The sequence below is a fragment of the Oncorhynchus tshawytscha genome, linkage group LG09 (assembly GCF_018296145.1).
Source record: "Oncorhynchus tshawytscha isolate Ot180627B linkage group LG09, Otsh_v2.0, whole genome shotgun sequence".
Classification (NCBI taxonomy): domain Eukaryota; kingdom Metazoa; phylum Chordata; class Actinopteri; order Salmoniformes; family Salmonidae; genus Oncorhynchus; species Oncorhynchus tshawytscha.
The window spans coordinates 28717046-28861224 of NC_056437.1; the positions used below are offsets into that span (position 1 = coordinate 28717046).

General features: G+C 42.2%; 5 protein-coding genes, 1 long non-coding RNA gene and 1 pseudogene across 16 annotated transcripts in view; 4 read left to right on the forward strand and 3 right to left on the reverse strand.

The window, feature by feature from the left end:
- Nucleotides 1-1335: 1335 nt before the first annotated feature.
- Nucleotides 1336-3957, reverse strand: LOC112257722 (annotated as a pseudogene).
- A 3776-nt stretch (nt 3958-7733) lies between these two features.
- Nucleotides 7734-41842, reverse strand: LOC112257723 (platelet-activating factor acetylhydrolase IB subunit alpha2). Of its 2 annotated transcripts, XM_024431508.2 has the most exons (6): nt 41318-41838; nt 40770-40851; nt 29625-29714; nt 27880-27996; nt 27614-27736; nt 7734-10057 (listed from the first exon to the last, which is right to left on the reverse strand). In XM_024431508.2, the coding sequence occupies exons 2-6, from the start codon at nt 40848-40850 to the stop codon at nt 9779-9781; spliced, it is 690 nt and encodes a 229-aa protein (XP_024287276.1). In that variant the 5' UTR covers nt 40851; nt 41318-41838; the 3' UTR covers nt 7734-9778. The 2 variants fall into 2 exon arrangements, with proteins under 2 accessions (XP_024287276.1, XP_042182669.1); XM_042326735.1 differs by lacking the exon at nt 29625-29714 and having other exon boundaries at nt 41318-41842.
- A 4421-nt stretch (nt 41843-46263) lies between these two features.
- Nucleotides 46264-64237, forward strand: LOC112257724 (myelin protein zero-like protein 2). The gene is made up of 4 exons (XM_024431510.2): nt 46264-46511; nt 61590-61759; nt 61952-62162; nt 62282-64237. Exons 1-4 carry the CDS (start codon nt 46457-46459, stop codon nt 62557-62559), a joined length of 714 nt encoding a protein of 237 aa, XP_024287278.1. The 5' UTR covers nt 46264-46456; the 3' UTR covers nt 62560-64237.
- A 9414-nt stretch (nt 64238-73651) lies between these two features.
- Nucleotides 73652-93569, forward strand: LOC112257725 (sodium channel subunit beta-4). Of its 2 annotated transcripts, none has more exons than XM_024431513.2 (6): nt 73652-74217; nt 74493-74836; nt 88441-88604; nt 88870-89092; nt 89293-89422; nt 89611-93569. In XM_024431513.2, exons 2-6 carry the CDS (start codon nt 74734-74736, stop codon nt 89705-89707), a joined length of 717 nt encoding a protein of 238 aa, XP_024287281.1. In that variant the 5' UTR covers nt 73652-74217; nt 74493-74733; the 3' UTR covers nt 89708-93569. The 2 variants fall into 2 exon arrangements, with proteins under 2 accessions (XP_024287281.1, XP_024287280.1); XM_024431512.2 differs by having other exon boundaries at nt 74505-74836.
- Nucleotides 93510-97287, reverse strand: LOC112257726. Of its 3 annotated transcripts, none has more exons than XR_006084075.1 (6): nt 96603-97287; nt 94943-95033; nt 94752-94807; nt 94487-94555; nt 93959-94068; nt 93510-93854 (listed from the first exon to the last, which is right to left on the reverse strand). It is a non-coding gene; the product is annotated as an uncharacterized LOC112257726 (long non-coding RNA). The 3 variants fall into 3 exon arrangements; XR_006084074.1 differs by having other exon boundaries at nt 96474-97287; XR_002954631.2 differs by having other exon boundaries at nt 94943-97284.
- A 3070-nt stretch (nt 97288-100357) lies between these two features.
- LOC112259097 (transmembrane protease serine 13) lies at nt 100358-111466 on the forward strand. 4 transcript variants are annotated; one of them, XM_042326738.1, is made up of 14 exons: nt 100360-100733; nt 100987-101252; nt 103586-103754; nt 103899-104009; nt 104289-104438; nt 108002-108128; nt 108399-108494; nt 108899-108942; nt 109115-109274; nt 109561-109739; nt 109860-109955; nt 110134-110276; nt 110466-110621; nt 110893-111466. In XM_042326738.1, the coding sequence occupies exons 2-14, from the start codon at nt 101238-101240 to the stop codon at nt 110905-110907; spliced, it is 1461 nt and encodes a 486-aa protein (XP_042182672.1). In that variant the 5' UTR covers nt 100360-100733; nt 100987-101237; the 3' UTR covers nt 110908-111466. The 4 variants fall into 4 exon arrangements, with proteins under 4 accessions (XP_042182673.1, XP_042182672.1, XP_042182670.1 ...); XM_042326736.1 differs by having other exon boundaries at nt 100363-100733; nt 108896-108942; XM_042326739.1 differs by lacking the exon at nt 104289-104438 and having other exon boundaries at nt 100358-100733; nt 108896-108942.
- A 14579-nt stretch (nt 111467-126045) lies between these two features.
- LOC112259099 (Down syndrome cell adhesion molecule-like protein 1 homolog) overlaps nt 126046-144179 on the forward strand; it is a 97607-nt gene continuing 79473 nt past the window's right edge. For all 4 annotated transcript variants that reach the window (XM_042326740.1, XM_042326741.1, XM_042326742.1 and 1 more), the window contains exons 1-2: nt 126046-126227; nt 143266-143586. In XM_042326740.1, the coding sequence (XP_042182674.1) occupies nt 126185-126227; nt 143266-143586 (364 nt within the window). In that variant the 5' untranslated portion in view covers nt 126046-126184. The remainder of the gene's footprint in view (nt 126228-143265; nt 143587-144179) is intronic.

The following is a 144179-nucleotide window of genomic DNA, read 5'->3' on the forward strand; positions in this document are numbered from 1 at the left end:
CCATCTGTGATAAACGATCAAAGAAAACCATCACCGCAGTATTTTGGAGACCTTATGCATTTTACTGACAGGATGTCATCTCTGGAGTAGAGAGCAAGATGTTAGGAACTCAGCAAAAAAAGAAACATCCTCTCACTGTGAACTGCGTTTATTGTGAGCAAACTTAACATGTAAATATTTGTATGAACATAAGATTCAACAACTGAGACATAAACTGAACAAGTTCCACAGACGTGACGAACAGAAATGGAATAATGTGTCCTTCCACCAAGGCACCTGCAAGTTCCCGGACATTTCTGGGGGGAATGGCCCTAGCACTCACCCTCCGATCCAACAGGTCCCAGACGTGCTCAATGGGATTGAGATCCGGGCTCTTCGCTGGCCATGGCTGAACACTGACATACATGTCTTGCAGGAAATCACGCACAGAACGAGCAGTATGGCTGGTGGCATTGTCATGCTGGAGGGTCATGTCAGGATGAGCCTGCAGGAAGAGTACCACATGAGGGAGGAGGATGTCTTCCCTGTAACGCACAGCGTTGAGATTGCCTGCAATGACAACAAGCTGAGTCCGATGATGCTGTGACACACCGCCCCAGACCATGACGGACCCCCCACCTCCAAATCGATCTCACTCCAGAGTGCAGGCCTCAGTGTAACGCTCATTCCTTCTACGATAAACACGAATCAGACCATAACCCCCGGTGAGACAAAACCGTGACTCGTCAGTGAAGAGCACTTTTTGCCAGTCCTGTCTGATCCAGAGATGGTGGGTTTGTGCCCATAGGCAATGTTGTTGCCAGTGATGTCTGGTAAGGACCTGCCTTACAACAGACCTACAAGCCCTCATTTCAGCCTATCTCAGCCTATTGTGGACAGTCTGAGCACTGATGGAGGAATTGTGCGTTCCTGATGTAACTCGGGCAGTTGTTGTTGCCATCCTGTACCTGTCCCGCAGGTGTGATGTTCAGATGTATCGATCCTGTGCAGGTGTTGTTACACGTGGTCTGCCACTGCGAGGACGATCAACTGTCCATCCTGTCTCCCTGTAGCGCTGTCTTAGGCGTCTCACAGTACGGACATTGCAATTTATTGCCCTGGCCACATCTGCAGTCCTCATGCCTCCTTGCAGCATGTCTAAGCCACATTCACGCAGATGAGCAAGCACCCTGGGCATCTTTCTTTTGGTGTTTTTCAGAGTCAGTAGAAAGGCCTCTTTAGTGTCCTAAGTTTTCATAACTGACCTTAATTGCCTACCGTCTGTAAGCTGTTAGTGTCTTAACGACCGTTCTACAGGTGCATGTTCATTGTTTATGGTTCATTGAACAAGCATGGGAAACACTGTTTAAACCCTTTACATTGGAGATCTGTGAAGTTATTTGGATTTTTTACGAATTATCTTTGAAAGACAGGGTCCTATGAGGTGTAATCATTACTCCAAACATTTGCAAAGCTAGCATTTCTATTGGACAGGTTCAGCAAACAGGGAAGGACCAACCTGAATCTGTCCAATAGAAATGCTAGTTTTCATTTGGAGTAATGATTACACCCCAGGTACACCAAGTTTCTTTCACCAAGCAATAGCAAGCAATAGCAAGCATGAAACTGAGACAGGCCATGTTCATGTGGATGGAATCACACAGTGAAGGTGGCCACTACGTGGAGACATTCACCAGTTAGTGTATCTGTGCAAGTCTCAGCTGTTCTTGTTGTAATGTGCTGTTGCGAGGAGGCTGCCAGTTAGTGTGTTACATAGTTGAGGGGAGGCGGAGTCCTAACTGACCAGGGTCACAGGTCCTTATGCCTTTATGGCCGTGAAGACTGTATCTTAGAAGTCCATGACCCTGCTCTTTAGGACCTCTACGTAGGGCTCCACCTTGCTTTGGAGGTCAGGAGGTCAGGGGTGTATGTGGACACCTCGTTCACTTCACCGATTGACTTCACAAGCTGCTCCTTGTACTCATCAGCGTAGGGGCGTCAGCTCCTCCAGTCACTCGGTCAGCTTGGTGCGGACAACCTCAACTATAGGGATCAGCTTGGACTTGGTCTCCTCAACCTTGGCGCGCATCTCATCAACCAGGGTCTGCAGCTTGGCCCTCAAGGTGTCCATATCCTCGTGGCGCTTGGAGACGTACTCCTGGAGGACCTGCTGCAGCTTCTTACGCTTGGGCTCTAGCTGGGTGTGAAGGTCCTCGACATCAGCCATCACCATCTGATACACCTGCTTGGAGGTATCAAGGAACTGGGTGCTGAAGGCATCGCCGTAGGGGGCCAGGGTCTGGGAAGCAGTCTGGGCATACTCATGCAGCTTGTCGAAGCTCTTGGACAGCTTCATCCTGGGGGTACAGAGAAGTGGAGGGTAAAATGAGGGAGAGACCAGAGCAATCCATTGCTATTATGGAAAGAAGGATGAGGGTTTGTAGGGAAGAGGACATGAAGACAGAATAATCTGATAGAAGTTAACTATGAGTGGAGATATTTTTGTCTCTTACTTGTACTCAGCTAGCTATAGAGTTCAGGCCTCTACACAAAACAATGTACTGTGTCATATAACATTAGAGCTAATACTGACCTACTGCCAACAAGAGAGTCAGTGCAAGAGCGGCAAACTTTATGGTGAGGGACTGAGAGAGGAGATGAGATAAAAAGGGAGAGGGGGATGGGTCATATAAAAATATTGAGAAGCAAGCAACTTAATATTCAATGTTTCACACAACCAAAAACATTTGAATCTAACACCAAACATTCATCCTCAAACTTTAGAGTACAAAATGCCACTGTTAGACACATTAATAACCTTTCAATGACTTTTGATGAATATGATCCATATTTCAAATGGCAAACATTTAATTCTTACATTTCTTTCCAATAAATAATATCTGCTGTCTTTCAGCAACTTTACGCCTGGTCATTCAATTCCTCCATTTTCCAATGTTGGCTATATCCTATGCTTTCTTTATAAGCCCCATACCTCCCTTCGAGATTTTCAGTGAGGCTGGATGTCTGTTACCTGGGGTGGTGCTGCTCTTTAAGTGAGGCCGATGCACAGCACCAGGAAGCTTTTATAGGTCTCTGAGCAGGTGTGTGCGTGCTGTCTCAGACATGGACCTCCACCCCTTACAACTCAACTGGAGGAGCAAGTTAACGAAGTACAGTTAGATGAGCAAACAGACAAATATACCTACATGTACAGTACCAGTCAAAAGTTTGGACACCTACACACCTACTTAAAAATATATAAATTTGCAAACATTTCTAAAAAGCGGTATTCACTTTGTCATTATGAGATATTGTGTGTAGTAGACTGATGAGGTAAAAAACATTGAATCAATTTTAGAATAAGGCTGTAATGTAACAAAATGTGGAACAAATCAAGGGGTCTGACTACTTTCTGAATGCGCTGTATATGCCATTGTAGACTGCCATTTAATACAATAAAGATGTTGAAATGACGATATCACTGGAGTTATTGTAAATCAATTTGTGCCACTTGTGTAGCTTACCTGGAGCTGGCAAACCAATTTAATAAATAGCCTATAAGTTTATTGTTGTAGTAGCCTTGTGTTATTATGCAATTATTAACGGCCATGTTTAGTAAATTCAATTGGAAATTCTCAAAGCTCTATTGCAATTGCCGATCAGTTGTTAGAATGCATTTGATTGATGATAACAGTAGTCAGATTAGGCTACAGGTAAAACAAATTCAAAAAATCAACAATGGTTGTTGTTGACTAGCATATTCAGTTAATATACAGTACCAGTCAAAAGTTTAGAAACACCTATTCATTCAAGGGTTTTTCTTTATTTTTACTATTTTCTACATTGTAGAATAATAGTGAAGACATAAACTATGAAATAACACATGGAATCATGTAGTAACCAAAAAATATATATTTTCGATTCTTTAAAGTAGTCACCCTTTGCCTTGATGACAGCTTTGCACACTCTCCTTTTTGGTCAGCCTGGAGGTGTGTTGGATCATTGTCCTGTTGAAAAAAAATGATAGTCCCACTAAGCGCAAACCAGATGGGATGGTGTATAGTCGTGGCCAAACGTTTTGAGAATGACACAAATATGAGTTTTCACAAAGTCTGCTGCCTCAGTTTGAATGATGGCAATTTGAATATACTCCAGAATGTTATGAAGAGTGATCCGATGAATTGCAATTAATTGCAAAGTCCCATTTTGCCATGCAAATGAACTGAATCCCCAAAAAACATTTACACTGCATTTCAGACATGCCACAAAAGGACCAGCTGACATCATGTCAGTGATTCTCTCGTCAATACAGGTATGAGTGTTGACGAGGACAAGGCTGGAGATCACTCTGTCATGGTGATTGAGTTCGAATAACAGACTGGAAGCTTCAAAAGGAGGGTGGTGCTTGGAATAATTGTTCTTCCTCTGTCAGCCATGGTTACCTGCAAGGAAACACGTGCCATCATCATTGCTTTGCACAAAAAGGGCTTCACATGCAAGGATATTGCTGCCAATAAGATTGCACCTAAATCAACCCTTTGGATCATCAAGAACTTCAAGGAGAGCGGTTCAATTGTTGTGAAGAAGGCTTCAGGGCGCCCAAGAAAGTCCAGCAAGCGCCAGGACCGTCTCCTAAAGTTGATTCAGCTGCGGGATCTGGGCACCACCAGTACAGAACTTGCTCAAGAATGGCAGCAGGCAGTTGTGAGTGCATCTGCACGCACGGTGAGGTGAATACTTTTGGAGGATGGCCTGGTGTCAAGAAGGGCAGCAAAGAAGCCACTTCTCTCCAGGAAAAACATCAGGGACAGACTGATATTCTGCAAAAGAAAGGTACAGGGATTGGACTGCTGAGGACTGGGGTAAAGTCATTTTCTCTGATGAATCCCCTTTCCGATTTTTTGGGGCATCCGGAAAAAAGCTTGTCCAGAAAAGACAAGGTGAGCGCTACCATCAGTCCTCTGTCATGCCAACAGTAAAGTATCCTGAGACCATTCATGTCTGGGGTTGCTTCTCAGCCAAGGGAGTGGGCTCACTCACAATTTTGCCCAAGAACACAGCCATGAATAAAGAATGGTACCAACACATCCTCCGAGAGCAACTTCTCCCAACCATCCAGGAACAGTTTGGTGATGAACAATGCCTTTTCCAGCATGATGGAGCACCTTGCCATAAGGCAAAAGTGATAACTAAATGGCTCGGGGAACAAAACATCAATATTTTGGGTCCATGGCCAGGAAACTCCCCAGACCTTAATCCCATTGAGAACTTGTGGTCAATCCTCAAGAGGCGGGTGGGCAAACAAAACCCCACAAATTCAGACAAACTCCAAGCATTGATTATGCAAGAATGGGCTGCCATCAGTCAGGATGTGGCCCAGAAGTGAATTAACAGCATGCCAAGGCGGATTGCCGAGGTCTTGAAAAAGAAGGGTCAACACTGCAAATATTGACTCTGCATCAACTTCATGTAATTGCCAATAAAAGCATTTGACACTTATGAAATGCATTCGAAAAGTATTCAGGCCCCTTGACATTTCCCACATTTTCTTACGTTACAGCCTTATTCTTAAACATTTTTTCAAAATTCCCTCATCAATCTTCACATAATATCCCATAATGACAAAGCTAAAACAGGTTTAGACATTTGTACTTATTCATAAAAAATAAAAAACATACCTTATTTACATAAGTATTCAGACCCTTTGCTTGGAGACTCGAAATTGAGCTCAGGTGCATCCTGTTTCCATTGATTATCCTTGAAATGTTTCTGCAACTTGATTGGAGTCCACCTGTGGTATATTCAATCGATAGGTGTGTGCCTTTCCAATTCATGTCCTGTCTATATAAGCTCCCACAGTTGACAGTGCATGTCAGAGCAAAAACCAAGCCATGAGGTCAGAGGAATTGTCCGTAGAGCTCCCAGACAGGATTGTGTCAAGGCACAGTGCTGGGGAAGGGTACCAAAACATTTCTGCAGCATTGAAGGTCCTTAAGAACACAGTGGCCTCCATCATTCTTAAATGGAAGAAGTTTGGAACCACCAAGACTCTTCCAAGAACTGTCCATCCGGCCAAACTGACCAATCGGAGGAGAAGGGCGTGTTTGTGTTTGAAAAAAGGACACCTAAAGGACTCTCAGACCATGAGAAACAAGATTCTGTGGACTGATGAAACCAAGATTGAACTCTTTGGCCTGAATGCCAAGCGTCACATCTGGAGGAAACCTGGCACCATCCCTACGGTGAAGCATGGTGGTGGCAGCATCATGCTGTGGGGAAGTTTTTCAGCGGCAGGGACTGGGAGACTAGTCAGGATCAAGGGAAAGATGAATGGAGCAAGTGCGCTCAGGCCCTCAAACTGGGGCGAAGGTTAATGAGAAGGGTGTGCTTGAAAGGATGCACATAACTCTGCAATATTGGGTTATATTGGGGAGAGTATTGGGGAGAATTCATTTTCCACAGTCGGTGCCTGTATTTAGTTTTCATGCTTAGGGAGGGCCGAGAATCCATTCTCACATAGGTACATGGTTGCAAAGGGCATCAGTGTCTTAACAGCGCAATTTGCTAAGGCAGGATACTCTGAGCGCAGCCCTATCCAGAAATCTGGCAGTTGCTTCTGATTAAATGACATTTTCATACAACCGCTTGTTACAATTTCAATGAGGCTTTCTTGTTCAGATATCGGTAAGTGGACTGGAGGCAGGGCATGAAAGGGATAACGAATCCAGTTGTTAGTGTCGTCCGTTTCGGGAAAGTACATGCGTAATTGCAAACACAGCTCACGCAGGTGCTTTGCTATATCACATTTGACATTCTCTGTAAGTTTGAGTTCAATGATGGAAAGACTTGTGTGTTGTCTCGTTATTGCAGACAGTGTCCCGCAAATTGAATATAGTTGCAGAGAGTCCCTGTAATCCTAGATTCAGATCATTCAGGCAGTCACCCAGATAGGCCAGTCGTGTGAGAAACTCGTCATCATGCAAGCAGTCAGACAAGTGATAATTAAATGTAACCTTTATTTAACTAGCAAGTTAACTTTAAGCCTGTCTCTCAATTTAAAAAATGTGTCAATACTTTGCCTCTTGATTACCAGCACACATCAGCTCTACTGGTAGTACTGCTACGACCAGCAGTACTACACCTGCACCTGTCGAAGACACAAGTTGTTCTGCTTCCACGAGCACATCCAATGCTAGCATCAGTAATTCTACATTTGTTGCTAGCCCAGCTAGCATGGACATTGACAGTTGTGAATCTAATGCAGCCGAAGAGCTACTGCCCCCTTACCAGGGAAAGCCCCGAACAACAGACAGGGACGTTTGACCATCAGAAATGCGCAAATATGATGAGAACTACATTAATTTGGGGTTCACTTATATCGGGAGTAATGCCATTCCTCAGCCACAGTGTGTTATATGTGCAAAAGTACTATCTCACAACGCTATGAAACCTTCACTCTTGCGCAGACATTTAGAAACGAAACATGCCAATTTGAAAAATAAGCCACTGGAGTTTTTTGAGTGAGAATTAAGACGACTTTCGAGTTAATCACATTTTAATTTGGCATACCCCTGACGGCATTGCGTACCCCAGTTTGGGAATAGCCGCTCTAGAGGTTAAATGGGAATCCCGCAAGTTAGTAATGCAGTGACTGAATCGCAGATAGGCTAGCTAATCACAAACCTTGATGATAAAATAACTTTTCACACTTACACCTTAAAATCAAGTGAAATGAAGCAACACCACAAATTATGTACATTCATGTCCCTTTATTGGAACACTTAAGCTTGTGAGAATATAGCGTAGTTTGCACCAAATACAGATACTCGCTATCGTTAATTATCTTACAAACACTACCACATCCGCAATACAAGGCCATCTATCCAAGCTTCACATATATGTATTATATACAAATGGGTCACTTCTAAACAGTCATACAACCAACCATAAGTGACACATACTGTACACACTTCTCACCCAAGCCAGTGTTGAAGGTTCACACACACACACACACACACACACACACACGAAGAATATGTGTAGAGCTTAAAGGACAATTTAGCTTTTTACAACCAAATCATTTTTTTATTTTTTATGTATATGGCATTTCCAGACACTTTGAGATTTCACTTGTTTTTGAGAAACTTACCCCAACCAGCGATTCATTTTCGTTATCCTCGATGTGCAGTACGTTGGCTCCGAAACACCCAAATACATCCTTTAAAAACAGAAAAGCTCTCAGTATAGTGATGCAGGTCTTTAGATGTTGTACACATGAAACAGACAACTCGAGTGATATCTCTCCGCCCATTCTAGCAGCAGGCTACATAGAAAATGGAACAGCTGGATAGGGGCTTGACGGCTTGAGTCAAATTAAAGTTGCGCATAAAGTTAATTTGTTCAGAGCCCCAGTACTGCACAACGAGGACGAGGAAATGATGGCTGGGGTAAGTTTCTCAAAAACAAGTGAAATCACACAAAACAAAAACAAAAAGTGTTTGAACCCTTCTATAAATTTGCCATTGACATCAAAACAGAGATTTGGTTGTAAAAACAAAAAGCTACGTTTCCTTAAAGACAGTAGCTAGTAACATGAGAGCAAGAGGACCTCAGAAACCACTTCAGTTCAACTGCACCAGGAAGAGACAAAACAGGATTGTGACCTGTGGTTGGGTTTTAGTGTGGTAGTAGACTATTAAATCTATGTAATTCCATGTCAGTAGCTTTATCATGATGCAACTGTTAAAGACGTCCTGCGACAATGTCATATGTTAGGAGGCAGGTGGTAGTGTGGACTGGGATGGATCGGAGTTCTGTATACTACACACAACGAGACAAAATAGGGACAGAATGAAGAGTAGGCGAGAGACAGAGTAAGCAGGTATTGGAGTCTGTAGGAGAGTAGTTTCCTATGTGTAAGAAAGGGAGAGAAAGCCAATGTGTGTGTGTGTGTGTGGCAGAAGGCAGGTATGGGAGGATAGCTGGACTTCACCGTTTTGTGTGTCAAGGCACAGAGTGAGGGAGGGAGGAGAGAAGATTACAGTTGGTACTCATATGGCGGTTTAGAGCTTTTAAAGGGCTGTTGGTTTAGACTGGGGCATATGGAGCCAACTCAAACAGATTTCTGAGAGGGAATATATAGGAGTGTTTATTACTGTGCTGTTAAGCTGTGCCCAAGTAGGAAGCTAATTTACATAACAATTGGCAAAGCTGACATCTTAAAGTCTAATACAGTGTCTGTGTGTGTGTGTCTCTCTTCTCTCAGAGTCCATGCATGTTTGCCATTAGCCTCTCTATACAGCTTGTGCAGGTGTCGGATCTCTCTCTATCCTCTGTTGCTGCTACAGCGTGTACGATGTCTCTGGAAGTATTGTTGTCGCTCTCTCTTTCACTTCTCCACACTGTCAACTATGTCTCCCTGCACACATGCACATGAACCCATGCACTCTCCTTCCTCTCCTGCAGTTCCAGTTCCACTCAAATGAGTGCCCAAGCTCTCTGCTTGGCCCAGCAAGTGACATCTTGATCTGACCCCATCTCAATAGACAGGAGCATGCCTCACCCCTGACTACTCCCCCCCCATTCCCTGTAGAGGTAGAAGCCACAGATCTTGCCCCTAACAACAGACCTAGGACCAAATCAGATCTAAGATATATCTAGCAACAGATCAGATCTAGAACAGATCTAGGACCAGATCCTGGATTAGTGGTTTTAGGCAAATTCCAGCTACTCCCCAGCAGAGTGAATGAGTGAGGCATGCCCCTGGCTGTGTGGGTGTGTGGCCCCTGGGCCGTGGCTCTCAGACCAGCGAGGCCCTCTTCTCCTCAGGCGTCCCCTCCAGTATCTGCAGCAGCAGGTCAATGAGGGGCTTGGCGATGGCCCGGTAGCCCGCCGCTGTCAGGTGCAGGAAGTCAAACATGTCCCTGGTGGAGATGGTCTCGTCAGAGTGCACGAAGCCTGCCCCCACATCCAGGAACTGGGTATGGCCCAGCCGTGGCAGCCAGGAACGCAGGAAGCTGTTCACCGCCACGTTCTTCTCCCGCAGCGGGTTGGGCCACTCGCCCCGTGCCAACAGACCCTGAAACGGACAGACAGCAGAGGTTGGTTACTACTGGGAGCTAAGGACACATCTGTAAATGCATGCATCCTCATATACATATCAGACCTGGGTTCAAATACATGTGTATTTGAGTAACTGGTATTTTTTTTATAACAACAAAAAAAAGTACTTTTACTTGAGAAAATGTATTTGAATTCCATCATTCTGAAGTTGTATTAGGATATTGCATTTAAAAATATATATATTTGAAATCATTGAATTAATAAATTGAACCTTTTCATTATTTGAAACTGAATTGAATAAATATTGCATTCAATTTTAAAATTCAAAATAAATATAATTCAATATTTAAATATTCTGTTTCAATATGATATATATGGCGTTCATTGTCCATGTATCAAGTTAACAAACTATCATTTCAAGTTGATCAAAGTTTAATATATTCAACTTCTCAGATGCATTCAGATCAGTGTTAATTTTGGCACTTTTTTAAAATTTAGATTTAGTCTAGGCATAGTCATTTTGACTAAAATATCATTAAGTCTTAGTCACATTTATACCATTTGAATAAGGATTTAGTCTAGTTATTGTCAAAATTAGGAAAACTGTGGGCCATTTTGTCAACTAAATATCCTTTCATTTTAGTCACATTATGTTTGTATTGCCTCTATAACCTATAGCAAACATTCATATTTTTATTTAACCTATATTTAACTAGACAAGTCAGTTAAAAAAACGTAAGGATCGGCGTTCCGTCAACGGAACAGTTGTAAATCGTTCAGCGCGTTATGTCAAGATCGCAGATTTTAGAGTAACAACAAATGTCGGTAAATATAAGGTTCTTATATCGGCTGAAAGCTTAAATTCTTGTTAATATAACTACACTGTCCAATTTACAGTAGCTATTACTGCGAAAAAATGCCATGCTATTGCTCCTAACAACAAAATAGTTTTTTCACCGCAATAGGTTTGATTATTTCACCTCTGAAGGTGAAATGTGTACTTTCATTCTGAAAATCTTGCTCTGATTTCTCGTCCAAAGGGTCCCAGATATAACATGAAGTGTCATTTTGTTAGATAAAATCCTTTTTCATATTCTAAAAAGGTCCATATATCATGCACAATCGATTTTGTATTTCCACTCGTTCAATTTGCAAAGAAAGGAATCTGTGAAAATCTCACCCTAAACGTTGTTTCAACGAGTCAAATCACGTTCGTATCTATTCCTCAGAGATCCTAGAAGGTAACGAGACTTCACTATTTCATTAGGGTGTAGTATATCCTACAGAACACCATATTTGGTCAGAGAGCGACGCCTTCATGGCACACCGATGACACGGGCGGCCATCACTTGAACGACTGTATCTTTTTCAAATAAGCAACAATCGGGGTCAAACAAAGCTAGCTAGATAGCCAATGAGCTGGGCTTTACGGGAGTATCCGGAAACCATGTCAAATGTGGAATGTAGCTTCTAATGTAGCTTTTTGTACGACAGCATGCCTTTTCATTTTGGACAAAAATTATAAGGATATTCAGAGAGTTATGAAGTTATGAAAACTGGATGTTTTGAAAATGTTGAACTTATAATATGGCTACTAATACTTGGAACGCTAAATCAAAGTCCAAGTATACAGATTTGAAGATATTCTTGCAGAAAAATGGAATATGAATGCAAATGTCTCCTTCACGATTTGCCCAAATGTACCTGGGGACTTCACACTAAAAGGCTTGAGGATCAGTCAATACTCCCAAGTTATCCATCTGAATCTTTGCACATACACTGCTGCCATCTTGTGGACACTATCGGAATTACAACCAGAGTGATGGCTATAACTATGACCTTTTGCTTGCCTTTCAAAGATGGTCCATAGCATCAATGCCTTCCTCTTGCAGGAACTGCTGACACACTCCAGCCACATGAGGTCTAGCATTGTCATGCATTAGGAGGAACCCAGGGCCAACCGCACCAGCATATGGTCTCACAAGTGGTCTGAGGATCTCATCTCGGTACCTAATGGCAGTCAGGCTACCTCTGGCGAGCACATGGAGGGCTGTGTGGCCCCCCAAAGAAATGCCACCCCACACCATGACTGACCCACCGCCAAACCGGTCATGCTGGAGGATGTTGCAGGCAGCAGAACGTTCTCCACGGCGTTCCCAGACTCACGTCTGTCAGATGTGCTCAGTGTGAACCTGCTTTCATCTGTGAAGAGCACAGGGCGCCAGTGGCGAATTTGCCAATCTTGGTGTTCTCTTGCAAATGCCAAACGTCCTGCACGGTGTTGGGCTGTAAGCACAACCCCCACCTGTGGACGTCAGGCCCTCATACCACCCTCATGGAGTCTGTTTCTGACCTTTTGAGCAGACACATGCACATTTGTGGCCTGCTGGAGGTCATTTTGCAGGGCTCTGGCAGTGCTCCTCCTGCTCCTCCTTGCACAAAGGCGGAGGTAGCGGTCCTGCTGCTGGGTTGTTGCCCTCCTACGGCCTCCTCCACGTCTCCTGATGCACTGGCCTGTCTCCTGGTAGCGCCTCCATGCTCTGGACACTACGCTGACAGACACAGCAAACCTTCTTGCCACAGCTCGCATTGATGTGCCATCCTGGATGAGCTGCACTACCTGAGCCACTTGTGTGGGTTGTAGACTCCGTCTCATGCTACCACTAGAGTGAAAGCACAGCCAGCATTCAAAAGTGACCAAAACATCATCCAGGAAGCATAGGAACTGAGAAGTGGTCTGTGGTCACCACCTGCAGAACCACTCCTTTATTGGGGGTGTCTTGCTAATTGCCTATAATTTCCACCTGTTGTCTATTCAATTTGCACAACAGCATGTGAAATTTATTGTCAATCAGTGTTGCTTCCTCAGTGGACAGTTTGATTTCACAGAAGTGTGATTGACTTGGAGTTACATTGTGTTGTTTAAGTGTTCCCTTTATTTTTTTGAGCAGTGTATTTAGTCCATTGACATGACTGTCAGGCAAGTCCTAAAGTGAGTGACTCATCAGTAGCCTACTGAGCTATACTCACAAAACCATCATGGGACTCGCATCTGAAGTCTGTAACGCTGATGTGCCAACATCTCTCTGTAGCGTCCAAATGGTTTGGGCTACACACTAATATGACTCTCACGGACACGATTGTATTCTTTGTTTTACTCTACGACACCCACAAGTGTCACAGGACTCGTCTGAAGGTAACCCGGTACCTGGACGAAAAATGTATGTAAGTGAATCGAGCATTTCCACGTCAAGGTAGATGCATAATTCCACTATAAAATAAATCTCATATCTCTCAGATATAAACTCAGCAAAAAAAGGAAATGTCCCTTTTTCAGGACCCTGTCTTTCAAAGATAATTCGTAAAAATCCAAATAACTTCACAGATCTTCATTGTAAAGGACTTGTTAAAAACCTCTTAAAGATCGGGTCTTTTTTTTCAACGTTTTGTTAAAAATCGCGCAAAATTTCAACGTCCTGCTACTCATGCCAGGAATATAGTACATGCATATGATTAGTATGTGTGGATAGAAAACACTCTGAAGTTTTTAAAACTAGTTAAATGATGTCTGTGACTACAACAGAACGTGTGGAGCAGGCAAAAGCCCAAGGAAAACTGTTCACCAAAAAAAAGATATATATCCTTCCGCCAGTTGCCTGTATTGTCTATGGCAAGGGAAAATAGATAGCGACCAGTTTACAATGCCTACAGCTTCCACACGATGTCGCCAGTACTGTCAATTGGTTTGAAGTTAATCCTTGGTGAGATGAGAAATAGGCACTTCCTGTTATCGAGTACACAGCAGGAAGTTTTGATAGAGAGAAAATGGACCATCATTTCAAGACTTGCTGCTATTGAATACAGATCGCCCCGTGATCAATTTGATCGATTATTAACGTTTACTAATACCTAAAGTTGGTTTACAAAAGTAGTTTGAAGTGTTTTGTCAAAGTTTATCGGCAACATTTTTTTAATTTTCGAAAAAAAAATGACGTTTATGGGCGTTTTGTAAAAGCTGCGTTTTTTCCTGGATCAGACGTTCCCTACAGGCTTCTATAAATGGACATTTTGGGTATACATGGACGGTTTTTAAGCTGCTTTTTTGATCAGACGGGCTTCAAAAAAGACATGGACGGATTTAATTGTGATGTTTATGGGACATATAGGAGTGCCAACAAAGAAGCTCGTCAAAGGTAATGAATGTTTTATATTTTATTTCTGCGTTTTGTGTAGCGCCGGCTACGCTAATTCTTTTGTTTACGTTCCCTACAGGTGTTTCGGGGGTTGCATGCTATCAGATAATAGCTTCTCATGCTTTCGCCGAAAAGCATTTTAAAAATCTGACATGTTGGCTAGATTCACAACGAGTGTAGCTTTAATTGAGTACCCTGCATGTGTGTTTTAATGAAAGTTTGAGTTTTAGCGAGTACTATTAGCATTTGGCGTTGCGCATTTGCATTTCCTGTTGGCTAAGTGAGACGCCTGCGTCTCACTTAGCCTTAAGAGGTTTTAAGACACTAACAGCTTGCAGACGTTAGGCAATTAAGGTTAGTTATGAAAACTTAGGACACTAAAAGAAGCCTTTATACTGACTCTGAAAAATACCAAAAGAAAGATGCACAGGGTCCCTTGCTCATCTGCGTGAACATGGCTTAGGCATGCTGCAAAGAGGCATGAGGATTGCAGATGTGGCCAGGGCAATAAATTGCAATGTCCGTACTGTGAGACGCCTAAGACAGCGCTACAGGGAGACAAGACGGACAGCTGATCGTCCTCGCAGTGGCAGACCATGTGTAACAACACCTGCACAGGATCAGTACATCCGAACATCACACCTGCGGGACAGGTACAGGATGGCAACAAAAACTGCCCGAGTTACACCAGGAACGTACAATTCCTCCATCAGTGCTCAGACTGTCCACAATAGGCTGAGAGAGGACTGAGGGCTTGTAGGCCTGTTGTAAGGCAGGTCCTCACCAGATATCACGGTGGGCACAAACCCACCGTCGCTGGACCAGACAGGACTGGCAAAAATTGTTCTCCACTGACGAGTCGCGGTTTTGTCTCACCAGGGGTGATGGTCAGATTTGCGTTCATCGTCGAAGGAATGAGCGTTACACCGAGGCCAGTAGTCTGGAGCGGGATCGATTTGGAGGTGGAGGGTCCATCATGGTCTGGGGCGGTGTGTCACAGCATCATCGGATTGAGCTTGTTGTCATTGCAGGCAATCTCAATGCTATGCTTTACAGGGAAGAAATCCTCCTCCCTCATGTGGGGAAGACATGACCCTCCAGCATGACAATGCCACCAGCCATACTGCTCGTTCTGTGCGTGATTTCCTGCAAGACAGGAATGTCAGTGTTCTGCCATGGCCAGGTAAGAGCCCGCATCTCAATTGATCCCATTGAGCACCGTCTGGGACCTGTTGGATCGGAGGGTGAGGGCTAAGGCCATTCCCCCCAGAAATATCCGGGAACTTGCAGGTGCCTTGGTGGAAGAGTGGGGTAACATCTCACACCAAGAACGGGCAAATCTGGTGCAGTCCATGAGGAGATGAACTGCAGTACTTAATGCAGCTGGTGGCCAAACCAGATACTACTGTTACTTTTGATTTTGACCCCCCCATTGTTCAGGGACACATTATTCAATTTCTGTTAGTCACATGTCTGTGGAACTTGTTCAGTTTATGTCTCAGTTGATGAATCGTGTTATGTTCATGCAAATATTTACACATGTTAAGTTTGCTGAAAATAGACGCAGTTGACAGTGAGGAGACACTTCAAAACATACTTCCTTATGATTTATTTTTAAACTCTTTTTCCCATGTACACTACCGTTCAAAAGTTTGGAGTCACTTAGAAATGTCCTTGTTTTTGAAATAGTTTTTTGTCCATTAAAATAACATCAAATTGATCAAAAATACAGTGTAGACATTTTTAATGTTGTAAATGACTATTGTAGCTGGAAACAACTGATTTTTTAAATGGAATATCTACATAGGTGTACAGATGCCCATTATCTTCAACCATCACTCCCGTGTTCCAATGGCACGTTGTGTTAGCTAATCCAAGTTTATCATTTTAAAATGCTAATTGATCATTAGAAAACCCTTTTGCAATTATGTTAACACAGCTGAAAACTGTTGTGCTTCTTTGGACTAGTTGAGTATCTGGAGCATCAGCATTTGTGGGTTCGTTTACAGGCTCAAAATGGCCAGAAACAAAGGACTTTCTTCTGAAACTCGTCGATCTATTCTTGTTCTGAGATATTAAGGCTATTCCATGCGAGAAATTGCCATGAAACTGAAGATCTCGTACAACGCTGTGTACTACTCCCTTCATAGAACAGCGCAAACTGGCTCTAACCAGAATAGAAAGAGGAGTGTCTACAGCAGTTTGAGAAACAGCTTCATTAAATAGTACCCGCAACACACTAGTCTCAACGTCAACAGTAAAGAGGCAACTCCGGGATGCTGGCTTCTGATGAGTGTGTTATAAATAGTTATCCTGTGCCTGTTAATTTACCTCCCTGCAATGGCTGTTAGTTCCAATGTTGAAACTACTGGTTTTTGTCAATAGTTTTGATGACAGTTATCTTTTGATTGCTGACCTAAATTTCACAAATAGTTATGTTAGCTACAATAGGGAGACCACTATTAGCCCCTCCGATACTATCAACAGGCTTGTATCTAGCTATCATACTGCATGTGCTCACAAGCATAGAGGTGTTGTATATGGCAATATTGTGCCCATTTCCTTGAAATCTTCTGTTAGGTCTGAAACAACAAATCCAATATGTAATGATCTTGCTTGTATTGATAAACCACTGGAATACAAAGACAGTAAGAGTTAGAAAATATGCACTTAAACATACGTAGCCTATTGTCTAAAATAAAAGATATTAAGATCAGGGCCTTTCACAAAAATCCAGAAAAAATAGAAAGAAATGGATTCTGAGATTGCTATTGATGGTTACAGAGTATTTATGGCAGATAGGAAGGGTACAGGGGGCAGTGTAGACATGTAAAATATCACCTTTCTCTTCAATGTTAAAATCTGTCAACATCCCAAAGCAATTAGAATTTTTGGCCTTAAGTCTCCAATTAGGAAGTAACTCTACAATAACAATCATGGGAGTTTACCGTCCACCCTCTGCTAAGAAATGTGTGCTAATAGAACTCACTGACTTAATAGCCTCCTTTTCAGCCTCTGAAGTGTTAATCGTTGGGACTTTGCCTGTGGAAACCTTTACTCTGATTGTTTAAAGGATTTTTGTGTTAAATTAAATCTGACCCAGTTAATTAATAAGCCCATGCGTCCAAATCTGATGGACCCTACAAAATCAACCTTGATCCACCACATATTTACAAATACCCCATGAAAAATATGTTGTAAGTGGGGTGTTTTCCTTGGATATAAGTGACCATTGTCCTAGTGTATGTATCAGGGATGTGCGAATACCTAGATCCAAACCATGTTTTATCAGAAAGAGGAATTTTAAACATTTCAATGAACAGGCCTTTTTACATGATCTTCAATGTAGTGACTGACATTGACTGTATCTCATCTATTCATGATCCAGAGCTGGCTCTAAAAAACTTCTCAAATGTCTTCAATATTTGGGTTGGCAGGTAGCCTAGTGGTTAGAGTCCTGGGCGTGTAACTGAAAGGTTGCTGGATTGAATCCCCGAGCTGACAAGGTAAAAATCTGTTGTGCTGCCCCTGAACAAGGCAGTTAGCCCACTGTTCCCCGTTAGGCCGTCATTGTAAATAAGAATTTGTTCTTAACTGACTTGCCTAATTACATAAAGGTTCAATAAAAATGTTGTCGATGAGCATATTCCCTTAAACACTGGAGCTAGACAAAGTTATACATTCATAATAGAGATGCTGTCTGGGCCAAAACTAGCTTTACGGACTCAAACCCAGTTTGGCAATCATTTAGGAGATTGAGAAATCTGTGTAAAACTAGTTAGAAAAGCTAAATCTGATTATTTTGTTAACGCACTGATTTTGCAGGGAATCTGGTCCTGGAAAAGCATTCATCTCTGAAGGGTTGTAGCTCTTCTTCTCTTCCCCATCAAATTAATCTCTCAAATCAAATCAAATGTTATGTCACATGCGCCAAATACAACAGGTAGACCTTAAATGTTATATGCTTACTAACAAACCCATAACCAACAATGCAGTTAAGAAGAATAAGAGTTAAGAAAATATTTACGAAATAAACTAAAAGTTTAAAAAAAGTTACACAATAAAATAACGAGGCTATATATACAGGGGGTACCGGTACTGCGTCAATGTGCAGGGGTACAGGTTAGTCGAGGTAATTGAGGTAATATGTACATGTACAGTACCAGTCAAAAGTTTGGACACCTACTCATTCAAGGGTTTTTCTTTATTTTGACTGTTTTCTACATTGTAGAATAATAGTGAAGACATCAAAACTATGAAATAACACATATGGAATCATGTAGTAACCAAAAAATTGTTAAATCAAAATACATTTTATATTTTTGATGACAGCTTTGCACACTCTTGGCATTCTCTCAACCAACTTCACCTGGAATGCTTTTCCAACAGTCTTGAAGGAGTCCCCACATATGCTGACGACTTGTTGGCTGCTTTTCCTTCACTCTGCGGTCCAACTTATCCCAAACCATCTCAATTGGGTTGAGATCGGGTGACTGTGGAGGCCAGGTCATCTGATGCAGAACTCCATCACTTCCTTCTTGGTCAAATATCCCTTACACAGCCTGGAGGTGTGTTGAAAAACAAATGATAGTGGGACTAAGCATAAACCAGATGGGATAGCTTATTGCTGCAGAATGCTGTGGTAGCCTTGAATACTAAATAAATCACTGACTTCCGGCGCCGACAGAGATGGCCGCCTCGCTTCGCGTTCCTAGGAAACTACGCAGTATTTTGTTTTTTTTACGTGTTATTTCTTACATTGGTACCCCAGGTAATCTTAGGTTTTATTACATACAGTCGGGAGGAACTACTGGATATAAGAGCAAAGTCAACTCACCATCATTACGACCAGGAATACGGCTTTCCGAAGCGGATCCTCTGTTTTGCCCACCACCCAGGACAATGGATCGGATCCCAGCTGGCGAACCAAAACAATGACGCCGTAAAAGGGGCAGACGAAGCGATCTTCTGGTCAGGCTCCGGATACGGGCACATCGCGCACCGCTCCCGAGCATACTACTTACTCGCCAATGTCTAGTCTCTTGACAAAGAGATTGATGAAATCTGAGCATGGGTAGCAATTCCAGAGAGACATAAGAGACTGTAACGTTCTTTGCTTCACGGAAACATGGCTCACTCGAGACACGCTATCGGAGTTGGTACAGCCACCTGGTTTCTTCACGAATCACGCCGACAGAAACAAGCATCTTTCTGGTAAAAAGAGGGGGGGGGGTATGCCTTATGATTAACGATACGTGGTGTGATCATAACAGCATACAGGAACTCAAGTCCTTCTGTTCACCTGACTTAGAATTCCTCACAATCAAATGTTGACCGCATTATCTACCAAGAGAATTCTCTTCGATTATAATCACAGCCGCATATATTCCCCCCACAAGCAGACACATCGATGGCCCTGAACAAACTTTATTTGACTCTATGTAAACTGGAATCACATATCCTGAGGTTGCATTCATTGTAGCTGGGGATTTTAACAAGGCTAATCTGAAAACAAGACTCCCTAAATTCTATCAGCATATCGATTGTGCTAGCAAGGCTGGTAAAACCCTGGATCATTGTTATTCTAACTTCCGCAACGCATACAGTGGTGAGAACAAGTATTTGATACACTGCTGATTTTGCAGGTTTTCCTACTTACAAAGCATGTAAACTCAGTCATCAAGTTTGCGGACGACACTACAGTGATAGGCTTGATTACCAACAACGACGAGGAGTGAGGAGGTGAGGGCCCTCGGAGTGTGATGTCAGGAAAACAACCTCACACTCAACAAAACAAAGGAGATGATCGTGGACTTCAGGAAACAGCAGAGAGAGCACCCCGCCCTATCCACATCGACGGGACAGTAGTGTAGAGGGTAGTAAGTTTTAAGTTCCTCGGGGTACACATCACAGACAAACTGAATTGGTTCACCCACACAGAAAGCGTGGTGAAGAAGGCGCAGCAGCGCCTCTTCAACCTCAGGAGGCTGAAGAAATTTGGCTTGTTACCAAAAGCACTCACAAACTTTTACAGATGCACAATCGAGAGCATCCTGTCGGGCTGGATCACCGCCTGGTACGGCAACTGCTCCGCCCACCGTAAGGCTTTCCAAAGGGTAGTGAGGTCTGCACAACGCAACACCGGGGGCAAACTACCTGCCCTCCAGGACACCTAAACCACCCGATGTCACAGGAAGGCCATAAAGATCATCAAGGACAACAACCACCCGAGCCACTGCCTGTTCACCCCGCTATCATCCAGAAGGCGAGGTCAGTACAGGTGCATCAAAGCAGGGACAGAGAGACTGAAAAACAGCTTCTATCTCAAGGCATCAGACTGTTAAACAGCCACCACTAACATTGACTGGCTGCTGCCAACATACTGACTCAACTCCAGACACTTTAATAATGGAAACATGTATGTAAAAATGTATCACTAGCCACTTTAAACAATGCCACTTAATATAATATTTACATACCCTACATTACTCATCTCGTATGTATATACAATCTACTGCATCTTGCCTATGCCGTTCTGTACCATCACTCATTCATATACAGTGGGGAGAACAAGTATTTGATAACCTGCAAAATCGTCAGTGTTTCCTACTTACAAAGCATGTAGAGGTCTGTAATTTTTATCATAGGTACACTTCAACTGTGAGAGACGGAATCTAAAACAAAAATCCAGAAAATCACATTGTATGACTTTTAAGTAATTAATTAGCATTTTATTGCATGACATAAGTATTTGATCACCTACCAGCCAGTACGAATTCCGGCTCTCACAGACCTGTTAGTTTTTCTTTAAGAAGCCCTCCTGTTCTCCACTCATTACCTGTATTAACTGCACCTGTTTGTACTCGTTACCTGTATAAAAGACACCTGTCCACACACTCAATCAAACAGACTCCAACCTCTCCACAATGGCCAAGAACAGAGAGCTGTGTAAAAAGACATACAATTGTAGACCTGCACAAGGCTGGGATGGGCTACAGGACAATAGTCAAGCAGCTTGGTGAAAAGGCAACAAATGTTGGCGCAATTATTAGAAAATGGAAGAAGTTCAAGATTGACGGTCAATCACCCTCGGTCTGGGGCTCCAGGCAAGTTCTCACCTCGTGGGGCATCAATGATCATGAGGAAGGTGAGGGATCAGCCCAGAACTACACGGCAGGACCTGGTCAATGACCTGAAGAGAGCTAGGACCACAGTCTCAAAGAAAACCATTAGTAACACACTACACCATCATGTATAAAAATCCTGCAGCGCACCCAAGGTCCCCCTGCTCAAGCCAGCGCATGTCCAGGCCTGTCTGAAGTTTGCCAATGACCATCTGGATGATCCAGAGGAGGAATGGGAGAAGGTCATGTGGTCTGATGAGACAAAAATAGAGCTTTTTGGTCTAAACTCCACTCGCCGTGTTTGGAGGAAGAAGAAGAATGAGTACAACCCCAAGAATACCATCCCAACTGTGAAGCATGGAGGTGGAAACATCATTCTTTGGGGATGCTTTTTTGCAAAGGGGACAGGACGACTGCACCGTATTGAGGGGAGGATGGATGGGGACATGTATCACGAGATCTTGGCCAACAATCTCCTTCCCTCAGTAAGAGCATTGAAGATGGGTCATGGCTGGGTCTTCCAGCATGACAACGACCCAAAACACACAGCCAGGGCAACTAAGGAGTGGCTCCGTAAGAAGCATCTCAAGGTCCTGGAGTGGACTAGCCAGTCTCCAGACCTGAACCCAATAGAAAATCTTTGGAGGGAGCTGAAAGTCCGTATTGCCCAGCGACAGCCCCGAAACCTGAAGGATCTGGAGATGGTCAGGTATGGAGGAGTGGGCCAAAATCCCTGCTGCAGTGTGTGGAAACCTGGTCAAGAACTACAGGAAACGTATGATCTCTGTAATTGCAAACAAAGGTTTCTGTACCAAATATTATTTTCTGCTTTTCTGATGTATCAAATACTTATGTCATGCAATGAAATGCAAATTAATTACTTAAAAATCATACAATGTGATTTTCTGGAGTTTTGTTTTAGATTCCGTCTCTCACAGTTGAAGTGTACCTATGATAAAAATTACAGACCTCAACATGCTTTGTAAGTAGGAAAACCTGCAAAATCAGCAGTGTATCCAATACTTGTTCTCCTCACTGTATCTTTATGTACATATTCTTCATACCTTTACACTTGTGTGTATAAGGTAGTTGTTGTGAAATTGTTAGGTTAGATTACTCGTTGGTTATTACTGCATTGTCGGAACTAGAGGCACAAGCATTTCGCTACACTCACATTAACATCTGCTAACCATGTGTGTGACAAATAAAATTTGATTTGATTAGCAAAGCACCCCCACACCATCACTCCTCCTCCTCCATGCTTCATGGTGGGAACCACAGATGCAGAGATCATCCGTTCAACTACACAAAGCAACGGTTGGAACCAAAAATCTCAAATTTGGATTCCGGTCTAATGTCCATTGCACGTGTTTCTTGGCCCAAGCAAGTCTCTTCTTATTATTGGTGTCCTTTAGCGGTGGTTTCTTTGCAGCAATTCGACCATGAAGGCCTGATTCACACAGTCTCCTCTGAACAGTTGACGTTGAGTTGTGTCTGTTACTTGAACTCTGTGAAGCATTTATTTGGCCTGCAATTTTTGAGGCTGGTAACTCTAATGAACTTATCCTCTGCAGCAGGGTCTTCCTTTCCTGTAGCAGTCCTCATGAGAGCCATTGACTGACCTTAATTTCTTAAAAAGTAATGATGGACTGTAATTTCTCTGTACTTAGTTGAGCTGTTCTTGCCATTATATGGACATGGTCTTTTACCCAACTGGGCTATCTTCTGTATACCACAGCTACCTTGTCACAACACAACTGATTGGCTCAAACGCATTAAGAAGGAAAGAAATTCCACAAATGAACTTTTAACAAGGCACACCTGTTAATTGAAATGCATTCCAGGTGACTACCTCATGAAGCTTGTTGAGAGAATTCCATGAGTGTGCAAAGCTGTCATCAAAGCAAATGGTGGCTACTTGAAGAATCCCAAATATAAAATATATGTTAAATTGTTTAACACTGTTGTCGTTACTACATGATTCCATGTGTTCCATTTTTTAGTTTTGATGTCTTCACTATTATTCGACAATGTACAAAACAGTAAAACTAATAAAAACCCTGGAATGAGTTGGTGTGTTGAAACTTTTCATTGATACTGAAAGTTGGGGTAAAGTGACTATGCATAGATAATAAACAGTGAATAGCAGCAGCGTAAAAAAAAAGTGGGCGGGGGCAGGTCAATGCAAATAGTCCGGGTAGCCATTTGATTAGCTATTCAGCAGTCTTATGGCTTGGGGGTAGAATCTGTTAAGGAGCCTTTTGGACCTAGACTTGGCGCTCCGGTACTGCTTGCCGTGCGGTAGCAGAGAGAACAGTCTATAATTAGGATGGCTTTCCTCTGACACCACCAGGTGTTTAGACCATGGCATAGCACTATTACAGCCACCACATTAGTTGTGAATGACCTTGTCAATGCATTGAATGCTAAAATGAGTTGTGCTGCTTTGTTTATAGATCTGTCTAAGGCCTATCATACATATTGATCATGGTATTGTATTGAAGAAACTGTCAAAGTCTCATAAAAGTATCTCAGTTGGGTTACATCTTCACTCCTTGAATGGTTCTGTAATATACAATGTCCCTGCATACAAATACCTTGGTATTTGGATGGACAATGATCTATAATTTAAGAAGCATACAAATGAGCTTGTTATGAAGTGCAACTGACTACTCTAAAATCCCTTGATTCTGTTAATCATAGCACACTTTGTTTTATTACATCTGACAGTTTTAATACTCATCACTGCATCCTTTAACAAAAATTTGTCTGGACCTCTTTAAAGACACTTCATTACTCTCTTTTTGTTTATAAAGCCCTACTCCACAAGCTTCCAACATTCTTAACATCTTGGTTGAAATTTAGAGTTTCAGGTTATAATACAAGGTTACAGGGTTGGTTAACGATGATGACTCCCTTTGTAACCACAGAGTTTGGAAGATCTACTTTTTCATATCAGGCACCTCGTGTGGAATAGTCATTTCCTTTGAACGATTTGGTGTCCCTGGATAAATTTAGGAAACTGGTTAAGGATTTTTTTTAAATAAAATGTATTTGATTATAATGGCTAATGTGTATATTGTATGTAATTGTGTGTGTGCTGATGTGACTATTGTTCCCAGGGCATATTTGTGAATGAGACCTAAGTCTCAATGTGTCTCCCTGGTTAAATGAATACAGGGGTCAAAATCAAATAGCTAAATGATCCTTGGTATGACCATCTTAAAAGAACTCCATATCTTAGCTTAGTAGAAACCCAGCCCCGGCCCTTAGACTCTAGGGCAGGGATGGGCAACTGGCAGCCCACACCCCTTTGAAGGACCACGGATCAATTCCCCTCCATTTTTTAGATTGCTAAATTAGTTTACAATTACCAGCAGTGGGGCCCCCATTGATTTTGTTTGTTAGTCTCAGTCATATATCATATTAAAAACTGCAAATATCTCTCCACCCTATGGCAAAATGTGTAGAATTGAAAGAAAATAACTGTAAAACATCAAATTTTCCTTTGCGCTCCATAGCAAAACAAGTAGAATGGTTTTACATTAGTTATACAATTGCTAAATCTTCTCTCTGCTCCATGGCAAAATGTATAGAATTGCAAAAAATTTACTCTAAAACATAAAAATGTTCTCTTCCCTGTCAAAGACTGTGTCGGGTATGGATGTGGGTAAGCAGACCAGCGAGCAACTGCGGACCCTCGAGTTCAGAATTTTTGGTGGCCCCCATCCCCATCAAACTTGCCCATCCATGCTCTAGGAGGTAACACGTATGGACCCAGAACTTAATTGAACGTCTGTTCTGTTTAGAGATCCATTTCATAATATGAAAGCGTCCATCATACAACTAGTTTGATTTAAAATTGTATCTTTAATTTATATATCAAGATCATTTGGGCTATTAACTTCACTTTTTCTATTTTAATCAAATATATAATTTAAAAAACAAACATAGTGGTGCCAATTCATATCTTGCAGGAAAATACTTTAATCTCAAGAGAAGACAGGTTAAATGTTAAAAAAGATTTAATGTTCTCGTGATCATATAGATCTTTGCCTAGACAATATCCAAAACAACTAACAATACACTGAATTCATACATTTTCAGTAACTGTAAACACAATAATACATTTGCTGTTTTTCAAACGGAATCAAGGCATTAAAATGTACCAGAGGCCAACAAAACAGCTTGTTTGGCAAAAATATCTTAACCCACTATTTTTTCTACGGTGCATCCAGAAAGTATTCAGACCCCTTGACTTTTTCCACATTTTGTTAGGTTACAGTCTTATTCTAAAATGTATTATATAAATGTTTTTCCTCATCAATCTACACACAATACCAAATAATGACAAAGTGAAAACAGGTTTCTAGAAGCTTTTGAAAATGTATACAAAATGAAAAACAGAAATACCTTATTTACATAAGTATTCAGACCCTTTGCTATGAGACTCAAAATTGAGCTCAGGTGCATCCAGTTTCCATTGATCATCATTAAGATGTTGCTACAACTTGATTGGAGTCCACCTGTGGTAAATTCAATTGATTGGACATGATTTTCAAAGGCACACACCTGTCTATATAAGGACCCACACTTGACAGTGCATATCAGAGCAAAAGCCAAGCCATGACATTGAAGGAAGTGTCCGTAGAGCTCAGAGAAAGGACTGCGTCGAGGCAAATATCTGGGGAAAGGTACCAATCTCTGCAGCATTGAAGGTCCCCAAGAACACAGTAGCCTCCATCATTTTTAAATGGAAGAAGTTTGGAACCACCAAGACTCTTCCTAGAGCTGGTCGCCCGGCCAAACTGAACAATCGGGGAAGAAGGACATTGGTCAGGAAGGTGTCCAAAACCTGATGGTCACTCTGACAGAGCTCCTGAGTTCCTCAGTGGAGATGAGAGAACCTTCCAGAAAGACAACCATCTCTGCAGCACTCCACCAATCAGGGTTCTATGGTAGAGTGGCCAGACTGAAGCCTCTCCTCAGTAAAAGGCATACGACAGCCTACTTGGAGTTTGCCAAACGGAACCTAAAGGACTGTCAGACCATGAGAAACAAGATTACCTGGTCTGATGAAATCAAGATTGAACTCTTTGGCCTGAATGCCAAGCATCATGTATGGAGGAAACCTGGCACCATCCCTAAGGTGAAGCATGGTGGTGGCAGCAACATGCTGTGGGGATGTTTTTCAGTGGCAGGGACTGGGAGACCAGTCAGGATCGAGGGAAAGATGAACGGAGCGAAGTACAGAGAGATCCTTGATGAAAACCTGCTCCTGAGCGCTCAGGACCTCAGACTGAGGTGAAGGAACACCTTCCAACAGGACAACGATCCTAAGCACACAGCCAAGACAACGCTGGAGTGACTTCGATACAAGTTTCTGAATGTTCTAGAGAGGCCCAGCCACTTGAACCCGATCGAACATCTCTGGAGAGACCTGAAAATAGCTGTGCAGCGATGCTCCCCGACCAACCTGACAGAGCTTGAAAGGATCTGCAGAGAATGAGAGAAACTCCCCAAAAACAGGTGTGCCAAGCATGTAGCGTCATACTCACGGCTGTAATCGCTGACAAAGGTACTTCAACAAAGTACTGAATTAAAGGGTCTGGATACTTATATAAATGTACTATTTCAGTTTTTTATTTATTTATACATTTGTATCGGGTATTGTGTGTAGATTGATGAGGGAAAAAATACATTAATACATTTTAGAATAAGGCTGTAAAGTAACAAAATGTGGAAAAAGCCAAGGGGTCTGAATACTTTCTGAATGCACAGTATTTGGCTGGCTACTCCATGTGCATGTGTAAAACACTGTATTCACTCAATTCAGTTTCAAATCATGAAATCAACAATTCAATAAAAAAATATTACATTCCAATTCAATATCCTAACACAAATTCAAAATTATGGAATTCAAATGCAATCTCTGTTGGCAATGAAATCACTCCATATTTTCAAATACTTTCAAAGTGTTTTTCCAAATACATTAAAATATTCAACTACTCGTCTTTTAAATAAAATATATCTGAATACTTACTTTGTATGTACAGTATGTGAAAGTAATTGAGATATTTGAAATAGTATCAGAGCCCAGGTCTGGCTCATATAGTACAGTATTGACACTGAGGTGATAAAGCAAACCAAATTACCAAAGGGACAATTACACTTTCTGAATCTGAATGCAAATCCTGCATGAGATTGCATAATGGTACACTCCACTGTACACAAATAACAAAAACTTTCACTTACCAGAACAACAACCTTAGTCTTAGGAAGACGGGAGGTGAGCAGTTGTGCAATGGCAAGGATTCCCCCTGCAACTTGCTCTGCCGAATGCTCATGATTGTTGGTTCCTACCCACACCACCGTCACCTGGAGGGGACCAACGAGGTATTGATTAGTTCAATCATATGTTATAGTTCTGATCTGGATGAAAAGCACTCAGGACCACAACTGTCCACCTGTGCGGTGCCCTTTCCTCTCTCAGAGCCTGTGCTGGCCCGATTGAGTCTCACCTTAGGCCCAATGTTGTCCAGTTCTCCATTCTGCAGCCTCCACAGCACATTACAGGTGGTGTCTCCCCCGATGCCAAAGTTGAGCGCATGCAGAGGAGAGAAGAGCTCCCGCCAGATCTGTGGAGTGAGTGATGTAGCAGGTTGAGATCCAGGACAAGGATTAGTGTAAAATACCAGTGTCATAGCAAAAGGTAAACAACTAACACATGCACAGAGGTCCACACACACACAGTGTTATAACTGATATAATGCACAGCAACATGTATCACACACACACACACACACACACACACACACACACACACACACACACACACACACACACACACACACACACACACACACACACACACACACACACACACACACACACACACACACCAGGGTTTCCGTTGTGGTGCCGGACAGTTGACCTGCAGCATTCTAATTTAACAGACCTTTAAGAAATTTACAGGACCCATATACATTGGGTGCATAACCGGATTAGGGCATCCACCTACAGTGCTCAGAATGACAGCAATCACATATAGTTCATGGTAAATAATCTTAACAGAACATAAAACTCAAGGATGCAATGGCGTCTGTCCTTCTTACCGAATGCACAATTTGAAGTTGTCCATATTTACTTTTCCGAACAGCAAAATCACTAGCCGATGCCAATCTACTATGCCCCATAGTAGAACAGTTAACCTATTCTATTGGTCAGCTTGTCGTGCAAGAAAGAAATAGCCTATTCCAAACACACACTGGGACAGTTGTGGGACAATAGATCCCAAATTCATACAACCTGTAGGCCTAGGCAACAGTCAAAAAAATGTAAACGCAATGAGGCTAATGCAACAGATCAGAATGTTTAGCTTAAAATGTTGGTAAACTATTATTTAGGCACATTATAAGTGCAAAAATGTGCACATGGCAGTAGGCTACACACGACTGTTCCTTCCCTAGTGCAATCCCCTGAAAAACATTGTCAAAAGCACATCGCACATTTGAGTGGTTTCAAGAGACAGAGTAAAATATCCATTACAAATTTTGAAAGAGGGGAGATCTAAAGATGCAAAAACTAGCATGAGTTGCTAATATGACTAGGATTGTGCATTTGGCTACTGGACAATGAAAGAAAGTTGATTTGAAAACCAATAGAACATGAGAGAAATAGGCTACTGTTTTCAATGGCATATGGAAGTCTATAAAATAACTGCCTGCACGTTTGGTTGGATTTTGGCTAAGCTACTTTGAAGCAAGGTAAAACATGCCTGATTATATGCAGTAAAACATTCAGGTTTCAAACAATTAGGTATACATTTTCAAAATGGATAAGCCTACTGACTCCAGCTCATTGCAAAGTGGTGTGTGACCTGCTGAGGCTTGCCTAGTTGCCTATGTACTTGATTGGCAAATGGTAAACTCGCTTTAATTACCAGTTGAGAAATAAAAATAGTAGCTCTTTTTAATCTTGGCCATCGTTTTTTAACATGCGATTGCATTAAGAATTGTAGTGGGCAGGTTTCACTCCAGTACCAACCAACAGCTAGCTGTTTGATGAGCTGTAGCAGCAGCTCTCATGCTACATTGACTGGGATCAATCAAAAATGTGTTATTTTGCCGGAGCCAAATTGTATTTATCGCCTTTTCATTGATATTTTTGGGGGGCCAAAAGCCAGCTGTTACTGGCTAACGGAAACCCTGACACACACACACACACAAACACAATGTTGTATACACAGGCATCTGTCCTCTCTCACCTCGTACTGCTGCATTAGCTGCACCATGGAGTCTCCAATAAACAGCACCTCTGGCTCTGCATCCTTACACTCCTGAACAAACCGCGTGTGCTGCAGAAACACAACACGTCATCCCCAGGCAGACACTCTACAGCCAAAAAGTTCTACAGCTGCCCCATCGAGAGCATCTTGACTGGCTGCATCACCGCTTGGTAAACTCCAGCCACCAAAGACATAAGATTGTTCACTCTGCTACCCTCTGGCAATTGGAGACAGCTTCTACCCCCAAGTCATAAGACTGGGCGGTATACCTCATATACACTGTATTCGGGGGTATTTGGAAAAAGCCACGGGATGGTTTTTCAATACCATTGAAACTATTTATTTTAATACATTTGAATATTTGTAACTACTTAAGTAAATCCCTGCAGTCAACTTGTGCAATTCGTTTGGAGATAAAGACTGCGTTCTTTAATTTCATATCATTTTCATTATGAAGCTAGCTGGTATTTATTATTACTTATTATGGATCCCCATTACCTCTTGCCAAAGCAGCACCTAATCTTCCTGGAGTCCAGCAAAATTACGGCAGTTTATACAATTTTAAAAACATTACATTCACAGATTTCACAACACACTGTGTGCCCTCAGGCCCATACTCTCCCCCTACCACATATCTACAGTAGTAAATCAATGTGAATGTATAGTGCGTATGTTATCATGTGTCTGTGTGTGTATGCATGTGTCTGTGCCAATGCTTGTGTTGCTTCACAGTCCCCGCTGTTCCATAAGGTGTTTATCTGTTTTTTAAATCTAATTTTACTGCTGGCACGAGTTACTTGATGTGGAATAGAGTTCCGTGTAGTCATGACTCTATGTAGTACTGTGTGCCTCCCATAGTCTGTTCTGGACTTGGGGACTGTGAAGAGACCTCTTGTGGCATGACTTGTGGGGTATGCATATGGGTGTCCGAGCTGTGTGCCAGTAGTTTAGACAGACAGCTCGGTGCGTTCAACATGTCAATACCTCTGGTAGTCCCCAGTCACGTCACCTGGTGCTTGTTTACAAGCACACAACAACGAGAGACCAACTGTTGTGCAGCATGCTCCATGTGATGTTTATCAGCTAGATATCTTATAACTTTTATATTAACTGTCTAAAATGTGCTAAATGCTCTGCAGTTTAGATTTAGTTTTCTAATTTACTGTCTTCTGAAATCAAGCGTTCCCTTGGTAACCGCAGAGAATCTCCTCCAGGATCAAGAGCCTTGCTGCCTAATATTTGTTTTGTGCGTGCAACAAACTCTGAGAAGCACTTGAGTTACTTGTATAGTTTAGGTCAGACACTGTATGAAATGTTTGCAATGCGCTCGTTAGCATTCTCTATGGGATTTGACATGCACTTGATAGCATTGCTAACCTTAGGATTACAGAGTATGAGTGGGCTTTGAAAACAGCAGCCCTTGTGTTCAGTGCAAGTATTACCAAATATTCCGGTATGGCACAAAGTCGGTATGAAGGTATGACAATCTGGATATCTCCCAAGCCTAAAAGGCGCTGCATGTGATACGGCCTCAGCAGAAGTCAGAGCATTCATACATCTTGTGCTTTGTTGAGGAGCACAGAGCTGTTTTCAAGGAAGTGAGTGTGTTTATACAGGACCTCCCGCCCCTACCTACCATCAAACAATCATGTCAATGTGGAGCCCTCCGCATTGTTACAAAATTTGGGAGGCTCACAACGATGCGTTACGGAGCTCAATTTGGCCTCTGCATGCCTCCGGAGGCTCCGCAATTGCATCACAGCCTCAATATGGAGCCTCAGACCACATTTTGGAATGAGCATGAATTGGCTTTTACACACAAACAACTAGAGGTCTTCACGGTTTCAAAAAGTTTAACCCCTTCTGAAATGGACCTGGGGCTGCCCCACCCAGACCGATATGCATAAATAATTGTTTCATATATAGATACCTGCTCCGAACGGACCAGAGAAAAACTAGACCTATTTCGTATAGACCTGGTCGGATCCAGATCCGATGTGAGTGAGGGAAGCTCATTTTTTAAGCTACTTTATTAACCGGAGCTGATAAAGCGCAAGGAGGAGAGAGGTGCCACTAGCAGGCAGGGGAGGGGCCGTACTGTGAACAAGTGACAGGGAGCAGGGAGGGAGAGACAGGAACCAAGTAGACTCGTTCTATAGTAGACTAATAGCTGCCATAGCTAAGTTATTTATCATCAAATATGTTAACGTAGTACCCGTCTTGACTGAGTCAACCTGAGAGAAGCTAGTTACGCTAGCTAATGTTAGCTAGCTAGGCTAATTGATGCTGCAGTGCATGCACTTTCCCGTCTTACAGTTACAAATAACTCCATTCAGAATATTAAGTAGGAGCCTGCCAGTTCGATCTTGATCGTTGTACCAGATCCTTCTCCTTTAACTTTTAATTCCATTGTTTAGATATCTCCTAACTTTTGCCAAACAGAAGCTCTATGACTGTAACCTATTGCCGCTTTGATGACTTATGATTGGCCGCACAACAAGAACAATTTACACACGCCACCCTCCACTATTGTGAAAAGCAAGAGCAGCAACATAAACGTCTCTCGCTCTCAAAATCACACATATCCGAGACCCATGACAATCATATCAGAACCGACCGAGGCCCGCAACATTATTTAGAATTCGGGTACAGGATCGGGTATTCGCGTACAGGTGGATCCGTGAAGATCTCTACCGACAACTCGTGGGTGATTCTCATGAACTTGGTACATTTTGAAAATTCAAAGGCAAAACACTTTTTATTTTGTAACACCTAATTGCCTAAGATTTAAAAAAGGCCATTTTGATTAAAAAAAATATATATATATTTTTTTTTAAAGAATATTTTCATTTTAATCAGTTCTCATTACCGTAACATGTGACATGTTCATAACCTGGATTTTTAGACATTATTTCTGTTTTAAACTATTATTAATGTTTCAAAAGTAAATACATATAAAGAGCTAAATGTAATTTTAATTTTATGGACAGCTCAATTATTTTGAATTCTGTAATATTATTCTAGGAATATTTTATCATTGATGATGCAATTCGGTAATGAGATCCATGTTACGGTAGATGAGACCGAATTACGGTAATGAACAAACAGTACTTCATCATGAGCAAAAAATATATAATTTTGAACCATATTAACCATCTGAAGCATTAAGAACAACAAATAATTAACTACACACCACTGCCCAGCTCTACCCCCCAGTACCCCTCTCAGTACTTCACATTTTTTCTGTGTTCTTTAGGAGTTAAGTCTGCCACAGACTTAAGTCCATTTCTCTTTTGTTTTTGGTACCTGTGAAATATAGAATGATAGCCACTCTCTTTATGAACAGTCCCTTCCTATTCCTTGGGTAATAACAAACAGCTAAACTCCATTAGTATGCAATTACAACGCAAAAACATGATTAAAGTGTTACTAGTGTAAGCTAACTACAGTGTTATAACTAGTGCCTAAAATATTGCTAATCACTATCTAAAAAAAAAAAGTCCTCTCACTGGCAACTGCATCTATTTTCATCAAACTTAACATGTGTAAATATTTGTATGAACATAAGATTCAACAACTGAGACGTAAACTGAACAAGTTCCACAGACATGTGACTAACAGAAATTGAATAATGTGTCCCTGAACAAAGGGGGGTCAAAATCAAAAGTAACAGTCAGTATCTGGTGTGGCCACCAGCTGCAGTAAGTACGGTAGTGCATCTCCTCCTCGTGGACTGCACCAGATTTGCCAGTACTTGCCGTGAAATGTTACCCCACTCTTCCACCAAGGCACCTGCAAGTTCCCGGACATTTCTGGGGGGAATGGCTCTAGCCCTCACCCTCCGATCCAACAGGTCCCAGACATGCTCAATGGGATTGAGATCCGGGCTCTTCGCTGGCCATGGCAGAACATTAACATTCCTGTCTTGCAGGAAATCACGCACAGAACGAGCAGTATGGCTGGTGGCATTGTCATGCTGGAGGGTCATGTCAGGATGACATTTTGTACAGTTTACTCACTGTTAGTCAGCACCTCTAATTTTTGGGGGATGTGTGCCAGTTCATGCTTTTCACAAGATAAATACACATCCCAAAAAAGTTAGAGGTGCTGACTAACAGTGAGTAAACTGTAGGCTATAAAAATGGTCGCACACTCTATATACAGTGCATTCGAAAAATAATTCAGACCCCATGATTTTCCCCCCATATTGTTACATTACAGCCTTATTCTAAAACTGATTAAATATTTTTCCACCCCCTCAATCTACACACAATACCCCATAATGAGCAAATACAGGTTTAGACATTTTTGCAAATGTATTACTAATAAAAAAAAAGAAATGTCACATTTACATAAGTATTCAGACCCTTTACTCAGTACTTTGTTTAAGCACCTTTGGCAGTGATTACAGCCTCGAGTCTTCTTGGGTATGACACTACAAGCTTGGCACACCAGTATTTGGGAGTTCTCCCAGTCTTCTCTGCAGATCCTCTCAAGCTCTGTGTCAGGTTGGATGGAGTGTGTCGTTGCACAGCTATTTTCAGGTCTCTCCAGAGATGTTCAATTGTGTTCCAAGTCCAGTCTCTGGCTGGGCCACTCAAGGAGATTGGGACTTGTTTTGAAGCCACTCCTGCATTGTCTTGGCTGTGTGCTTAGGGTCATTGTCCATGTCCTGAGCACTCTGGAGCAGGTTTTCGTCAAGGATATTTCTGTACTTTGCTCCGTTCATCTTTCCCTCGATCCTGACTAGTCTCCCAGTCCCTGCCGCTGAAAAACATCCAAACATCATGATGCTGTCACTAAGCTTCATCATAGGGATGGTGCCAGGTTTCCTCCAGACGTTTGGCATTCAGGCCAAAGAGTTCAATCTTGGTTTCATCAGATCAGAGAATCTAGTTTCTCATGGTCTAAGAGTCCAGCTCTAGGAAGAGTCTTGGTCGTTTCAAACTTCCATTATAGAATGATGGAGGCCACTGTGTTCTTGGGGACCTTCAATGCAGCAGATATTTGATGGTACCCTTCCCCAGATCTGTGCCTCGAAACAATCCTGTCTCTGAGCTCTACAGACAATTCCTTTGACCACATACGCAAGAAGACTAAAGGCGTTTTGCTCTGACATGTGGGACCTTATATAGACAGGTGTGTGCATTTCCAAATCATGTCCAATTAATTGAATTTACCACAGGTGGACTTCAATCAAGTTGTAGAAACATCTCAAGGATGATTAATGGAAATAGGGCGTACCTGAGCTCAATTTCGAGTCTCATAGCAAAGGGTTTGAATACTTACGCAAGTAAGGTATTTCTGTTTATTATTTTTAAGACATTTGCAAACATTTCTAAAAACCTGTTTTTGCTTTGTCATTATGGGGCTTTGTGTGTAGATGGATGGGGAAAAAAATATTCCATCCATTTTAGAATAAGGCTGTAACATAACAAAATGTGGAAAAGGGAAGGGTCTGCACTGTAAGCTCCCAGTAATGTAATGTATTGGGTAAACCACCAGTTTTGGCATCATCTTCTATACATAATGAAAATGAATGTTGGAATTTGAGTGTAATGTCCCCTTAACACAATTCATATCAAAGTTTGTCAGTTGCTTTCAGATCTCAAAAGTAGTGTAATCTCAAGAAGTCTAAATCGCATGCCAACAATTAGAACATCATACTATATGTCTCCACCCAAATGGTTTGTATTGCTTTTATTCAGAACCCCATTAGCTGTTGAAGACGCAGCAGCTATTCTTCCTGGGGTCCACACAAAACATGAAAAATACAGAACACTAATGGACAGGAAGACAAATATTAACTAACACTAGGACTAAAGAACAATATGACTATTTTAAAAAGTAATAGGAAGAACTCGAAAATAAAGAAAAAAATAATAATAATACTACAAATAATTTGTGGGTGTCTCCTCATTGTTCCTTGAGGTGTTATCTTCTTTTTTTTTATTTTAAAGAGATTGTATTGTTTGCCTGAGTCAAGAGAAGTCCATGTAGTCATTGCTCTATACAGTACTGTGCATCTCCCAACCTCTGTTCCGGACTGAGAAGAGACACTGATTGCGTGTCTTGTGGGATATGTATAGGTTTTGAGCTGTGTGTTAACTGGCCGAAAATACAATTCTGTACTTTCAGCATGTCAATACTTCTTACAAAGAACAGCAGTGATGCAGTCAATCTCTCATCCACTCTGAACCAGGAGAGTCTGACCTGCATGTTATTGACATTGGCCCGCCGTGTACATTTGAGGGCCAGACGTGCTGCTCTGTTCTGGGTCAGCTGCAGCATTCTCTGTCCTTTTCCCCCCACACATGACCATACAACTGGGCAATAGTCAAGATGCAACAAAACCAGAGCTTGCAGGACTTTTTGGTTGCATGTGATGTTAAAAAAAGCAGATCATCTCGTTATCACAGACAAACCTCTCCACATCTTTACAACAATATAATAAATATGCTTTGACCATGAAAGTTTACAATCTAATATAACACGAAGAAGTTTAGTCTTCAGTGGAAAAGATAACCACCACAAATCGGGAAAAATTTTGGTGCTCAACTTTTCCATTCATTTTGGATTGTTTGCATACAGCTGAGCTGAATCTACAAAACAGATGGTCTAGGATGGCCGAAGACCACTTTTGAGTTCTGAAAACAGACAAAATGTAGATTTTTAACTGTAATGTGTCAAAGTGTTTCCCCTATATTTTATTTTTGCAGTGGTGGGAAACGAAATAGGCCTGGAAGGGGCGGGCGGTGGTTGGTCAGAATATTTTCCTCCAGGTTTCCCCTCTTAAAAATCACTTTTCTAAAAGAAAAACAACAAAATTGAATGTGCTAACAATGCTTAAACCACACCAGGAGACCAATCTGCACTCCAAAAAAATCTATTCATGCACTTTCTAATCTATTATACTGTAAATAGTTTAATCAATAATATTGCTCAAAGTATTACACAGTTATGGTAATGGTCATGTAAAATGGCTAAATTGTGTTAAGAGGACAATTATCAATTTAAACATAATATAAGAGACCAGCTTACCTTGTAGCCATCTTTGATCTTCTCTTCTTAGTAATGCATTATGGGTCAAAATAAATAAACAAAAACACTGTACTTTGTACAGGAACATCAATAAATAATATGGTAATGTGAAACACGTGCTCAGACATGTTTGGTCTAAAATATGACTAGTTTGTAATTGGAATACCTAGAAATGATAACTGTCTTTGAATATGTAGCACTTTAAACAATATTTCATAGGTTTTAATTAAATATGTTAGTTATTTTGGTAACACTTTACTTGACACCCAGCGTAAAAACACATTATGACATGGACATAACCATGTCATAATATGTCATAACAGCTGACATAGGTTATAATCTGTCATAATGTGGTCAAAACACTGTCATGACCCATATATACACCTGTTGTGACATATATTGCGTTATTTTATGGCTGGTTATGACATAAGCATGTCAAAACCCACGTTTATTCAAAGATTTTTTCCCTGCCAAAAACTTTCCTTTCATCATATTTTAAATAACTTGTAGAAAATACACTTTATGACGAATATCATAAGGCATTATGACCATCCTGTGTCACTTACAACTAAGAAAATACACTTTATGACATAGTCAAGAAGCATTACGACCATCATAATCTTATAAACTAGATAGGCCTATCAGGTACACGCCCTTATGTCAGTCATCAGTCCTGCCACTGAAATCTGTTCCTACATTCTCATCAGAAACAGAGCACTGGGGTAGGTGCATGTCTGACATCAATGTGTGCACAATTACCATGATCATTTAATATGGTCAATTTCTGAAAATGTAATATAACATAGCCTACTTGTCAACAGTATGTTTATGGTGTAATGGAATGTTTTGCCTTGTGTAGGTTAACATTTATGTAGGTGTCATAGTCAGCCACAAAATAATGCAACATATCACAACAGGTGTAAATATATGTGTAATGACAGTGTTATGTCAGCTGTTATGACATATGCCATGGATATGACCGTGTCATAACGTGTTATGATGCTGTGTGTCAAATAAAGCGTTACTGTTATTTTTAGCAATTAAATGCATGTAAAGTCCTTGGACCTGAAAGTATTACAGAAATGAGACTATTATTAAAATTACACTTAAGATTTAAGCCCAAAACAGATTAAAGAGCCAGAAACCAAGCATAGTGAGCCTTAATATGAAAGTAAATGATTTACGAGTCCCTTTAGAAAGTATTCACACCCCCAGCCTGAATTGAAAATGGATTAAATTGAGATTTGTCATCACTGGCCTACACACAATACCCCATAACGTCAAAGTTTAACTGTTTTTTGTGTGTTTTTTTTACAAATTAATACAATTTGAAAAGCTTAAATGTCTTGAGTCAATAATTATTCAGCCCCGTTGTAATGGCAAGCCTAAATAAGAGTAAAAATGTGCTTAACAAGTAACATAATAAATTGCATGGACTGTTGAACATGATTTTTGAAGGACTGGCTCATCTCTGTACCCCACACATACAATTATCTGTAAGGTCCCTCAGTCGAGCAGTGAATTTCAAACACAGATCGAACCACAAAGACCAGGGAGGTTTTCCAATGCCTCGCAAAGAAGGTAACCTATTGGTAGATGGGTAAAAAATAAAACAAGGCACTAAAGTAAACCTGCAAAAAATGTGGTAAAGCAAGTAACTTTTTGTCCCGAACACAAAGTGTTATATTTGGGGAAAATCCAATACAACACCCTACTGATTACCACTCTCCAAATGTTCAAGCAGAGTGGTGGCTGGATCATGTTATGGGTATGCTTGTAATCATTAAATTAAGGACTCGGTCGTTTTTCAGTATAAAAAAAAATGGAATGGAGTTAAGCACAGGCAAACTCCTAGAGGAAAACTTGGTTCAGTCTGCTTTCCACTAGACACTGGGAGATGAATTCACCTTTCAGGAGGACAATAACCTAAAACGCAAGGCCAAATTTACACTGGAGCTGCTTACCAAGAAGACAGTGAATGTTCCTGAGTGGCCGAGTTACAATTTTGACTTAAATCTGCTTGAAAATCTATGGCAAGACTTGTAAATGGTTGTTTAGCAATGATCAACAACCAATTTGACAGAGCATGTAACATTTTGAAAAGAATAATGGGCAAATGTTGTACAATCCAGGAGTGCAAAGTTCTTAGCTCTTATATCGACTCAGGTGAATACTTATGTAAATGAGATACTGTATTTTGGCATTTAATTGTCAATAAATTTGCTAGCATTTCTAAAAACTGGTTTTCACTTCGTCATTATGGGGAATTGTGTGTAGATGAATGAGAACAAAAATGTATTTACAAAAATGTATTTAAGAAAATGTTGAATTTAGGCCTTTCTGAAGGCACTGTATCTGAATTCATCACAGACATGGTTTAATGAGAATCACCCACACACACTTTTACACACATCATATGCTGCTGCTACTCAGTTCTTTATTTTAATCGTATTATTATCTATCCTGATGCCTAGTCACTTTACCCTGCCTTGATGAACATACTGTATCTAGCTCAAATACTTCATTACCCCTGCAAATTGATCTACTCCCTGTATATAGCTCCATTCTTGTGCATTTTATTTCTCGTGTTACTAGTACTCCCTGTATATACACACACTACATGACCAAAAGTATACGGATACCTGCTCGTCCAACATCTCATTCCAAAATCATGGGCATTAATGGTGTTGGTCCACTCTTCTAGGAAGGCTTTCCACGAGATGTTGGAACATTGCTGTGGGGACTTGATTCCATTCAGCCACAAGAGCATTAGTGAGGTCAGGCACTGATGTTGGGCGATTAGGCCTAGCTCGCAGTCTGCCTTCCAATTCATCCCAAAGGTGTTTGATAGGGTTGAGGTCAGGGTTCTGTGCAGGCCAGTCAAGTTCTTCCACACCAATCTCGACAAACCATTTCTGTATGGACCTCACTTTGTAAGCACAGAAACATCTAGAATGTCATTGTATGCTTTAGCGGTAAGATTTCCCTTCACTGGAACTAAGAGGCCTTGACCAAACAATGAAGAAACAGCCTCAAACCATTATTCCTCTTCCACTAAACTTTACAGCTGGCATTATGCATTGGGGCAGGTAGCATTCTCCTGGCATCCACCAAACCCAGATCCGTCAGTCGGACTGCCAGATGGAGAAGTGTGGTTCATCAATGGCGGCGAGATTTACATCCCTCCAGCCGGTGCTTGGCATTGCACATGGTTATCTTAGGCTTGTGTGCGGCAGCTCAGCCATGGAAACCCCTTTTCATGAAGCTCCAGACGAACAGTTCTTGTGCTGACGTTGCTTCCAGAGGAAGTTGGGATCTCAGTAGTGAGTGTGGCAACCGAGGACAGACAATTTTCTACGCACTACGCACTTCAGCACTTGGCGGTCCCGTTCTGTGAGCTTGTGTGGCCTACCACTTCACAGCTGAGCCATTGTTTCTCCTATACGTTTTCATTTCACAATAACAGCGCATACAGTTGACCGGGGAAGCTCTAGTTTAGCAGAAATTTGACAACTGACTTGTTGGAAAGGTGGCATCCTATGACGGTGCCACATTCAGTTACTGAGTTCTTCAGTAAGGACATTATACTGCCAATGTTTGTCTATGGAGGTTGTGTGCTAGATTTTATACACCTGTCTGCAACGTGTGTGGCTAAAATAGCCAAATCCACTAATTTGAAGGGGTGTCCACATACTTTTGTATATATAGTGTAGCTCCATTCTTGTGTATTTTATTCCTTGTGTTACTATTTTTCTTTTCATTATTTGTTTTAAACTCTGCATCGTTGGGAAGGGCAAGTAAGCAAGCATTTCACCGTTAAGTCTACACCTGTTGTATTTGGTGCATGTAACAACTAGAATTTGATTTTTTACATATTGGTGGAGATGGAGATTGAATTTAAGATGGACATGATTCTCTGTTCCATCCATGTTAGGTTCTCTCTATGTGTTCTACACACACACACACACACACACACACGTATTACCATGAATCAGTGACCTTAGGTTTTGCAGAGTCCGAGTCCGTCAGGTCAGTTACTAACAGGACAGTATGGTGTAGTTAGAGGCAGTAGGGTCGACTAACCTGGGACATCCAGCGGTCGTCTCCCTGTATATCCTCCACTGCCTGGGCCACTGCTGCTGGGTTCATCTCATCGCCACTCATCCTATCAGACACACATCACAGAGGAATTAACGTTACAACACACACACAATAAAAAATAATATGTCCATAAATATGCCCTGAAGAATAACACCTGGTAGGTTTTTATTGACAAAGTTGTTGAGGCTAGCTTCTAGCTTTCGGTTTGTGCACAGAGTGGGTGGTGAGACAACATTGCCTGCTGGGAGGCCTCACAGACAGCCAGGGGTGGGATGGTAGGGAGAATCTAATGACAACACCGATGCGAGGGCAATAAAGGCAAAGGGCTGGAATTTCGCACACATCGTATATACTGATAACAACAACCCACTGTCCTTAGCGCTAGCAGTTCAGCAAGTTTAATTTGAATTATGAAAGGACAATGCTAGACGACCCAAGAAGCAGCGTTAATAAATGCGGACTGTCGTTGTTGTCTCTCCCGACAAACACACACGGAAAGCCCGCGAGTCAGTCAGCCCTATCCCTTGTACCTGAAAGCTTCTGATGATGGTTAGTTCTTGTCAATATAACCAGAATATTTCCTCGCGCACGGATGCTGCACGGCTCCGATGTTTTGCATCCAATGATGATAGTGCGTCGGTGCAGATTCTGCTCTCGCGCTTGGATGCTAGCAAGCTAACGTTAGCTGGCTAGCAACTAACCCTGATAAAGTAGCTCCTCGTTTCCTGTCAATAAAGAACTACGATATAGCTTCTCTATTACTCTAACAATTAACTATCTGCAAAATAAATGTCTAAGAGATTGTTCTAAATGTGAAACTTATCGGTCGAGTCGAGTCGACCCAACCTCCCGCTCTTCAGCATCCGACGTTTCCTTTTTTGCTCCCTCCCTTTCGCTCTCCAGCAGGGTTGCCAGGTCAAGTTAAAATTTCTAGCCAAATTACGCCCGAAAATGTTCACAAAAGACCTGAACTAGCCACATCATTTTTACAGCAAGAGATGAGTTTCCATATTAATACAATACAACTTTTTCCCATAACGTTATCGAGCCAATAAAGAAGGAATATCAGAGTAACTTCAAACGACTTCTAACGACGAAAATTCGTGTTTCCTCAAAATAATAATTATTGCAAGCTATAACATGACGTAATAAAGGAAGTTGAATATGTGGCAAGATAAAAGATAATTCACCATTATTAAACTCGTTAGATCATTTGCACAAGGGGGTATGGTATATGGCCAACATACCAGCTAATGGCTATTCTTAAGCATGAGGCAACGGCAGACGTTAGCCGTGGGATATTGGTCATATACCGCAAACACCGGGATTCCTTATTGCTATAATAAACTGGTTACCAAAGTAATTCCAACAGTAAAAAGTAATGTTTTGTCATACCCGTGCTATATGGTCTGATATACTACGGCTTTCAGCCAATCACCATTCAGGGCTCAAACCAGGTATATAATTAATCAATAAGGCCTGAGGAGGGTGTGGTGTATGGCAAATGCTAAGAGGAGGGGCTCCAACCACCCGGTTTATAATTGTACATTAATCCCCTTTGCACATGTATTTGTATTTATTATGGATCCCAATTAACTTGTGCCAAGGCAGCAGTTACTCTTCCTGGGGTCTGACAAAATTAAGGCAGTTATACAATTTTAAAAACATTACAATACATTCATAACAGATTTTACAACACACAAAATGTGTGGCCTTAGGCCCCTACTCCACTACCGCATTATCTACAACACAAAATTGACTCATCATTTCAATAGGCTTTGGCTACAGACTAAAATTTGGGTTTATGATTGTAATTCAATTTTGCCATGGTTTGCTTAAAAGCAGGTAGCCTATAGCCCCTAATAGGCCTACATTTCATTTCAGTAGCCGAGAGAAGATGTAGACTGAACGACTTAGCAGCTTGCTTAGTTCAAATTGACAGACTAATTTATACAATATGAATAGCGATGCGATTAAGAGGTAGGAAGTGGTTGTGTTTCCCAATAGCCTGCTAGAATAGGCTACTGAGGATGGGGTCATCATTTCAATCACTGAATTAAATACGAATACTATGTACAGTACCAGTCAAAAGTTTGGACACACGTACTCATTCAAGGGTTTTTCTTAATTTTTTACTATTTTCTACATTGTAGATTTACAATGAATACATCAAAACTATGAAATATCACATATGGAATCATGTAATAACCAAAAAAGTGTTCAATAAATCAAAATATATTTTAGATTTGAGATTCTTCAAAGTAGCCACCCTTTGCCTTGATGACAGCTTTGCACACTTTCATCCAGCTTCATGAGGAATGCTTTTCCAACAGGAGTTGGAACAGAAGGACAGAAGGAGTTCCCACATATGCTGACCACTTGTTGGCTGCTTTTCATTCACTCTGCTGTCAAACTCATCCCAAACCATCTCAATTGGGTTGAGGTCAGGTGATTGTGGAGGTCAGGTCATCTGATGCAGCACTCCATCCCTCTCCTTCCTGGTCAAATAGCCCTTACACAGCCTGGAGGTGTGTTTTGGGTCATTGTCCTGTTGAAAAACAAATGATAGTCCCACTAAGCGCAAACCAGATGGGATGACGTATCGCTGCAAGGTTCTGTGGTAGCCATGCTGGTTAAATGTGCCTTGAATTCTAAAAAAATCACTGACAGTGTCACCAGCAAAGCATCCCCACACCATCACAACTCCTCCATGCTTCACGATGGGAACCACACATGCGGAGATAATCCGTTCACCTACTCTGCGTCTCACAAAGACATGGCGGTTGGAACCAAAAATCTCAATTTGGACTCGTCACACCAATGGACAGATTTCCACTGGTCTAATGTCCATTGCGCGTGTTTCTTAGCCCAAGCAAGTCCCTTCTTCTTATTGGTGTCCTTTAGTAGTGGTTTCTTTGCAGCAATTCGACCACAAAGGCCTAATTCACACAGTCTCCTCTGAACAGTTGATGTTGAGATGTGTCTGCTACTTGAACTCTGTGAAACATTTATTTGGGCTGCAATTTCTGAGGCTGGTAACTCTAATGAACTTATCCTCTGCAGCAGAGGTAACTCTGGGTCTTCCTTTCCTGTCGTGGTCCTCATGAGAGACAGTTTCGTCATAGCGCTTCATGTTTTTTATGACTGCACTTGAGAAACTTTTCCGGATTGACTGACCTTCATGTCTTAATGTACCTTGTCACAACACAACTGACTGGCTCAAACGCATTAAGAAGGAAAGAAATTCCACAAATTCATTTTTTACAAGGCACACTTGTTACTTGAAATGCATTCCAGGTGACTAACTCATAAAGTTGTCTGAGAGAATACCAAGAGTGTGCAAAGCTGTCATCAAGGCAAAGGGTGGCTACTTTGAAGAATCTGAAATATAAAATATATATTTTGATTTGTTGAACACTTATTTTCCTACTACATGATTCCATACGTGTTATTTCATAGTTTTGATGTCTTCACTATTGTTCTACAATGTAGAAAATAGTACACTTAGGTGAAGGTTCACCTTCCAACAGGACAACGACCCTAAGCACACAGCCAAGACAACACAGGAGTTGCATCGGGACAAGTCTCTGAATGTCCTTGAGTGCCCCAGCCAGAGCCCAGACTTGAACCAAATCGAACATCTCTGGAGAGAACTGAAAATAGCTGTGCAGCAACGCTACCCATCCAACCTGACAGAGCTTGAGGGGATCTGCAGAGAAGAATGGGAGAAACTCCCCAAATACAGGTGTGTCAAGCTTGCAGCATCATAACCAAGAAGACTCAAGGCTGTAATCGCTGCCAAAGGTGCTTCAACAAAGTACTGAGTAAAGGGTCTGAATACTTATGTAAATGTGACATTCCTTTTTTTTTCTTTTTTCCCCACAAAAAAACAACAACCGTTTTTACTTTGTCATCATGGAATATTGTGTGTCGATTGATGAGGGAAAAAAACTATTCCATCCATTTTAGAACAAGCCTGTAACGTAACAAAATGTGGAAAAAGTGAAGGGGTCTGAAAACTTTCCAAATACACTTTAGGTCTAACTACAGTATACATGTTTGAGGGTTACTACTACAATACATAATTCAAAACATGAAAACATTACTACATGAAACCATTACATTTTCCATCAAACAGAAAAACAACAACATGGATAAATACATTTAGATTGTAAATACTGCACTTTACTTTTGCATTACCCATATATACTGAACAAAAATATAAGCGCAACATGCAACAATTTCAAAGACTTTACTGATATACAGTTCATATGAGGAAATCAGTCAATTGAAATAAATTTTAAGCCCTCATCTATGGATTTCACATGACTGTGAATACAGATATGCATCTGCTGGTCACAGATACAGTACCTTAAAAAAATGGGCCTCACAATGGGCCTCAGGATCTTGTCACAGTATTTCTATGTATTCAAATTGCCATCGATAAAATGTTAATTGTCCGTAGCTTATACCTGCCCATACCATAACCTCCACCATAATGTCAACATTGTTCACATCAGCAAACCACTCACCCACACGACGCCATATAGTCTGTGGTTGTGAGGCTGGTTTGACGTACTGCCATATTATCTAAAACGACGTTGGAGGCGGCCTATGGTAGAGAAATTAACATTCAATCTCTGGCAACAGCTCTGGTGGACATTCCTGCAGTCAGCATGCCAATTGCATGCTCCCTCAAAACTTGAGACATCCGTGGCATTGTGTTGTGTGACAAAACTGTACATTTTAGAGTGGCTTTTTATTGTCCCCAGAACAAGGTGCACCTGTGTAATGGTCATCGGTTTCTTGATATGCCACACTTGTCAGGTGGATAGAATATCTTGGCAATGGAGAAATACTTACTAACAGGGAGGTAAACACATTTGTTCACAACAATTTTAAGAAATAAGCATTTTGTGCTTTTTTTCAACCAACACTTTACATGTTGAGTTTATATTTTTGTTCAGTGCAGTTGTTTAAGGTCATTCAAAGGCAGATTGCAGTATCTGCATTTTATGGGTCATAGGTGAAATCAGTGGTTATGATTGATATGAATACAATTGACTACATAATAAGATGATACATCAGTGCATTATCAATGATCTACCTACAATATATTTGTCTGGCTAGCAAAACAACTTTGAAGCTATTTTTCTGTTTCACTTTGAAGGGCAGCATAGGTACGCTATGCTTAATGCGTTGCCTCTGCGCAAATGACGGGGGTAGAAAACGGAAAATGTTCTAGATGATTTTGCCTCAGTAGCCTATTTTTTAAAGAAAAAAAAGACGTTTGAGCAGCAGTGGACAGTTTGGACATATCCTAATTGCATCAAGTCTAGGATACAAGTAAAGGTAGGCTAGCAGTATTAATACTTTGCACAGTTTTGGGGGGATAAAAACAGGTTTTACTCAAACATGTTTTACAACAGCGTTCGCCTCCCACCAGTCCGCCAAAGGCAAAAGGTGTAATGCTGACTCCGCCTACAGCCGGAGTGCACGCACACACAGCCTTTGAGTTTCAAACTTCCGAGTCCTAGAGCTAGGATTCTTTATCAAAAACCTGTCGAGGTATTCGCCTGAATTATCCTTAAAACGTTCACTTTTGGAGGTTTCTAGTAACTCTTTGAAAGTTTGTCGGTGTATTTGAGGCCTGGACAAACTGACACCCAATGTATCGGACATGGCAACAGTTCCTCGCGCTTATGGGTTTATTCGCAGTGCCAGGTGAGTTCGAAGTTACTTCATTAATTTCTGTGTTCAGTCCTATGGCAATTAGTCGCTATTCTGTATGATCAAGTAAATCAAACGAATATTGTTGATAATTTATTGCTTTACATGAACACTTAGACCTATTATTATTCAGTCTAAACATTGATCAGAGGTTCCAGCAGTCATCTTGCTCACGAATCACATTGACACCACTGTCCAGTTGTGGACTCGAGTCACACATTTGATGACTTGAGACTCCACTTAATAGAAAATAAAATTACTTGAGACTTGAAATGATCTTGCCAGGTTTTGTAATGTTTTGTCACTCATTTTGTGGCACAGAGTCTTGTGGATTAAAGCCAATTCAGGGTACTAGGAAGTAACTACCTCCCCTAAGAACAATGTCTAATTTCTGACACAAAGCAACGTTTAGAAAAAGTATATATAGGACGAAGGTCATGTTAAGGCGAATAAACTATAAAGGGAAACAAATGGCTACAGTTTACACTTTTTTTGCCATTTCATAAAATATTGCTTTTAGAAAAGGGGTGTTTTCTTTTTACGTACCAGGGTAACTGGCCCTCCTCCCATGGGGTGCCTGGTAGAAGATTAAGGCATAGGGTTTCACGCAAATGTGTTAAAATACATTTAATCCGTTTTATTTAGAAATTCTTTAGTAAGTAATATTTAAAAGCTAAGTCTAGTGGTCTTATTTTAATTATTTAAATAAAATATTGGGGGAAATGGTGTTGCACATGTCGCTATTAATATCCAAACTCTGAGGAGATTTGATGTAAAGTCCTTCTTTAAGTCACCTGTACATACATTTTCTTTGATCTTTTCGTTGTTCCTTTTCCATAATATCCATTGTGTATAATTGCACTAAATATTATTTGAATAATACAAGATTTTATATCACAGTAGTCTTTAAAATGACATGCAGGAGCAAAAGGTTTTCAATAGTTGTTTATAATTCATTTTTAAAAAGATGAATTGGAATATAATATTGGAATGGAATATAACATTTTAATAACTTAACTCATTAATTCTGTGTAACATTGATGTGGCAACTGTCTAATGCTTTGCTGAGGGTGTGCCCAACATGCCCCCATTCACATCGACGGGGCTGTAGTGGAGCGGGTCGAGGGTTTCAGGTTCCTTGGTATCCACATCCCCAACAAACTATCATGGTCCAAACACACCAACAAAGTTGTGAAGAGGGCACAACAATGCCTTTTCCACCTCAGGAGACTTGAAAAGATTTGGCATGGGTCCGCAGATACTCAACAAGTTCTACAGCTGCACCATCGAGATCATCCTAACCGGTTGCATCACCGCATGGTATGGCAACTGCTCGGCACCCTACTGTGAGGTGCTACAGAGGGTAGTGCGTAGTACATCACTGGTCCAAGCTTCCTGCAATCCAGGACCTATATACTAACTAGGTGGTGTCGGAGGAAGGCCCAAAAAATTGTCAAAGACTCCAGTCACTGAAGTTATTAACTGTTCTCTCTGCTACCGCACGGTAAGCGGTATCGGAGTGCCAAGTCTAGGTCCAAATAGCTTCTACCCCCAAGCCATAAGACTGCTGAACAATTAATAAAATGGCCACTGGGACTATTACACTGCTGCAACCCACTGATTATTATCTATGCACAGTCACTTTACCCATACCTACGTACCTTGACTAATCTGTACACCCTTATAGTGATTCAGTACCGGTACCCCCTGTATATAGCCTCGCAATTGTTCTTTTTTTGTTGCTTTTAATTTTTTTAAACTTTAGTTTATTTAGTAAATATTTTCTTAACTGCGTTGTTGGTTAATGGCTTGTAAGTAAGAATTTCACAGTAAGGTCTACTACACCTGTTGTATTTGGCACGAGACAAATAAAATGTTGATTTATTGCACGATTCTAATTTGTACATAGGTCACAAATATAGCTCCCAGTAAAATTGGAGCACAACTCATTAGCCTACCTCCTGCACTGCTCACACCTAATCCAGTGACTGAAAACAGGGGAGAGATGCCAATTGAAAAGCTCTCTCTTAAAAACATAGTTGGCTATATGACATAAAATGCTGTGTAAAATAAATCACAGAAACAATGAGAAAATATGGAAAAATAAATGAATAATGAAATGTTATAAAGCAGTCCGTGTAATCATCTGCCAGAGAGTAGCCCCAATCAGCCCGAGACCCAAGTAATACATTTGGGTCAGATAACACACATCGGAATCGGCCTGAGCTCAATCCCCGCATCCTAGCTACAAGTAATACTGCTTAAGGCGGCCCAGACTCGGGCCACATGACGTCGGCCGAGTCTGACTCTCAGCCGGAATCGGCCCAGATCCACTGTGCTAGCTGGGGTGGCAGCCAGGGAAAGTGTTGGGAAAATAATTTGGGGACATCTTGTGGTCTTAATCTGAATTACAGGGGGATAGTTACCTAGTACCTTATACTTGATCCGAAAATGTGGTTGGAGGCTCCATATGTGACACAATTGTGAAGCCTTCGGAGGCATGCAGAGTCCAAATCAAGGTCCTTACCGCATTGCCCGTCTCTCAAAATGTATAACACCGTATAGCTCTGCATTGACGATAGGTGGGGGCGGTAGGTCCTGTATAAACACAAACTCACTTCGTTGACAACTTCCTTCACAACAGCTCTACTCCGTGAAGAGCAAGATGTATGAATGCCCTGACTTCTGCATAGGCTCTATCACAGTAAATTCTGTAAGGCCACTGCAAATGTCGGATTGACCATGCAGCACCTTTCACTCTACACGCAGCCAGAGACAGTAGCCTCAGCATCGCACTTGGAGAAAAAAAACCTGCAACAGATTGGCTAGTGAAACGCACACTCCGCACTCTGATTTGACCAGCAAACTGTCAATCAACAAAGGTCGGGTGGTGAGCGAACGGATTGCTGATTTGCTGTACAGCTATAGGATTGGGTGCAGTTCGAACGTCAAATTATGAGGGATGTTGGAGATTCCGGTTGAAATTTGGAAAAGATGGCGGAAGTGGATGCTGAGTTTGAATCAAGCAGCGTGTTGAGCACAGTTGGTGAAGTCGAGTGTTCTGACAGGACAATAGTAGTAGCGAAAGCTGGAACAAAAAGGAAATGGTCTAAAATTGGAGTGGAGGATACATGTATGAATGAATAAATCGCTTCTTGTCGGGATGCGTTTGAGTAAGGATTAGAGGTCGACCGATTAATCGGAATGGCTGATTAATCGGCCGATTTCAAGTTTTCATAACAATCGGAAATTGGTATTTTGGGGCGCCGATTTCCGATTTATTTTTAAAAAATTACAAAAAATGTTTTTATTTTTATACCTTTTATTTAACTAGGCAAGTCAGTTAAGAACACATTCTTATTTTCAATGACTACCTAGGAACTGTGGGTTAACTGCCTTGTTCAGGGGCAGAACGACAGATTTTCACCTTGTCAGCTCAGGGGTTACAATCTTGCAACCGCACAGTTAACTAGTCCAACGCTCTAACCATTGCACTCCACGAGTAGCCTGCCTGTTACGCAAATGCAGTAGAAGCCAAGTTAAATTGCTAGCTAGCATTAAACTTATCTTATAAAAAACAATCAATCATAATCACTAGTTATAACTACTAATCCAGTTTAGCAGACAATATTAACCAGGTGAAATTGTCATTTCTCTTGCGTTCATTGCACGCAGAGGCATGGTATATGCGACAGTTTGGGCTGCCTGGCTCATTGCAAACTAATTTGCCAGAATTTTACTTCATTATGACATACATTGAAGGTTGTGCAATGTAACAAGAATATTTAGACTTAGGGATGCCACCCGTTAGATAAAATACCGAACGGTTCCGTATTTCACTGAAATAATAAACGTTTTGTTTTCGAAATTATAGTTTCCGGATTCGATCCTATTAATGACTAAAGGCTCGTATTTCTGTGTGTTATTATGTTATAATTAAGTCTGATTTGATAGAGCAGTCTGACTGTGCAACAGCAGGCCCGTAATCATTCATTCAAACAGCACTTTCGTGCGTTTTGCCAGCAGTTCTTTGCAAGCACAGCGCTGTTTATGACTTCAAGCCTATCAGCCTAATGGCTGGTGTAACCAATGTGAAATGGCTAGCTAGTTAGCTGGGTGTGTGCTAATACTGTTTCAAACGTCACTCGCTTTTAGATTTGGAGTAGTTATTCCCCTTGCGTTGCAAGGGCTGCGGCTTTTGTGGAGCGATGGGTAACGATGCTTCGAGTGTGGCTGTTGTCGATGTGTTCCTGGTTCGAGCCCAGGTAGGGGCGAGGAGGGGAACGGAAGCTATACTGTTACACTGGCAATACTATAGTGCCTATAAGAACATCCAATAGTCAAAGGTATATGAAATACAAATGGTATAGAGAGAAATAGTCCTATAAATACTATATTAACTACAACCTAAAACCTCTTACCTTGGAATATTGAAGTCTCATGATAAAAGGAACCACCGACTTTCATATGTTCTCATGTTCTGAGCAAGGAACTTAAACGTTAGCTTTTGTACATGGCACATATTTTACATGGCGCATATTTTTACATGGCACATATTACTTTCTTCTCCAACACTTTGTTTTTGCATTATTTAAACCAAATTGAACATGTTTCATTATTTATTTGAGGCTAAATTGATTTTATTGATGTTTTATATTAAGTTAAAATAAGTGTTAATTCAGTATTGTTGTAATTGACATTATTACAAATATATCGGCTATCGGCTTTTTTGGTCCTCCAATAATCGGTATCGGCGCTGAAAAATCCTAGTCGGTCGACATCTAGTAAGGATGCATGTGAAACCCGTTTGGGGTAACAAATGGTGACGTATGCGCTGGAAAAAGTGGAGTCTGTCAGTGGCCAGGAGTGGGCTTATTTTGATTAATTGTATTTCTGAAGAACAGAGGAAGATTGCAGTGGGCCTCAAAAGAATCCGAACAAAAGTTTTGTGTTTTGAACTTCGGAGGAGAGCACCCGTTTAAAGGAGTCTTCACAGGGGTAACGACGGATATTCAGGTTGAATACCTGAAGAGAATTCGTGGTGTGATTGGTGCCCATCGTCTGACCCACTGGGTGAATGGAGAAAAATAAGAAAGTAATTTGGTCCTGTTGTTTTTTAATAAAGAGCAAATACCTGTGTGATTGCCAATAATCCATAGAGGAAGAATGTCAAATTATAGGTAGAGAGTATTGCCATAATAAATAAATATGCAGCTCAAAACAATGTTGGTGATCAAGAATATTAACTGTTTACTTTGCAAGCTCATCAGCAGTGGGGCAACAAATACTAGCATAGGCCTACTGGTATTTTGGTATGTAACAATTGCTTGAAATTGATGATTTACTTATGAAGCTTTCATTTGGAATTTGTTTAAAATGAGTTATTACTGTGGAAAAGACTCAGCATAGGCGCCGCTCTCCACACACCAGCCAATGGAGTTTTTTTTTCTCTTGTTGAAATGTTTGCTCTTGCTTTCACATGTTTAAATTCATTGGCCCTGTGTGGTAAATCTATATCTAATACTAAAATAATTGCTAACGTTTCATTCCATCCTGGTACCGTTTATTACAACATGTAGACATTTCATGTTTGATAGGCCTACAATACAGGTTCATTTAGCCAACCATTTCGTTCCCTCTGAGTGGACGCAATGTTTATTGTGCACATGACCGTTCACAAGATTCATGGGGTAGAAGTTCTGTTTATTTCATTCAATATATGGTTTCCTTTTGTTCATATTCCCTGGGTTTTGTCGGAGTTCCGTGCCTCTGTTATCCTCGTTGTGCGTAATAGGAGCACGCACGCCTATGTGCGCATAGAAATAGGCTACATGGCCTGCACCCTTCGCTTTGGAGTCAGAACATGGAATAGGAGAATGTATTGTTCCATGTATGCATTGTGTTGAAACATCATTAATAATCATTACGTTTGATTAAGATTAATGTACCAATGTAACAATGGATGTGGAAATTGCCTTTTTGTATGAAATGGCGCTTTCACCATTGGATCACCAAGACCTAAAAATAAATCTACTCTCTGAGCACGTCAACCTGCCTTGCCTTCTGCTGATTTTATGCCCCTACGACTGCTACAAGTTTTACAATTATTTATGCTAATCGAAATATGTGGTGTAGACAAAATGAGGAGAAGTGCTGTCTTAATACATAAAGATTTGTAGTTGAACAAGTCGTTGCATGTATCGATTTTATTTTTACTTGACTTGAGTCTCGATTTGACTTGCTCATAGAATGCACGACTTGGACTTGACTCAAGTCTTGACCCGTTCTACTTGGGACTCAACTTGAGAACTCTGACCTTGTGACTTGAGACTTGCTTGTGACTCGAATAATAGTGACTTGGTCCCGCCACTGTCAGGCTCAGATGGCTACCGGTCAGGTGACCAGAACCCCAATCTAATTTCCACAATCTTGATAATAAGTAGTCTACTCTTGATTTATACTTTATCATTATAGAATAGCTTGGACATGCAGTATATGTTGACATTTCTGACATGTTTCTCAGATTGATCAGGCCAAAGCTCATAGTGATCATAAGTTATTGTCCTCCTGGATAATTGTTAGATGGATATGGAAGGCCAGGTATTGATGTATGAATATGAAAGTCTATACTGTGTACCTATCCGATGTGTATAATACGCCCTATAGCTCTATCCGATATCAGGAAGCAGGGGAGTGTCTTTAGTGCTGTAGATTGTATTTATTCTTTGGATCTGACTCTGACTAGCTCTGCCTTGAGGCAACTCAGCCAAGAGTTAGTGGATCACACCCAGTGTTTTATATGAAAGCATCCGGTCTGTAAATGTCTCTGTTTTGTTTGTGTGGGTTATACTTTCAAGGACATGGGAGGACTATCTCTCCTCCCTGTACTCAAAGTACTAATGTGTTGCTGCTCTAGTTTGAATAATACAACACATCTGTCATCACATGAATTCCATCCAATCAGGGAGCGCAGAGAGGGGCCTTTCTGAAGTCTGTCTGGGAAGTGAAGCTCAGCCATCGGGTTGATTGATTTTAGTGCTGTCATGTCTACTCTAGGGTAGTGAATGTAGTTTGTTACAATACAGCGATTTGCCAGGATGGTTCCCTCAGCTCAGATACTTTCTACAGTGTTTTTTACTGATCTTTTGCTTGTCTGCCCATGGACATGACAGGGTGGATAGGATTTAGAGTGACTGACTGTTTTAATCCATAACACAGGGCTACCAGGGCAATGAGGCAGAGCATGAAAGAAAAAGGAATGCACATGGCTGGTATTAATCCCTGTTTGTCTCGAGCCCCTATCCTGCCGAACTCCTGAAGGAGTTAAATCTAATCGACACTTCAGAGTGGTGCCAATGGGTACAGATGGAAGATTTCATGTTTGCCAGAACACTTGATGTTTTTTTTTATTTATTTTTTTATCTTTATCAGAATCCTTTTATACTTCCTGGCTGGTTCAGGCTCTCATACGTGGACCTCTGGACTGAAGACCTACAATCATTAACCAGCCACCTGCCGGTATCATTAACCAGACAGTGACACACACACACACAGACTGCCAAATATAAACACAATGGAATGCTGAGTAGAGGTCTTCAAGGGTCCAAAAGTTGGACCTGTCCGTGGGTTTCCCACCTGACCCTATTTCTATAAAAAACAAATTAAACGGAGGTCTGTTGCAAGTGGACCCGAGGATAGTCAGACCCGTTCCGAAAAGGCACGTGGGGAAAAAAAGACCCAAACAGACCAGTGCTGGTTTGGGACTGAGTGAGTAGAGAGAGAGAAAGACACCTCTGACTGGGCGCTGTCAGTGCCATAAATAAACGAGCGATAGGCCTATTGGCCAAATGATCCACAGTTACGTGCCCTTAAAATCTGCCTGAAACCAATTACAAAAATAATATTGGTTGTGTTTTGATGTGTAGCATGTTAAAAACTTCACCGTTCAGCTGTCGGCGATCAGGCCTTTATGGTAGAGTGGCCAGATGGAATCCACTCCTCAGTAAAAGCCACATGACAGCCCGTTTTGGAGTTTTCAAAAAGGCACCTTAAGACTCTCGGCCCATGAGAAACAAGATTCTCTGGTCTGATGAAACCAAGATTGAACTCTTTGACCTGAATGCCAAGCGTCACATCTGGAGGAAACCTGGCACCATCCCTACGGTGAAGCATGGGGTGGCAGCATCGTGCTGTAGGGAGGTTTTTAAGTGGCAGGGACTGGGAGAATCTAGCAAAGTACAGTGAGATCCTTGATGAAAACCTGCTCCAGAGCGCTTAGGACCTTAGACTGGAGTGAAGGTTCACCTTTCAATAGGACAATGACCCAAAGCACACAGCCAAGACAACGCAGGAGTGGCTTCGGGACAAGTCTCTGAATGTCCTTGAGAGACCTGAGAATAGTTGTGCATCGACGCTCTCCATCCAACCTGACAGAGCTTGAGAGGATCTGGAGAGAAGAATGGGAGAAACTCCCCAAATACAGGTGTGCCAAGCTTGTAGTGTCATACCCAAGAAGACTGTTTTAATTAGTTCTCCGCGTCCAGTGCAGGCGGGAGAAATTGTTAATTGCGCTACCGAACTGCCCCTAATCAAAACGGCCTAAACCCAGCCGTCAGAAAACCACGAGCTAAGCCCAAGGGACTACTACGGGGGCACTTGTACATTCGTAGTGTCATTCCAGAAAGTGATCAAATTCAACATCTACTCACAGACTCCAACCTTGACTTCCTCTGCCTCTCAGAGACATGGCTCCATAAAAACTCTCCATATGCTGCTGTGATTGTGCCTGGCTACAATGTTTTCAGGAGAGACAGGATTGAAGGAAGAGGAGGGGGTGTGATGATTTACATTAAAGAACATATCCGATGTAAACAAATTGAGTGGTCATGTGATAATGAACAAGAATGTATTGGCCTGAACGTTACACTGTCTCCCCAAATTTATTTTACCCTTATTGAAATGTATATGCCTTCCACCAAAAGTGTGTTTTTTGATCAGTTTAATAACATGCTTAGGGAATGTGACTTTGTGAAAGAGGTAATCTTAATGGGAGATTTTAACATTAATTATGAAGACAAGTTTTGTAGGAAAACCCTCAAACGGATCACTAATACCTTTGGCCTTACACAGCTGGTTAATGGACCAACCAGGGTGACTTGTTGCTCTAAAACACAGATTGATTTGGTGTTCAGTAATAAACCAGAGAGAGTGACTAAATCATTCAATATGGTTACTGGGCTATCTGATCATAATCTGATACTTATAGCCAGAAAGCTGTCTAAGAGCAGGTTTAACCTCTCTACTGTTAGAAAGCCGGATCAACTAAGAATACCTAAGAGTGAATAAAGCTATTTTGAAAACGCAATTAAGGGAATTAACTGGAATGATCTCTTGTCCTATACAGACATGGAAGCTGATAGTCAGGTTTTTCTATCCACAATCCAGACTACAATAAATGGTTTCCTAAAGAAAATCAAATCCAAACCTGGCTGAAAGAGCACTCTTCCTTGGCTAAATGGAGAAATCTGGAAACTGATGAAAGAATGAGATTATGCTCTAAAAATAGCCCTAAGATCCAAATTAGAGCACGACAGACATAGGTTTACCATGTTGAGAAATAAGGTGATGAAAGAAATCAGACAGGCCAAGGCAAACGTTTTTTATTAACATACTTGGTGAAGCAAAGGGAAATTCTAAACTGATCTGGGAGAATCTAAAAATGTTAACAGGGAAAGACCATAGTAACACTGCAAAAAGACTAGCAATCATGGTGAATAACAATCTAACACAGGATGCAGTCGAAATATCAATAGCCTTCAATTCCTACTTAATTGACTCTGTCAGGGTACTGACACAGAACCCCTCCACTGGTTTCTTGGGCTCGGTGCTCGTAAATGATGCTCAAGCTGCGCAACCTGTCTTCATCAAAGGTGAACAAGGTACTTAGCTCACTAAAGAACTCTAAAGCCAAAGATGTGTTTGGGCTGGACTCTACCTTTTCTTAAAAACTACAAAGAGTCACTCATTGGCCCCATTACTAAGGTCACCAACACATCTATTGGTCTCGGGGTGTTTCCAAGTGTATGGAAGTCGGCCATAATAACGACCGTCTTTAAATCAGGCGACCCTGCTAACGTGAGTAACTACAGGCCCATTAGTATACTACCTGTGGTGTCAAAGGTTGTTGAAAAGTGTGTAGCAGAACAACTGATTGCCCACCTCAACAACAGCCCCTTCACATTACACTCCATGCAGTTTGGCTTCAGAGCGAAACACTCCACAGAAACGGCCAACTGCTTTCTTCTGGAAAATGTGACGTCCAAGATGGACAAAGGGGGCGTTGTTGGGGCTGTGTTTCTGGACCTAAGGAAGGCTTTTGATACTGTTAACCATTAGATTCTCATCACAAAATTGTCCAAGTTCAACTTTTCCCCTGATGCCTTGAGATGGATGAAATCATACCTTGAAGGCAGAACTCAGTGTGTCAGAGTGAGCAATGAGCTGTCGCCCACTCTTAGCTATGATGTGGGCGTGTACGTTTTTTGCACTCACTCCCTCTTTGGTTTTACATTTTTATGGTTTGAGTGCTAGTAGTCCTATATTGCGCCAAGCACAACATTACAGTTGGAACCTAATTTGGCCAAAGAAAATGGCTCAAAACAAAGTAAAAGTGCAATATGTGCCATGTAAAAAAAGCTAACCTTTAGGTTCCTTGCTCAGAACATGGGAACATATGAAAGCTGGTGATTCCTTTTAACACGAGTCTTCAATATTCCCAGTTTAGAAGTTTTAGGTTGTAGTTATTATAGAAATGTATAGGACTATTTCTCTCTATACCATTTGTATTTCATATACCTTTGACTATTGGATGTTCTTATAGGCACTATAGTATTGCCAGCCTAATCTCGGGAGTTGATAGGCTTGAAGTCATAAATAGCACTGTGCTTCAAGCATTGTGAAGAGCTGCTGGCAAATGCAGGAAAGTGCTGTTTGAATGAATGATTACGAGCCTGTGGCTGCCTACCACCGCTCAGTCAGACTGCTCTATCAAATCATAGACTTAATTATAATCTAATAAACACACAGAAATACTCGCCTTGTGTCATTAATATGGTCAAATCTGGAAACTATCATTTTGAAAACAAAATGTTTATTCTTTCAGTGAAATACGGAACCGTTCCATATTTTATCGAACGGGTGGCATCCACAAGTCTCTAAATATTGGTGTTACATTGCACAACCTTCAATGTTATGTCATAATTCTGTAAAAGTCTGGCAAATGAATTACGGTTTTGGAAGAAATGGTTTTCACACAGTTCGCAATGAGCCAGGCTGCCCAAACTGCGGCATATACCCTGACTCTGCTTCACAGAACGCAAGAGAAGTGACACAATTTCTCTAGTTAATATTGCCTGCTAACATGAATTTATTTTAACTAAATATGCAGGTTTAAAAATATATACTTGTGTATTGATTTTAAGAAAGGCATTGATGTTCATGGTTAGGTACACCATCACCCGTTTGGCGAAGTAGGCTGTGATTCAATGATAAATTAACAGGCACCACATTGATTATTTGCAACGCAGGACAAGCTAGTTAAACTAGTAATATCATCAACCATGTGTAGTTAACTAGTGATTATGTTAAGATAGTTTTTTTATAAGACAAGTTTAATGCTAGCTAGCAACATACCTTGGCTACTTGCTGCACTCACGTAACAGGTGGTCAGCCTGCCATGCAGTCTCCTTGTAGAGTGCAATGTAATCGGCCTTAATCAGCGTCTAAAAATGCAGATTACCGATTTGTTATGAAAACTTGAAATGGGCCTAATTAATCGGCCATGCCGACCTCTAATAATAATCATTATAATGAATACGAAAGTAAGTGAAATTGCTTCTAACCTTAATAGTGCTCGCAGTCCATTTGGCCATGCCAACGGTCTTCTCATCTTAATCCACTACAATATCAAAACTGTAAAACTAATAAGGACTCAATAATCCATGACTTCAGGGAGTGTTATAAAGTCCAAAAGTTATGAGTGGAGTTATAAAGTTGGCTGTCAGAAGGAAATGTTTTCATTACATTTTTACAATGTCAATTGCCTTTTGATCCGCCTGTATGCATTTCAAGACCTGGCATATGAGGGTGAAGTGAGATACCCGATGGGTTGGACAATACTTATCTCGTCAATCATCTTAAAAACAACATATATACTTAACTGGAAATCAACCAATCCTCCATTCACACAATGGAAAAGTCAAATGCTTTATCTAAAAATTGAAAGTGTGTGGGCTACGGAGAGAAACAACAAAATGGTACAGTTTGAGGCCATGTGGCGTACAGCGATGCGGAAGCTGGAGATGGGGGGTGCTAGTGGGTCTGGGCAGGTGTGATGTAGTTGATATTTGTATGATGTCATGTGTACAGTCATGGCCAAAAGTTTTGAGAATGACACAAATATTAATTTTCACAAAGTCTGCTGCCTCAGTATGTATGATGGCAATTTGCATATACTCCAGCATGTTATGAAGAGTGATCAGATGAATTGCAATTAATTACAAAGTCCCTCTTTGCCATGCAAGTGAACTGAATCCCCCAAAAAACATTTCCACTGCATTTCAGCCCTGCCGCAAAAGGACCAGCTGTCAGTGATTCCATCATGTCAGTGATTCTCTCGTTAACACAGGTGTGAGTGTTGACGAGGACAAGGCTAGAGATCACTCTGTCATGGTGATTGAGTTTGAATAACAGACTGGAAGCTTCAAAATTAGGGTGGTGCTTGGAATCATTGTTCTTCCTCTGTCATCCATGGTTACCTGCAAGGAAACAGGTGCCGTCATCATTGCTTTGCACAAAAAGGGCTTCACAGGCAAGGATATTGCTGCCAGTAAGATTGCACCTAAATCAACCATTTATTGGATCATTAAGAACTTCATGGAGAGTGGTGCAATTGTTGTGAAGAAGGCTTCAGGGCGCCCAAGAAAGTCCAGCAAGCGCCAGGACCGTCTCCTAAAGTTGATTCAGCTGCGGGATCGGGGCACCACCAGTACAGAGATTGCTCAGGAATGGCAGCAGGCAGGTGTGAGTGCATCTGCACGCACAGTGAGGCGAAGACTTTTGGAGGATGGCCTGGTGTCAAGAAGGGCAGCAAAGAAGCCACTTCTCTCCAGAAAAAACATCAGGGACAGACTGATATTCTGCAAAAGGTGCAGGGATTGGACTGCTGAGGACTGGGGTAAAGTAATTTTCTCTGATGAATCCCCTTTCTGATTGTTTGGGGCATCCGGAAAAAAGCTTGTCCGGAGAAGACAAGGTGAGCGCTACCATCAGTCCTGTGTCATGCCAACAGTAAAGCATCCTGAGACCATTCATGTCTGGGGTTGCTTCTCAGCCAAGGGAGTGGGCTCACTCACAATTTTGACTAAGAACACAGCCATGAATAAAGAATGGTACCAACACGTCCTCCGAGAGTCACTTCTCTCAACCATACAGTAACAGTTTGGTGACGAACAATGCCTTTTCCAGCATGATGGAGCACCTTGCCATAAGGCAAAAGTGATAACTAAGTGGCTCTGGGAACAAAACATTAATATTTTGGGTCCATGGCCAGGAAAGTCCCCAGACCTTAATCCCATTGAGAACTTGTAGTCAATCCTCAAGAGGCGGGTGGACAAACAAAACCCCACAAATTCGGACAAACTCCAAGCATTGATTATGCAAGAATGGGCTGCCATTAGTCAGGATGTGGCCCAGAAGTTAGTTGACAGCATGCCAGGGCGTATTGCAGAGGTCTTGAAAAAGAAGTGTCAACACTGCAAATATTGACTCTTTGCATCAACTTCATGTAATTGTTAGTAAAACCTTTGACTCTTATGAAATGCTTGTAAATATACTTCAGTATTCCATAGTAACATCTGACAAAAATATCTAAAGACACTGAAGCAGCAAGCCTTGTGAAAATTAATATTTGTGTCATTCTCAAAACTTTTGGCCACGACTGTATGTTTTGTATTGTTTATAAAATATCAAATTAAGTATAACATTTTTAAAACACCAATACAAATAAAACTTGTCTCTGGGTTTTCTTTTCACTATACTCTTTCTCCTCTTACTTTTGTTTTAATTCAATGAAAAATGCTGCCATATTCTCAATCAACAGTAGCCAAGGCTCCTTTCACTCGCTCTCTCTCCCTCCTCGGCAGCAGGCACATGTGAGGTGAGCAGCCGGGAACCAGTTTCAGCTGGACATAAGCTATACGTTTTATTGAGTTGCAAATGACACGGATAACAAGCTTGCGCAGTTCTCATCACCTCACACACATTCCATTAACTGAGGATGAGTCCAATCGGGTCCAGTAGGCAATTTTAATTGCAAATTAAGACCCATGGAAATTATATTTGACCCGACCCAGATCAGAGACAGAAGTCTGAATTTAGGACCCGGACCCAACCCGGGCCGAATCTCCGAATTTCGGGTCTGTGAAGACCTCATGCTGAGTGAATCAATGGAGGGCCAAACCACCTGCTTTTTAATTTGATATTTTTTTTAATAGTTTATATGTTCATTCAGTTTGTGTTTGACTCGGGTGTGATTTATAACTCTAGCTCAGCTCATTATGGTGATTGTGCAGTCCAGTGTGAACCAAAGTACTGTAGGCGAGATAACACGCTTGAAGGGTTTGACTGAGTACAGGTTGAAGCGTTTGAGGGAGGGTACACATATTACTGAGCTACGCTACAGCTCCAGGGATTTGAAAAGTGTAGTCAATGAACAACTTCACTTTTTGGAAGTCGAGGCTGTGTTTACTGAAGGGAGCGGACCAAGTTTAGAATGAAGATGTGTGAACAGACATGGTTGTTGTGGAAACCACTATCAACCTTCTCATGGTCATCATGTGTACACATGAGTCTGCGAAATCAATTTTTCTGTGTTTAATAGTGTGCTCTAAAAGTTCTGTGAGGACTTTGAAAAGGTGCTTGCTCATGCTACTCTCAGGGTTATTGTGTATATAATGTAGTGTTAACACAGTAAGCTGTGCTTACGTGTCTCATTGCGTCCACTCTGTGTGTCAGGTGTGCTGCGAGTCTTTGGGATGGAGATTTTCACATCCAAGGAGGTGGAGGCATTGAACGGGACAGAAGTGAGATTGAAGTGCACCTTTAAGTCCAAACACCCAGTGTCCCACTACTCTGTGGCTGTCTCCTGGAACTTCCGTCCCCTGAACCAGGGTGCTGAGGAGTCGGTAGGTGTCCTTTCCACACTGGAAGCAGAACTAACAGTTGTCAAACAAGGAAGGTGTCTGAATTAGGAGAGAGACTGGATTAGCCTCGTAAACCAGCTTGACTACTGGATAGACATGGAGGCTTTTTTTTAGCAGAGTATTACCTAAAACATCAACATTTTAGAGCAGTGCATAATTGTGTGTGTGTGTCAGGTGTTTTACTACCAGGAGACGGCATACCCCCCTACAGAGGGGCGGTTTAAGGGCCATGCAGTGTGGTCAGGGGACATCCTGAGACAGGACGCCTCCATCAGTCTGCATGAAGTCCCCTTCACCTTCAACGGCACCTATACCTGCCATGTCCGCAACCTGCCCGACGTCCACGGCATCAATGGAGAGGTCACCCTCAGGGTTGTCCACAAAGGTCAGTCACTCACTCACACTGGTGTGTTGCATAGAAACCTTAGCATGGACTAATGTATTGTTGTGTGTGTGTGTCTGTGTGTGTGTGTGTGTGTGTGCTGGCTGTGCTGCTCCTTCCAGTCTCCATCTCTGATATAGCCATCCTGGCTGCAGCCATCGGGGGAACCATCGCCATAGTCCTGGTGCTGCTGGGTCTCTTCATGGTGTTCAAGTACTGCAACCGCCATGCCAACACAGACATGGAGCTGCAGGGGAGGAAACTGCAGGAAACCAGAGAGCTGCAGGAGAGAGAGTTGCAGGCCAACATCCTACAGGAGAGAGAGTTGCAGGCCAACATCCTACAGGAGAAAAAGCTGAAGGCCAGTGAGAAGGAGCGTAAAGACCCTACAGTGTGGTGATGGGTCAGGGGTCAGGGGCGTGTCTCCCTCTCTACCTCTGCTGACTGGTGTGCGGAGGCGTTCTGTCAGGACGGACTGGTCTCTGACTGGAGGGGCAGGCCAGTCCAGGACCACTATTGTGGAGGGACTGATGCATTTTTTTGGTCGGTGTCCTCCTTTCTTCTACCCTCCACTCATCCCTCCCTCAATATGAGTATTAGGGATCTCTGTACATTCCACTCGTTTTAATGTCAGGTACTGTTTTATGAACTTAATGTTTTTTTTACAGACAATTATGTGATTGGGTTGACTGTGCCATCCCAGGATATACAGTATTTTTTTTTTCAAATGTAAAACCCCCCCCAAAAAACATCACTTATCAGAATGCTAACAAAATGCAAAAAGTACTAAGGAATCCCCATAGCGGATGCTAGGTAAATGCTAACGAACGCTTGCAAACATTTTACTATTAACAACCCAGCTCCTAAAGTTATGCAAGTATCTCGAAATGCAGCATGCACAAAATATATATTAGACAGCAGGGATCTTATTTCAGGACGGGGTCGTGTCTGCTGCTGTTACTAAGAAGCTTGATCTTGCAAGCTAAGGGTAGCCACTTAGCTGGCATTAGTAAAGTAGCAGGACCCAGCTGGAAATAATTTATTTGGTACATCTTAGATAGTTAACTTAGTAGTTATAAGATGCATAGCTGGCAAACAGCTGTAACTTGATCACTTCACTTAAGTTGTGCTGTAGGGGTGACTCACCTCATGAAGCTCCCATTTTGCTCATCGTCTATCTTTGTAAACAAACACACTTGACTTGCTCAAACAGCTGTTTTGGGAACTAGTACTGGTAAGCTTCATAATGGTTAACACATTCTGCTTTATCTATTACCTAGTGCACAAGTTGAATGCAGGTATTTATTTAAAAAGTACTAATATTCAAATTTATAAAAACAAAAAACATTATTGACAGTATTGTAAAATCATACTGATGTTGTTTTGAAATACCCCGGGATACGGTATATACGGCGTACCGCCAAATCCTACTATGTGATTGTATTTTAACTATGTAGTATGATGACTACTCTTATTAGATATGGCTGAAATGACACCAGCAGCAGTCTCTTGGTGTGGTGGCATCTGTTTCATTACATTTGGTTTGGTAGCCATTTGTTCTAAATTCATTTACAGAATTATTTTAACACTTGAATAATCAACATTATAACTGAGCTAATGGCCCATACATTCATTTGGGAATAATGTAAATGTATTTGGCAGCAGATTTGTGAGTGTGTTCTATGGTTATGATTAAGGTCCCGTTGTGAATTTAGTCAGTGAAACCCTTTTTAATTTTTTAAAAGCTGTTCTATCTGGGGTAGGCTACAGTAAGGGCTAGTGCTGGTGGAAGCCCTGTATCTAGGGGTGGCTAAAGGCTAAGCTCAAGGTAAATAGGGCTGGTGGAAGCTTTCCTGGGCCAGGAGCTTTCAGTGACTAACACACTCCTGCTTCCTGCAACAATGACAGCATAAATGACTGCCTATTACTGCTGGACATAAAACTGAACTGTCAATCACCTTTGAATGCAGAAGAAGAACCCCACAATTCCAAGAAGCCTGTTTTCCATGTGTTATGTAGTTTTTGTGATCTGATGTGCCCAACGTGTCCATTGAAGGAAGCCGTTCCATCTGTCTCTTTCTGGGTCCATGCTGAGGATCATGGGTGTTGTGGTCTCAAAGGTTTCCCCCTCTTTCTTACTCTGCCTATGGAAATCTGGTACATCAATGCAGGGCCCTCGCTGCTGTCCAAATCCATACACTGTGTGTGTGTGTGTGTGTGTGTGTGTGTGTGTGTGTGTGTGTGTGTGTGTGTGGAGGATGACTAAGCCAGGAACAGATAGGGCTGGAAAAGCCTTGCGCAAAGAGGGTGGAATGTTAGCAGTAAAGCTTTTATTGGCCACAATTAGACCAAATATCAATATTGGCAGGATCAATGAGTGTATAGTACTCAATCCTTTTATTTTCATCATAATGACGTAGCTATTGATTTTGGTTGTGAAATTGATTATGCGTCTTCACCTACTGATGAGACTGGAAGAGCTATGTGATTCTTAATGACACTGGAGGTCAAGGCTATATTATGTTTGAATCTTCCTCATCTGATGCACATAGACATGGATTGTGACTGTGATGGCCATGTTGTATCCCACTGTGCTGCGAGAGAGAGAACAAACACTCCTAACAGTGTTTGAGAGATGGTCATATGGTCCTACCCGGTGGATCCGGACACTCATTCCTACATGGCTTTCAGTATGGCTTTCAGTTTAGGAGAAACATGAAGATGTCATCAGTCCATTCTAGCCGGAGACGAGGTGCTGGTTCAGGTCTCCTGCCTTTTGGCTCTACAGTTATCTGATGCCTGTCCTATCTGATCAAATCCTGCCTCCAGCCAGCCCCATAACACCCTATGGTGTTGACTGGAAACTGCGTTCTCCTGATCAAATCAAATGTTATTTTTCACATGTTTAGTAAACAACAGGTGTAGACTAACAGTGAAATGCTTACTTATAGGTCCTTCCCAACAATGCATAGAGAAAAATAATAGAAAGATAACACGAAGGATAAATTCACAATTAGTGATGATAACTTGGCTATATAGACGGGGTACTAGTACAGAGTCGATGTTCAGGGGTTCGAGGTAGATGCTGTATGTACATATGGATAGAGGTAAAGTAACGACTGCGTTGGTGTGTGTGGACCCTGTTAATTCTTAGTGATGTGGACATCGAGAAACTTGATGCTCTTGACCCGCTCCACTACAGCCCCATCGATGTGGATAGGGGCGTGCCCGTGCTTCGGTTCCTCTAGTCCACGATCAGCTCCTTTGTCTTGCTGATGTTGAGGGAAAGGTTGTTGTCCTGGCACCACACTGCTAGGTCACTGACATTCCTCCTTATAGGCTGTCTAATCATCATTGGTGATCAGGCCTATAGACGTATATCATACATGTACTTGTAAACACATTTTATCGCATGTTTTTATAAGGTAGAGATTTATTTTATTTACTCATTTTCAATAATGGATGTTTTTAATTTGATTATTTGCACCAAATATAAACGCAACATATTTCATAGATTTTACGGAGTTACAGTTCATATGAGGAAATTGGTCAATTGAAATCAATTAATTTGGCCCTAATCTATGGATTTCACATGATTGGGAATACAGATATGCATTTGTTGGTCACAAAAAATGGGCCTCACATTGGGCCTCAGGATCTCATCATGGTATTTTTGTGAATTCTAATTGCGATCGATAAAATGCAATTGGTTCGTTGTCCGTAGCTTATGCCTGCCCATACCACAACCCCACCGCCACCATGGGGCACTCTGTTCAGAAAACCGCTCGCCCACACGACTCCATACACACCATCCCCGTTTGTGAGGCCAGTTGGACATACTGCCAAATTCTCTAAAATTACGTTGGCGGCGGCTTATAGTAAGGAAATTAACATTAAATTCTCTGGCAACAGCTCTGGTGGACATTCCTGCAGTCAGCATGCCAATTGCACACTCCCTCAAAACATGAGATATCTGTAGCATTGTGTTGTGTGACAAAACTTCACAATTTTAGAGTGGCCCCTTATTGTCCCCAGCACAAGGTGCACCTGTGTAATAATCATGCTGTTTAATCAGCTTCTTGATATGCAACACCTGTCAGGTGGATAGATTATCTTGGCAATGGAGAAATGCTCACAAACAGGAATGTGAACAAATTTGTGCACACAATTTGGGAGAAATAAGCCTTTTGTGTGTATGGAAAAGTGTGGTATTTTATTTCAGCTCATGAAAAATAGGACCAACACTTCACATGTGCTTTATATTTTTGTTCAGTGTATATATACATTGTAAATCAGACTTGCCTGTAAGACTATGAAGTACAATTAAGCACAGGCTTAACTGAATGACAACAGAGACAGAATACCATATGGAATTTTAAGAAATAGTTTGGGGTAGGCCTCGTCTCTGAGAAGTGCACCTCAGAGCCAGATGTTGATGACTGGTTGCCTCCCCCACTGGGAGAACGGGAATCTGTTTACGGTTGGTGGAGGTGGAAGGTCGTTGGAAGATTGTTGCTACAAAACAAGTGGGAGACTCAAGGTTTGAGTTGACATATACCCCCCTAGATTTATGCCCATTGGTTGAAAGAAAGGAAAGTGTTTATTGCATGAGTGAGCCCATAGGTTAATCAGCAAGAGTGGTGAAGTTGCCTTAGCGTGCCATGCTTATAGGCTGAAGTTAATAGGTGTGTGACAGTCAGCACATTTGCTAAAAATAAAGGTGTGATGATATGTGAATGAGAACATGACACTATCAATAAATACCTGCTATGCTGATTAGGGTAACATTATAAACATTACGATAGATACCTTCAATGCCTAAGGGGTAATACTATAAACGCTACCAATGCTACGGAACCTGCTATGCTAATGTTACATTATTAGGTTACATTATGAAAACTACCCTATAAATACCAGCTAAGCTGATGAGGTAACTTTAAGGAGACTCCCTTATAAATACCTGCTATGCTGATGAGATAGGAAGCAATGTGAATTATTATTTTTAATAGTGACAAGCCATTCAGACCAGCCTTCTTCATTGAACTTTCATAACCTACATTTGTTTTAACAAGATAGATACAGTATAGAGATTGGGGCATTAAAGGGAGAGATGACAGTGATACAAAGGGAGTATGAGCCATGGTTTATCCTATCACTTCAGAACATTGGCTGCCTATCATTCCCCCACACCTTGTCACCGTCCACCCACAGAATCCTGCCTGACTGTGTGTCACTCATTCACTCAGATCTAACTTCCTAAACCAGAAAACACAAGAATGAATGGCAACAATGACACGCTACACTACTGTTAACCTTGGAGACGGATTGAGCAATGTCACTTCCTGTAGTATGGTGCAGGATTTTAAGGCATATAAACATTCAAGGCAGTGGGTGTGTTAATGTAGTGATGGAGACCCGTACACTGTCGATAATGATCAGTTTTCTGAAAGAGGGCGCCCCCTTGTGTCATGTTGCGTGCCATTTTAAACACCACCAGAAGTATAATTTGTACTTTTTACTGTACACATCTTTCATGTGTGTAGCTTTCATGTTGTAGAGACAACCGCATCAACAAACTGGGTTCAGGCCAGGCTTGGGTGTGTCAGCAAGCAGGTGTTGTGTAATAGCGAAGAATATGGAGAAAAGCTGGTTTAGTGTGTCTTTGACTAGCCCAGTGACGTGAGGACCTGCTACTGGCTCTGTGACTGCAGGGCTTTGTTGAGCTGAAATAAAAGCTGCTGCCAATTGATACTCACTCCGATTCAGTAGACACTTCAGACACTGGGGGTGGAATAGAAGACTATTCACTCAACACCATAAACCAGGGATCATCAACTAGATTCAGCCGCGGGCCGATTTTTTTTCTTGGGTTGATGGTCGGGGGGCCGGAACATAATTACATCAGAATTACAAATAGACTGCAAATTGACCGCAAGAACCCAAAACAAATATATTTGTCTAAAATATAAAAATTTCAAACCTTGCTTACATTTGCATACGATCACTTGCATCTCTAGCATGCGTGGGAATACTTGAGAACAGAGTTCCAAAATTATAATCACTTGGAGCTGATTTCCTGGTGTTTTTACAGTATATAAATGCTACCAAATAAATACCTGCTATGCTAATGAGGTTACATTATGAACAGTGCCCTATAAATAAATAACGATTAAGCTGATGAGGTAACTTTAAGGACACTCCCTTATAAGATTGAATCCCTGAGCTGACAAGGTAAAAGTCTGTTGTTTTGCCCCTGAACAAGGCAGATAACCCACTGTTCCTAGGCTGTCATTGAAAATAAAAATTGTTCTTAACTGACTTGCCTAGTTAAATAAAGTTTTTTTTTTTTAAATGTCATGCTCTTTATGACCAGACATTATCAGATAGATGGTCTTAACATACAGAGACAGAGGGGCACTGTTTCGCTCACCTGGATGCTTTCTCCAGTCAGAAACAATCAGCCTCTGACAAATGAGGCTGATTGTGACAAATGATTTGATATGTTTTTTGTTATTTTCTTCTTGGTACATTTTTTTGAGGGAAACCTGGCTTCCTTTGGCATCCATGAATACATGCCACAAGCAAATAAAACCAACCGCGTGCCGAAATAATCTCACGGGCTGCCTGTTGGTGAACTCTGCCATAAACTTTGATTTACCTTATACATACAGTACACAGTCAGAAATACATTTATACATCATTATAAATACATTACATCAAGACACAATATTTTAATCAGTCTACACTGAATATACTTTTTAAATGTGCTTGATATACTGTGAAATTCGCTTTTCCTGATTATTGTGAGTTACACTAAGTGTAGGTTCTTGTGTTTTTTTGTTGAGAACTGAATCATTTATAAAGTCGAAGCAAATGAGACACAATTCTTTGAATATTTATTCTAGTCAGTGACCTTGACCTTGAGTAAAGGGCAAAGAGAGGAAGAGGGAGCGAGAGACAGAGAGAGGAAAAGTGGGAGGAAGGAGGGAATCGGTGATCTGTTGCAACACTTTAGGTCATGCATTCATCTTGTGAGCGTCTTGAATCATACTTGTCACAGTCTGTTAATGGCTTACCCTTACTTTAATGTTAACATTGCAGGTACTTAGCTAGTAATGCTAACGTGGTCGGTACTTAAGCTAAAGTCTATGCGTGTGCAGCTGTGCATGTGTGTGTGTGTCCTCAAGATGGAATGCCTGGTTTGCAGTTGCATGTCCTAAGCCCAAAGTGATATACTTCGTATTTGTAAGTAGGCATCTAGAATGTGCTTATAATAGTGTGTGTGTATACGTGAGGGTGTGTGTGTATGTGAGTGTATACGTGTTTGTGCGTGCTCTTTGGCTGCAGTAAATCGGTGTGTGCTCATCTCCTCCCTCTGGAGCAGACGCCGTGCTGCAGTAACGGCAGAGGACACCTACTCATCCAAGGATGTGTGTGTTTTAGACTGAGGGTGCCTCTTGAGGCTGCATGGTTGTGAATATAAGTATGTTGAATGTATACGGTATGAGGGATAAATGTGGTGCATGTGAGTGTGTGCATGCGTGCATATCTGATGACTGTAGACCCATGCTGAGATCTGCAGCACCCTTCTCTTTCTGCAGTAAAATAGTTTTTTTTTTTTCCTCAGGTCTGGAAGCGTTCCCAGCACTGCTGCAGTTATTCTCTGGGGAGGAGACCGGACAGCAGAGCACACACACACACACACACTTACTTTAATTCCCTCCACTTCCTATTGCATTGATCTTGCTTTTAACTGGGATGAAGTTAATGTTAAAGTACACCTCTCTCTGCATCTTAGACCGCATCTACTTGTCCCAGTCCCAACACACTGATAAGTGTCCCAGTACTTCTTGAAAACTTCCCTATTTCAACAGATTTTCAGAACATACACTTAGCAGAAGTTTTAGACCAAAAGCAGAAAGTACTTAACTGACAGATGAAAGGCAAAAAAACATATACATACAGTACCTCGTGTGTCTAATATATTTGATCCGAAATAGAAATGTGTAGATGGCTAATGAAAAGTTCTCCACACCCCCTCCTAAAGACTTTCCATAAATAGTTCATGACGCAGGAAATAACATTCCCTAATGAATAATAGATCACAATACAACTAAATTGCAACAGAAGCAGAAATATGCTTTACTGGCCATTACCTGCAGCTGCCTACTTTTGAATGTCCAGTCACTATTTTCAAAGTAAGGTCAGTCAGGTACCCATCCGGTTAGCTAATAATTACAATAATAAAGGTCCAATTGAGCCGAGCAGCTGAAGTAGAAGAGTAGAGACCTGTAGGTCCACTCCTGATTCCTGACATGAGCTGTGAGGTCCAGACTTGTACTGACTCCCCACACTGCAATCCCAAAGTACAGGAACATAATGGGAGAGAGAGAGAGGGCAGGCAAAGGACTGATAGAAAAAAAGACAGAGTACAGATGTGTATAAAAGAGAGGGGGGGGATAGCTCTCTCTGATCTTTAGCTGTGTGTCTTCTCTTCTCCTGTAACTGTAGACCGGCTCAGGTGGTTTTAGTTTTTTGCTTCATCATCTAATTTCTCCTCGCTGTTGTAAGAATGCCTCTCTCTCTCTCTCTCTCTCTCTCTCTTTCTCTCTCTCTACATCTCAATATCAATACCATTCCATAAATGGCTATTCTCAGGTTTTAATCATTTAGAATAGATTATCTTATTGCTTAATTTTTAGTTTGCCACAAATGAACAAGACCTGACAGTCTAATAGCACATAATGGGGGGTGTCTGAAAGCTGTAATTGTATTCTGTATTATGTTTATGAAAATAATGTAGTGATCCCTCTACTTTTACAAGTTGCTGACTAATCACTGATAAAAGGAAGGATCGAATCAGAAAATGCAGTGGCAAGCAGTTTTCTAGAGTATAATGACTCCCAATAATGACTCCCAAGTACTCCCATAATGACTCCCAAGTACATACAGTGGGGCAAAAAAGTATTTAGTCAGCCACCAATTGTGCACGTTCTCCCACTTAAAAAGATGAGAGAGGCCTGTAATTTTCATCATAGGTGTACTTCAACTATGACAGACAAAATTAGAAAAAAAAATCCAGAAAATCACATTGTAGGATTTTTTATGAATTTATTTGCAAATTATGGTGGAAAATAAGTATTTGGTCAATAACAAAAGTTTATCTCAATACTTAAATACCCTTTGTTGGCAATGACAGAGGTCAAATGTTTTCTGTAAGTCTTCACAAGGTTTTCACACAATGTTGCTGGTATTTTGGCCCATTCCTCCATGCAGATCTCCTCTAGAGCAGTGATGTTTTGGGGCTGTTGCTGGACAACACGGACTTTCAACTCAATCCAAAGACTTTCTGTGGGGTTGAGATCTGGAGACTGGCTAGGCCACTCCAGGACCTTGAAATGCTTCTTACGAAGCCACTCCTTCGTTGCTCGGGCGGTGTGTTTGGGATCATTGTCAATCTGAAAGACCCAGCCACGTTTCACCTTCAATGCCTTTGCTGATGGAAGGAGGTTTTCACTCAAAATCTCACGATACATGGCCCCATTCATTCTTTCCTTTACACGGATCAGTCGTCCTGGTCCCTTTGCAGAAAAACAGCCCCAAAGCATGATGTTTCCACCCCCACGCTTCACAGTAGGTATGGTGTTCTTAGGTTCTTAGGATGCAACTCAGCATTCTTTGTCCTCCAAACACGACGAGTTGAGTTTTTACCAAAAAGTTATATTTTGGTTTCATCTGACCATATGACATTCTCCCAATCTTCTTCTGGATCATCCAAATGCTCTCTAGCAAACTTTAAACGGGCCTGGACATGTACTGGCTTAAGCAGGGGGACACGTCTGGCACTGCAGGATTTGAGTCCCTGGCGGTGTAGTGTGTTACTGATGGTAGGCTTTGTTACTTTGGTCCCAGCTCTCTGCAGGTCATTCACAAGGTCCCCCTGTGTGGTTCTGGGATTTTTGCTCACCGTTCTTGTGATCATTTTGACCCCACGGGGTGAGATCTTGCGTGGAGCCCCAGATCGAGGAGATTATCAGTGGTCTTGTATGTCTTCCATTTCCTAATAATTGCTCCCACAGTTGATTTCTTCAAACCAAGCTGCTTACCTATTGCAGATTCAGTCTTCCCAGCCTGGTGCAGGTCTACAATTTTGTTTCTGGTGTCCTTTGACAGCTCTTTGGTCTTGGCCATAGTGGAGTTTTGAGTGTGACTGTTTGAGGTTGTGGACAGGTGTATTTTATACTGATAACAAGTTCAAACAGGTGCCATTAATACAGGTAAAGAGTGGAGGACAGAGGAGCCTCTTAAAGAAGAAGTTACAGGTATGTGAAAGCCAGAAATCTTGCTTGTTTGTATGTGACCAAATACTTATTTTCCACCACAATTTGCAAATAAATTCATAAAAAATCCTACAATGTGATTTTCTGGATTTTTCTTCTCATTTTGTCTGTCATAGTTGAAGTGTACCTATGATGAAAATTACAGGCCTCTCTCATATTTTTAAGTGGGAGAACTTGCACAATTGGTGGCTGACTAAATACTTTTTGCCCCACTGTACATCAGTCAGGCACTAGTGGTCCTCTCTCATTGACATGTGTTGGGTACATCTATCATAGGATGTTAGGGGTGGGGGTCACCATGTTTTTTCACACTGTCTCATCTTTGCACTGCCAGCCACATTACGTTAGCATAATGTTCTCATAACTCTGCAGTGACACTATGTTCACTGGTTTGACCTTCTGAGGCACACATCCCATCCCTCACACATACTCCCTGGCTCCTTGATTGCCAGATGGTGTACTCATGGTTATAGATGCTAATTATCCTGATGTACGGGAATATGACACTGTCGTTAGAACTGGTTTGGCCAGGCAGGGCTGGGAACAGCAACTAATCCAGACACCAACACCATATCCATATCATAATGTGAAAACCTGAGAAGGGAGGGAAGAGGAGGGAAGATAAATGCAGTCAGAGGAAACTCAACTCTGTCATAGTGTAAGGATGAGTACAGACAGAGATTGGGAGGGAGGAGAGAGCGGGAGAGCTCTCAAAGTCACATTCACATTGCAGATAAACACACACCCTCATTTATTCAGGTGTAGACGTCAGATATAACAGGAGTGAAATATGTTCACATTTAACAGCGAACATCCTCACTCTAAATTCTGTGATTTGAAGCTATGCAGTGTAACTCAAGGGAGTGGTTGACGAACGTATAGTTTTTTTATTACCAGGACATTGTCACATACCGTAGATCAATGTTAGAACATGTCATATCTATTTCTACATCCAGGATGTTTATAAATACAAGGTAGTGCGTAGAGGCTGGCGTGTCCCTGGCGCTCTGTTACAGAACCCCCTCCAACCTGCACTGCAGAACTTTCTCTGATCTCCACAAGCACTATGGCAAAAGTGCCTGCGTCTGCATTCACAGTCAGGAGAGGGGAGGGGGGAGAGAGAGAGGGAGGGAGGCAGACGGGAAGGAGGGTAAAGAGGAGGAGAAGGCTACGAAAGAGAGAGAGAGAGAGTGTGGGGAGGGAGAGAGAGAAAGAGAGAGGGACAGGCAGGCACTGAGCCAAGAGAGAGATTGTGCAGGGGAAAGTTGAGAGCGAGCCAGAGGGGCAGGCTTGCAGGCAAAGGGAAGAAGAAACTGGGGCTCTGCTATCCAGGAAGAAGAGAAAGGACCGTCCGAACCAGCAGCCACCAGCCACCAGGGTTACTGCAGCAGCACTCCTCCTGTCCATTCTCTACCTTGTTCTCTCTTCGCTCTCTTCTCTCACTCTCTCCCCCCTCCTCTTTTTCTCTCTCTCTCGCTCTCTCTCTCTTCTCCCTCTCCTTTCTCTTCTCCCCCCCCCTCTCTGACTGGGACTGCATCGTGCCTTTCTCTGCAGAGGAATCGCTGGCTGGTGGAATCTCCTTGACTGCACCCTGACTGGCTGTGCGCAGTGATTCTCCCCCGGCTCAGCTCCTCTGCTCTGCCGTGTGTTCTGACTCAGCTGTGCTGTGTAGTCAGGCTGCTGGTCCGGCTTCTCAGGGAATACAGCCACAGGAAGAGGTACGGTGCAGTACTGTTTCACGCTGCGCACACATCCCCTTTACTCTCTCTCTCTCTCTCTCTCTCTCTCTCTCTCTCTCGTGTCTCTTCTCTATCTCTTAAATCCTCATTATTTCTGCTCGTCTTTCTCTGTTTAGGAGTGCTCTCTTACTGAAGGATTATAGCTGATTGACTTAGTTCGCCTTGAGTTTGTTTTTAAGTCTGTACCCTCTTCCCTTACCCACCCACATGCTCCCTCTTTCTCCCCTCCTGTTCGCCCTCTGTCTAACCTACAGTCTTCATGACAGGAGTGTCGGGGTTGGCAGGCAGACGCACCGCTACCAGGACTGGATAACAACACAGTGGGACGTGGTGCCTCGGTTGTGACCAGATCAGTCGCACAGGCACAACAAACAACCAGACCAGGGGGATTCAGGTTTACACAGACCTGACCAGTTTCTGAGGGGATAACTCCAGCCCAACGGACCCTGGGCTGGATCCCACAGCAGGGGGTGTTTTGGACGGGATCGGAGTGCCATGGAGGTTCAGGAGAGTGGGCCTGAGGAGCCCAGGTCCAAGTATCTGTTGTCCTCACACACCACCTGGCCCCGGACCAGTCTGATCATCACTTTGCTGCTCAGTAAGATGTTCTGTCTCAGTCATATATCACTTCTCTTTCATCCAATCCCTCTCTCTCTGCACCTCTCACTCCCAGGTTGTCCTCTCTCTCTTTCTGTTGAGTAAAGTTTTAGTAATTTCCCCAATTCCGCAACCCCAACTGCCCTGTAGTGTGCTATGAAACATTTACTGCATTTGCGATCGGATGTCATTTTGCAGATTCTCCAGTTCCATAGAATCGACTCGTTACAGTTCAAATCTTGCTCTCACTTCAGAATGGTAGGCAACATTGTGGCAGTTGGCTTTTGATTGTGTGGATTGATTGGTGAAATTGTATCAGTTTCATTTGTGTGGTGGCTAGAAACTGCTGTCAGTTTGGGTGCTGAAGTATGTTTGATGGATACCTAAGCATACGTCACCAGATAGAATGGTGATTTTATAATTTTAGTGTACATAACACCCCTCTGTTTCACAGCCTGAATCAGAGTTCAGAGGTTTGTCACTAAATACGTCATCCAGAGTATTATTATGCAGGTCCTATCAGTGGCAGCCTATTGGACAAGCATTTTATCAAAGCAATAAGCAATAGTATTCATAAGAATTAAAAGGACTAAAATAATATATAGTGCATTTGTGAAGTATTCAGACCCCTTGACTTTTTCCACATTTTGTAACGATACAGCCTTATTCTAAAATGGGTTAAATGAAAAAAATTCTTCATCCATCTACACACAATAACCCATAATGACAAAGGGGAAACATGTTTTTTTTTGTGTGTGCAAATGTATTACAAATAAACAGAAATACCTTATTTATATAAGTATTCAGACCCTTTGCTATGAGACCTGAAATTGAGCTCCGGTGCATTCTGTTTCATTGATCATCCTTGAGATGTTTCTACAACTTGATTGGAGTCCACCTGTGGTAAATTAAATGGATTGGACATGATTTGGAAAGGCACACACCTGTCTATATAAGGTCCCACAGTTGACAATGCATGTCAGAGCAAAAACCAAGCCATGAGGTCGAAGGAATTGTCCACAGAGCTCCACAACAGGATTGTGTTCGACACCATCCCTACTGTGAAGCATGGTGGTGGCAGCATCGTGTTGTGAGGATGTTTTTCAGTGGAAGGGACTGGGATCGAGGGGAAAAATGAACAGAGCAAAGTACAGAGATCCTTGATGAAAACCTGCTCCAGAACGCTCAGGACCTTGGACTGGGGCGAAGGTTCACCTTCCAACAGGACAACGACCCTAAGCACAAAGCCAAGACAACATAGGAGTGGCTTCGGGACAAGTCTCTGAATGTCCTTGAGTGGCCCAACCAGAGCCCGGACTTGAACCTGATTGAACATCTCTGGAGGTACTTGAAAATAGTTGTGCAGCAAAGCTCCCTATCCAACCTGACAGAGCTTGAGAGGATCTGCAAAGAAGACTGGGAGAAACTCCCCAAATACAGGTGTGGCAAGCTTGTAGCATCATACCCAAGAAGACTCAAGGCTGTAATCGCTGCCAACGGTGCTTTAACAAAGTACTGAGTAAAGGGTCTGAATACTTATGTAAATGTGATACTTCAGGTTTTTATTTCTTATACGTTTACATAACATTCTAAGAAACCGTTTTTGCTTTTTCATTATGGGATATTGGGTGTAGGTAGATGAAGGGGAAAAATAATTTAAATCATTTTAGATTAAGGCCGTAAGGGTAACAAAATGTGGAAAAGGTCAAGGGGTCTGAATACTTTCTGAATGCACTAAGTATTTTATTGATGTCAGACATGACCATTTTAACACGTTTTATTTAGCCTTTACAGTAAACACAAAACCAATTGCTTTTGTGCAACATTGAGTTACTGTATTGATTCTTCTTTAGCTTTTAACTCTGAGTCAATTTTATCCCGGGAAACAACATTTCAGTGTGATGAGAAGCTCCTCTGTAGGCCCAGGTTAATAGAGTAATAATGCAGTTGGCTGGTATCAGTGGAAGTGCAGTGGGGTAATGGGGACTGGTCTGAGATGAAGTCAAGACAGCAGCATTTGCTATGTGAAATATCACGGTCATATTATTAACAGCTAGACAGACCAGGAGCAGTCAGCCAGGCTCCGTCAGGCTCAGGTTCAGGCTCTGAGGTTCTCACGCTCTGAGTCAACAGGACTGCAAGACAAGTCCACCCTGTCCCTCCCCTCCAGCCAAATTATGCCTTGGTGTCTGCAATTCAACTATTTAATATCCACACGATTGCTGGGTCATTTAGGAAACACTGTAGGCTCATAGTTTAGAGGAGTTTCGTAGTCTATCAACATTTTTGTCTAAAATGTTGATAGTGTTCATGATGTGTGCTCAGTTCTGGTTCTATGGATGGTATAGTTGTACAGGTAGGTCTATGAGGTTTCATGATAGAATTGTTCTTGAAAGAGACACATGTAGGTTAGAAAGCATCACTGTTCCAGTTAGAGGCCTAGCACAAGGGAGAGCCTCACAAAGGACAGTTTGGAAACAAAGTAATTACATAAGCAACCCAGTGGAGACGGCTTCTGACAGAATCCATAGGAGGGTCTAGGGTCAGGGTGCCTTTATTTTTCTGGGACAATCACCATGTGAAGTGTCCTGGGGTATGATGTCCTGGTTTGGCTCTGATTGGGATTTGGTATGAGGCTAAGTCTTTGTTGGATTATCTCAACCACTGGATTTCTCTCTTGCCTTTTATTTTTCCACTAAAGTTAATGGCCATATCCTGTAGAACCTGCACTATCTTCAGTTACAACTATATATCAATGGTCACCAAACAGCCGAGAAAATATATAGACACAGATGAAGGGTTGTCACTAGTTTCCACAGCCACAAAGTCATAATTATGACTAAACTCCTTCTACAATTTATCTTTTTAAAATCTGATTTTCAACCTTACCATAACCTTAAATTAAGACCAAAAAGCACATTTTCTGTAGCCGATTTTGACTAAGCTGATATTGTGGCTGTGGTATCTAGTTGAAAACCAGATGCAGAGTTACAGAGAAACACAACAAGCGAGGAAAAAGGAGAGCGGACCAAATAACAGTGTAAGAAATGAAAAGTGGAGAGAGAGAGGGAGGTGCATCTGCCCTGTGGGTCGTTCCATTTCATTTCAGCAAGTCACGACACCCACTAACTGATTATTCTGAAATAATTTCTGTATTTAAAAACTAATAAGATTAGCATTCCTGCAACATTATTTTAATGAAAAATAATTTGAACTCTGAGAATTTAAGCTAATTGATTGCATCCAAATTGGCCATTTAAATTTATAGGATTCATATAATATTCAATAAATATAGTACCTAACATTACTCTAACAATGAATAAAACATGAGGAATCCAAAGATATTGTCAAAAGCCAGCCACGGACCCCCCACACCCCACACCAATCCCACCCTAACAATGAGTATACAGTAATAATTTCTCTGTCTGACAAGTAGTATGCTGCTGCAGCTCTGAGTATTGTTTCTTCATCCTAGGCAATGTGTTCTCAGTGAATTTGTTGCCCCCCCTCCTTCAGAGAAATTAGTCATTGAAGTTACAGTAGATTTATGTTCCAACCTACACTACTGTTGAAAAGTTTGGGGTAACTTAGAAATGTTCTTGTTTTTGAAAGAAAAGCAAGTTTTTTTTTAAATAACATAAAATTTATCAGATACAGTGTAGACATTAATGTTGTAAATGACTATTGTAGCTGGAAACAACAGATTTGTAATGGAATATCTACATAGGCGTACAGAGGCCTATTATCAGCAACCATCACTCCTGTGTTCCAATGGCGCTTTGTGTTAGCTACTCCAAGTTTATAATTTTAAAAGGCTAATTGGCCATTAGAAAACCCTTTTGCAATTATGTTTGCTGAAAACTGCTGATTTTAAAGAAGCAATAAAACTGGCCTTCTTTAGACTAGTTGACTATCTGGAGCATCAGCATTTGTGGGTTTGATTACAGGCTCAATATGGCCAGAAACAAAGATCTTTCTTCTGAAACTCGTCAGTCTATTCTTGTTCTGAGAAATTAAGGCTATTCCATGCGAGAAATTGCCAAGAAACTGAAGATTTCGTACAACGCTGTGCACTACTACCTTCACAGAACAGCACAAACCTTTATTTCACCTTTATTTAACCAGGTAGGCAAGTTGAGAACAAGTTCTCATTTACAATTGCGACCTGGCCAAGATAAAGCAAAGCAGTTCGACATGTACAACAACACAGAGTTACACATGGAGTAAAACAAATATACAGTCAATCATACAGTAGAAAAATGAGTCTATATACAATGTGAGCAAATGAGGTGAGATAAGGGCCATGGTGGCGAAGTAAATACAATATAGCAAGTAAAAAATAAATAAACTGGCAAACTGGCTTTAACCAGAATAGAAGGAGGAGTGCGAGGCCACAGTGCACGACTGAGAAAGAGGACAAGTACATTAGTGTCTAGTTTGAGAAACAGATGCCTCACAAGTCCTCAACTGGCAGCTTCATTAAAAAGTACCCGCAAAACACCAGTCTCAACGTCAACAGTGAAGAGGCGACACCGGGATGCTGGCCTTCTAGGCAGAGTTTTAAAGCAAAAGCCATATCTCAGACTGGCCAATTAAAAAAAGGATTAAGATGGGCATAAGAACACAGACACTGGAGAGAGGAACTCTGCCTAGAAGGCCAGCATCACAGAGTCGCCTCTTAGCTGTTGACGTTGAGACTGGTGTTTTGTGGATACTATTTAATGAAGCTGCCAGCCGTTTCCAGCTACAATAGTCATTTACAAGATTAAAAATATCTACTGTATTTCTGCTCAATTTTATGTTATTTTAATAGACAAAAAATGTGCTTTTTCAAAAACAAGGACATTTCTAAGTGACCCCAAACTTTTGAATGGTATTATCAGGTTCTAACCACTAGATGGTGCTGTTCCCCCCACCCTCAATGTTAAATGGATAGTTCACCCAAATTACAAAATTACATATTAGTTTCCTTATCCTGTAAAGGCGTCAGCATGCTTCATATATATATGTTTTATGTACCTGCACTGTTGGAGCCCGGAGCATCTGCGTCCCTGTACAAGTCACGACTAAACAAACTCTGTTATTATTATTTTTGTATTTTAACTGCTTTTTCTCCCCAATTGCGATCTTGTCTAATCACTGCAACTCCCCAACACGCTCGGGAAAAGCAATTGTTGAATCATGCGTCCTCCGAAACATGAGCCGCTATACCTCGATTCTTAACACCCGCCCCCTTCACCTGGAAGCCAGCCACACAAATGTTTCGGAGGAAACACTGTTAAACTGATGATCGAAGTCAGCCTGCAACTCCTGCCACACAAGGGGTTTCTAGAGTGTGATGAGCCAAGTAAAGCCCACCCTGCCAAATCCCCCCCTAACCAGGACGAAGCTGGGCCAATTGTGCGCCGCTCTATGGAACTCCCGGTCACGGCCGGTTGACATAACCTGGGATCGAATTTGGGTCTGTAGTGATATCCTAGTAATATCAGGATGTAGTATGGAACGTAAACCTAACAGCTTCAAATACATCAAATTAATTGGGAATAGATTACAGAGGATGAAGAAACAATTCTCAATACTTCAGCATCATACTACTTCTCAGACATAGAGAACTGATACTGTATAATTTTTGTTTGGGTGAGATTAGTGTGGGTTGTGGGAGGTAGCTTTTGGCCATTTCTTTGGATTCCTTATGTCAACAAAACAATGTTGCAAAAATGCTAATCTAACAGAAACAATTTCAGAACAATCTGAGATGTGTGAGCGTTTCTGCTGCATCACTGTGCTGCATTGGGACTGTGTGTGTGTGTGTGTGTGTGTGTGTGTGAGCGAAAGAGAAAAAGAGGGAAGGAATCTGAGTGAAGGAGTCATTTTGCTCCCTGTGCAGCCCTCCCTGGAGTTTACAGCCATGTATTATCCCAAACTGCTTGTCTAAACCTGACCTTGAGTCGGTTATTGACGATGTGTCACACAGCTGCTGAGGTGTGATGTAAAAACAGAGGGAGAAAAAATATTTAGGAATGGGGGCTGCAGAGGGACAAACAGAGCAAGAGAAAATGGGATAGCCAGGACAGTTAATACTATTGTTTAGTGAATTTAAGGAGAGAACAGACTGGGCAGAGGTGGAAGTATGTGAGCAGCATTACTGTATTGTCCCAGTGATGGCATGTAACCAGACTAACCATCCATCATCTTTAGGTCCACTTGAGAAGTGTTGGTGTCAGCATTATCTGGATCGTGTTAGAGGTGGTGGGACCTGCGTTATTTGGATTCCCTTAAAGGGGAGATGAGCCCAAACTAATTAGCTAATTACTGAGTTTAATGAGCCTGCATTGAGTTAAATGGCCTCACAACATCCCGAACACTGTAATAAAATACTACACACACAACTGTACATACAGATGTAGGATCTTAATTTGAGAGAGTTTGTTACAGCAGAAAAATAATCCTGCATCAACAGGAAATGTAAATGTGGATAATAATTCATGTTAATGGACATTTTTGTAGGGGTTGATACTTTTATTTCAAAGGGGAAATTACACACTTTATACGCCTTTTTTAAACCTCACAAGTTAAACATTTCCTGCTTGTTATTTTTAGTATTACATTGTTGTGTTTTGCAAGAAAGGCATTTCACTGTAACATTGAAACTTGAGTTCTCCTGCAACAGGGTGATCAAATGAAGATCCTACATCTGTAATATGTAGGAATGGCTCTTTTTTCCCCCTGTCCCATCCTTCTTTCTCCCTCTCACTACCTCTAGACTGGGGGTCTGTGCCATAAGATTACTGCAGACCTAAGTGTGTGTGGTCTGTGAATTGTGTGTGCCAGCGTGCGTGCATGCAAATGAAAGTACGGAAGTGTATATCCTTGTCCTGTCTTATTGCAATATGCACATTCTCTGTACAATAGTTAAGCGTGCAGTTTTTTTAAATTGCTAAGGAGCGTCGGTCAATACTGAAGCTACTTCAAAACTCTACAGTCTGCATTACCAACATGAATCTTGGCCAAACAGTTCATCTCACCTCCAAAACTCAAAACACTTCATACTGTACATGTCTCAAAATAAGCTCGTTCGACCATAACTGGCATCAATTCTCACTCAGAACACACTGACCTTAAAAACACTAACAGGGAGCATTACATAAATTAACTTCTCTCTTTGAATGATTTCACATAAATCAATATTTCATTATAGAATAAGAATAACACCTTTTCACTTTGACTGTCCTAAAATATATGTAACAAGAATGAATCAGAAATGCCGCAATTTGCGTCAATAGCCTTTATTTTTTCTATATCTTAGTAATTTTACTTAAATAAGTTTTTTTTTAAACATTCCTGAAATTCCAGGGCTGCAATAATAATAAAAACATGTCTAATATAATCACTCATTGTACAGTACTGTGAGGGTTCTGGTTCTCATCAACATGTCTAGTATAATCACTCATTGTACAGTACTGTGAGGGTTCTAGTTCTCATCAACATGTCTAGTAGAATCACTCATTGTACAGTACTGTGAGGGTTCTAGTTCTCATCAACATGTCTAGTAGAATCACTCATTGTACAGTACTGTGAGGGTTCTAGTTCTCATCAACATGTCTAGTATAATCACTCATTGTACAGTACTGTGAGGGTTCTAGTTCTCATCAACATGTCTAGTATAATCACTCATTGTACAGTACTGTGAGGGTTCTAGTTCTCATCAACATGTCTAGTAGAATCACTCAATGTACAGTACTGTGAGGGTTCTAGTTCTCATCAACATGTCTAGTATAATTGTTTATTGTACAGTACTGTGAGGGTTCTAGTTCTCCCTCTCTCCTGCATTTGGCCACAAGTTCTCATCAACATCACATCTTGTGTCTTCTCTGGTGATGCATCTTGGAAAGTATCTTTTGGAATCTCTAATCTAACCCTGGCAGTCTTCAGGAGAAGTGTCTCCACACCCTGGCAGTCTTCAGGAGAAGTGTCTCCACACCCTGGCAGTCTTCAGGAGAAGTATCTCCACACCCTGGCAGACTTCAGGAGAAGTGTCTCCACGCCCTGGCAGTCTTCAGGAGAAGTATCTCCACACCCTGGCAGTCTTCAGGAGAAGTGTCTCCACACCCTGGCAGTCTTCAGGAGAAGTGTCTCCACGCCCTGGCAGTCTTCAGGAGAAGTGTCTCCACGCCCTGGCAGTCTTCAGGAGAAGTGTCTCCACACCCTGGCAGTCTTCAGGAGAAGTATCTCCACACCCTGGCAGACTTCAGGAGAAGTGTCTCCACGCCCTGGCAGTCTTCAGGAGAAGTGTCTCCACGCCCTGGCAGTCTTCAGGAGAAGTGTCTCCACGCCCTGGCAGTCTTCAGGAGAAGTGTCTCCACGCCCTGGCAGTCTTCAGGAGAAGTGTCTCCACACCCTGGCAGTCTTCAGGAGCAGTGTCTCCACGCCCTGGCAGTCTTCAGGAGAAGTGTCTCCACGCCCTGGCAGTCTTCAGGAGAAGTGTCTCCACGCCCTGGCAGTCTTCAGGAGAAGTGTCTCCACACCCTGGCAGTCTTCAGGAGAAGTGTCTCCACACCCTGGCAGTCTTCAGGAGAAGTGTCTCCACGCCCTGGCAGTCTTCAGGAGAAGTGTCTCCACGCCCTGGCAGTCTTCAGGAGCAGTGTCTCCACGCCCTGGCAGTCTTCAGGAGAAGTGTCTCCACACCCCGCATTCATGGCATCCAGTAAGGACATCTGGCCATGTGGATGGTGGTCATAAACCTTCCACCTCCACACAGAGAAAAACTCCTCTATGGGGTTTAGGAAGGGAGAGTATGGAGGCAGGAATAGTACTGACATCCTGGGATGTGCAGCAAACCAGTCTGTGACTGCAGCAGAAGGTAGGAGTTTCTTGCCCTTCTTTCCTCCGCTGGCACAAGTCGATTATGCAGGTCATCCAGAAAAGAAATGAGCCTCTCTGTATAGTAGGGGTCAATGAGTGGTTTGTGTAACAGCAAACCATCATTAGACAGTGCTGCACACATTGTGATGTTAGCTTCTCTCTGGCCTGGGACATCCATGGTTGATCTGTCCAATCAAATTTCATTACCTCTGCAGCATGTCTTTGCCAGGTTGAATCCAGCTTCATCCACAACGAAGAACGTTTGTGAAGTTTGCCTGAATTCCATCTCATTTACTCTAAAATACAGTACAGCCACAGGTTTACAGTACTTTACATTATGCATAGCTGTGTATGTACCCTCTTTGGTTATTGAACATCTTACCTGGACATATTGATACCAGAGTTCTTTCAGGCGTTCACCGTTTCTCTCAAAGGGTACAGTGTACAACTGCTTCATCCTTATTTTATGTTTCTCTGGGACTCTTGCAATTGTTGTTGTGCTGACCGTATTCACATTCCCAAAAGTGTATTGTCTGCCAGCACTCTCTCCCAAATTTCCCGCAGTTTTATTGCATCGTTGCCAATTACCATGTCAACAATAGCAATTTCCTGCTCATCTGATAATATTCTGCCTCTCCCTCCTGAGGGAGTCAACCTTTGGATCCTACTGAAAAACACAACAATCAGCATATTTCAAAATGTCAGTATAAGTTTTAAAAAATACTGTATTGTACTGTAATATGTAGTTATGTGTAGCAAAGGTACAGGTTGGCAGGCAGGCTCAGAGTCAGGACAGGGAAGGTTCAAAACCAGGAGGGTGTGAAAAAGAGAGACTGGGAAAAGCAGGAGGGCAGACTGTGATGGCGCTGACAGAGATGGTCGCCTCACTTTGCATTCTTAGGAAACTATGCAGTATTTTTTTTCATGTATTATTTCTTACATTGTTACCCCATGAAATCTTAAGTCTTATTACATACAGCCGAGAGGAACTATTGGATATAAGAGAAACTTCAACTTACCAACATTACGACTAGGAATATGACTTTCCCAAAGCGGAACCTCTGGTTGGACCACCACCAAGGACAATGGATCGGATCCCAGTAGGTGACCCAAAATAATGGCGCAGACGGAGTGGTCTTCTGGTCAGGCTCCGTAGATGTGCACATCGCCCACCGCTTCCGAGTATACTACTCGCCAATGTCCAGTCTCTTGACAACAAGGTAGATGGAATTAGAACAAGGGTTGCCTCCCAGAGAGACATCAGAGATTGTAACATTCTCTGTTTCACGGAAACATGGCTCACTCAGGATACGTTAGTCGGTACAGCCACCTGGTTTCTTCACGCATCGCGCTGACAGAAACAAACATCTCTCTGGTAAGAAGAAGGGAGGGAGTGTATGCCTTATGATTAATGAGTCGGGGTGTGATCATAACAACATACAGGAACTCAAGTCCTTTTGTTCACCTGACCTAGAATTCCTTACAATCAAATGCCGACCGCATTATCTACCAAAAGATTCGGTGAGCGAGTTTAATAGCAAATGCATCGGTGATGTTGTACCCACTTTGACTATTAAAACCTTCCCCAACCAGAAACCGTGGATTGATGGCAGCATTCGCACAAAACTGAAAGCTCAAACCACTGCTTTTAATCATGGCAAGACGACCGGAAACATGACTGAATACAAACAGTTGAGCTATTCCCTCCGCAAGGCAATCAAACAAGTTAAGCATCAGTATAGAGACAAAGTAAAATCGCAATTCAACGGCTCAGACAGGAGAAGTATGTGGCAGGGTCTACAGTCAATCACGGATTACAAAAAGAAAATCAGCCCCGTCGCAGACACCGATGTCTTGCTCCCAGACAAACTAAACAACTTCTTTGCTCGCTTTGAGGACAATACAGTGCCACTGACACGGCCCACTACCAAAACCTGCAGGCTCTCCTTCACCACAGCCAACGTGAGTAAAACATTTAAATGTGTTAACCATCGCAAGGCGGCCGGCTCAGATGGCATCCCTAGCCACCTCCTCAGAGCATGCGCAGACCAGCTGGCTGGTGTGTTTACAGACATATTCAATCCATCCCTATCCCAGTCCACTGTTCCCACATGCTTCAAGAGGGCCACCATTGTTCCTGTTCCCAAGAAAGCTAAGGTAACAAGCTAAACGACTATCGCCCCGTAGCACTCACTTCCGTCATCATGAAGTGCTTTGAGAGACTAGTTAAGGATCATATCACCTCCACTCTACCTGACACCCTAGACCCACTCCAATTTGCTTACCACCTCAATAGGTCCACAGACAACGCAATCACACTGCCCTAACCCATCTGGACAAGAGGAATACCTATGTACGAATGCTGTTCATCGATTATAGCTCATTATTTAACACCATAGCACCCTCCAAACTCGTCAAAATCGTCACTCGTCAGACCCTGGGTCTCGACCCCGCCCTCTGCAACTGGGTCTTGAACTTTCTGACGGGCCGCCCCCAGGTGGTGAAGGTAGGAAACATCTCCACCCCGCTGATCCTTAACAGTGGGGCCCCAAAAGGGTGCGTTCTCAGCCCTCTCCTGTACTCCCTGTTCACCCATGACTGTGTGGCCATGCACGCCTCCAACTCAATCATCAAGTTTACAGACAACACTACAGTGGTAGGCCTGATTACCAACAACGACGAGACGGCCTACAAGGAGGAGGTGAGGGCCCTCTGGGAGTGGTGTCAGGAAAATAACCTTGCACTCAACGTCAAAAAAACAAGATGATCGTGGACTTCAGGAAACAGCAGAGGGAGCACCACCCCTATCCACATCGACGGGACAGTGGTGGAAGGTTTTAAGTCCCTTGGCGTACACATCACGGACAAACTGAAATGGTCCACCGACACAGACAGTGTGGTGAAGAAAGCGCAACAGCGCCTCTTCAACCTCAGGAGACTGAAGAAATGTGTCTGCTCCGACCGTAAGGCTCTCCAAAAGGTAGTGAGGTCTACACAACGCATCACCGTGGGCAAACTACCTGCCCTCCGGGACACCTACACCACCCAATGTCACAGGAAGGCCAAAAAGATCATCAAGGACAACAACCACCAAGCCACTGCATTTTCACCCCGCTATCATCCAGAAGATGAGGTCAGTATAGGTGTATCAAAGCTGAAACCGAGAGACTGAAAAACAGCTTCTATCTCAAGGCCATCAGACTGTTAAACAGCCATCACTACCATTGAGTGGCTGCTGCCAACATACTGACTCAAATCTCTGGCCACTTTAATAATAAAAAAATGGATGTAATAAATGTATCACTGGTCACTTTAAACAATGCCACTTTATATAATGTTTACATACCCTACATTACATATTTCATACGTACAGTGGGGCAAAAAATATTTAGTCAGCCACCAATTGTGCAAGTCCTCCCATTTAAAAAGATGAGAGAGGCCTGTAATTTTCATCATAGGTACACTTCAACTATGACAGACAAAATGAGAAGAAAAAATCCAGAAAATCACATTGTAGAATTTTTAATTAATTTATTTGCAAATTATGGTTGAAAATAAGTATTTGGTCAATAACAAAAGTTTATCTCAATACTTTGTTATGTACTATTTGTTGGCAGAGGTCAAATGTTTTCTGTAAGTCTTCGCAAGGTTTTCACACACTGTTGTTGGTATTTTGGCCCACCACTCTTCTCTTCTTCTCCTTTGTCCTCCACACATTCTCCCTCTCCCTGCCACTCTTTTTTCCCCACCAACCTGTCTACCTTGATCCATGTTTCCATGTCTGTTTTGGTAACGAGACTAAAAACAGGACACTTGGGTAGACTTTTAGCTGAAATTGCAATCAGCTGTGTTTGGAATGATTAAATATTCTGCTGAGATGTTCTACATGTTTCAGTCTGGTTACTGCAGAAATGCACGACATTTGCCATCATTCTGTTTTGAATGTGTTTTTAACAGTTTTGGAAACAGTGTGTTAGCATTTGAAAACGTGCTGCAAATATAGTTTTGCAGGTGGTGGAGTATGAATGAGAAAAGAGTTCATTGATTTCTGAGAATGTGGTCATTGAATGCATTTTGTGTGAAAGCAATGAAAAATGATTCACAGTTTGGTCCACATACACTTCTGTTTCACTGACTGTGAAGAGTTTTGACAATGTGACTTCAGTTTTGACCAATGCATGTTAGCGATTGAAAACAACTAAGTCTATGTTCCATTAGTAAAATGGGTTATCGTTCATATTTTGCTGTTCCTATCCTTCTGTCAGTGACTATCTGGGTTAAGGTCAAAGGGAAGACATCAGAACCAGATATGATATTGACCATCAGTTTAGGTCAGACGTAGGGCTCTATTTAATCTGTATTGCTATTCAGTGTTACAGCGCGATTGAAATTTAAAGGCAATGTTCCCTCGTTAGCGGAGACTGCATTCACGGTAAACATTGCAGATGTCGGCTCAATATGAAATGTACTTTTACATTTCCTTCAGCGATACAGGTTGAATAGAGCCCGTAGTTTTCAAATCGCTGATAGTTTGCAGGATCAGTTAAGAAGGGATAGGGGTAGAGGGGATTACAATAGACATCAGTCAATAATTATTTGACAGCTCTACAGTATGTCAATGGATGAGCTATAGTAACCTGGGAATGGGCCATTTCTCACTCAGGTGTGTGTTGTCTTTTCCCTTTCTGTATTTCTTAGTAGTATTGTGTACTACCTTTTAAATTCCCCCCTGCCCCCTCCCAGGTGTGTGGTCTGCTCAGGGCCTGGAGATGTCCACAGGGAAGGTCCCGTTCCTGGAGGCGTTGAACGGCAGTACTGTGATTCTACCCTGCACCTACGCCAGCTGTATCGGCATCAAAAACCTCTACTTCAACTGGCAGTACAACGACAACGGCACTATGCAGAAGGTGGGTCAGAGCTGCCCTGGCCCACTGCAGCAACAGCAGCCGCACAACAACTACTGTCATTTGTCAGCTCAAATCTCACACAGATAGCGGCAGAGATGTTCAAAGTCAGTGTGGGGAGATCATATTTTCAAGTGTTCTAATTTGTGGTGAAGACCCAATGGTTTTCCTGCATCAGTAAGTGATATCTCTATTGTGAGTGTTTTGATTGGAGTTGTGGTCAGATATTGTGAGTGTCAGATGATTGTCGACTGCCTGGTCCTCTCAGGTGTGTGAGTCTGTGATTCCGTTAGACGGGATGGATCCCCATCCAGTGAGTATCTTCCGGGAGCGGGTGGATTTTATCGGCACCGGTGACCACAACAACATCTCCATCCTGCTTTGGAACATCACCTTTGAGGACGAGGGCCAGTACACCTGCTTCGGACGCAACCCCAAAGAGAAGGGCAAGAACCACAGCGCTATCTTTACCCTTGTCGTGGTGGACGAGTGTGAGTATTAACTAGCGTTCTCTTTGCTTTATTGCAGGCAGATCATATACTGTAGGGCCTCTGGTGCTGCCAATGGGCAGGGCGAATACTATATGGACCACAAAGTCTAGATGTGTTGTGCTGTAGACGATGCACTGTAGGTAGGTACTGTTTGTCTGATCAGCCTCTACCTTCTCCTCTCCCTGGTTCCTTCTCGGCAGTACGAGTGGTGGACAACACTCTCACCATCATAATTGCTTCTGCAGTGGGCGGAGCCATCGCCCTGCTGATGACTTTCATGCTGGTGAAGAACTTCATCCTCTTCGTTCTCTTCAAAATCGAGGAGAAGAAGTGAGTAAGACAGATGGGGCCACAGAGAGTAGCCAACTGGCCATCCACACAGAGAAACACCTTCAGCTCATCTTGGTGCCTCCAAGCTGTAGTAAAGCATCAATAAAGTCGGGCTACAATGTCAAATATGTAGAAAACGCAGGTGTCTCTTCTAACCCTCCTCTCTCCTCTGTTCCTCCCCTCCACAGAAAGATCGAGTGCCTTGTACAATCTTCCTCAGCAGATGAAACAAACAATGTCTCAGGATCCAAAACTTCGAAACCAACGACACCAAAGAAGAAATGAGAGTACTTGCATGTATGTACAACCATATATAAATATACAGTTATATCTATGCATATATTTATATGCACAAACATGTGTATGCACTCGTGACTCCATGGGCAGGTTTCTTGGGCAGGTTTTTTGGACTGAGAAGCACGTCTGATGGAGATTCTTCATTGAAAGTGTTTGTTAGTCCAATAAGCTTAGGCTGTGTCTGGGAAACCACCCCCATATGTTCAAGTTGGTATATTGTTTCAAAAAAAATCTTAAACCTAGGACCGTTTTTCATATGATAATAAAAAACAAAAAAGAGATGAATTGAATATACGCTTGAGACAGGGAATAACGCGATGTAATAATGTTGTTTAAACTGTGCTGGATCCTCCTCTCTTCACCAACCGTACTACTCTTGGCTTAACTGAAACGGTCTACAAATTAAAATATTGTGTTTTGTAGAAACACAGTCTAATTCAATCTCCAGTGACATTTTGCCACGTCAGATTCAGTTTATTCAGTAATGCTCTGATTCACATAGAGTTGAGTTTAGTGTTGTTTAGATAGAATACAATGATATTAACTCTGCCTATCCAAAAGTGATTAATTATGCTTATTTTATAATATTTAGAAACTAAGGTCTTTAAAAGGGTGATGCTGTGGTGAGACGTGAGAAAGGATCCAGTTCAGAACTTAATACACTTTCTTTGCTTGATATAAAGCACTGGTGCCTGTTAGCGCTTCTATCTTCCTCTGCTGATAGGAAGACTAAATACTGCAAAACCATTTACCAAACGCAGAAAAACGCAAGTGAATAATACTGCAAGCTGATGAATGAAATTATAGACAATCCCTTGAAACCAACCCACTAGAAAAAAATGAACCTCTACTAATGCTGCTTTTAAGACAAATAACCTTTTTAATGCATTTATAAGCATGTGAAACCCCAGGGCAGATTTAGAGACACAATGCTTGACAATAGACATGTACTCTCTCTTGTGTTCCTTTCCGGAATCCAAGATTTAACCACATATAATGTGGTAAGTTCTGTCTGCTTTGAACCTGGATCTAAATCTCCTCATATCATGCCAACCCCTGCTACATCCAGTGTGCCAAGGCTATGCACACTATTTGGTAAAGTGGGTCTTCTGGCATGAACATTAACCCCCCCCCCAACAGAAATATCCGCCACATTTCTTATAGTAAGTAATTTACAAATGGATCTCTCTTTGCTGTACAGAGCACATACACACACATTCATGTTTTTACACACTGCAATAAGTACTCAGCAGAATTTATGATGGTTCATTCATGGCTCATGATTCAACACAAATTCACCATCTGCAAAAAAACAGATATCGATCAGCTACAGTCATTACGGAAACCTCCACTAACTACACCATAAAGAGATGCATGGAGCAGCATTTAGGTTGCAGGTAGCGTGAAAGACTGGAACCGATCTTTACTGGACAGTGTAGAATAGACACGCAACTAATATCTCATATTCAGCCCATTTATTTTGCCAAACTGGGATAACCCTGAGAAACCCACGTCTGATCAGGAATGGACTGGGATAACCCTGAGAAACCCATGTCTGATCAGGAATGGACTGGGATAACCCCGAGAAACCCACGTCTGATCAGGAATGGACTGGGATAACCCTGAGAAACCCACGTCTGATCAGGAATGGACTAGGATAACCCTGAGAAACCCATGTCTGATCAGGAATGGACTAGGATAACCCCATGTCTGATCAGGAATGGACTAGGATAACCCTGAGAAACCCATGTCTGATCAGGAATGGACTAGGATAACCCTGAGAAACCCATGTCTGATCAGGAATGGACTGGGAGAAAATCCATATCTGATCAGGAATGGAATGTCATTGACTAGCAATGGAAACACATTGCTAGTGAACTACAATGTAAAGATACAATAGTTGTTTTGAAGATACTTCCAGTGTGTGACAAAATTGTGGAAAAACCATGTTCAGGGAAGAAGTTCACGTCTATGTCCATTGTCCAGGAACTTGCTGAATCTGTCATTGTATAAACATAACAAATATACCTCCCTCAATCACTTGCTGAACCTGTTTCTAATGTGGACAACCCCTGGTGTTGCTGTTCCCATAGCATAGCCCTTCAAATAAATGCACTGGCTTGTAGCAATAGCAGGAGGATATTTTGGGAACTTTACCGTAGATATGTATATTCTTCGGCTGTGCTAGACATGTGTGTAAACAGAGATGTGTTGTATCGGTGGAGCAGTGAGTGAATGAACCTAAATGTATATTTAACATGAGGGTAAAGTTGAATGAATGATCTTTGCTGTCTTAGATGAGAAAAGACCGACACCATGGTTTGGCCATCGACAGTAATACATGTACTATCTCTGGTTGGACATGGCTTTGAGCTTGTGGCACTGAATCCCTGGCTGATTCATACTCTCCTAAGATAACAGTGATACTATGCAAACACAAACACCACTACGGAGAGGAAGACTTCCACGCACTGTAGGACAGGCTGCTGCAGTTCCCTCAATGGGATTTGCTTTTGCAAAGCTGCCCTGACATCACATCAACATAACTATACTGTAGCTACTGCAGGATTCCAATAAACCATTTTGAGTTCCTTTTACTGTGATAATGTAAGCAATAAAAATGACAAGAGCAACAGTAATCAAAGTGGCATATGGGATATGGAGTTGATCCAGGGTAGATGAGGAACATAGGCTTATAGTGCAAGGGTATTCAGTCCTTGAGGTCTGCAGCACTGCTAGTTTTCATTGTTTTTAAACGGAGACTGTCTGGTTCAGACCTGTGAAATCACCTGTATAGAGATTCTGGCCAATCAATTAAGTACAAAGGAGAAGTACATAGTGCAGACCTTGCTGCTCAGATTTGAATACTTATTTTGCCTGTAATGCACTGATGTATAAGCTTTCCCTTCTCACTCTGGGAAGCTAGCCTCTTTTCTGTTACTACAGTATGTGGCCCTTTTTGTCAATGTTTGGAAGGCACATAGTTGTGTCTTCTCTCATGTCAAGTTTAGGTCTTTTGTGATGTGTTAAAAGACCTTCAAAGGTTCCTGAATGTTAGAACCTATGGAGCTATGCAATATAGTGTAATTTCAAGGAGCAACATGTAAGATGTAAGCCATAAATCCAATTGCATCATGTTTTTTTTTAAAGGCGACTGCTTACAAATGACATAGTACAGCTTACCGTATCACAATCCGAAAAAGATTTGTACTGCTAATGTTCTTGCTATTGTTGTCAACCTCACAAACGAGAACCAATCGTAATGCAGGAAGTTGTACACAACTAATTTGCAGCGTCACGCAGCTTTCTAAAAAGTAGATTTTATTCTTGTGATTTCTATTCCTTTAATTCTACTGGTATGCAATTGACATTTGGCGCTAGTTGCAGGTGGAAATGTTACATGTATAACCTCTAAACAAAGCCGAACTGTGAAAGTGACTCACGTGTTCTGTTGAAATGCCCTTACACAGTTCTGGATGACCTAGTACCAACTGTCTTCCTTGTTCCCTTTATTTTGACAACTGTACTGAAAACTGGATAGGTGAAGCAAAAGTTCAATCTTTGTGGTTTGGAAATTCTGAGAACACTTTGTTGTGCCAAGTTGTAGTAGCGGAAATAGTGACCTCATCCATTATTGCACTTAAGACAACGGAATGTTTGAATCTATAATGTACCCAGACATTACTGACCCCTTAGTCCCACATTCCTCTTCCAACTAATATGAATGTACAGCCATGTTTCTCCTATTCCCGCAAATGATGCCTCCCATGTAATCTCTCCATCATGCATATCTGCTCAAATATGATTTATTATAAAAAGCCACAAGAATCCAATAAACTTTTGAATATAACAGTACATTGTCTTTTTTTGCCTGTCAAAATTGGACAAATCATTAATCAACCATAAAATATTTGTAAAAAATGAAATACATAACTCATAAAGTACTTACATCTCTAAGATAATATAAAATAAGAACACAAAGAAACTTTACAGGTCAGTATTGTAAGTCAGTGCAGTGTGTATGTCTTTTGACTGTGTGAATGTTTTCCAGAACCACTCAGCGCTCATCGAGAGAGAATTACCAGTCAGTTTACAGTAGTTACCGCTGAGAGAAACTGGATTTTCAGTAGTACTTCTGAAACAAAAAAGGAGAAACAAATCATATCAGGTAAGGAATTTCAACGACACCTGTAAAAGTGGGAATGCAACACAATGAGGTATCTGTTATCCATCACATACTCTGCAGTAGACCCCAGGGTGCCCCGGCAGGCACAGCCCACCCCCCAGCTCACCACCCCCACCAGCTGCCAAAACCAGGATAGGAACACAAGGGGACCCCCACTGTCACGCTGGGAGAGAAAGAGGGAGTGACAGAGGAAGAAATGGCATTAGAAGACAGATTAATGCAAAGTATGACTACATTGCAAACAGCATTGGCTGTTTGGCTGGATACAGGTGAGCTCAGCCTCTTTACTGGCACAGTCTGCTTTCCGATCACACGCCGTCGCTGTTGATGAACTTCAATGACTGGGAGCAGAAGAAGAACTTGCTGTCGACAAGATGCCAGACTGCAGGAGACGAGTGGAAGATTGGATGAAAAGGGAATCTGAAGGTGCAATTCTACAGGCGACATTACAACAGGAATATGATTGAGAAACTCCACATTTAAAATGTAGTTAAAGTTTTTGGAGACATGAGATGGAGGGGAGAAATACTGAAGTGAGCGCCCACGGCCAATATCCCCAGTGTGAACAGTACACAACATACAGTGATAGGGGTCATCTTCTTAGGCTTCTAGTTTCCTTGGTCCCTCCGGTCCACCATAATCTGCTTCTTCTGGCGTTGAGGCATGATCAGAGCCATCGGTGTGAGAGAGGTGGACAGTTAAAGAAGTCAGTTGTAAAAATAAAAAAGATAAAGGTTCCTCTCCTATGTCACTACTACTACTAATAATAATAATAATAATCATGATACACAGGTGACAGTATGATGTGGTACTCCAGGCAATATACAGCACTCTGTTTTCACTCACCTCTAGACAGATGTAAATGTGTGGGCTTGGTGCTCTTAACAGTAGTGTATGTGAATCTAAAGGGAGGGGGGGGTACAGGGGCTCAACAGTAGAAACAGTATCTTAACCTCTAACATCTATGAATATTTATATTTTTCATTATATACACACTTGTAGAGTGAAACACACTATGTTCCGTTCTCATATCTTACTATGTGCCCACCAAGCAGTCCTCACTCAGCCCTCCATCAGCTTCTATCCAGAGGAGTCAGGTGGGGCTTCTGCCAAGCTCTAGAAAACAGCCTTCAAACAGACAGATTCCACAATGCCATTACTCTCACAACCACTTCATGTGATCAATCAGCAGTCAGGGCAGGACCTTAGCTGATCAGCTAATTGGTTTGGTGTAAGGAGGTGAGGTGATTAGTGGAATCAGGATTTTTTTTGTGCCCTGGCCGGGATAATTCCAGAGGCAGAAGATAAAGCGAGACGTCACACTCGCTCCTTTTTTTTCTGGTTCATATACAGTCAATTAGCTAAACAGGCCAGACCCAGCTGCTAATGAGGGGGTTTGATTAATCACACCTGTGTAGGTGTGTTTTGCATCATCTGGAAAATGATTGCATTTGATTTGGAATCGGGCTGCCTCCTGGGCGTGATCCAGGTGCCTGCTCCGTCCGATGGCAAAGTAGTCTCAAAACAAAAGTAATTAAGCATATGTAGTGAATATGATACATTTTGTTATAAAAACACTGTCTTAAATTATCACATTTATTTCATGGAAAAGAGATTCTGGACGATGCAGCATGCTTGTTGACATGCCCGACTGGTGCAGATTACTGTTTGATTTGAGAAGGGTACTCCTCCCTCCCCGCTTTCGCCCGATGACGTGAAGAGCCTGGATTAAAAAACCAGGCCAGTGTAAAATAACTCCCTCACATTGGTGCCTACGCAAGAGCCAACCGTTAAAGAGAAACTACCCCTAATAAAACAATTTCTCATTTAGAAAACGGGGTGTGGCCATCTACAGTATGAGTCAAACATTTATTATTCTGTCAAAATGTCCTACAATGTGTAAATAGGATCATTTTGGTGATAAAGTCAGTCTTTTCCAAAACAAGAGTTGTGTGGTAGTGACTGCATCACAATGTAAATGAAGGTTGGGTTTGTTTCAATCCTGCCCACAACTGGCAGCACACAAATTAAAAACTCTGCATGGTCAATCTGACATCTGCAGTGGTAGTACAGCATTTACTGCTATGGGACCTCCGCAGAAGTTAGAACAAACATACTTTTTGCGCATCACAAAGCTGTTGTGAAGGAAGTGAGTGTGTTTACACAGAACCTCCCACCCCCACCAAACAATCATGTTAATGCGGAGCCCTCCACATTATTACAAGATTTGAGAGGTGCACGGCAATGCAAATGAAGTACGGAGCTTGATTTGGCTCTGCAATTGTGTCACACTCTCCATACAAAGCCTCCACCACATTTTCAGATCAAGCGTAAATTGGCTTTAAATCGTCAATTTGGAGTGCAGCTACACAAGACCCTATTGTAATCCCTGTGATAAATTCAGGTTGACTTTGGATCTCTATGGGGCTAGTTATGGACCATCATTAAATTACATAATGTACATGGGACAACATCAAAATCCCAATACCTCCAAATTTCAATGACTTAAACCTCAAAGCATCTATAAATTGTAATTTACATTGTGTAAATGGACAGTTACCAACTAACCTTGAAGATGGTTAGACTTTGGATAGTCTAACCAACTCTGCCACAGTTGAAGCAAATTAGCGCAATAATTTAGCTAACCTTTTCCACCTGCAAACACCTACATCAAACCACACCCCGAAACCAACTCACGTTTGAATTCAGTCACAGCCGCTAGCATTTTTTTAATTAACAAAATCTAAAACAAGACCAAATCAGGAACTGCGGTAGCCCTTTAAGCAGACCAGAACTGTGACCATCCAACAACAACAAAAATAACAGCCTAAACGGTGGGCCTCCCGAGTGGCGCAGCATTTAAGGCACTGCATTGCAGTGCTGGAGGCATCGCTACAGACCCAGGTTCTCCCAGCCGCATTGGGAGACCAATGAGGCGGTGCACAATTGGGCCAGCGTTGTCTGGGTTAGGGGAGGGTCTGGTCAACTGGGATGTCCTTGACCCATCTTGCGACTCCGGTGGCAGGCCGGGTGCATGCACGCTTACACCGTCGCCAGTTGTACCACCTTCCCTCTGACACATTGGTGCCGTACTCTTCCGGGTTAAGCGAGCAGTGTGTCAAGAAGCAGTGCGGCTTGGCAGGGTCGTGTTTCGGAGGACGCATGGCTCTCAAGCTTTGCCTCTCCCGAGTTCGTATGGGAGTTGCAGCAATGGGACAAAACTAACTACCAATTTAATCACGAAATTGGGGAGCAGAAAAGAAAAGCGGGATGTCTTCAATTGAGAAACCTGAAATCTTTAATTATACTACAGCACTACAGAGCGGTTACATTCCCCAGCGAGAACCAAAAATGTCACTCAAACAGAAGGGGAAACAAGTGTCGTGGAATATTCTAATAATTTAATATTGATTAACTATTGCAATAATGAAGCTGGTCGATCCCACACTCTGAAGTGTGATGCCGAGAGCTCAACGAGCAGAACTGAGCCACAATATTTTATAGTTAAGACACATTTGTATGTGAGAAAGGAGTATCCCCCAGCCAGATAGCATTTACTGTGAAGACTGTTCCAATTGTTTAACAAACAGGGTTTGGCCCGTAAGACAAGATTCCTCCCATCAGCTGTCCACACCAGAGACATCTCCCTGGCACCTCACAGTATACAAACACCAACTAATTCTATGGAATGCAGGCTTGAGGTTATATCACCAAGCCATCATAAAGCAATTGCTAACATCAAGCCCCAGAAGCCCAACTCAGTCCCACAGATGAGAGGGTACTCATCAAACCTAATTTGATACATAAATAGTATTTAAAAAATCTTGTAATTTTTCTACCATACAACCAAAACTGAACAGGAGGGGTTCTGAAAGACACTCATGGGGGTGTCCACTGAAAGTTGACTAGCAACTACTGAAACCTAAAAGGTGCCCACTAAAGAAGAGGCAAGCAAAATAAAAACCCACATCAAACTTAAAGACAGGAAACAAACCAAAATGGTGGCCCAAAGAGAAAACAAAGCTCAGACAAAAGATTGTTTTTCTCGAAACATAAAATGGGTCTCTCCAACTAAAGGACAGCACAGCTGAAACACCTTCACACTAACGGGATGGCAACCAACACAAGTGTAACACATACTGACTAACGAGGTGCGCCCTACATGCTAACATCCAACCTCGAAATATAAATTTAAAAAACAAAGCCTGTAACAACTGCTTGTCTATTTTTTTATTTTATTTTATTTCACCTTTATTTAACCAGGTAGGCTAGTTGACAACAAGTTCTCATTTACAACTGCGACCTGGCCAAGATAAAGCATAGCAGTGTGAACAGACAACAACACAGAGTTACACATGGAGTAAACAATTAACAAGTCAATAACACAGTAGAAAAAAAGGAAAAAAAGAGTCTATATACATTGTGTACAAAAGGCATGAGGAGGTAGGTGAATAATTACAAATTAGCAGATTAACACTGGAGTGATAAATGATCAGATGGTCATGTGCAGGTAGAGATACTGGTGTGCAAAAGAGCAGAAAAGTAAATAAATAAAACAGTATGGGGATGAGGTAGGTAAATTGGGTGGGCTATTTACCGATGGACTAGCTGGTACAGCTGCAGCGATCGGTTAGCTGCTCAGATAGCAGATGCTTAAAGTTGGTGAGGGAGATAGTTGTCAAAATACCTTATTGATCTCTACTGTGATGATTCTAAGTATCCCATTTGAGTAGACTACTGTACATAAGGCTTATTGACTGATCTATGCGAGTACATCACCTCCCACTGTAAATGATCTGGATTTGGACATATAGACAGTACATGGTGAGGGGATGTGGTGTGCTTACTGTAAATGTGCTTACTGTATATTACTGGGATGGCTCAGGTATATACCATCATTATCTATATTATTGGTTTATTTGACAGTATATCCCTTTTCATTAACTACTTGACTTATGCTCTGACAGGGTTGTCAAAAGCACACTTATTTTACATCTAGGGCTGTTATTCACCTGCCAACATAGCTTTATCACACAATAGCCCAAGACAAAAAAAAGCGAGAACATTACATGTGTTCATGTGGGCTCTCGAGTGGTGCAGCGGTCTAAGGCACTGCATCTCAGTGCAAGAGGTGGCACTACAGTCCCTGTTTCGAATCCAGGCTGTATCACATCCAGCCGTGATTGAGAGTCCCATAGGGTGGCGCACAACTGGCCCAGCGTCGTCCGGGTTTGGCCAGGGTAGGCTGTCATTGTGAATAAGAATTTGTTCTTAACTAACTTGCCTAGTTAAATAAATGTTCAATTTTAAAATAAAAAAGCATACTGTACAGTGGTTAACACTGCCCTCCCCCATCCCGCCCATATATCCCAGTGCAGTCTTCCTGGCCCTAGAAGAGCAGAGTCAATCCCACATGTACAGTAGCCTACTGATCAACATCCTGCCTCTGTTCCACTGTAGCCCCAAACCCTCTGAATGTCTGGGCAGGTAGCAGCTCCTGTAGAAACACAGGAGAGCCTGTATCTGGTCTTACACCTGCTCCCCCCCAAGGGTTGAATAAAAACTATAGACCCACCTATTCAACTGCCATTTTCCACCCCCCTCTCCAATGTGCTGGTCTTCTCTCAGAACAGTATCTACTTGTTAGTCCAATGAAGGCTTCCCTCTGTTGCGCGGGACTGACTGAGGTCCACATTCTTATAGTAAAGCCCTGAATGACAAAATGTAGGGTGTAATGGAATTATTTGGTGAATGATGGCATAGAATATTTGTTGTTTATGTATGACATCTCTAATTTAATTCAACATTCATTTTTTATTTTCCTCATTGATCATTCCTGGAGTTATGGTTATTTTGTTATGTCATATGTGTAATTCTCAGCTGAAACAGCAGATGAGCCATTGAATGGTCACTGTAGGTCAGGGCTCTCCAACCTTGTTCCCGGAGAGCTACCCTCCTGTAGGTTTTCGCACAAATCCAAACCTGATTATTAGAATCAGGTGTGCTAGATTGGGGTTGGAGCGAAAACCTACAGGACAGTAGCTCTCTCCGGGAACAGGGTTGGAGAGCCCTGCTGTAGGTATATTAAAATGTGGCCACTTGGAGGTGTACAGAGAAGAGAATACTACCATTGTCTTTGTTTTATGCTTTTATAATATTCAAATGTACATACAAAAATATATTTGTCTGAGCTATCCAAACACAATCAGGCACACACACACACACACACACAACACACACACACACACACACACACACACACACACACACACACACACACACACACACACACACACACACACACACACACACACACACACACACACACACACACACACACACACACACATTGTTTGGTTTACTATACCTTTTGAGGACCAAACAATTGATTTCTATTCAAAATCCAATTTTCCCTAACCCTAAACATATCCCGTAACCCATAAACCTAACCCTAATTGTAATCCTAAACCTAAAATAGCCTTTTTCCTCATTGGGGACAGGCAAAATGTCCCTACTTGTCCGGGTTTTCCTTGTTTTACTATCCTTGTGAGGACTTCTGACACTCTCACAAGGAGAGCTGCATGTACATGAATGGTTTTGGTAGAGCAGTGATAGTAATTGTTCTACTCTAAAAGAAAATTGTCCTTGTTTGTACAAATTACCCTCCTACAGGACCTGTCACACTGACGTAAATCACTTGATCCAGAATGTGACAAGTGTTGAAAAAGTACATGTTTGGTCTATTTCAGATCCATGACAGCAAACATGTGACTTCATGTGGGGAGCATACTCAAATAAGCTATTTTAGTTGTGGCGTCGTTGATAGAGGTAGAAGTGGCTTTTTGTGCTTTGTGTGTTATTCTTTCTTTCTTTGTTTTTGACAGGTGTTTAACATTTTCGTAAGCTATAAATACGGATGATTGTTTGTTCAATGTGTACATGTCTTTATCTAAGTAAACTTTAAATAAAAAAGTATAATAATCTTACTAAACATTAATGGATTGAATTTGTGTTCAATCTTCATAGATAACATAAGATATTGCATTGTAATTGTATTTAGTCATTCCAATTATCTCTTTAGAAAACAACATAAAAAACAACAACAACTTAAGTGTGTCTGGATGCTGTGCGCGTGTCACCCACTTTCCATGGTGGAACCTGTTGGGACAGTATTGAAGAGGAAAGGAGGAGGTGGAAGGAGAGAGGATTGGATTCCAATGCCTGTGGAACAGACAGAGACTGGACAGAGACTCACAAAGCTATAGGATTTCTCCTGTAGAAGTGGCCCAGACCCCAGTGAGACCACCTCAGACCACAGGCCTCCACACACAGATGGAGCATGACCAGGTTATTGGATTTACTCTCTTCTATAACTCATCGGACATGTCTATTGGATAATATTGATCTTTTTACTTTTGTTCCTACTTGGTTTGGGAACAAAACATTGCCAGATCTAGTTTTGTGCCTGGTATGGCTGATAGACCATGCATTTTTTTATTTAAATGTATGATTAGTAGAAGTTTGAGGCATATAAATGAGTATTTATGTAATTGTATCTTGGCTTTCAATGTTTGCTAGTAAATTCAGTTGTGTTTCACTGACCAGTAATTTGCCATTCGGGTTTGGATCCACTGAATAGATTGTTGGTTTGGATCCACTGAATAGATTGTTGGTTTGGATCCACTGAGTAGATTGTTGGTTTGGATCCACTGAATAGATTGTTGGTTTGGATCCACTGAATAGATTGTTGGTTTCGATCCACTGAGTAGATTGTTGGTTTGGATCCACTGAATAGATTGTTGGTTTGGATCCACTGAATAGATTGTTGGTTTGGATTCACTGAATAGATTGTTGGTTTGGCTCCACTGAATAGATTGTTGGTTTGGATCCACTGAATAGACGTATTGGTGCAACACTTCTCAGCATTGCTCACACTACCATAACAACACTTACAACATGCTTGTGATGCTGATGGGTGTGTGTGTGTGTTAGAATATTGTGAAGAACATGCCATGGACTTATAAAAACACCTTCCGCATATCAATGTTTGTCTAACAGATGTTGGATCTTAACTTGATCACTCAGGAAATTCAAATGATCCTTGTGAATCCCTGAAAAATAGCATTTTGCTTTCTCTTCATGCGGGGGCAGTCGAGTCATTGGGATCAGGGCTTGCTATCAAAATTATTATCGCTCAAATGCTGGGCCTAAGTCATATCACTGCAACATTAAAATGTTCAAAAATGTATCTGAAATGCAGCCATATATACAGTGCATTTGGAAAATATTGAGACCCCTTCACTTTTGACACATTTTGTTACGTTACAGCCTAATTCTACAATGGACTTTAAAAAAATGTCCCTCATCAATCTATACACACAATACCCCATAATGACAAAGCAAAAACAGGTTTTTCTAAAAAATAATAATCATATTTACATGCGTATTCAGACCCTTTACTCTGTACTTTTGAAGCACCTTTGGCAGCGATTGCAGCCTCAAGTCTTCTACACTACAAGCGTGGCACACCTGTATTTGGGGAGTTTCTCCCATTCTTCTCTGCATATCCTCTCAAGCTCTGTCAGGTTGGATGGGGAGCGTCGCTACACATCTATTTTCAGGTCTCTCCCGACATGTTCGATCAGGTTCAAGTCCGTGCTCTGGCTGTGCCATTCAAGGAAATTCTGAGAATTGTCCTAAAGCCACTCCTGCGTCGTCTTGTCTGTGTGCTTAGGGTCATTGTCTTGTTTGAAGGTGAACCTTTGTCCCAGTCTGAGGTCCTGGGCGCTCTGGACAAGTTTTCATCAAGAATCTTGTCGTGTAAAATTCTTTATTAAGTGAGAGAGACTTATTATTTCTTCAAACAATCAATATTGATTGATAATTGCAACGGTGATCGTTGAGAGCCCAACTTTACAGAGGAATCATGGTTCCTTATATAGCTGACACTAAAAATGCTTAGTCATGGCTGCTTAGTCATGGCTGGTTCCACCCCTCCCCAGCAGCTTGGGGAATCATAAGCTATCTTGGGTTCATCTTGTGAGTTATGTGCACCAGGTGTTGTTTTACCCCCCAGCTTAGTGTCTCGGATGCAAAGATGATTAGAGACAAAGAGGGGTTTGTTCTACTCCTTCAGGCTATCTCTATCTGGGGCCACACAGAGGCCAACTCATTCTATTGAATGCAGGCTGTAGGTTTTACCACCAAGCCAGCACAAATCAATTGCTAGCTCCAAGCCCCAGAGGCTTGAGTACTCATCGACGAGAGAGTACTCATCAATGCTTAAACAGTATTATAACATAATCTTGTAAATGTTCCACCATAATCTCTCTGTATTTTGTTCCGTTCATCTTTCCCTCAATCCTGACTAGTCTTCCAGTTCACTTTGCCATTATGGGGAATTGTGTGTAAATTGAGGAGGTAAAAAATAATTTAATCCATTTTAGAATAAAGCTGTAACTGTACATACAGTGCATTCAGGAAGTAAGGGGTCTGACTACTTTCCGAATGCACTGTATATTTCATCAGTTGTGTCTTTTATAGTTCAGGGTCGTGTAGGATTTTGGGCTAGAGTTAAACTTCAGATGTAATCATAGAAGTCCTTCCTGTGTTTAGAATTTGATCACGTACGTAGCCTACTAATGCCCATGAAAACCTACCTGACTCCCTTCTCTCCACAGAACAGTGACCATCCACCCCCATACTACTTAGCAGTAGTGCCCACCCAGCCTCCTCCAGAGTATGGAGAGGTGGTGGGAACAAGAGGGTGGTCTGACACCCCCTCCCAACCTTACCACATCAACCAGCCGATGCCACATGCAAATGTCATCCATGTCTCTCAGAGTGCCCGTAAGTTCCTCACATTCCCTTTAACTTCTTCAATCCTCAATATATATTCCTTCCCCTAACTATAACTATAACGCTTTCTATGAGAGGGCTCCATCTCTCTCTCTCTTTCTAAACCTAAAATGTCTCTGTTTCTCCCCCCTGCAGCCCCTCGTCGTAAGAAAAGCTTGTCGTGTGAGAACAGTTCCCACTGTTACAGAGGATCAGGAGAAGCCACCCTACTGCTTGTCTTCCTCGTTATTGCTCTCTGGCTGGGGGGTAACTGGACCAATAACTTACAGAGAACCCATACAGTACAATTATGTGGACATAATGTAACATCATTTAACACTGACATAATGTAACAATACAATATGTCCGAATTTATGACAGAAACATCTATTTCCAAAATCATAAATTCCATATTAAGGGTATGATGTGAATGTAATATACCTAGTATGATATTGCATTGTTTTGGTATACTAACATGGGGGCTTCCATCGCTCTGGATATCCTCTGGCCTCTCTCTTTGACCTCTGACCTTTGACCTCTGTCCAGTATGTTACGGTCCATCCCTGGTGTCTGGCCACCTAAACAGCAGTGAAGCCTACCAGCCCAGCGAGATGGAGAAAGACAGCTGTCCCTCCAACACTGTGGAGTGTGATGGCCGACAGGAATGCAAACTGGGCAGTGATGAGACCAATTGTTGTCAGTACTCCAATAGCTATCACCTAGTTTTTATTGTCAGTAACAAAAACAGAAGGATCCTTTCTGGATCTGTAATGGATTTGTAATGTTCTAACTGAGTGATGCATCTGTGTGATCCAGTGATGTTCTAACTGAGTGATGCATCTGTGTGATCCAGTGAGGTTCTAACTGAGTGATGTATCTGTGTGATCCCGTGATGTTCTAACTGAGTGATGCATCTGTGTGATCCAGTGATGTTCTAACTGAGTGATGTATCTGTGTGATCCAGTGATGTTCTAACTGAGTGATGTATCTGTGTGATCCAGTGATGTTCTAACTGAGTGATGTATCTGTGTGATCCAGTGATGTTCTAACTGAGTGATGCATCTGTGTGATCCAGTGATGTTCTAACTGAGTGATGCATCTGTGTGATCCAGTGATGTTCTAACTGAGTGATGCATCTGTGTGATCCAGTGATGTTCTAACTGAGTGATGCATCTGTGTGATCCAGTGATGTTCTAACTGCGTGATGCATCTGTGTGATCCAGTGAGGTTCTAATTGAGGGATGTATCTGTGTGATCCAGTTAGGTTCTAATTGAAGGATGTATCTGTGTGATCCAGTTAGGTTCTAATTGAAGGATGTATCTGTGTGATCCAGTTAGGTTCTAATTGAAGGATGTATCTGTGTGATCCAGTGATGTTCTAATTAAAGGATGTATCTGTGTGATCCAGTGAGGTTCTAACTGAGTGATGCATCTGTGTGATCCAGTGATGTTCTAACTGAGTGATGCATCTGTGTGATCCAGTGATGTTCTAATTGAAGGATGTATCTGTGTGATCCAGTGATGTTCTAATTGAAGGATGTATCTGTGTAATCCAGTGATGTTCTAACTGAAGGATGTATCTGTGTGATCCAGTGATGTTCTAATTGAAGGATGTATCTGTGTGATCCAGTGAGGTTCTAATTGAAGGATGTATCTGTGTGATCCAGTGATGTTCTAATTGAAGGATGTATCTGTGTGATCCAGTGATGTTCTAACTGAGTGATGTATCTGTGTGATCCCGTGATGTTCTAACTGAGTGATGCATCTGTGTGATCCAGTGATGTTCTAACTGAGTGATGTATCTGTGTGATCCAGTGATGTTCTAACTGAGTGATGTATCTGTGTGATCCAGTGATGTTCTAACTGAGTGATGTATCTGTGTGATCCAGTGATGTTCTAACTGAGTGATGCATCTGTGTGATCCAGTGATGTTCTAACTGAGTGATGCATCTGTGTGATCCAGTGATGTTCTAACTGAGTGATGCATCTGTGTGATCCAGTGATGTTCTAACTGAGTGATGCATCTGTGTGATCCAGTGATGTTCTAACTGCGTGATGCATCTGTGTGATCCAGTGAGGTTCTAATTGAGGGATGTATCTGTGTGATCCAGTTAGGTTCTAATTGAAGGATGTATCTGTGTGATCCAGGGAGGTTCTAATTGAAGGATGTATCTGTGTGATCCAGTTAGGTTCTAATTGAAGGATGTATCTGTGTGATCCAGTGATGTTCTAATTGAAGGATGTATCTGTGTGATCCAGTGAGGTTCTAACTGAGTGATGCATCTGTGTGATCCAGTGATGTTCTAACTGAGTGATGCATCTGTGTGATCCAGTGATGTTCTAATTGAAGGATGTATCTGTGTGATCCAGTGATGTTCTAATTGAAGGATGTATCTGTGTAATCCAATGATGTTCTAACTGAAGGATGTATCTGTGTGATCCAGTGATGTTCTAATTGAAGGATGTATCTGTGTGATCCAGTGATGTTCTAATTGAAGGATGTATCTGTGTGATCCAGTGATGTTCTAATTGAGTGATGTATCTGTGTGATCCCGTGATGTTCTAACTGAGTGATGCATCTGTGTGATCCAGTGATGTTCTAACTGAGTGATGTATCTGTGTGATCCAGTGATGTTCTAACTGAGTGATGTATCTGTGTGATCCAGTGATGTTCTAACTGAGTGATGTATCTGTGTGATCCAGTGATGTTCTAACTGAGTGATGCATCTGTGTGATCCAGTGATGTTCTAACTGAGTGATGCATCTGTGTGATCCAGTGATGTTCTAACTGAGTGATGCATCTGTGTGATCCAGTGATGTTCTAACTGAGTGATGCATCTGTGTGATCCAGTGATGTTCTAACTGCGTGATGCATCTGTGTGATCCAGTGAGGTTCTAATTGAGGGATGTATCTGTGTGATCCAGTTAGGTTCTAATTGAAGGATGTATCTGTGTGATCCAGGGAGGTTCTAATTGAAGGATGTATCTGTGTGATCCAGTTAGGTTCTAATTGAAGGATGTATCTGTGTGATCCAGTGATGTTCTAATTGAAGGATGTATCTGTGTGATCCAGTGAGGTTCTAACTGAGTGATGCATCTGTGTGATCCAGTGATGTTCTAACTGAGTGATGCATCTGTGTGATCCAGTGATGTTCTAATTGAAGGATGTATCTGTGTGATCCAGTGATGTTCTAATTGAAGGATGTATCTGTGTAATCCAGTGATGTTCTAACTGAAGGATGTATCTGTGTGATCCAGTGATGTTCTAATTGAAGGATGTATCTGTGTGATCCAGTGAGGTTCTAATTGAAGGATGTATCTGTGTGATCCAGTGATGTTCTAATTGAAGGATGTATCTGTGTGATCCAGTGATGTTCTAACTGAGTGATGTATCTGTGTGATCCCGTGATGTTCTAACTGAGTGATGCATCTGTGTGATCCAGTGATGTTCTAACTGAGTGATGTATCTGTGTGATCCAGTGATGTTCTAACTGAGTGATGTATCTGTGTGATCCAGTGATGTTCTAACTGAGTGATGTATCTGTGTGATCCAGTGATGTTCTAACTGAGTGATGCATCTGTGTGATCCAGTGATGTTCTAACTGAGTGATGCATCTGTGTGATCCAGTGATGTTCTAACTGAGTGATGCATCTGTGTGATCCAGTGATGTTCTAACTGAGTGATGCATCTGTGTGATCCAGTGATGTTCTAACTGCGTGATGCATCTGTGTGATCCAGTGAGGTTCTAATTGAGGGATGTATCTGTGTGATCCAGTTAGGTTCTAATTGAAGGATGTATCTGTGTGATCCAGGGAGGTTCTAATTGAAGGATGTATCTGTGTGATCCAGTTAGGTTCTAATTGAAGGATGTATCTGTGTGATCCAGTGATGTTCTAATTGAAGGATGTATCTGTGTGATCCAGTGAGGTTCTAACTGAGTGATGCATCTGTGTGATCCAGTGATGTTCTAACTGAGTGATGCATCTGTGTGATCCAGTGATGTTCTAATTGAAGGATGTATCTGTGTGATCCAGTGATGTTCTAATTGAAGGATGTATCTGTGTAATCCAGTGATGTTCTAACTGAAGGATGTATCTGTGTGATCCAGTGATGTTCTAATTGAAGGATGTATCTGTGTGATCCAGTGATGTTCTAATTGAAGGATGTATCTGTGTGATCCAGTGATGTTCTAATTGAGGGATGTATCTGTGTGATCCAGTGAGGTTCTAATTGAGTGATGTATCTGTGTATTATCCAGTAAGGTTCGGGTCGAACGGGGCTCTCCAGGTGAAGACAAACAGCGCTGGTAGTTTCCTCCCTGTATGTTACAGTGGCTGGAACAAGGGCCTGGCTGACCAGACCTGTGCACAACTAGGCTTCAGAGCGTAAGATCCTCCACTGTTTTGCTGCCCTCTTTTGGTCTAAAGATTGAACTGTGCAAACCTGTGTGACCATACCCATCAAATACATCGAAATCAAATCACATTTTATTCGTAATGTACACAGGTTAATGAATGTATAAAAGGTGCATGAAATGCTTGTGTGCTAGTTCCCTCAATATTGCAGTACAATAACCAATAATCAATGGGTTTAGTGGTGTGAGGTAGTGATGTGGGGACGTGTATATGAACTTCTCCCTGCATCTATTTATTTAGGAGTCATAGCACTAGCAGTGTGAAAGATGGGTCCTCTACCACTCTCACTGTGACAGGGCAGACCTGCAACACCATCCAGGGAAAGGTGTCAGTAAAGTGAGTGCTCCTGGACACACTCAACAGCCCTTTGCATATGTCACACACTGAGTAATCATTTACATGCCAAGTTGTGTACATAGCTGCGGGAAGTAGGGATGCTGCAGCACCTCCTAAATAATCAGAATATATACACACACAAACAAATATATAAATAAATAATAAATCATTGTTATTTATTTATTATATATATATATATATATATATATATATATATATATATATATATATATATATATATATATATATATATATATATATATTTTGTTGTTGTTTGTGTGTGTATATATTCTGATTATTTATCAGAGCCAAAAATGTCACCATTAGACCATTAGAAGGCAAATAAAACATGTGACCTCATTGGTGATCTGATTGAACTGTGCGTTTCTGTCTGTGTTCAGTAGCTCATCTTGCCTCAACAAGGACACTGTATCCCTGCAGTGTATCAGTGAGTAACTGTCTTTACATTCTCACAGTTCATACACAAAGGCAACCAGTGGTGTTTTAAGGCTGGATAGAGCTTCATCTAGCTCTCCTGATGAACAGAGGACCAAATACAAATCCCCATACTGTATTAGGACTACAGACCGACTTACTCCCTCTCTCTGTCCCCATGGTAGACTGTGGCCGGCAGCAGTCGTCCAGAATCATAGGGGGCTCTGCAGCGAATCTGGGCGATTGGCCTTGGCAGGTCAGCCTCCACTTTCGGGGTTTTCACACCTGCGGAGGCACCCTGGTGGCTCCTGACTTTGTGGTGACAGCAGCCCACTGCTTCTCCAGGTCAGTACGGCAGACACCAGAGCAGACAATGACAAGGAGCTGTGCTGAGACAATGTAAAACAGAACAGTAATGACATTATCAAACAGAACATATAGAATAGCCATGAAATGTAACAATGCTAAGACAAAAGAACTGGGCTATAACAGAACAGATGCAAAGACAGAACAGATCTGGAAGTGAACAAAGCTAACCGAAGTGAGCTAGACTGAACAGTGCTTACGATGAACATAGCTAAAACAGTTATCAGTGAAGACGTAAATAACCTAACAACTCTTCTATCTCTAGGAAAGACTCATCATACCTGGTGCCCAATAACTGGCGTTTGTACATGGGCATGGTTTCTCAGACGATGCTGCCTGTCCCTGAGATGTTGGAGAAGATCATTGTCCATGAGAGCTATGATGATAACACCAACAACTATGACATTGCCCTGCTTAAACTCACACATTACGTAGACTACTCCAGTGAGTTCACCTTTAACCTAACAATATTACGTGATTAATGATGCACATTACACCATACTGGGTCACTATTATCTTCGATCGTCATAATTAACGTGTGTGTGTGTGTGTGTGTTGTTTCAGACAGCATCCAGCCTGTGTGCCTGCCTGCCTATGACAAGACCGTCTCCCCTGGGACAAAATGCTGGACCTCTGGATTTGGGACAACAGAGGGGACAGGTGAGAGTCACAGGGACTGGCACAGGGGGGCGACTGTTAGGTTCTGTTTGCCATTGGGGTGAACATGAAGAGGAAATAGAAATGCAGCATGATATGTGATGTAATTAAGGACTAGAAAACAATCTGGTGTGATATTCTGTATGGTGATATCCGTTTGTTTTTGTTGCTTTATGTTCAGCCCGTGGATCCACAAGTCTTATGGAGGTGACTGTGGACATCATTGACTCCAGTGTATGTAACAGAAACACAGTCTACAATGGCCAGGTCTCTCAAGACATGTTGTGTGCTGGAGATATGAAGGGAAGCAAGGACTCCTGCCAGGTGAGTAAAGAGGACACTAGGACCCATCAGAGAACCACAGACAGTAGCTACTTCCACACAGCTTCTTACATGATGTCCACAAATCTCATCCTGTGTCGCTCTATTCCCTCCTTCCCTTTTCTTCTCTCCCTCTTCCTCTCATCTCCATTTCCATCTCCCACTCCCCCTACCGCCCCCTTCCTCCACTAGAGGGACAGTGGAGGTCCTCTGGTGTGTAAGGACTCAGACCAGCGCTGGTACCTGATGGGGGTGGCCAGCTGGGGGGTAGGCTGCGGCAGGAGTAACATGCCGGGGGTCTACAGTCGTGTCAGCCGCCTGCTGCCCTGGGTCTACAGTAAGATGCAGGTAGGGAAAGGAGCACCCAGGACCACTGGGAAGACACATGCTCAGATAACCTCAGCACTGGGGTGGAATTCTATCAATAATTCAATTCATTTTCATCTGTACTACTTCAGAGGGCACTTATATTCATTTTGATATTTTACATATAGTATCATTAGTTCAACTTAAAACTGTGAAACCTAATTATAGTTAGCTGTCAGAATAAGGATTGAGTAGGATGGTGTTATTAGTAATGTGACACCTGAACATGTTCCTTCTACTCTCCATCTCCCAGCAAGCAAGACCGTGATATGATCACAGCTGCTCTCATCCAGGGATGCTCAGCATGTCTTTTGGACCTGACAATGAGATTGGTGTGAACCCTACAACACTGGCAGGGAATGGAAGGCTTGCAAGAAAGGTTTTTATATGTGATATCTGCTGTCATTGGACTGCTGTCATCTTAACGTGCGTTGGATCATTGTTTCCCTGAAACAGTATTGAGCATATCTATATTTGTGACATATTTTATGAAGAATGTCTTTTACTCACACTGCAACCTCTTATGAAGCTATAAACCTGTCTCAGGATATACTCTAGGTTCACATGGACCTTACTGATGCTACAGTGAACTACACTTGCTGTTTTCTATGGCTGAGAGTTGTGAAACGGAAGAAAATTTATCAGGAAGATTGTTCTAATCACTTTAACGTAACACTAATTACCTTTTGGCACTGATGATTCCTTGATTGTTTGTTGATTGTTTCAACTTATGTACCCTTTTTGGTGTGATGTGTGTGAATGATCGATTCTGCTTTTCCATGTCTATCACTGTGTGTCAATTGGAATTATAATTTATTTTGTCATTATTTGAGTCAGAATGTATTACTCATACTCGAAACGCCATGATTCAACTTCATGAATGATATTGAATATCATTCTTCTGCTGTTAATCAATAGCTGACTAGAGCACGAGGGTGTAATTGTCTATTGACTGCAGTGGAGAGTATGGATATACCAGTGACCTCAGTACATGAGTGTAGTTGAGATGAATGGAAGCTGATGGTTGATGGCTGCAGGCCTGTAAGTAAGTATTTTTCCCACTGGGAACACACTGGTTGAATCAACGTTGTTTCCACGCCATTTCAACACAATTACGTTAAACCAACGTGGAATAGACGTTGAATTCACGTCTGTGCCCAGTGGGTTGTTAATCCTCCAACAGGCATCATTGACAAACTAGGTCCAGAAAATGTTGAGTAATCAATGTGACAGACAGGTATGTTTGTCCCTGTTTCGTTTTGTTTGCTTCCGTTTAAGAAATGTTTTCAACAGAATCAGCACAATGAATACACCCCTGATCAGACGCAAACACAGTTTATTTTCATAGCAGCCACATACAAAGAACTCGTTGTATGTGTATATATATATATATATATATATATATATATATATATATATATATATATATACTGACTAAAAATATAAACGCAACATCCAACAATTTCAAAGATTTTACTGAGCTACAGTTCATAAAAGGATATCAGTCAATGAAAATACATTCATTAAGTCCTAATCTATGGATTTCACGACTGGGCAGGGGCGCAATCATGGGTTTGCCTGGGAGGGCATAGGTCCACACACTGAGGAGGCATGCCCAGCCAATCAATCAAATTTCAATCAATCAAATATATTTATGAAGCCCTTTTTACATCAGCTGATGTCACAAAGTGCTATACAGAAACCCAGCCTAAAACCCCAAACAGCAAGCAATGCAGATGTAGAAGCACGGTGGCTTGGAAAAAATCCTTAGAAAGGCTGGAACCTAGGAAGAAACCTAGAGAGGAACCAGGCTCTTGAGGGGTGGCCAGTCCTCTTCTGGCTGTGCCGGGTGGTGATTATAACAGAACATGGCCAAGATGTTCAAACGTTCATAGATGACCAGCAGGGTCAAATAATAATAATCATACTGGTTGTAGAGGGTGCAACAGGTCAGCACCTCAGGAGTAAATGTCATTTGGCTTTTCATAGCCGATCATTCAGAGTTAGAGACAGCAGGTGCGGTAGAGAGAGAGTCCAAAACAGGAGGTCCGGGACAGGTAGCACGTCCAGTGAACAGGTCAGGGTTCCATAGCCGCAGGCAGAACAGTTGAAACTGGAGCAACAGCATGACCAGGTGGACTGGGTACAGCAAGTACTCACCAGGCCAGGTAGTCCTGAGGCATGGTCATAGGGCTCAGGTCCTCCGAGAGAAGAGAGAGAGAGGGAGAAAGAGAGGGAGAAAGAGAAAGCGAGAATTAGAGGGAGCATACTTCAAATTCACACAGGACACCGGATACTCCAGATATAACAGACTGACCCTAGCCTCCCGACACAAACTATTGCAGCATAAATACTGGAGGCTGAGACAGGAGGGTTCGGGAGACACTGTTGCCCTGTCCGACGATACGCCCGGACAGGGCCAACCAGGCAGGATATAACCCCACCCACTTTGTCAAAGCACGGCCCCCACACCACTAGAGGGATATCTTCAACCACCAACCTACTACCCTGAAACAAGGCCGAGTATAGCCCAAGAAGATCTCCCCCACGGCACGAACCCGAGGGGGGCACCAACCCGAACAGGAAGATCACGTCAGTGACTTAACCCACTCAAGTGACACACCCCTCCTAGGGATGGCATGGAAGAGCACCAGTAAGCCAGTGACTCAGCCCCCATAATAGGGTTAGAGGCAGAGAATCTCAGTGGAGAGAGGAGAACCAGCGAGGCAGAGACAGCAAGGGTGGTTTGTCGCTCCAACGCCTTTCTGTTCACATTCACACCCCTGGGCCAGACTACACTCAATCATAAGACCTACTGAAGAGATGAGTCTTCAATAAAGACTTCAAGGTCGAGACAGAGTCTGTGTCTCTCACATGGATAGGCATAAAAATTTTGCTCTATAGGATGAATGAGTTTTTCCCAACAAAAGGGCTTTATTACAGACAGAAGTATTAATTAATTAAATCAAAAGCTTACCTTGACTTGGAAGAGTTCCAGAACATCCCTCTCTGTTGGGCTAAACTGGCTAGCTGCAATTGACGCTAACTAAGTAAATGAAAATGAAAGAAATATATACTACGAAATATAGCTTTCTCTCGCGCGCGTGCTTCTCAATTTATGAAGAAATTAATTTGTTCAACTATTGTCTTTGTCTCCTAGGTAAGTACTCACCACATTTTATGCACTGCAGTGCTTGATAGCTGTAGCTTATGCTTTCAGTACTAGATTCATTCGGCGATCCTTTGATTGGGTGGACAACATGTCAGTTCATGCTGCAAAGATCTAATAGGTTGAAGGACATCCTCCGGAAGTTGTTATAATTACTGTGTAAATCTATGGAAGTGGGTGAGAACCCTGATCCTACTAGGTTTTGTATTGAAGTCATTGTACCCAGAGCAGGACAGAAGTAAGCTGTCCTCCGGCTACACCATGGTGCTACCCTACAGAGTGCTGTTGAGGCTACTGTAGACCTGTTTTTATCAATAATTTGGTGATGTGAATATATTTAGTATAGTTTTATTTTAAAAAACAAACACTTATTTCACTTTTTATTATCATGAAATTCACTGAGGAGGATGTTCCTCCCCTTCCTCCTCTGAGGAGCCTCCACTGGTGCAGGAGCGTGTGTCACATGAGTGCGTGTGTGTGAACTTAGTGTGTGCATTTGCGTGAAAGAACATGCTATACAAAAAAAAACACAGACAATAAACTTGTATTTCTCCATGACCAAACATCCAAACGGGTCTCTCATTCCTAGAGAGTTGTTTTTCAGCTCGGTGCCCTAGTCCTCTTCACTAATCTCAGAGGATATGGATGTGTTTGCACTGCCTTTACTCTGGTCTCTGGCTCTGGTATGTTGAGCATTCTGCCTGATACATTAAATAGTACAAATTCCCATTTTATCTTATCCACCCTCGTAAAACCATTAACTTTCCACGGAGGAAAGTGTCTAATCTAGAGCTGTTTGTCAGGGTGACATTAAGACAGAGAATGTGTCTCATCTTATCATAGGTGACCCGAGCACAGATTGCCTATTACTTCATAGTTATCATTGTGGGCTTAAATGTTTAACTAGCAGAGTTTTACTGTGTATTATGCATTTTTAATGATTAAGTCAGTATTAGAAGTCAACATTAACACTGGTGTTTGACCCTAGCTACAGATTAAAATGTAACTATTCACTCACCCAGAGCTACACTGCCTTGCAGCAGTGGATAATGTGAGGTACAGTATTGATCCACTACCTGGCTAAGGGAGTTACACTTGTGAAAGTATTCACCCCCCTTGGCATTTGTCCTATTTTGTTGCATTACAACCTGGAATTAAAATAGATTTTTATTTGTATTTCATGTAATGGACAAACACAAAAGAGTCCAAATTGGTGAAGTGAAATGAAAAAAAAAACTTGTTTCAAAAAATGCAAAGAAATGTCAAACTGAAAAAGTGGTGGCTGCATATGTGTTCACCCCCTTTGCTATGAAGCCCCTAAATAAGATCTGGTGCAACCACTTACCTTCAAACGTCACATAATTAGTTAAATAAAGTCCACCTGTGTGCAATATAATTGTCACATGATCTGTCACATGATCTCACTATATATACACCTGTTCTGAAAGGCCCCAGAGTCTGCAACACTACTAAGCAAGCGGTACCATGAAGACCAAGGAGCTTGCAAAACGGGTCAGGACAAAGTTGTGGTGAGGTACAGATCAGGGTTGGGTTATAAAAAAAATATCTGAAACTTTGAACATCCCACAGAGCACCATTAAATCCATTATTAAAAAATGGAAAGAATATGGCACCACAACAAACCTGCCAAGAGAGGGCTGCCCACCAAAACTCATGGACCAGGCAAGGAGGGTGTTCTCCAAAAGGCATGTGGGTGACTCCCCAAACATATGGAAGACTGTACTCCGGTCAGATGAGACAAAAATGTTGCTTTTTGGCCATCAAGGAAAACATTATGTATGGTGCAAACCCAACACCTCGAACACCATCCCCACAGTGAAGCATGGTGGTGGCAGCATCATGCTATGGAGATGTTTTCATCAGCAGGGACTGGGATACTGGTCAGAATTGAAGGAATGATGTATGGTGCTAAATACAGGGAAATTAGTTTGTCTTCCAGAGGTTTAAAAAAATATATTTTAACTAGGCAAGTTAATTTAAGAACAATTTCTTATTTTCAATGACGGCCTAGGAATAGTGGGTTAACTGCCTTGTTCTGCCCCTGAACGACAGATTTTCACCTTGTCAGCTCGGGGATTCAATCTTGCAACCTTTCGGTTACCAGTCCAACGCTCTAACCACTAGGCTACCTACCGCCCCATTTGTCACATGATTTGTCACATGATCTCAGTATTTATACACCTGTTCTGAAAGACCCCAGAGTCTGCAACACCACTAAGCAAGGGGCACCTTGCTGAGACTGGGATGGAGGTTCACCTTCCAGCAGGACAATGACTCTAAGCATACTGCTAAGCAACACTTGAGCGTTTTTAGGGGAAACATTTAAATGTCTTGGAATGGCCTAATCAAAGCCCAGACCTCAATCCAATTGAGAATCTGTGGTATGACTTAAAGATTGCTCTACACCAGCAGAACCTATACAACTTGATGGAGCTGGAGCAGTTTTGCCTTGAAGAATGGGCAAAAATCCCAGTGGCTAGATGTGCCAAGCTGATAGAGACATACCCCAAGAGACTTGCAGCTGTAATTGCTGCAAAAGGTGTCTCTACACAGTATTGACTTTGGGGGGGTGAATAGTTATACACGCTCAAGTTTTCTGTTTTTTTTGTCTTATTTCTTCTTGTTTCACAATAAAAAAAATATTTTGCATCTTTAAAGTGGTAGGCATGTTGTGTAAGTCAAATAATACAACCCCCCCCAAAAAAAAAAAAAAAATCTATTTTATTTCCAGGTTGTAAGGCAACAAAATAGGAAAAATGCCAAGGGGGGTGAATACTTTCACAAGACAGTGTAACTCCCTTAGCCAGGTAGTGGATCAATACTGTACCTCACATTATCCACTGCTGCATGCTTTTTGAGATACTGTTAAATATAAAACATTGAACTAAGTGTGTCAGAGAGCACAGACAGCTCAGTATACATGCACTGTATCTGTGTTTAGTCTGGCCTTGGTGTGTGTGTTTTGACTGTGACTGACTGACAGTGTTCGTCTGTGCTGACACAGGTAAGAAGCTCTGCTGTTGGAAGGGACACAGTCCTTTATCTCATCAGTGCTAAAACAGGAAACATTAAACATGAATAGAAACACCTCCTGTACAAGTGTTCCACACATACAGTGTAGGGTTGTTCCGTTTCCTTTTAATAGCTTTTGGACCGCATCCATTTTGATTTGAACACAACTTTCTATACATATTTTTCCATGGTAGAAGTAGTCAGAAAGTAACTTGGTGGACCTGAATGCCAAAACATTTAGGAGATAGAGGTGGTCAAAGTTGATGCATTTTGCATACCCCACCCTACCATGAGACATCCATGTCTTCATCACTGGAAACAAAGACAGTTGTCAAACTATTTTATAATTTCTTGAAAAAATGTTATTTGAATAAGAATTGACATTTTTTAACCTTTAAAGTCAGTGATCTAAAAACGCGTAAACTCAGATTTTATGTTTTTGCATATGTTTTAGTTTAGACCCTTTTTTTATATAATCTACTTTCCGAATGCACTCGAAGTTGATTATCAACGGTGGTTGGCCCGGCGGGCCATTTTGTGGTAGGAATTGGAAGTAAAAATGTCAATTCAATTTAGCAATTCAGCTGAATTGCAGTGGTCTGTCACCCACCCTGTATTCAAGACTATGCTGTGTTTCAACCAATTGCGGGCACAACACAAATACCTCAGATTATGTCAAAAATAGGGTCTAAGATAAAAAATATGCAAATATTACAAAAATCGAAGTTGACACAGTTTCAGATAATTGACATTAAAGGATCATTTAAAAAAAAGTTATTATTCTAAAAATTATAAAATAGTTTGACAACTCTGTTTGTAAGCTTTTAAATGATATCAAACTCAACCGTTTATCTTTTCCAGTGATGCAGACATGTATGTCTCATGGTAGGGTGGGGGTTGCAAAATCTGTCAACTTCGCACACCTCTTTCTCCTAAATGTTTTGGCATTCAGGTCCAAAAAGTAACTTTCTGACCACCTCTACACTGGGCAAATATGTCTAGAAAGTTTCATTAAAATCAAAAGGGGTGCAGTCAAAAAGTGATTGAAATCAAATGGAACAACCCTATAAAACATACACTGTCTCACTGTCCATGTTTCAATGGTTTGTCTTGTTTTTGTCTTGTCTACAGGCCTGTGAACACAGCTGAATCTTGAAACAAGGTCATGTAATGTTGTATTGACTGAGACAACCAATCTGACCCAGCAACCCTTTGTTTTGTTATATAACCCATCTATTGGCTTTAGAGTATAGATATATTATATCCAGACTGCTCATGTGAGCTATGAGAGATCTCTAATGTGTTCTAATAGGTTTTGTTCCAGACATTGACTAGAGACAGCCATGATATGGCCCAAGGACAACCCTATTACGTCAATACCGTGTCAAGATGAGAGACCGCCATCTTTATGATTACTAATGTAGAAATAATAGGATGTGATGTGTGTTAACTGTCAGATAACAATAAATAATTCAAACAATTTTGCCATTGTTTGTTTCTTTGATGATGCTGAGGATTGAGGCAAGGTCAATCCAAGTGGTATAGACCTAGGCTTACTACAGAATTTGCATTTTGCCCTCGACACAATATGCTGGTCTTCAATTCAGTATATGGTTTATTTTAATTGGATTTCTGCGTGAATTTGGGGCATTGTCTAAAAAGTATGTCTAAAAAGAGGATCAATTGACTGATGCCAAAACAACAGAATGTATGGTCCAGGTGCAATAGAGATTTCTACCAGAGGGTGGCAGCAATAATGCATTAATTCAAACGAATTGTCTCAAAGAAGCTCTCGTCTCAGTATAGCCTACTGCCAGGCTGGCAACTGCCACCAACTAGAACCCCAGGAAGCTTTTGGATGCGAGTCCCAAGAGGCAATTTATGCACATTCCAAATAGTTAGAAAACACTTAAAAGTCACACAGATAATCTGTTTCAATTAGTTGAGTAAAATTGCAATCACAACGAACAAACTTGAATTCAAAACATGAATTTAAGGAAGACATGAATAAGAAGGCCTAACCTGGGTAAGTGAGTTATTGGGGAAAATAGCTTATTTTGTTTACCTTCTATAGTGATACATTTATGATGTAGGCTTATCTCGTCCATCAGACACCGCCACCCAGGGGCATCATGCACCCCAAAAAATCTGAAGAGGCACAAAGTACGGGGGGATGGCTGGAGGGTGGAAGTTGGAGTTTTAAAAATGTTCTCAAACACCTGAAACAGATTTTCCCTGGAATCTAGAGCCATAATTATTACGCTTAATTCTATGTCAAAAATATGTTTATTTTTCTGCATATCTAAGCGTACATCTTGAGCTGTCTGTATCCTCCTGACTGGTGGTTATTTTTTTCAAAGAAACTAAATATGTTTCTCTGCATCTCTGCTAAAATCTGGGTAAAAGATTTAAAGAAATGTGAGTCCTATTCAGTATGTTTAGTAATTGCTTGCTTTTCTGTGCCAGCTAAGATAGCTAAGATAGAATGCCAGCTAAGATAGTTAGACAAGCTAGCAACTCTAACTTTATTGATAGCCTGAAATGGCTACTTGGGTAGCTAGTTATGAGGTTGGGAGATTGGGAACCTATCTGGGCTAGCTAAATCCATCTTCAAAAAATGTGTAGGTGGCAAGTAGTGTCACAGAGAAACAACAATTATAATGTATTTTAAATACTTTAAAAAACATTACAGTAGAAATCTGATGCGGCACGGCCACTGAGTCCCTTATGGGCATGAGACCTCTGCCTTCGCCCATGCACAGTTAGCCTGGGAACAAGGTTACTGTTTGAGGGGATGGCAGCTTTTGAAGCAGAGGAAGAGGGCATTTGAGCAGGTGTAGTGTACAGTAGGTAGGGGGAGCTGGTTTGATGAGGTGGGATAAAGTTGAATGATTGATCTCCATGCAAGAGGTTAGTGGAGTGCAGCTTCGGGTCTGGTGTTATTGTCAGGTACAGGATGAGGTGGGGATGATATGGAAAAGAAGATGCAGGTGTGTCAAAAGCAGGCCACAGCAAGGATGCCCGCTGACAATGCAGACAGGCTTACGGGACAGGCTGACGATGCACATTCATCAATGAATGAGACTGCTCTGTGCTTGGTTAATTATTCCTGAGTAAATAAGTTATCATGGAGGACCCAGGGGCTGGAAAGAACACTCCCTCTCTCAATTTCTCTGTGAGAAATATTCTCTGAAAGGCACAGTACCCAATTGTCATAATTGAGTAAAAGTAAAGATACTGTTACCAGCCTCAGACTGAATCTGAAGGAGGCCTCTTTAGTGAGAAAGAGAAACGGACATATTAACTTACACAATATAAGTGCACTTTACCTATAGTAGATTTCCTTATTCACACAATAGAAACACATAGATAAAGATAAACAACTGACGTGTCTGAATATTGCTATACATGTAGAAAATTGATAAAAATGTACATTCAGCTTCAAAACAATTATGCATCCATGAAATGACCTCCCTCTCTTGCACCCGCACTGCCTGCACTAAAGTCCATGCATGGTGCCATTTTACCAACCAATAACATGTCAAACAAACTCAGAGTACAATTTTCCAGGAAACACAGAACCACATTTTTTTTAGCATTTTTAAATGTATTTTGGCCATAATTCTTATTTTCAATGTTACTTAACCGCCCCCACTACCACAGTACAACAGCACCATCTATTGGACTGATAAACTAACTACTGCTAATATATGTAGAAAATAAGTACTATTTAAGTTAATTTTTTTGTGACTTTGTTTTTCAACCCATTACAAAATAAAATGACTAAAGTAAAAGTGAAAGTCACCCAGTAAAATACTACTTGAGTAAAAGTCTAAAAGTATTTGGTTTAAAATATACTTAAGTATCAAAAGTAAAAGTAATAATTAAAAATTCCTTATAGAAAGCAAACCAGATAGTGCCGTTTTCTTGTTTTTGATTTTTTTTACAGATAGCCAGGGGCATGATCCAATACTCAGACATCATTTACAAATGAAGCATGTGTTTAGTGAGTCCGCCAGATCAGAGGCAGTAGGCATGACCAGGGATGTTATTTTGATAAGTGTGTAAATTAGATAATTCTCCTGTCCTGCGAAGCATTCAAAATGTAACGAGTACTTTTGGGTGTCAGGAAAAATGTATGGAGTAAAAAGTACATTATTTTCTTTAGAAATGTAGTGAAGTAAAAGTTGTAGTACAGATACCCCAAAAGTCAAGTGCAAATACCACCAAAAAACAACTTAAGTAGTACGCTAAGGTACTTTACATACTGCACACACATTTTATAACACTCCAGTCACTCCGGTCACACACACTCTCTCTCAAATAGGCACACACACCTTATTGAAGAGTCCACTGCACCTCCTCTGCCCCTGTATTCTTTTCAACATTGAACATAACATGAGGTTTTTCTGTCCAACCCCTACTCAGACTCGGAAATGGTGGATGCAGACGACACAACAGTGGTAGGCCTGATCACCAACAACGATGAGACAGCCTACAGGGAGGTCAGAGACCTGGCCGTGTGGTGCAAGAATAACAACCTATCCCTCAACGTAACCAAGACCAAGGAGATGATTGTGGACTACAGGAAAAGGAGCACCGAGCACGTCCCCATTCTCATCGACAGGGCTGTAGTGGAGCAGGTTGAGAGCTTCAAATTCCTTGGTGTCCACATCAACAACAAACTAGAATGGTCCAAACATACCAAGACAGTCGTGAAGAGGGCACGACAAAGCCTATTCCCCCCTCAGGAAAATAAAAAGATTTGGCATGGGTCCTGAGATCCTCAAAAGGTTCTACAGCTGCAACATTGAGAGCATCCTGACCGGTTGCATCACTGCCTGGTACGGCAATAGCTCGGCCTCCGACCGCAAGGCACTTCAGAGGGTAGTGCGTACGGCCCAGTACATCACTGGGGCAAAGCTGCCTGCCATCCAGGACCTCTACACCAGGCGGTGTCAGAGGAAGGCCCTGAGAATTGTCAAAGACCCCAGCCATCCCAGTCATAGATTGTTCTCTCTACTATCGAATGGCAAGCGGTACCGGAGTCTAGTCAAGTCTAGGACAAAAAGGCTTCTCAACAGTTTTCACCCCCAAGCCATAAGACTCCTGAACAGGTAACCAACCCGGACTATTTGCATTGTGTGCCCCCCCCCAGCCCCTCTTTTACGCTGCAGCTACTCTCTGTTTATCTTATATGCATAGTCACTTTAACTATACATTCATGTAAAAATCCTACAATGTGATTTTCTGGATTTTTTTTTCTAATTTTGTCTGTCATAGTTGAAGTGTACCTATGATTAAAATTACAGGCCTCTCTCATCTTTTTAAGTGGGAGAACTTGCACAATTGGTGGCTGACTAAATACTTTTTTGCCCCACTGTATACACTGACTCGGAACAGGGTTCATCAGGAAGTGGATAGAGAATGATGTTCCCACTGTGACGATAAGAACTTATCCAAACCAAAAAGCGTGGCTAGATGGCAGCATTCGCACAAAGCTGAAAGAGTGAACCACGGCATTTAACCATGACAAGGTGACTGGGAACATGTACAAACAGACTAGCTGTAACCTCCGTAAGGCAATCAAAGAGGCAAAACAACAGTATAGGGACAAATGGAGTCACAACTCAACGGCTCAGACACGAGACGTATGTGGCAGGGACTCCAGACAATCACGGATTACAAAGGGAAAACCAGACGTTGCAGACACCGATGCCTAGCTCCCGGACGAACTAAACACCTTTGCCTGTTTCAAAGAAAACAACATTGAGCCGCCTATGTGTGCCCCCGACGCTCATGAGGACTGTGTGGTTTCGTTCTCCGTGGTCAAGGTGAGTGGGTCATTTAAGCGTGTTAACCCCCACAAGGCTGCCGGTCCAGACGGCATCACAAGCTGCGTCCTCAGAGCATGTGCAAATTAGCTGGCTGGATCGTTTACGGACATATTCAATCTCTCCATATCCCAGTCTGTTGTCCCCACTTGCTTAAAGATGTCTACCATTGTTCCTGTGTCCCAGGAAAGTGAAGGTAACTGAACTAAATGACTATCGCTCCATAGTACTCACTTCTGTCATCATGAAGTGCTTTAAGCGGCTACTTACGGACCATATCACCTTCAACTTCTCCGACACCCTAGACCCTCTACAATTTGCATATCGACCCTAAAGATCCATGGACGATGCAATCACCATTGCACCTGGACAAGAGAAATACCTATGCAAGAATCCTGTTCATCAACTACAGCTAGGCCTTCAACACCATAGTGCCCTCCAAGCTCATCACTAAGCTCAGGGCCCTGGGTCTGAACCCTTCCCTGTGCAACTGGGTCCAGGACTTCCTGACAGTTCGACCCCAAGTGGTGAAGGTAGGCAACAACACCTCTGCCACGCTGATCCTCAACACGGGGGCCCCACAGGGTTTGCATGCTCAGCCCCCTCCTGTACTCCCTGTTCACCCATGAGGGCATGGTTACACACGTCTCCAGCTTAATCATCAAGTTTTCTGACAACACAACATTGGTACCAACAACGATGAGACAGCCTACAGGCAGTAAGTGAAAGTCATGGCGGAGTGGTGCCAGGAAAATAACATCTCCCTCAATGTCAACAAAACTAAGTAGCTTATCGTGGACTACAGGAGACAGCAGAGAGAGCACACCCTCATCCACATTGACAGGTCGCATTGGAGAGGATCAAAAGCTTCAAGATCGTCAAGGACCTCAGCCACCCGAGCCACGGCCTGTTTACGCCGCTACCATCTAGAATGCAGAGACAGTACAGGCGCATCAAAGCTGGGACCGAAAGACTGAGAAACAGCTTCTATCTTCAGACCATCAGACTGTCACCACTAGCCGGCCTCCGCCCAGTACCCTGCCCTTAACCTTAGTCACTGTTCTAGTCGTCTCAGCTCAAGTCTGGGCTCTGGCTGGGCCACTCAAGGATATTCAGAGACTTGTTCCCGAAGCCACTCCTCTGGGATGCTGCCTAGAAGGCCAGCATCCCGGAGTCGCCTCTTCACTGTTGACGTTGAGATTGGTGTTTTGCGAGTACTATTTAATGAAGCTGCCAGTTGAGGACTTGTGAGGTGTCTGTGTCTCAAACTAGGCACTCTAATGTACTTGTCCTCTTGCTCAGTTGTGCACCGGGGCCTCCCACTCGCCTTTCTATTCTGGTTAGAACTAGTTTGTGCTGTTCTGTGAAGGGGGTAGTACACAGCGTTGTACGAGATCTTCAGTTTCTTGGCAATTTCTCACATGGAATAGCCTTAATTTCTCAGAACAAGAATAGACCGACGAGCTTCAGAAGAAAGTTATTTGTTTCTGGCCATTTTGAGCCTGTAATCGAACCCACAAATGTTGATGCTACTGTTCAACCACTAGGCAGGGTAGTCTAGTGGTTAGAGCGTTGGACTAGTAACCGGAAGGTTGCAAGTTCAAGCTGACAAGGTACAAATCTGTCGTTCTGCCCCTGAACAGGCAGTTAACCCACTGTTCCAAGGCTGTCATTGAAAATAAGAATTTGTTCTTAACTGACTTGCCTAGTTAAATACATTTTTAAGAAGTTTAGAAATGTCCTTCTTTTTGAAAGAAAATCACATTTTTTGTCCATTAAAATAACATAATATTTTTTTTTTACCCCCCTTTTTCTCCCCAATTGGTAGTAGTTACTGTCTTCTGAATATGTATATACACTGAGTGTACAGGTCAGACTGACCAGGTAAATCCAGGTTAAAGCTATAATCCCTTATTGATGTCACCTGTTAAATATACTTTAATCAATGTAGATGAAGGGGAAGAGACAGGTAAAAAAAGATGTTTAAGCCTTTAGGCAATTGAGACATGGATTGTGTATGTGTGCCATTCAGAGGGTGAATGTGCAAGACAAAATATTTAGGTACCTTTGAATGTGGTTTGGTAGTAGGTGCAAGGCGCACCAGTTTGAGTATGTCAAGAACTCCAGCACTCCTGGGTTTTTCAGTCTCAACAGTTTCCTGTGTGTATCAAGAATGGTCCACCACCCAAACGACATCCAGCCAACTTGACACAACTGTGGGAAGCATTGGTGTCAACATAGGCCAGCATCCCTGTGGAACGGCTTCGACCCTTGTAGAGTCCATCCCCTGACTAATTGAGTCTGTTCTGAGGGCAAAGGGGTGTGGAACGCAATATTAGGAAGATGTTCCCAATATTTTGTTCACTCAGTGGATTATGTGTGTATTATTTTTTTAATCATGCTAGGCAGTACTGCACTGTTGGAGCTAGAAACACAAGCATTTCGCTGCACCTGTGATAACATTTGCAAATCTGTGTACACACCAATAAACTCTAGGCCATAGTGTACCGCTGAGCCTCTTTAGACTGGAATGTCCTTCGTTGGTCATCAGTCATATGAGCATATTGGTCCTATGATGGCAAGAGTGCAGTGTAATCAATCATTTGAATTTATGCAAGCAAGTCGATATCAGCACGTGTGGGGGTGGTGATATGGTGAAAGCCAAAAAAAACAAGGCTATTGGTCTGTATGTAAACGTTCAGTTGGCTCAACCAAACAGAGGGATCTCTCAAGTCTCTCCATCTCTCTCTCGCTATTTCTCTGTCTCTCGGTCTCTTCGTCTGTCTGTCTGTGTGTGTGTATTTGTTTGTTCGTGCGTGCATGCATGTGCGCGAGGGAGGGGGAGAGAGAGCTTTCAGTTGCATGAATTTGCGCGCGTGCTCCGTTGCCGGGGAGAGGAAAGATGAGAGAGACGTGCTTTCATTTTATTAAGTCACTATGCGATTCAGGAGTCCTATGTCCAACCGTCACTCAGTGACTGAGTGAATGCAGAAATAAACAGACAAGTAATATTGTTGATTATAGTGATTTGGTTTTAAAGTATCCAACGGTATCTGGAGTAGATCCATCCAAAGCGGAGAGAAAAGGCCAGTTCATTCCGTGTGTTGCACAGGTGGGCGCGCTCACCTGTGTCAGAGACAGTAGCCATCCACCTGTCCGCGTCAATCCGGAGCACACTCCCTCCGAAAAGTGACCGAATATCCACTCCTCAACTCAACTCGACCCTTAGTGGTTCCATTTGGCGTGTGACGTATATTTTGACCGTGTCTCATTAGACTACGAAGGGAGGCTTCGCTTGCATGTTCTGTAGTCACGTCGAAGGGAGGGGACGTGGGCGGGGCTCAGGAGCTTCTCATTTCCCTGCGATGGTTATCGGGGCAGCAGGGCTGGAGAGACCGCCAGGGAGCATAGTCGCCAGTCCAGCACCCAGACCCGCCTGGCCAAAGACTGCGCCGCACACTTGCCAGGATTGCCAAACATTCCTGAAAAATATACCTGCTATTTATGGCATGTGGCTTGTAACTTTACTCCTGCTGTACTCTCTCCGGGAAGGTAAGAAACACTGTTTTTATGTATAACCTTAATAAATTAAATCCAGTGAGTGTCTCACTTATTCTATCCTGATCAAAAGTACTGTAATAATTAACAATAATTGTAAAGAAACATGGAGATGTAGAAGGAGAACAACTGCATTGATGTAGCCATCATTGGAAGCCATGCAATTAGGAGAGATTGGATTTGAAAATGAAGTGTAAATTACTTTGTTTGTCTACCAAATGCATAGGCCTATTGTAAAGATGCATGTAGAGGTGTTTTAGGAGTGAAATATATATATTTTTTGTCGATGTGTGGCCGTGTGCACTGGTCGGTGATGCCGCAGATGGTGCTGATAGCACGGTTTGTTTTCGCATTATACCAACGAGAGTTATGAATATGTAAAATGGCTGGATAAGCAGAACGAGATGGGAGAGGGAGATAAAAACAGGTCTTGAAATGCCTGAATTGTTGACTTTTTTAGTGGTCAAAACTTGAATGGGCACATGTTGTGCAAAGTATTTATTGAAATCGATTCTTATCATTTTATTTCAGTGTTAGTAAATAATTTTGCTGTGGTTGTTTGGCCTATTGGTGTCGGTTTGTGGGTATGTCTGTGAATATGTTTTAAGCGCTTGGCTGTGGACACAGGCGCACTATTCTGGAGGTGTGCTGTGGTGATTTTTGGGAGGTGATCTTGAGGAGATTTTTGGCAAGAGTCTGTGTCTGTCAATGAGTAGTTGCCATGTTGAAAAATGAAGTAACAAACCAAAGGCTTCTTATTAGACAAATGATTACACCCAAATTAATTACCCCATAATGAAAATGCAATTACTCTTTTCAAAATTTCTTCGTTTATTTTGTGGACATTATGAGTTTAATTTTCGTTTAATGATTTATCTTTATAAAGTGCTTTCTGTTTTTGACGAGGAAAAAGCCTCACATTTCAAAGGCTGATTCAATATGGCTGCAAATCCCGAACGAATTACCAAACTGATCTCTCTTGCTATTACAGTGTATTATAATAATCCTGCAAATCTGCGTTGAAAATAACACAGAAACTCAACAGCATCTTAGTGTGTAGTCCTTTGTTTAGCCTGACTGTTTGGAGTTATGTATATGCATATTTATGAGTTATAATTTCATAAATGGCATGGGCCTGGAGGATGGGTAGATATGTTTTTGTTCTTCTTATGTCTTGATATATAGGCCTATCTGACATGTCTGTCAATACTGGAAGGGCAAACCCACGATACAAGCTCACATTGGCGCCTACTTTTATTTAGGCTGTTTTGTGTTAATAATTATTTAATTAGGTAATTGGGTGTAAGTACATGTGGACCATTCAAGCATTTGAATGTCTCTCTGAATGCATATCAATTAAAATAATATGAAAAGTCAAGTTAATAAGTAAAGGCACAATGTTCTCATACCAGCATCCAAATGTCTTTTTAAATCTATTTAATTCGATCTTAATTTATTTGACCAAAGAAGACCCCAGATGCGTGGGTGAATATGGACAAGCCCCGGCGTGTTTCCCTCTAATAGCCCACCTGAACCCTGGCTGCCCTCTGTCTCTGTCTCTGTCTCTGTCTCTGTCTCTGTCTGTCTGTGGGAAAGGGGACAGCCCTCCCTCTCTGCATTGCATTGGGACTGTTTGCTACAAAGTTTATGTGTATAATTGAACTGTGACCATTCATTTGAAGGCAATTGTTATTGTTAAATGGTTCATTTTAATATGTTGCATTTAAACATCTAATTTTTGTTTAATATTTTCCCGTACATACTTGGACCCATTTTACAACGCAAACACACCCAATTCAATGGGCTAGCGAATTACTTACAGCGAGACATGGGTTACATAATTGGTCAATTAGCCTACATAAATGAAAGAAACAAATCAAAGAGGCCTTATTTTAGTCCAAATGGCTGTGTAATAAATTAGTATTCATTTTCTATATCTTTAGGTGATGAACAGTCATTACATCTTTAGGCTTAAAACCAATGAAGCTAAATGAAATAGGATATTTTATGACTATTATAGCGCTATATTTCATTATTGAAGATGGGAAATAGACAATTTTGTCAATATGGAATTTATTTACCTGACCACCCGTTTGCTATTTTTGACCAAATACAAATTATGATAATCCAACACAGACACACACATTTCAATTATTTATTGCATAGAATGATTAACAATTAATTATGTATTGATTTCAGAAATGCTATAATTGTTTTAAAGCAGTTTGTATTTTCAGTGTAATTTCTAAGGATGTATTGGTCTATTGATTTTTTTTATAATTATGAAATTAAAATAAAATAAATATAATAAAATGGTCCCGTCAATGGCATTTCGAAATTGAGCTTAATTAATCCAAATATATGTGGTTATAAGGCATTCCCTCCCCTGTCATAAGCTCCTAGGCTACTGTCACCCTCTCCCCCTCCATACCCAACCCTCCCTCTCCTGTCCTCGCTCGTAGAAAATAGAAACATGCAAAATTGGTCTCTCTCAATTTTAGCCCAAATCCCCAGCTGCCTTCTCCCCTCAGCTGCGCAATTAGCGTTGCGATCTGCCGCATCACCCAATGACAGAGCAGCAAAGCGGGTAACAGGACAGAAGAGTGCCAATATATAATTGCATGGTTTTATTTTTCTAGTCAAATATGCTCATAAATCACTTTTTTAAATATTGAATAATGCTGAAAGAATAAATGCACTGCCTTTATTTGAAACTTCGCCTTGGCTTATGGCCCAGGCTGTAACATAGGCCTAGGCCTACTCACTTCATTTTCTTGTCAAATTGCATTCGTACATTTATAATCAATCACATTTTCGTTTCGGTTATCTGTTGTAAGCTATATACTAATTCTAACACGTTTATTTGGCTCCTTGAATAGCCTAAGCCTGTGCTGTGTGTGTCCTGGGTTCATTAATGAGTCAATATGATTAACCTATTCATAATATGGTGTATATAGTTTGCACTATTGCTTTTGTTATTGTTTTCATTTGAGGCCAAAGAATCCTTCAAACTTTAACCCTTTAAAATCATCCCGCAAACTTTTTCAATGGAGTGCATGGAAAAAAATCGATTTCTATGGCATTGGCCGGGGTTGCCCTTGCCTCTAATGAGGAACTCAGAAATGTACGTTTTACCGCCGTGTAATGGTGATTAAGCCTTCCTAACTTTGTAATAGTATTGTGAGATGTGAACGTTACTGCAGCTGGTGTAAGTGGCGCGTTTCAGTGGTGAGGTTGGCAGAGCGAGCGCAGCGGATCTCAGAGCGCGCGGAGCGGAGCCATAGAGCGTTCAGCGATAGGATCTTACACGTCTATCATGGCACATATGCTTTCCTATTCGTCTCAGTCCCCTTGCATCCTCCCGCTCCTCTCTCAACCCGTCGTCACAATGTAGCCTACCCGAATGGGATAAGTTATGTCGAATAAAAATGCATTAGATGATTAGAATGGATAAGGAATGGATAGGCTATGTTTGAAAAAAAGGGACATGAAATATGTCAATTACATGCGTCCTGATGTATGACAGGTGAGGTGTCCAAGCCTTTTAACACCTCGGGTCTTACTGTATTTGGGGAAATGTTTATGTTCTGGCAGGTGGTTGTCGAAGGTATGCTCTCTCTCTCTCTCTCTCTCTCTCTCTCTCTCTCTCTCTCTCTCTCTCTCTCTCTCTCTCTCTCTCTCTCTCTCTCTCTCTCTCTCTCTCTCTCACACTCCTCCTTCTACCCCTCATCACTAGGCAGAATTAAAGGCTGGGGGAGGGGTAGTTTTATGCAGACTGCTGGGACTTGTGATCTACAGATTTGATATTCACATTAAGAGAGAAACTGGCTGCTTTGATGTAAGGGGGAGCTGGTCCCAGGGGACTGCTGAAGTAGCACACTTTTTCACTGACGCAGCACGGGCCTGGGGGGTGATGGGGTATATGGTGTACAGAAAGCAGGGGGGCAAAACCCCTGCCTTGATTAGATATAACCCCCAACAACCCACCAGCCCAGCCCTCACATCTTCCCACCCCACACCAACCACCTACTTATGCCAGACCCCTAAGGATTATTCATAAGCTTACACCTACCTCCATCTCTCTGTCTCTTCTTTTAATTTGTATGTGTTTCCCCTCCTACTTGCTCTTATAACACACACACACACACACACACACACACACACACACACACACACACACACACACACACACACACACACACACACACACACACACACACACACACACACACACACACACACACACACACACACACACACACACACACAGAGAGAGAGCGGAGTATTCTAATCGCTAGGTTCTAAATGCATACATGTTGGCATACAACATCAAAAGTCTTCCTGTAAGACGCAACAAGATGTGAGCTAGCTAAATAGAGATAGAGATAGATAGAGAGATAGATAGAGGGAATAGAGGAGAAGGAGAAGAGCACAGGGAGATGGAGGGAAGGAGAGGAGGAAGTGGAGTTCCAGGCAGTCTGAAAATGATCCTACATCTGTCTCCATGGGAAGAGGTGCTCCATGATGTGTGACAGAGAGCGAAAAGAGGATGGGGGTTGAGACAGAGGGAGCACTGATGTGTATGCACATGAGCAGAGGGTTAAAGAGAGAACGAGGGAGAGAGAGAAAAAGGGGGAAGATGGAGAAGAGGAGAAAGCATTATGCATTTCGTTTGGTTCAGGGACTGCGGGTTTGATGGTGTGTATATGAAAGGGAATGTGGGGGTGTGGGCATTTATTTACCAGCTCATCAGTGTGTGGATTGTGTTTAACACATGATACGATTGTGTGCGTGTGTGTGTGTGGAGTGAGTGTGTGTGTGTATGTTTGTGCATGCGCATGCGCACACACACCGGAGAGGCGTAGACCAGCTGTATTATGCATAATGAAGTCTTGCATAGGCAATGGCTTCTGCCTCTCCGACATACATATTCATGGCTCGTTCTCAAGCAGGCTGCATAAAATAGTGGCTCAGTGTGTTCTGCGCACACTCACTCCTGCAGCCAGCAAGCCAGGGCTCAGTTCTACCAACACCATTAACAGGCTCCAATGCACTGCAATGAAAACACCTCACAATGAATGAGGGGACATGGATGCGTTTCATTCTACATATTTTCTATTGTTTTTCCTCATTGTGTTTAATTAGGACTGAACTCCCAGTTCTACTGGTGTCCCCAGATATCAGGTCAACACTGAACTCAGATGCTTTGGACTGAATTTGATTGAAAGGGGGTTTGTTGATGTGTTAACATGACATAGTACATTAATGGCTGGCAGTCAATGCACAGTCAAATGGGATGCTAGAATGTTTTGGCTGAATGATTTGATCCATTCAGACTGACTGTTTTTCTGAGAAGCAGCTCATAATTCCACAAAATGGAGATGGGAAGGCCATTTGAGCCATTAATTAACAACCAGCTCTCACAGTCTCACGTCAGAATTAGACATTCATCCATGGTTATCTAATATCAAATTTCGAAGTTGTTACAAAGGTCAAATTTCAAAGTCTTTAAGGTTAAGTTTAGGCATTAACTCAGGTTAGGTTTAGGTATTAATAGGCCTCCCGAGTGGCACAGCGGTCTAAGGCACTGCATCGCAGTGCTTGAGACGTCACTACAGAACCGGGTTTGATCCCACGCTGTGACCGGGTGTCTCATAGGGAGGCACACAATTGTCCCAGCGTCGTCTGGGTTAGGGGAGGGTTTGGCAGGGGAGGCTTTACTTGGTTCATCGCGGTCTAGCGACTCCTTGTGGAGAGCCAGGTGCCTGCAGGCTGACTTCGGTTGTCAGTTGAACAGTGTTTTCTCCGACACAATGGTGCAGCTGGCTTCCGGGTTAAGAGGGTGGGTGTTAAGAAGCACGGTTTGGCAGGTCATGTTTTGGAGGACGCATGACTTGACCTTCGCCTCTCCCGAGCCCGTTGGCAGTTGCAGCGATGAGATCCTAAATGAAAAAAGGGAGTAAAATACAACTACAACAAAAAATACTTAAAAATGAAAAGTTTAGGCAATAACTCTGAAATCTTAAGGTTAGGCATTAACTCTGAAAGGTTAAGGTTTGGGATAGGCTTAAAAACAAAAATCTCAAAAACTGCCTTGCAACCTTTGGAATCAGTCAGATAATTACGCCCATTTGCCATCCCCGCCCACAACACTCTAGCAAAATCTAAACCTACTTGAAGGTAATAGCGCTAACTGTTGACCCCAGTGGCCGGTGTCCACATTATCTCCTGGCGTCCTCAGACATGGATGGACGTCGAATAATGAATTGTATCACAGGTGACCTGGCTGTTAATTAATAGTCCGGATGGTTTCTCCTTCCATTGACTTGGATGGAAGTCACTTGCCCCCAGTTCACCCCCTCAAAATACAACCAACACACTGTATTCACACATAGTATGTTGTGTATATATTTTTTTGTCACATGCCAGTGCCACCATGGCAACCCCTCTGTCTCCACCCAGTGTGAGCGTTCCCTAAATTCCGCTTGTGGCATGTTTATGTGGTGTGTGTCTGTTTGTGACAGTCTTTGAGTGGGCTGGTTGACCCCCCTCTCTCACCCACTCCCCACTCGATCCTGCCCAGTACCCCTCTTTTAACCACCCTCACCCCTCCAGCCCCCAGGCCCCTAATCTAAAGAGGGGTGGTCCTACTGCCCAGCCCCCCCCAACCTCTCAGCCTGCCTTTCCCCCCTCCACCACTCCACCCCTCCACTTTAGTCCTCTCCCCATTGGGAGATTATAGATATTGTCATCTTTAATATGGGCTTTATGCTCGGGGGCCATTATCAGTAATCTGCAGAGGGGAGGGAGAGGATGGGGGCATGGCTCGTGCATTGGGGTGGGGGAGCATGTCTGACCTGGATTCTGCAGTCCACCATCAGATGGACGGCTAGAGTTCATATTTACCATCTGTAGCATGCTGCCCTCACTTCACATCTAACATCAATGTTATGTTGAGCCCAGACCATAGAGCCAGGAGTGAGTGCTACTATTCTTTCAAGGGGACATGACTCGTGGCATTATGAACTAGCCCTTAGGTGGGATTATATAGCCTATGGAAGCATCACTATCCATAGGAGGAGATCTTACTCCAGGGTTAATCTCTAGACTCTGTCTGTGGATCTGATCTTACTCGTGGGTAAATGTATAGAATCTGTCCATAGTGCTGATCCTGTGAGAAAAAGCTTCATAGTTTAATGTGTTGCTATCACCACCATCTGAAATCTTAACCTACAAATGTAACCAACCTGTCTGTCAACAGCACAACGTACACACTAGCATACACAAATTTACATTAAATTAGCCTAAGTGTTTACTCTAGGGGTACTAGAGAGCCTGGTGCAGATGGTTTGGACAGTAGTGTTGGAGGGGCTGGACAATAGAGAGAGAGTCTAGAGGTAGAGGTGAATGAACCCTCGCAAGGCTGCCGGCCCAGACGGCATCCCCAGCCGCTTCCTGAGAGCATGGGCAGACCAACTGGCTGGAGTGTTTACGGACATATTCAATCTCTCCATCTGCCAGTCTGTTGTCCCTACTTGCTTCAAGATGTCCCCCATTCTTCCTGTACCCAAGAAAGCAAAGGTAACTGAACTAAATGCCTATCACGCCGTAGCACTCACTTTTGCCATCATGAAGTACTTTGAGAGGCTAGTTAAGGATCATATGACCTCCACCTTACCTGGCACCCTAGACCCACTACAATTTGCATACTGCCCCAACAGATCCACAGATCACTCAATCACCAATGCACTGCATACTGCATACCTATCCCATCTGGACAACAGGAATACCTATGTAAGAATGCTGTTCATCAACTACTGTATATCTCAGCCTTCAAAACCATATTGCCCTCCAAGCTCATCACTAAGCTCAAGGCCCTGGGTCTGAACCCCGTCCCTGCACAACTGGATCCTGGACTTCCGAACGGGTCGACCCCAGGTGATGAAGGTAGGCAACAACACCTCCGCTATGCTGATCCTCAACATGGGCGCGTGCTCAGCCCCCTCCTGTGCTCCCTGTTCACCCATGACTTCGGGGCCACGCACATCTCCAACTCAATGATCAAGTTTGCAGACGACACAGCAGTGTTAGGCCTGATTAGCAACAATGACGAGACAGCCTACAGGGAGGAGTTGAGGGCCCTGGCAGAGTGGTACCAGGATAATAACCTGTCCCTCAACGTCAACAAATCGAAAGAGCTTGATTGTGAACTTCAGGAGACATCAGAGAGAGCATGCCCCCATCCACATTGTCGGGACTCAGTGGAGAGGGTGAAAAGCTTTAAGGTCCTCGGTGTGCACATCACTGACAACCTGAAATGGTCCATCCACAACCTCAGGAGGCTGAATACATTTGTCCTGGCCCCTAAGACCCTCACAAACTTCTACAGATGAACCATTGAGAGGATCTTGTCTGTATCACCACCTGGTACGGCAATTGCACCTCCCGCAACTGCATGGCTCTTCAGAGGGTGGTGTGGTCAGCCCCATGCATTACCGGGGACACATTGCCATCCCTTCAGGACATCTACAGCACCCGGTGTCACAGGAAAGCCAAGAAGATCATCAAGGACCTCAGCCACCCGAGCCACGGGCCTGTTCACCCTGCCACCATCTGGAAGGCGGAGACAGTACAGGTGCATCAAGGCTGAGATCGAGAGACTGAAAAACAGCCATCAGACTGTTAAACAGTCACTACTAGCCAACCTCCACCCAGTACCCTGGCCTGAACTTAGTCACTGTTACTAGCCAGCTACCACCCGGTACTCTACCCTGCATCTTAGAGACTGCTGCCCTATGTACAGTGCCTTCAGAAAGTGTTCACACCCCTTGACTTATTCCACATTTTGTTGTGTTACACCCTGAATTCAAAATTGATTAAATCAACAAAAAAAATCTCACACAACTACACATATTACTCCATAATGACAAAAAATGTTAGCAAATGTATTCAAAATGAAATACAGAAATATCTAATTGACATAAGTATTTGCACCCCTGAGTCAATACAGTGATTACAGTTGTTCTTTCTGGGTAAGTCTTTACGAGCTTTGCACACCTGTATTGTACAATATTTGCACATTATTCTTTAAAATATTCTTCAAGCTCTGTTAAGTTGGTTGTTGATCATTGCTAGACAGCCATTTTCAAGTCTTGCCATAGATTTTCAAGCCGATTTAAGTCAAAACTGTAACTAGGCCACTCAGGAATGTTCAATGTTGTCTTGGTAAGCAACTCCAGTGTATATTTATCCTTGTTTTAGGTTATTGTCCTGCTGAAAGGTGCATTTGTCTCCCAGTGTCAGACTGAACCAGGTTTTCCTCTAGGATTTTGCCTGTGCTTAGCTCTATTCTGTTTATTTTTATCCTAAAAAACTCCTAGTCTTTGCTGATGACAAGCATACCCATAACATGAGGCAGCCACTGCCATGATTGAAAATATGGAGAGTGGTACTCCGTGACGTGTTGTGCTGAAATAGCCCCCAACGTAATAATTTGTATTCAGGACACTTTTTGCTGTTTTACTTTAATGCCTTTTTGCAAATAGGATGCACACTTTAGAATAGCATGCATCCATTATTCTTTCCTTTAACTCTGCCATTTAGGTTAGTATTGTGTAACTACACAAGCCATTAAACTCTGTAACTTATGGTGAAATCCCTGAGTGGTTTCCATCCTCTCCGGCATCTGAGTTAGTAAGGATGCTTGTATCTTTGTAGTGACTGGGTGTATTGATACACCATCCGAAGTATAATTAATTCACTTCACCATGCTCAAAGGGATATTCAATGTCTGCTTAAATGTTTTTATTTTTACCCATCTACCAATAGGTTCCCTTCTTTGCTAGCCATTGGAAAATCTTCTTGGTCTTTGTGGTTGAATCTGTGTTTAAAATTCACTGCTTGACTGAGGGACCTTACAGATAATTGTATGTGTGGGGTACAGAGATAATGTAGTAACAGATTGAGTCCATGCAACTTATTATGTGACTTGGTAAGCACATTTTATATACTGTATTCTAGTCAATGCTCATCCTATATAACTACGGCTGTACACACCTTTTCTATTCATATACTGTCCATACTGTCTATACACACCATCCTCTTTAAAAAAATATATCTCACCTTTATTTAAACAAGGTAGGCTAGTTGAGAACAAGTTCTCATTTACAACTGCGACCTGGCCAAGATAAAGCAAAGCAGTATGACAAAAACAACAACACAGAGTTACACATGGGATAAACAAACATATAGTCAATAACACAATAGACAAATCTATGTACAGTGTGTGCAAATGTAGTAAGATTAGGGAGGTAAGGCAATAAATAGGCCATAGTGGTGAAATAATTTAGCATTATCACTGGAGTGATAGATGTACGGATGATGATGTGCAAGTAGAAATACTAGGGTGCAAAAGAGCAAAAAAAGAAATAACAATATGGGGCTGAGGTAGTTGGGTGTGCTATTTACTGATAGGCTGTGTACAGGTACAGTGATTGTTAAGCTGCTCTGACAGCTGATGCTTAAAGTTAGTGAGGGAGATATGTCTCCAGCTTCAGAGATTTTTGCAATTCGTTCCAGTCATTGGCAGCAGAGAACTGGAAGGAAAGGCGGTCAAAAGAGGTGTTGGCTTTGGGGATGACCAGTGAAATATACCTGCTGGAGTGCGTGCTACGGGTGGGTGTTGCTATGGTGACCAGTGAGCTGAGATAAGGTGGGGCTTTACCTAGCAAAGACTTGTAGATGACCTGGAGCCAGTGGGTTTGGCGACGAATATGTAACGAGGGCCATCCAACGAGAGCATACAGGTTGCAGTGGTGGGTAGTATATGGGGCTTTGGTGACATAACGGATGGCACTGTGATAGACTACATCCAATTTGCTGATTAGAGTGTTGGAGGCTATTTTGTAAATGACATCGCCGAAGTCGAGGATCGGCAGGAGAGTCAGTTTTACGAGGGTATGTTTGGCAGCAAGGGTATGTTTGGCAGCATGAGTGAAGGAGGCTTTGTTGCGAAATAGGAAGCCGATTCTAGATTTCATTTGTATTGGAGATGCTTAATGTGAGTCTGGAAGGAGAGTTTACAGTCTAACCAGACACCTAGGTATTTGTAATTGTCCAAATATTCTAAGTCAGAACCGTCCAGACTAGTGATGATAGACGGGCAGCAATCGGTTGAAGAGCATTCATTTAGTTTTGCTTGCATTTAAGAGCAGTTGGAGGCCATGGAAGGAGTGTTGTATGGCATTGAAGCTCGTTTGGAGGTTTGGTAACACAGTTTTCAAGGAAGGGTCAGATGTATACAGAATGCGTAGGTGGATCAGAGAATAACCAGCAGCAAGAGCGACATCATTGATAAATACTGAGAAAGAGTCAGCCCGAGAATTGAACCCTATCCTATGGCACCCCCATAGAGACTGCCAGAGGTCCGGACAACAGGTCCTCCGATTTGAAACACAGAACTCTATCTGAGAAGTAGTTGGTGAACCGGGTGAGGCAGTCATTTGAGAAACCAAGGCTATTGATTGACAGAGTCGAAGCCTTGGCCAGGTCGATGAAAATGGCTGCACAGTACTGTGTTTTATCTATGGCGGTTATGATATCATTTAGGACCTTGAGCGTGGCTGAGGTGCACCCATGACCAGCTCAGAAACCAGATTTCATAGTGGAGAAGGTATGGTGGGATTCGAAATGGTCGGGGATCTGTTTGTTAACTTGGCTTTAGAAAACTTTAAAAGGCAGGGCAGGATGGATATAGGTCTATAACAGTTTGGGTCTCGAGTGTCTCCCCCTTTGAAGAGGGGGATGACCGTGGCAGTTTTCCAATCTTTAGGGATCTCAGACGATACGAAAGAGAGGATGAACAGGCTAGTAAATAGGGGTTGCAACAATTTCGGCAGATCATTTTAGAAAGAGAGGGTCCAGATTGTCTAGCCCAGCTGATTTGTAGGGATCCAGATTTTGCAGCTCTTTCAGAACATCAGCTATCTGGATTTGGGTGAAGGAGAAGCGGGGAGGGCTTTGGCAAAATGCTGCGGGGGATGCAGAGCTGTTGGCCAGGGTAGGGGTAGCCAGGTGGAAAGCATGGCCATCCGTATAAAAATGCTTATTGAAATTCTCCATTATCGTAGATTTATCGTTGGTGACAGTGTTTCCTATCCTCAGTGCAGTGGGCAACTGGGAGGAGGTGTTCTTATTCTCCATGGACATTAGTGGCACAAAACTTTTTGGGATTAGTGCTACAGGATGCAAATTTCTGTTTGAAAAAGCTAGCCTTAGCTTTCCTAACTGACTGTTTATATTGGTTCCTGAATTCCCTGAAAAGTTGCATATCGCTGGGGCTATTCGATGCTAATGCAGTACGCCACAAGATGTTTTTGTGCTGGTCAAGGGCAGTCACGTCTGAAGTGAACCAAGGGCTTTATCTGTTCTTAGTGCCACATTTTTTGAATGGGGCATGCTTATATAGATGGTGATGAAAGCACTTTTAAAGAACAACCAGGCATCCTCTACTGACGGGATGAGGTCAATATCCTTCCAGGATACCCGGTCCAGGTTGATTAGAAAGGCCTGCTCGCTGAAGTGTTTTAGGGAGCGTTTGACAGTGATGAGGGGTGGTCAAACCACGGGCCCTTTACGGACGCAGGCAATGAGGCAGTGATCGCTGAGATCCTGGTTGAAGACAGCAGAGGTGTATTTAGAGGGAAAGTTGGTCAGGATGATATCTATGAGGGTGCCCATGTTTACAGATTGTAGAACAGCCAGGGTGCTAAACAAATCCCAGTTTAGGTCACCTAACAGTACGAACTCTGAAGATAGATGGGGGGAAATCAATTCACATATGGTGTCCAGGGCACAGCTGGGGGCTGAGGGGGTCTATACCAAGCAGCAACAGTGAGAGGCTTATTTCTGGAAAGGTAGATTTTTAAAAGTAGAAGCTCTTATTGTTTGGGCACAGACCTGGATAGTATGACAGAACTCTGCAGGCTATCTCTGCAGTAGATTGCAACTTCGCCCCTTTTGGCAGTTCTATCTTGATGGAAAATGTTGTAGTTGGGGATGGAAATTTCAGAATTTTTGGTGGCCTTCCTAAGCCAGGATTCAGACACGGCTAGGACATCAGGGTTGGCGGAATATGCTAAAGCAGTGAATAAAACACATTTAGGGATGAGGCTTCTGATGTTAACATGCATGGGTTTTATGTTTACAGAAGTCAACAAATGAGAGCGCCTGGGGAATAGGTGTAATGCTGGGGGCTGCAGGGCCTGGGTTAACCTCTACATCAACAGAGGAACAGAGGAGGAGTAGGATAAGGGTACAGCTAAAGGCTATAAGAACTGGTCGTCTAGTGCTTTGGGAACAGAGAATAAAAGGGTCAGATTCCTGGGCATGGTAGAATAGATTCAGGGTATGGTAGGATGTGAGCACAGTGGGGGTAAACCTAGGCATTGAGTGATGATGAGAGAGCTTGCAACTCTGGAGACACCAGTTAAGCCAGGTGAGGTCTCCCCATGTGTGGGATGTGTGACAAAAGAGCTATCTAAGCCATGTTGGGCTGGACTAGGGACTCTACAGTGAAATAAAACAATAATAACTAACCGAAACAGCAGAAGACAAGACCTTAGAGAGAGGCATGTGTAGCTGAGTGATCATTAGGGTCCAATGAGCAATAGTAGGTGAGTCAGGGAGCTGTTCGGTAGTCGCTACTATGCTAAGCGAGCGGGAGGCACGAAGTTCAGAATGCTAGCGGGCCGGGGCTAGCATCTGTGTCTTCGGCGACATCGCAACGAAAAGGCCTGTTGAAACCACTTCGGACGATTACATCGGAAGACCAGTCGTGATGGATCGGCGGGGCTCTGTGTCGGCAATAAAGGGTCCAGGCCAATTGGCAAAAGAGGTATTGTAGTCCATAAATTAGCGGGTATACCTCTTCGGCTAGCCAGGAGATGGGCCTAGCTCGAGGCTAGCTCAAGGCTAACTGGTGCTTGCTTTGGGACAGAGGCGTTAGACAGCAGTAGCCACTCAGTTACAGCTAGCTAGCGGCCATGATCTGGTGCAATGGCCTAGAGCTTGCGGCAGGAATCCGGTGATGTGGTGGAGAAAAGCAGTCTGATATGCTCTGGGTTGATATCGCGCTGTGCAGACTGGCAGGTATTGACCGAGCTAAAGCTGGCTGGTGTCCGAGCTAAAGGTGAAGACCGCTAGCTGTGGCTAACAGTGACTACTAGCTAGTAGCTAGTTATCTGGCTAGCTTCTGATGGAGGTTCCAGTTATAACATATACCAATAGCAGATCCGTACCACATTGGGTGAGGCGGATTGCAGGAAAGTGTATTTAGATCATAGTGAGATTGAAATATATAGAGTTGAAGTCGGAACTTTACATAGACCTTAGCCAACTCCATTTAAACTCAGTTTTTCACAATTCTTGACATTTAATCCTAGTAAAAATTCACTGTCTTCGGTCAGGTAGGATCACCACTTAATTTTAAGAATGTGAAATGTCTGAATAATAGTAGAGAGAATTATTTATTTCAGTTTTTATTTCTTTCATCACATTCCCAGTGGGACAGAAGTATACATACACTCAATTAGTATTTGGTAGCATTGCCTTTAAATTGTTTAACTTGGGTCAAACATTTCGGGTAGCCTTCCACAAGCTTCCCACAATAAATTGAGTGAATTTTGGCCAGGTTTGTAGGCCTCCTTGCTTGCACACGCTTTTTTAGTTCTGCCCAGAAAAGTTCTATGGGGCTTTGTGATGGCCACTCCAATACCTTGACTTTGTTGTCCTTAAGCCATTTTGCCACAACTTTGGAAGAATATGGTTGGGATCATTGTCCATTTGGAAGACCCATTTGCGACCAAGCTTTAACTTCCTGACTGATGTCTTGAGATGTTGCTTCAATATATCCACATAATTATCCTGCCTCATGATGCCATCTATTTTGTGAAGTGCACCAGTCCCTCCTGCAGCAAATCACCCCCACAACATGATGCTGCCACCTCCGTGCTTCACGGTTGGGATGGTGTTCTTCGGCTTACAAGCCTCCCTCTTTTTCCCCCAAAGATAATGATGGTCATTATGGACAAACAGTTCTATTTTTGTTTCATCAGACCAAAGGACAGTTCTCCAAAAAGTACGATCTTTGTCCCCATGTGCAGTTTCAAACCGTTGTCTGGCTTTTTTATGGCGGTTTTGGAGCAGTTGCTTCTTCCTCGGTGAGCGACCTTTCAGGTTATGCAGATATAGGACTCATTTTACTGTGGATATACATACTTTTGTGCCAGCTTCCTCCAGCATCTTCACAAGGTCCTTTGCTGTTGTTCTGGGATTGATTTGTACTTTTCGCAACTAACATACATTAATCTCTAGGAGACAGAACGTGTCTCCTTCCTGAGAGGTATGACGACTGCATACTCCCATGGTGTTTATCCTTGCGTACTATTGTTTGTACAGATGAACGTGATAACTTCAGGCATTTGGAAATTGCTCCCAAGGATGATCCAGACTTGTGGAGGTCTACAATTTTTTGGCTGATTTCTTTTCATTTTCCCATGATGTCAAGCAAAGAGGCAATGAGTTTGAAGGTAGGCCTTGAAATACATCTACAGGTACACCTCCAATTGACTCAAATGATGTTAATTAGCCTATCAGAAGCTTCTAAAGCCATGACATAATTTTCTGGAATTTTCCAAGCTGTTTAAAGGCACAGTCAACTTAGTGTATGTAAACTTCTGACCCACCGGAATTGTGATAGAATGAATTATAAGTGAAATAATGTCTGTAAACAATTGTTGAAAAAATGTGTCTTGCACAACGTAGACTTGCCAAAACTATAGTTTGTTTAACAAGACATTTGTGGAGTGTTTGAAAAACGAGTTTTAATGACTCCAACCTAAGTGTATGTAAACTTCCGATTTCAACTGTTTGAAAAAAAATGACGAAACCGACTGTTTACATGGGACAAGACAAACACACGTCCGACTGCTACGCCATCTTGGATTGGGTGTATATTTATATATATATTTATATTCCGGACTCTGACATCGCTCGTTCTATTATTTCTCAATTCCTTGCTTTACATTTTTAGGATTTGCGGGTTTTGTTTTGTGTTGTTAAGTATTACTGCACTGTGGGATAAAGGATCTATGCGTTACATATTTTGGGGAATGGTGAGATGGATTTGTGCATCCACATATGTCCATCTAGCATATAGTCCTTTCTCTTCTAATCGTCCCCTCCTTGATTCTGAATTGTGGGTACTCTCCCTTTATCTCTCTGACGGGGTTGTGTACCCCTAATCTGAGCACCCAGTAGGAACACTCCTGGTGTGTGTGTGTGTGTGTGTGAGTGTGTGTGTGTGTCTGTGTGATAAATATGAAAGAAGATTAAACAGACTTAACTCTGTGTCTGGCATACAAATTCCAATCACATAACTGTGTTTTTTCTCTTGGTGTGTGTCTGTGTGTCTGTGTGTGTGTGTGTCTGTGTGTCTGTGTGTGTGTGTGTCTGTGTGTGTGTGTGTGTGTGTGTGTCTGTGTATGTGTGTGTGTGTGTGTGTGTGTCTGTGTGTCTGTGTGTGTGTGTGTGTGTGTGTGTGTGTGTGTGTGTGTGTGTGTAGAGGTAGAGGCCTCCTCCCCCATCCACGTAACCCACCAGAGGCTTTAGCTCAAATCCCTGGCTTTCTGCATCACATGACTGATGTTTGCAGCTGGGCATTTGACATACATTTGTTCTGATTATTTTGCTACACTTTTGAAGGGCATTCATGTTCCTCCCCTTTTGTTTTATTACATCTGATTATGTGTCATTACTTTTCAATCTCCCTTTTACTCTTATCGTAATTTTTTATTGAATAACACGCGGGTAGAGTTCCAAATATGTATTTTGAATATGGAGCTCAACAGTGTTTTTCATGCAAGTCGTTATCTGTTGTTTTGCAACAGTGACATTTAGCTTATATAGTTCTACATGTCACTGACTTTTCTCTAACCTACCTATTACTAACTATCCTATCTCTCTCCCCATGCAGTACACAGTGAGGATGTGGGCTCTACCAGGCTGTACTTTGTGAACGCATCCCTCCAGAGGCTGACCTACTCCAGCTCGGTGGGGGTGTCTCTGCCCTGCCCGGCGGGCGGCACCCCCACCGCCATCCTGCGCTGGTACCTGGCCACCGGCGATGACATCTACGACGTGCCCCACATCCGCCACGTCCATGCCAACGGCACCCTCCAACTCTACCCCTTCTCACCCTCCGCCTTCAACTCCTACATCCACGACAACGACTACTTCTGCACCGCAGAAAACCAGGCTGGCAAGATCCGAAGCCCCAATATCAGAGTCAAAGCTGGTGAGGAGAGGGGAGAAGGGGGCGGGGGGAGAACATAAAAAGCAGAGGGGAAAAGAGTGAATAGGAGAAGAGAGGACAGAATGATGGGACAAGTGAAGAAGGGAGGGGGAGAGGAAGTAGAAAGGTGAGATAATAGAGGGTGTTGATGCAGAGTGACAGAAGTAACTAAGAGGGCAGCGATAGAGGTTCGATGGCAGAAGGGAGGGGTATGATGGAGAGAGAAAATGTAAACAAGCAAAAGGCAGGGAGTGATTGACAGCTGCCAAAAGCATGCTGGCCACAGCACAAGCCACTCAGAGGCACCTGTACAAACCCTGGTCCCAAATCCAGACCGACCTAGAACACAGTCTACTCTGCTGGGACAACAACTGTAACACAACAACTGTAACAACTGTAACACTGAACTTTGTTACACACGACACAACCATTTAACTCCATCACCATGGTGAATTGGGGCCACCAACCTGTACCCCTAGTTATACTCCACAACCTTCATCTAATCCCTTATGCTTCAACTGGTTTGAACTGTCTGGCCCACACACATAGGTATGTACATGTGCAGTATGAGTCATATAAGCACCAAAAAACAAATC

What these genes read in the sequence shown, in the direction of transcription:
- LOC112257724 (XM_024431510.2), top strand. Translation starts at nt 46,457, where the DNA reads ATGTATCGGACATGGCAACAGTTCCTCGCGCTTATGGGTTTATTCGCA. An exon ending in GGGTTTATTCGCAGTGCCAG is followed by an intron (nt 46,512 to 61,589) that starts GTGAGTTCGAAG and finishes TCTGTGTGTCAG; the next exon opens with GTGTGCTGCGAGTCTTTGGG. An exon ending in CCTCAGGGTTGTCCACAAAG is followed by an intron (nt 62,163 to 62,281) that starts GTCAGTCACTCA and finishes TGCTCCTTCCAG; the next exon opens with TCTCCATCTCTGATATAGCC.
- LOC112257725 (XM_024431513.2), top strand. Translation starts at nt 74,734, where the DNA reads ATGGAGGTTCAGGAGAGTGGGCCTGAGGAGCCCAGGTCCAAGTATCTG. An exon ending in GATCATCACTTTGCTGCTCA is followed by an intron (nt 74,837 to 88,440) that starts GTAAGATGTTCT and finishes GCCCCCTCCCAG; the next exon opens with GTGTGTGGTCTGCTCAGGGC. An exon ending in ACAACGGCACTATGCAGAAG is followed by an intron (nt 88,605 to 88,869) that starts GTGGGTCAGAGC and finishes TGGTCCTCTCAG; the next exon opens with GTGTGTGAGTCTGTGATTCC.
- LOC112257723 (XM_024431508.2), bottom strand. Translation starts at nt 40,850, where the DNA reads ATGAGTGGCGATGAGATGAACCCAGCAGCAGTGGCCCAGGCAGTGGAG. An exon ending in ACGACCGCTGGATGTCCCAG is followed by an intron (nt 29,715 to 40,769) that starts GTTAGTCGACCC and finishes GTGTTTCTGCAG; the next exon opens with CACACGCGGTTTGTTCAGGA. An exon ending in AGCTAATGCAGCAGTACGAG is followed by an intron (nt 27,997 to 29,624) that starts GTGAGAGAGGAC and finishes CTCACTCCACAG; the next exon opens with ATCTGGCGGGAGCTCTTCTC.
- LOC112259097 (XM_042326736.1), top strand. An exon ending in TATTGCTCTCTGGCTGGGGG is followed by an intron (nt 104,010 to 104,288) that starts GTAACTGGACCA and finishes ACCTCTGTCCAG; the next exon opens with TATGTTACGGTCCATCCCTG. An exon ending in GCAGCCCACTGCTTCTCCAG is followed by an intron (nt 109,275 to 109,560) that starts GTCAGTACGGCA and finishes TTCTATCTCTAG; the next exon opens with GAAAGACTCATCATACCTGG.